General features: G+C 44.8%; 1 protein-coding gene across 2 annotated transcripts; it reads right to left on the minus strand.

The window, feature by feature from the left end:
• Window positions 1–25,462: 25,462 nt before the first annotated feature.
• On the minus strand, window positions 25,463–98,205 carry BARX2 (BARX homeobox 2). Of its 2 annotated transcripts, none has more exons than XM_063943648.1 (4): window positions 97,697–98,205; window positions 35,617–35,923; window positions 31,537–31,621; window positions 25,463–30,397 (listed from the first exon to the last, which is right to left on the minus strand). In XM_063943648.1, the coding sequence occupies exons 1-4, from the start codon at window positions 97,881–97,883 to the stop codon at window positions 30,122–30,124; spliced, it is 855 nt and encodes a 284-aa protein (XP_063799718.1). In that variant the 5' UTR covers window positions 97,884–98,205; the 3' UTR covers window positions 25,463–30,121. The 2 variants fall into 2 exon arrangements, with proteins under 2 accessions (XP_063799718.1, XP_063799719.1); XM_063943649.1 differs by lacking the exon at window positions 97,697–98,205 and adding an exon at window positions 55,234–56,023.
• Window positions 98,206–144,179: the final 45,974 nt, after the last annotated feature.

Raw genomic sequence — 144,179 nt, forward strand, 5'->3', positions numbered from 1 at the left:
CTTGTCGGCTCCAGATGCGACTTTGGAAGGTTCAGGATCCAGCCATGATCCCGGAGTTGTTGAGTTGAGAGCGGAATGCTCTGCAACAGCTTCTCCCTGGAAGTCGCTTTTATCAGCAGATCGTTCAGATAAGGAATTATGTTCACACCCTGCTTGCAGAGGAGTAGCATCATCTCCGCCATTACCTTGGTGAACACTCTTGGTGCCATGGAGAGGCCAAACGGCAGCGCCTGGAACTGATAGTGAGAGTCCAGCAGTGCAAATCTGAGATAAGCCTTGTGAGGCAGCCAGATCGGGATGTGAAGGTAGGCATCCCTGATATCCAGGGATACCAGGAATTCCCCCTCCTCCAGACCTGAGATCACTACTCTCAGAGACTCCATCTTGAATTTGAATTCCCTCAAGTAGGGTTTCAATGACTTCAAGTTTAATATCGGTCTTACTGAACCTTCCGGTTTCGGTACCACATACAGGTTTGAATAATAACCTTTGTGTTGTAGGTGAGGTGGAACTGGAACAATGACATTTGACCTTAGCAATTTTTGAATGGCTTGCTGTAGGATAGCACTTTCTGTCAGCAAAGCTGGCAAGCCTGATTTGAAGAATCTTTGAGGTGGGAGTTCTTGAAACTCCAGTCCGTACCCTTGGGTAACAATATCCTGTACCCAGGGATCTAGGCATGAGGACACCCAGACATGAAAAATTTCTTACTCTTGCTCCCAGCTGCTTGATTTCCAGGCTGGGAGGTCCACCGTCATGCTGAGGTTTTAGAGGAAGCAGAACCAGGTTTCTGTTCCTGCGAACTTATGGGTGCAGGTTTTCGGGATTTCCCCCGACCACCTCTAAAGAAAGTGGAGGGGGATTTGGACTTTTTAACTGTAGCAGCCCGAAAGAACTGCATAGCAGACATAGGATATGATTTCCTAGTCGGTGGTGTAGCAGAGGGTAGAAATGTTGAGTTACCCGCAGTTGTCATGGAGATCCACTTATCTAACGCTTCCCCAAACAGAGCCTGACCTGTGAATGGTAGGTTCTCCACACTTTTCTTGGATTCCGTATCTGCAGTCCTCTGCATGCCGAGACAGCCATGGGCGAAGCTCTAGCATTCAGATGTCCAAGGTTTTTCATGGCTTCCACCATGAAACCTGCAGAATCCTCTATGTGACGTAAAAACAATTCAATGTCACTTCTATCCATAGGATCTAATTCCTCTAGTAAAGTGCCTGACCACTTTACTATGGCTCTAGAAATCCATGCACATGCAATAGTGGGTCTTAAAGCTACACCATTTGCTGTGTATAAAGATCTGAGTGTACTCTCAGTCTTGCGGTCGGCCGGCTCTTTGAAAGCGGTGGACCCAAGGACAGGCAAAACCACCTTCTTAGACAATCTAGAAACAGAAGCGTCTAATACTGGCGGGTTTTCCCACTTTTTCCTATCCTCCTCAGGGAAAGGGAAAAGCAATGAGAACCCTTTTAGGGATCTGGAATTTTTTCTCTGGGTTTTCCCAGGATTTTTCAAACAATGTGTTTAATTCCTTAGACGCAGGGAATGTAAAGGAGGATTTCTTAGTGTCAGTAAAGTAAGTCTCCTCTACCTGCTCAGGTACCTTATCAGTAATGTGTAATATGTCCCTAATAGCCTCAATCATGAGTTGCACTCTCTTAGCAAGGGATGCCTCACCCCCCAGGATATCCCCCCCCCCCTGTCTCCTGTATCAGAGTCGGTGTCCGTGTTGACTTGCATTATTTGGGCAAGAGCACGCTTTTTAGGACATATATCAGGGGCTTTGGATGATGTAGCAGGAGCAGAATACGACAAAACCTCTACAGATCTTTTCAAAACCTGTGTTTCAGTCTCATTATGAGCTATCCTAGATGAAATATGGGATATCATTCCCTTAAGAGAACCCACCCATGGGGGTTCGAATTCAGAAGGCTGAGACAGTACATTGCATTCCTGAGTACATGGAATAGACTCCTCTGGAGAGGACACACACTCTGCTGCACAAGAAACAGAGTCCCTAGACATGGTAATGTGAGATATATACACTTACACACACACACAGGAAAATGTCAGACACAGTTTCCCCCAAGTACCTTCAGAGAGACACAGAGTATAAGGAGCCAGCCACACAGCGCCCCAGTAGACAGTTATTAACAATAAATGCCTGGCGCTGACTGAGTAACCTTAAAAGATTAAACAGTGAATACCACTCTCCTCCCACCCCCCCTCCCTCCCTTCTATAACACCCTGGTACTGCAGAAGATAACTGGAGTGAAGTGGAGAGCAGCGCTCCCTTCCAGCGTCTCTGTAGTGTGATCTGCAGGGAGAAAATGGCGCTGGTGAGTGCTGGATCCACTCTGAGGAGAAGCCCCGCCCCCTGTAATGGCACGTCTTCTTGCTCTTGTTATTTTATACTGGCCGGAGGTTGTTTGTTGCTAACAGTGGGATTAGCCCCTGTTAGCTCAGTGACCAGTGTTAGGGTATTGCGCTGGCCTAGGGCGTCCCTCACAGCGCCGCACCACAGTACCTCTGAGCCCTCCAGAGTGCAGCATCAGCGCTGCGCTCCCACCCTTGTGACGCCATTCCCACCGGCGCCCCGCTTACCGGGGCGCCAGCGTCATACTCACCACCGCATCTTCTGGCTCTGTTAGTGGGTGGCGGCAGTGCTGCAGGAGTGAGTGGCTGCCTCGGGGGCTTGCGATCGACACCCTCAGGAGCTCAGTGTCCTGTGAGTGGAGATTGGAGCCATTAACCTCAAGGGCTGGTTCCTACTCCCCCCCCCCCCCCCCCCCCAAGTCCCACAAAGCAGGGAGGCTGTTGCCAGCAGCCTCCATGTACTTAACATCTTTAAAAAAAAAAAGAAAAACTAGAAAAGCCCCTAGAAGCTCCCCTAGCTGTGACCAGCTCCACCGGGCACATTTTCTAAACTGAGTCTGGTAGGAGGGGCATAGAGGGAGGAGCCAGCCCACACTATTAAGCTCTTAAAGTGCCCATGGCTCCTAAAGGACCCGTCTATACCCCATGGTACTAATGTGGACCCTAGCATCCTCTAGGACGTAAGAGAAAATAAATTATTAATTTTAATAACGTGTTAAAGTACAGAGCAAGTTAAAATACTAAAACATATTAAACCAAGAGCAAAGGGTAGGGGTAAGTTCCAATACAGTATTGCCCAGCTTTAATATTATATGTAGCTATGGATTGGGATGTCTAGGGATCAGTCATTTGAAATTAATATATACACACACAAAAGTGATCCCGCAGCACTCAGTCAATGCAGAATCAGAAGCGGCAGTTTAACTGCGACGTTTTGATATTTATTAATATCATCCTCAGGCACAAATAATAATACAAACAGACACTGACCTTATACCCTGTACACCCCACCTGACGGTGGTGGTTAACCTGCCACTTCTGATTTTGTATTGACTGAGTGCTGCGGGATAACTTTCGTATACAACGATTTCTAGCTGGAATACCTACCGATGGCACCAGGACATTATAAGTGAGTTTACGGTTGTGCTATCGAACGTTGGATATATATTTATATATATTTTTCTCTGACGTCCTAGTGGATGCTGGGAACTCCGTAAGGACCATGGGGAATAGACGGGCTCCGCAGGAGACTGGGCACTCTAAAAGAAAGATTAGGTACTATCTGGTGTGCACTGGCTCCTCCCTCTATGCCCCTCCTCCAGACCTCAGTTAGAATCTGTGCCCGGCCAGAGCTGGGTGCTCCTAGTGGGCTCTCCTGAGCTTGCTAGAAAGAAAGTATTTGTTAGGTTTTTTATTTTCAGTGAGATCTGCTGGCAACAGACTCACTGCTACATGGGACTGAGGGGAGAGAAGCAAACCTACCTGCTTGCAGCTAGCTTGTGCTTCTTAGGCTACTGGACACCATTAGCTCCAGAGGGTTCGAACACAGGGCCTGACCTCGATCATCCGTTCCCGGAGCCGCGCCGCCGTCCCCCTTGCAGAGCCAGAAGACAGAAGAGAAGCGATGAAATCGGCGGCAGAAGACTCCTGTCTTCATTAAGGTAGCGCACAGCACCGCAGCTGTGCGCCATTGCTCCCACAGCACACCACACACTCCGGTCACTGTAGGGTGCAGGGCGCTGGGGGGGGGCCTGGGTAGCAATAAAAATACCTTTGGCATAAAAATACACATAATACAGTCTGTGACTGTATATGTGTAAAACCCCCGCCATTTTTAGTCAGAAACAGGACAGAAGCCCGCCGCTGAGGGGGCGGGGCCTTCTTCCTCAGCACACCAGCGCCATTTTCTCTTCACAGCTCCGCTGGAAGGAAGCTCCCCAGGCTCTCCCCTGCAGTATCCTGGTACACAAAGGGTGAAAAGAGAGGGGGGGCACATAAATTTAGGCGCAAAAATTGTATATACAGCAGCTACTGGGTAAACACTGAGTTGTAGTGTAATCCCTGGGTTATATAGTGCTGGGGTGTGTGCTGGCATACTCTCTCTCTGTCTCTCCAAAGGGCCTTGTGGGGGAACTGTCCTCAAATAGAGCATCCCCTGTGTGTGTGGTGTGTCGGTACGCGTGTGTCGACATGTCTGAGGTAAAAGGCTCCTCTAAGGAGGTGATAGAGCGGATATGTGTGTGAGAGGGTGTCTCTGTCGACAACGCCGACACCTGTTTGGGTATGTGTTAGTGCTAAGGTGAATTTATTGCACAAATGGTTAGGGAACATACAGGAAATCTACCCATGTCTGTCCCTATGTCACAGAGACCTTCAGAGTCTCACAATGCTCACTATCCAAAATAACAAACACTGGTATCGACACGGAGTTTAACTCCACTGTCGACTACGATAATGCAAAGTTACTGCCAAGATGGCTAGAAGGTATTCAATATATGATTATTGAAATAAAAGATGTTTGCATATCACTGATGACTCATCTGTCCCTGACACGAGCGTACACATGTAAAGGGGAAGAATGCTGAGGTAAATTTCCCTCCTCTCATGAGGAAAAAGAGCGGGAATCTCCAGACAAGAGACGGCAGCTTCCCACAAGAGAATTCTCAGGCTGTATCCTTTCCCCACTAGGGCCAGGATATGTTGAGAATCTTCCCCTAGGGTGTCCTGTTTGCACAGACGGTAGCACTTGCTATTCTCAGGGATCCTGCAGATAGCATGCACATTCTAGTATACTACCCAGACCGGCGATTGTGTCGGCATGGGTTTATAGCGCTGGGGCAGAGTGGACAGGTACCTTATCAGCAGAGATTGAGACCCTAGTAAATATATTAAAGATGCTGTCTTAAGTGATAGATATATAGTTATAAAGCATGCCCAAAGAGACATGAGTATACTGGGTCCTAGAGTCAAAGCTATGTCAATCTCTGCTTGACGTGTCCTGTAGAATATGTATTGGACAGATGATGCCGACTTAAGAGGCATATGGAAGGCTGAGGATTATGTGGAGAAGGGTTCTCGGGCCTGGTCTCCATAGCTATAGCTGGTAATTCTGCTAGTTTGCCTTATATTCCTGCACAGCCTAAGAAAGCACGACATTATTAAATGCAGCCTTTCGAATAAAGAAACAAGAAAGTCTGAGGTGCGTACTTTCTTGTCAGAGGCGGGGTCAGAGAAAAGAAGCTGCACAACACAGCTAGTTCCCAGGAACAGAAGTCCTCTCCGTCCTCTACAAAAATCCACCACTGGCGGAGCTAGGCCCGGTGGGGACACGCCTTCGTAAGTTCAGCCACAAGTGGGTTCACTCCCTGTTAGGTCCCTGGGCAATAGATATTGTGTCTCAGGGATACAAGCTGGACTGTGAGAAGATGCCCCCTCACCGACGGCCCTGCGGGCTTCCCCCCAAGAGAGGGAACCAGTGTTAACTGCAATTCACAAATTGTATCTTTAACAGGTGGTGGTTAAGGGTCCCCTCCTTCAACAAGAGGGGGTTATTATTCGACCATGTTGTAATCCCGAAACCAGACGGTTCGGTCAGACCCATATTGAATTAAAAATACCTGTACATATACCTGAGAAGGTTCAAGTTCAAGATGGAATCGCTAAGAGCGGTCAGGGCAAGCCTAAAAAGGGGGAGACTTTATCGTGAATCGGGACATAAGGGATGCATACCTTCATGTCCCCATTTATCCACCTCATTAGGCGTACCTCAGAATTGCGGTACGGGATTGTCATAACCAAGGTAATGGCGGATATGATTGTGCTCCTGCGGAAGCAAGGTGTCACTATTATCACGTACTTGGACGATCTCCTCATAAAAGCGAGATCAAGAGAGCAGTTGCTGTACAGCGTATCACTTTCTCTGGAAGTGTAACGGCAACACGGCTGGATTCTATATATTCCAAAGTCGCAGTTGGTTCCTACAACTCATCTGCCTCTCCTAGGCACGATCCTAGACACAGACAAGAAAAGGGTTTATCTCCCGATAGAGAGAGCTCAGGAGCTCATGACACTGGTCAGGAATCTATTAAAACCAAAACAGGTGTCAGTGCATCACTGCACTCGAGTCCTGGGAAGGATGGTGGCATCATACGAGGCCATCCCCTTAGGCAGGTTCCACGCGAGGACCTTCCAATGGGACTTACTGGACAAGTGGTCCGGATCACCTCTTCAGAGGCATCGGTTAATCACCCTATCCCCCAGGGCCAGGGTGTCTCTCCTGTGGTGGCTGCAGAGTGCTCACCTTCTCGAGGGCCGCAGATTCGGCATTCAGGACTGGATCCTGGTAACCACGGATGCAAGCCTCCGAGGGTGGGGGGCAGTTACACAGGGAAGAAATTTCCAAGGTCTGTGGTCAAGTCAACAGACTTGCCTTCACATCAATATCCTGGAACTAAGAGCCATATACAACGCCCTAAGTCAAGCAGAGATCCTGCTTCGCGACCAACCGGTTCTGATCCAGTCAGACCGCAGGGGTTCATGTAAACTGCCAAGGCGGCACAAGGAGCAGGGTGGCGAGGGTAGAAGCCACCAGAATTCTTCGCTGGGCGGAGAATCAAGTAAGCGCACTGTCAGCAGTGTTCATTCCGGGAGTGGACAACTGGGAAGCAGACTTCCTCAGCAGGCACGACCTCCACCCGGGAAAGTGGGGACTTCATCAGGAAGTCTTCACGCAGTTTGCAAATTGATGGGAACTGCCTCAGGTGGACTAGATGGCATCCCACCTCAACAAAAAGCTAAAAAAGGTTTTACGCCGGGTCAAGGGACCCTCAGGTGATAGCTGTGGTCGCACTAGTAACACCGTGGGTGTTCCAGTCGGTCTATGTATTCCCTCCTCTTCCTCTCATACCCAAGGGCTGAGAATTGTAATAAAAGGAGGAGTGAGAACAATATTCTTTGCTCCGAATTGGCCAAGAAGGACTCGGTACCCGGAGCTGCAAGAAATGCTCTCAGAGGACTCAGGGCTTCTGCCTCTCAGACAGGACATGTTGCAACAGGGGCCCTGTCTGTTTCAAGACTTATTGCGGCTGCATTTGACGGCATGGCGGTTGAACGCCGGATCCTAGCGGAAAAGGGCATTCCGGATACAGTTATTCCTACGCTGATAAAGGCTAGGAAAGACGTGACAGCAAGACTTTTTCACTGTATATAGCGAAAATAGGTTGCTTGGTGTGAGGCCGGGAAGGCCCTACAGAGGAATTCCAGCGAGGTCGATTCCTGCACTTCCTACAGTCAGGAGTGAGTATGGGCCTAAAATTAGGATCCATAAAGGTCAAGATTTCGGCCCTATCCATTTTCTCTCAAAAAGAACTGGCTTCACTGCCTGAAGTTCAGACATGGTTCCGGGGGTGCTGCATATTCAGCCTCCTTTTGTGCCACCGGTGGCACCTTGGTATCTTAACGTTGTGTTGGATTTCCTGAAATCCCACTGGTTTGAGCCACTGAAGACCGTGGCGCTAAAATATCTCACGTGGAAAGTGGTCATGCTATTGGCCTTAGCTTCGGCTAGGCGTGTGTCAGAATTGGCGGTTTTGTCATGTAAAAGCCCTTATCTGATCTTCCATATGGACAGGGCAGAATTGAGGACTCGTCCCCAATTTCTCCCTAGGGTGGTATCATCGTTTCATTTGAACCAGCCTATTGTGATGCCTGCGGCTACTAGGGACTTGGAGGATTCCAAGTTGCTGGACGTAGTCCGGGCTTTGAAAATTTATGTTTCCAGAACGGCGGGAGTCAGAAAGTCTGACTCGCTGTTTATTCTAAATGCAGCCAACAAGGTTGGCGCTCCTGCTTCGAAACAGACTATTGCTCGCTGGATCTATAGCACGATTCAGCTGGTTCACTCTGCGGCTGGATTGCTGCATCCTAAATCGGTGAAAGCCCATTCCACAAGGAAGGTGGGCTCTTCTTGGGCGGCTGCCCGAGGGGTCTCGGCTTTACAGCTTTGCCGAGCTGCTACTTGGTCGGGGTCAAACACGTTTGCTAAGTTCTACAAGTTTGATACCCTGGCTGAGGAGGACCTTGAGTTTGCTCATGCGGTGCTGCAGAGTCATCTGCACTCTCCCGCCCGTTTGGGAGCTTTGGTATAATCCCCATGGTCCTTACGGAGTTCCCAGCATCCACTAGGACGTCAGAGAAAATAAGAATTTACTCACCGGTAATTCTATTTCTCGTAGTCCGTAGTGGATGCTGGGCGCCCGTCCCAAGTGCGGACTCTCTGCAATACATGTATATAGTTATTGCTTAACTAAAGGTTTATTGTTATGAGCCATCCGTTAAATGAGGCTCAGTTGTTGTTCATACTGTTAACTGGGTATGGTTATCACAAGTTGTACATAGAGATGTGCACCGAAAATTTTTCGGGTTTTGTGTTTTGGTTTTGGGTTCGGTTCCGTGGCCGTGTTTTGGGTTCGAACGCGTTTTGGCAAAACCTCACCGAATTTTTTTTGTCGGATTCGGGTGTGTTTTGGATTCGGGTGTTTTTTTTCAAAAAACCCTAAAAAACAGCTTAAATCATAGAATTTGGGGGTCATTTTGATCCCAAGGTATTATTAACCTCAATAACCATAATTTCCACTCATTTTCAGTCTATTCTGAACACCTCACACCTCACAATATTATTTTTAGTCCTAAAATTTGCACCGAGGTCGCTGGATGACTAAGCTCAGCGACCCAAGTGGCCGACACAAACACCTGGCCCATCTAGGAGTGGCACTGCAGTGTCACGCAGGATGGCCCTTCCAAAAAACACTCCCCAAACAGCACATGACGCAAAGAAAAATGAAAGAAAAAAGAGGTGCAAGATGGAATTGTCCTTGGGCCCTCCCACCCACCCTTATGTTGTATAAACAGGACATGCACACTTTAACCAACCCATCATTTCAGTGACAGGGTCTGCCACACGACTGTGACTGAAATGACGGGTTGGTTTGGACCCCCACCAAAAAAGAAGCAATTAATCTCTCCTTGCACAAACTGGCTCTACAGAGGCAAGATGTCCACCTCATCATCATCCTCCGATTCATCACCGTGTACATCCCCCTCCTCACAGATTATCAATTCGTCCCCACTCGAATCCACCATCACAGCTCCCTGTGTACTTTGTGGAGGCAATTGCTGCTGGTGAATGTCTCCATGGAGGAATTGATTATAATTCATTTTAATGAACATCATCTTCTCCACATTTTCTGGAAGTAACCTCGTACGCCGATTGCTGACAAGGTGAGCGGCGGCACTAAACACTCTTTCGGAGTACACACTTGTGGGAGGGCAACTTAGGTAGAATAAAGCCAGTTTGTGCAAGGGCCTCCAAATTGCCTCTTTTTCCTGCCAGTATACGTACGGACTGTCTGACGTGCCTACTTGGATGCGGTCACTCATATAATCCTCCACCATTCTTTCAATGGAGAGAGAATCATATGCAGTGCCAGTAGACGACATGTCCGTAATCGTTGGCAGGTCCTTCAGTCCGGACCAGATGTCAGCATCAGCAGTCGCTCCAGACTGCCCTGCATCACCGCCAGCGGGTGGGCTCGGAATTCTGAGCCTTTTCCTCGCACCCCCAGTTGCGGGAGAATGTGAAGGAGGAGATGTTGACAGGTCGCGTTCCGCTTGACTTGACAATTTTCTCACCAGCAGTTCTTTGAACCCCTGCAGACTTGTGTCTGCCGGAAAGAGAGATCCAAGGTAGGTTTTAAATCTAGGATCGAGCACGGTGGCCAAAATGTAGTGCTCTGATTTCAACTGATTGACCACCCGTGAATCCTTGTTAAGCGAATTAAGGGCTCCATCCACAAGTCCCACATGCCTAGCGGAATCGCTCAGTGTTAGCTCCTCCTTCAATGTCTCCAGCTTCTTCTGCAAAAGCCTGATGAGGGGAATGACCTGACTCAGGCTGGCAGTGTCTGAACTGACTTCACGTGTGGCAAGTTCAAAAGGTTGCAGAACCTTGCACAACGTTGAAATCATTCTCCACTGCGCTTGAGACAGGTGCATTCCACCTCCTATATCGTGGTCAGTTGTATAGGCTTGAATGGCCTTTTGCTGCTCCTCCAACCTCTGAAGCATATAGAGGGTTGAATTCCACCTCGTTACCACTTCTTGCTTCAGATGATGGCAGGGCAGGTTCAGGTGTTTTTGGTGTTGCTCCAGTCTTCTGTACGTGGTGCCTGTACGCCGAAAGTGTCCCGCAATTCTTCTGGCCACCGACAGCATCTCTTGCACGCCCCTGTCGTTTTTTAAATAATTCTGCACCACCAAATTCAAGGTATGTGCAAAACATGGGACGTGCTGGAATTTGCCCAGATTTAATGCACACACAATATTGCTGGCGTTGTCCGATGCCACAAATCCACAGGAGAGTCCAATTGGGGTAAGCCATTCTGCGATGATCTTCCTCAGTTGCCGTAAGAGGTTTTCAGCTGTGTGCGTATTCTGGAAAGCGGTGATACAAAGCGTAGCCTGCCTAGGAAAGAGTTGGCGTTTGCGAGATGCTGCTACTGGTGCCGCCGCTGCTGTTCTTGCGGCGGGAGTCCATACATCTACCCAGTGGGCTGTCACAGTCATATAGTCCTGAGTCTGCCCTGCTCCACTTGTCCACATGTCCGTGGTTAAGTGGACATTGGGTACAACTGCATTTTTTAGGACACTGGTGAGTCTTTTTCTGAGGTCTGTGTACATTTTCGGTATCGCCTGCCTAGAGAAATGGAACCTAGATGGTATTTGGTACCGGGGACACAGTACCTCAAACAAGTCTATAGTTGGCTCTGCAGTAATGATGGATACCGGAACCACGTTTCTCACCGCCCAGGATGCCAAGGCCTCAGTTATCCGCTTTGCAGCAGGACGACTGCTGTGATATTTCATCTTCCTCGCAAAGGACTGTTGGACAGTCAATTGCTTGGTGGAAGTAGTAAAAGTGGTCTTACGACTTCCCCTCTGGGATGACCATCGACTCCCAGCAGCAACAACAGCAGCGCCAGCAGCAGTAGGCGTTACACGCAAGGATGCACCGGAGGAATCCCAGGCAGGAGAGGACTCGTCAGAATTGCCAGTGACATGGCCTGCAGGACTATTGGCATTCCTGGGGAAGGAGGAAATTGACACTGAGGGAGTTGGTGGGGTGGTTTGCGTGAGCTTGGTTACAAGAGGAAGGGATTTACTGGTCAGTGGACTGCTTCCGCTGTCGCCCAAAGTTTTTGAACTTGTCACTGACTTATGATGAATGCGCTGCAGGTGACGTATAAGGGAGGATGTTCCGAGGTGGTTAACGTCCTTACCCCTACTTATTACAGCTTGACAAAGGCAACACACGGCTTGACACCTGTTGTCCGCATTTCTGTTGAAATACTTCCACACCGAAGAGCTGATTTTTTTGGTATTTTCACCAGGCATGTCAATGGCCATATTCCTCCCATGGACAACAGGTGTCTCCCCGGGTGCCTGACTTAAACAAACCACCTCACCATCAGAATCCTCCTTGTCAATTTCCTCCCCAGCGCCAGCAACACCCATATCCTCCTCATCCTGGTGTACTTCAACACTGACATCTTCAATCTGACTATCAGGAACTGGACTGTGGGTGCTCCTTCCAGCACTTGCAGGGGGCGTGCAAATGGTGGAAGGCGCATGCTCTTCACGTCCAGTGTTGGGAAGGTCAGGCATCGCAACCGACACAATTGGACTCTCCTTGTGGATTTGTGATTTCGAAGAACGCACAGTTCTTTGCTGTGCTTTTGCCAGCTTAAGTCTTTTCATTTTTCTAGCGAGAGGCTGAGTGCTTCCATCCTCATGTGAAGCTGAACCACTAGCCATGAACATAGGCCAGGGCCTCAGCCGTTCCTTGCCACTCCGTGTGGTAAATGACATATTGGCAAGTTTACGCTTCTCCTCCGACGATTTTATTTTAGATTTTTGAGTCCTTTTTTTACTGATATTTTGTGTTTTGGATTTTACATGCTCTGTACTATGACATTGGGCTTCGGCCTTGGCAGACGACGTTGATGGAATTTCATCGTCTCGGCCATGACTAGTGGCAGCAGCTTCAGCACGAGGTGGAAGTGGATCTTGATCTTTCCCTATTTTTGGAACCTCAACATTTTTGTTCTCCATTTTTAATAGGCACAACTAAAAGGCACCTCAGGTAAACAATGGAGATGGATGGATACTAGTATACTTATGGATGACGAGTGACTGACGACACAGAGGTAGCTACAGCCGTGGACTACCGTACTGCGTCTGCTAGTATAGAGATGATAATGATATAAAAAATATATATATATCACTACTGCAGGTATATATAATATAATGACAGACCTGCTGGACACTGTCAGCAGACTCCAAAACTACTAGTATGAAGAAGATAGAAAAATAAACCCCACCACAGGTAGGTATACAATTATGGACGAGCACTGACGACACAGAGGTAGCTACAGCCGTGGACTACCGTACTGTGTCTGCTAGTATAGAGATGATAATGATATAAAAAAAATATATATATCACTACTGCAGGTATATATAATATAATGACGGACCTGCTGGACACTGTCAGCAGACTCCTAAACTACTAGTATGAAGAAGATAGAAAAATAAACCCCACCACAGGTAGGTATACAATTATGGACGAGCACTGACGACACAGAGGTAGCTACAGCCGTGGACTACCGTACTGCGTCTGCTAGTATAGAGATGATAATGATATAAAAAAAATATATATATCACTACTGCAGGTATATATAATATAATGACGGACCTGCTGGACACTGTCAGCAGACTCCTAAACTACTAGTATGAAGAAGATAGAAAAAAAAAACCCACCACAGGTAGGTATACAATTATGGACGAGCACTGACGACACAGAGGTAGCTACAGCCGTGGACTACCGTACTGCGTCTGCTAGTATAGAGATGATAATGATATAAAAAATATATATATATCACTACTGCAGGTATATATAATATAATGACGGACCTGCTGGACACTGTCAGCAGACTCCTAAACTACTAGTATGAAGAAGATAGAAAAAAAAAAACCACCACAGGTAGGTATACAATTATGGACGAGCACTGACGACACAGAGGTAGCTACAGCCGTGGACTACCGTACTGCGTCTGCTAGTATAGAGATGATAATGATATAAAAAATATATATATATCACTACTGCAGGTATATATAATATAATGACGGACCTGCTGGACACTGTCAGCAGACTCCTAAACTACTAGTATGAAGAAGATAGAAAAAAAAACCCACCACAGGTAGGTATACAATTATGGACGAGCACTGACGACACAGAGGTAGCTACAGCCGTGGACTACCATACTGCGTCTGCTAATATAGAGATGATAAAGATGATAGAGATGAACAAAAAAAATATAACACTACTGCAGGTAAATATTTATATAATATAATGAATGACGGACCTGCTGGACACTGTCAGCAGAATGCGTTTATAGAATAAATAAAAAAAACACCACAGGAGTGTTTAACTTTTTCAGGCAGACAATATACTGGTGGTCACTGGTCAGTCACACTGGCAGCAAAAGTGTGCACTGTACTCCTGCTATAACTGCACCCCAGTCTCCCCCACAATTCAGCTGTGTGAGCAGTGAGCCCTCAGCACAGTCAGATATACATAGATGATATTATCATGCAGCACACTGAGGCTGAGCACAGATATGGTATGTGACTGTGTATCGTTTTTTTTCAGGCAGAGAACGGATTATATTAAATAATAAATAAAATTGGTGGTGGTTGAAGAAGATAGAAAAAAAAACCCCACCACAGGTAGGTATACAATTATGGACGAGCACTGACGACACAGAGGTAGCTACAGCCGTGGACTACCGTACTGCGTCTGCTAGTATAGAGATGATAATGATATAAAATATATATATATATCACTACTGCAGGTATATATAATATAATGACGGACCTGCTGGACACTGTCAGCAGACTCCTAAACTACTAGTATGAAGAAGATAGAAAAATAAACCCCACCACAGGTAGGTATACAATTATGGACGAGCACTGACGACACAGAGGTAGCCACAGCCGTGGACTACTGTACTGCGTCTGCTAATATAGAGATGATAAAGATGATAGAGATGAACAAAAAAAATATAACACGACTGCAGGTAAATATTTATATAATATAATGAATGACGGACCTGCTGGACACTGTCAGCAGAATGCGTTTATAGAATAAAAAAAAAAACACCACAGGAGTGTTTAACTTTTTCAGGCAGACAATATACTGGTGGTCACTGGTCAGTCACACTGGCAGCAAAAGTGTGCACTGTACTCCTGCTATAACTGCACCCCAGTCTCCCCCACAATTCAGCTGTGTTAGCAGTGAGCACTCAGCACAGTCAGATATACATAGATGATATTATCATGCAGCACACTGAGGCTGAGCACAGATATGGTATGTGACTGTGTATCGTTTTTTTTCAGGCAGAGAACGGATTATATTAAATAATAAATAAAACTGGTGGTGGTCACTAGTAACTATCAGCAAAACTCTGCACTCTGAGTACTCCTAATGCTCCCCAAAATTACTAAGTTAGTAGTAAATCAACTCAAGTGTCTCTATCTATTCTAACGGAGAGGACGCCAGCCACGTCCTCTCCCTATCAATCTCAATGCACGTGTGAAAATGGCGGCGACGCGCGGCTCCTTATATAGAATCCGAGTCTCGCGATAGAATACGAGCCTCGCGAGAATCCGACAGCGGGATGATGACGTTCGGGCGCGCTCGGGTTAACCGAGCAAGGCGGGAAGATCCGAGTCTGCCTCGGACCCGTGTAAAAAGGCTGAAGTTCAGGCTGGGTTCGGATTCCGAGGAACCGAACCCGCTCATCTCTACAGTGTGATTGGTGTGGCTGGTATCAGTCTTACCCTGGATTCCAAATCCTTTCCTTGTTGTGTCAGCTCTTCCGGGCACAGTTTCCCTAACTGAGGTCTGGAGGAGGGGCATAGAGGGAGGAGCCAGTGCACACCAGATAGTACCTAATCTTTCTTTTAGAGTGCCCAGTCTCCTGCGGAGCCCGTCTATTCCCCCATGGTCCTTACGGAGTTCCCAGCATCCACTACGGACTACGAGAAATAGAATTACCGGTGAGTAAATTCTTATTATTGTGTATAAGCTTTTTACCGATACCAGTATTTCCATATTCTGTGTTTCATTGAGTATCGCTCATTTGCTTCAGTGATATTTTTTGGTGAATTGCGGTGACAACTGTTTTTTTTTTTTTCTACTTAACGCTGTTGGTATTCTAATGATAAGTAGACCTAAGAAGAAAAGTTATATGGTTCAAACATTGGAAGTCTTACACATATTTATATATAATTGAGGTTTTTCAATTACTTTTTTGCTGGAGGTTCGATCGTAGGGAATAAATGGATCATTAAATAACTGTATATTGTGGCAATTTGTGATTAGTTTTCGGGGCTATTTATTATTGGAGAGAGGCCAGGAAGGGATCTCCTTGAAGACCTGTCCCGGTGAAGGATAAAAATGTAAGTGATAGCTTAGGCTATAGCTTACTTCTATATTTTTTTGGGACATGGTATATTTAGTCTGAATGCGCGGCCATATGGCTGTATACATATAAATGCAAGTTAATCTAGTCTACAAACACCATCTATTCTAATTAGAGATGAGCGCCTGAAATTTTTCGGGTTTTGTGTTTTGGTTTTGGGTTCGGTTCCGCGGCCGTGTTTTGGGTTCGAACGCGTTTTGGCAAAACCTCACCGAATTTTTTTTGTCGGATTCGGGTGTGTTTTGGATTCGGGTGTTTTTTTCAAAAAACACTAAAAAACAGCTTAAATCATAGAATTTGGGGGTCATTTTGATCCCAAAGTATTATTAACCTCAAAAACCATAATTTACACTCATTTTCAGTCTATTCTGAATACCTCACACCTCACAATATTATTTTTAGTCCTAAAATTTGCACCGAGGTCGCTGTGTGAGTAAGATAAGCGACCCTAGTGGCCGACACAAACACCGGGCCCATCTAGGAGTGGCACTGCAGTGTCACGCAGGATGTCCCTTCCAAAAAACCCTCCCCAAACAGCACATGACGCAAAGAAAAAAAGAGGCGCAATGAGGTAGCTGTGTGAGTAAGATTAGCGACCCTAGTGGCCGACACAAACACCGGGCCCATCTAGGAGTGGCACTGCAGTGTCACGCAGGATGGCCCTTCCAAAAAACCCTCCCCAAACAGCACATGACGCAAAGAAAAAAAGAGGCGCAATGAGGTAGCTGTGTGAGTAAGATTAGCGACCCTAGTGGCCGACACAAACACCGGGCCCATCTAGGAGTGGCACTGCAGTGTCACGCAGGATGTCCCTTCCAAAAAACCCTCCCCAAACAGCACATGACGCAAAGAAAAAAAGAGGCGCAATGAGGTAGCTGTGTGAGTAAGATTAGCGACCCTAGTGGCCGACACAAACACCGGGCCCATCTAGGAGTGGCACTGCAGTGTCACGCAGGATGTCCCTTCCAAAAAACCCTCCCCAAACAGCACATGACGCAAAGAAAAAAAGAGGCGCAATGAGGTAGCTGACTGTGTGAGTAAGATTAGCGACCCTAGTGGCCGACACAAACACCGGGCCCATTTAGGAGTGGCACTGCAGTGTCACGCAGGATGTCCCTTCCAAAAAACCCTCCCCAATCAGCACATGATGCAAAGAAAAAGAAAAGAAAAAAGAGGTGCAAGATGGAATTGTCCTTGGGCCCTCCCACCCACCCTTATGTTGTATAAACAAAACAGGACATGCACACTTTAACCAACCCATCATTTCAGTGACAGGGTCTGCCACACGACTGTGACTGATATGACGGGTTGGTTTGGACCCCCCCAAAAAAGAAGCAATTAATCTCTCCTTGCACAAACTGGCTCTACAGAGGCAAGATGTCCACCTCATCATCACCCTCCGATATATCACCGTGTACATCCCCCTCCTCACAGATTATCAATTCGTCCCCACTGGAATCCACCATCTCAGCTCCCTGTGTACTTTGTGGAGGCAATTGCTCCTGGTCAATGTCTCCGCGGAGGAATTGATTATAATTCATTTTAATGAACATCATCTTCTCCACATTTTCTGGATGTAACCTCGTACGCCGATTGCTGACAAGGTGAGCGGCGGCACTAAACACTCTTTCGGAGTACACACTTGTGGGAGGGCAACTTAGGTAGAATAAAGCCAGTTTGTGCAAGGGCCTCCAAATTGCCTCTTTTTCCTGCCAGTATAAGTACGGACTGTGTGACGTGCCTACTTGGATGCGGTCACTCATATAATCCTCCACCATTCTATCAATGTTGAGAGAATCATATGCAGTGACAGTAGACGACATGTCCGTAATCGTTGTCAGGTCCTTCAGTCCGGACCAGATGTCAGCATCAGCAGTCGCTCCAGACTGCCCTGCATCACCGCCAGCGGGTGGGCTCGGAATTCTGAGCCTTTTCCTCGCACCCCCAGTTGCGGGAGAATGTGAAGGAGGAGATGTTGACAGGTCGCGTTCCGCTTGACTTGACAACTTTGTCACCAGCAGGTCTTTCAACCCCAGCAGACTTGTGTCTGCCGGAAAGAGAGATCCAAGGTAGGCTTTAAATCTAGGATCGAGCACGGTGGCCAAAATGTAGTGCTCTGATTTCAACAGATTGACCACCCGTGAATCCTTGTTAAGCGAATTAAGGGCTCCATCCACAAGTCCCACATGCCTAGCGGAATCGCTCCGTGTTAGCTCCTCCTTCAATGTCTCCAGCTTCTTCTGCAAAAGCCTGATGAGGGGAATGACCTGACTCAGGCTGGCAGTGTCTGAACTGACTTCACGTGTGGCAAGTTCAAAGGGCATCAGAACCTTGCACAACGTTGAAATCATTCTCCACTGCGCTTGAGACAGGTGCATTCCACCTACTATATCGTGCTCAATTGTATAGGCTTGAATGGCCTTTTGCTGCTCCTCCAACCTCTGAAGCATATAGAGGGTTGAATTCCACCTCGTTACCACTTCTTGCTTCAGATGATGGCAGGGCAGGTTCAGTAGTTTTTGGTGGTGCTCCAGTCTTCTGTACGTGGTGCCTGTACGCCGAAAGTGTCCCGCAATTCTTCTGGCCACCGACAGCATCTCTTGCACGCCCCTGTCGTTTTTTAAAAAATTCTGCACCACCAAATTCAAGGTATGTGCAAAACATGGGACGTGCTGGAATTTGCCCATATTTAATGCACACACAATATTGCTGGCGTTGTCCGATGCCACAAATCCACAGGAGAGTCCAATTGGGGTAAGCCATTCCGCGATGATCTTCCTCAGTTGCCGTAAGAGGTTTTCAGCTGTGTGCGTATTCTGGAAAGCGGTGATACAAAGCGTAGCCTGCCTAGGAAAGAGTTGGCGTTTGCGAGATGCTGCTACTGGTGCCGCCGCTGCTGTTCTTGCGGCGGGAGTCCATACATCTACCCAGTGGGCTGTCACAGTCATATAGTCCTGACCCTGCCCTGCTCCACTTGTCCACATGTCCGTGGTTAAGTGGACATTGGGTACAACTGCATTTTTTAGGACACTGGTGAGTCTTTTTCTGACGTCCGTGTACATTCTCGGTATCGCCTGCCTAGAGAAGTGGAACCTAGATGGTATTTGGTAACGGGGGCACACTGCCTCAATAAATTGTCTAGTTCCCTGTGAACTAACGGCGGATACCGGACGCACGTCTAACACCAACATAGTTGTCAAGGCCTCAGTTATCCGCTTTGCAGTAGGATGACTGCTGTGATATTTCATCTTCCTCGCAAAGGACTGTTGAACAGTCAATTGCTTACTGGAAGTAGTACAAGTGGGCTTACGACTTCCCCTCTGGGATGACCATCGACTCCCAGCGGCAACAACAGCAGCGCCAGCAGCAGTAGGCGTTACACGCAAGGATGCATCGGAGGAATCCCAGGCAGGAGAGGACTCGTCAGAATTGCCAGTGACATGGCCTGCAGGACTATTGGCATTCCTGGGGAAGGAGGAAATTGACACTGAGGGAGTTGGTGGGGTGGTTTGCGTGAGCTTGGTTACAAGAGGAAGGGATTTACTGGTCAGTGGACTGCTTCCGCTGTCACCCAAAGTTTTTGAACTTGTCACTGACTTATTATGAATGCGCTGCAGGTGACGTATAAGGGAGGATGTTCCAAGGTGGTTAACGTCCTTACCCCTACTTATTACAGCTTGACAAAGGGAACACACGGCTTGACACCTGTTGTCCGCATTTCTGGTGAAATACCTCCACACCGAAGAGCTGATTTTTTTGGTATTTTCACCTGGCATGTCAACGGCCATATTCCTCCCACGGACAACAGGTGTCTCCCCGGGTGCCTGACTTAAACAAACCACCTCACCATCAGAATCCTCCTGGTCAATTTCCTCCCCAGCGCCAGCAACACCCATATCCTCCTCATCCTGGTGTACTTCAACACTGACATCTTCAATCTGACTATCAGGAACTGGACTGCGGGTGCTCCTTCCAGCACTCGCAGGGGGCGTGCAAATGGTGGAAGGCGCATGCTCTTCACGTCCAGTGTTGGGAAGGTCAGGCATCGCAACCGACACAATTGGACTCTCCTTGTGGATTTGGGATTTCGAAGAATGCACAGTTCTTTGCTGTGCTGCTTTTGCCAGCTTGAGTCTTTTCATTTTTCTAGCGAGAGGCTGAGTGCTTCCATCCTCATGTGAAGCTGAACCACTAGCCATGAACATAGGCCAGGGCCTCAGCCGTTCCTTGCCACTCCGTGTCGTAAATGGCATATTGGCAAGTTTACGCTTCTCCTCCGACAATTTTATTTTAGGTTTTGGAGTCCTTTTTTTTCTGATATTTGGTGTTTTGGATTTGACATGCTCTGTACTATGACATTGGGCATCGGCCTTGGCAGACGACGTTGCTGGCATTTCATCGTCTCGGCCATGACTAGTGGCAGCAGCTTCAGCACGAGGTGGAAGTGGATCTTGATCTTTCCCTAATTTTGGAACCTCAACATTTTTGTTCTCCATATTTTAATAGGCACAACTAAAAGGCACCTCAGGTAAACAATGGAGATGGATACTAGTATACAATTATGGACTGCCTGCCGAGTGCAGACACAGAGGTAGCCACAGCCGTGAACTACCGTACTGTACTGTGTCTGCTGCTAATATAGACTGGTTGATAAAGAGATAGTATACTCGTAACTAGTATGTATGTATAAAGAAAGAAAAAAAAACCACGGTTAGGTGGTATATACAATTATGGACGGGCTGCCGAGTGCCGACACAGAGGTAGCCACAGCCGTGAACTACCGCACTGTACTGTGTCTGCTGCTAATATATAGACTGGTTGATAAAGAGATAGTATACTCGTAACTAGTATGTATGTATAAAGAAAGAAAAAAAAACCACGGTTAGGTGGTATATACAATTATGGACGGGCTGCCGAGTGCCGACACAGAGGTAGCCACAGCCGTGAACTACCGCACTGTACTGTGTCTGCTGCTAATATAGACTGGTTGATAAAGAGATAGTATACTCGTAACTAGTATGTATGTATAAAGAAAGAAAAAAAAACCACGGTTAGGTGGTATATACAATTATGGACGGGCTGCCGAGTGCCGACACAGAGGTAGCCACAGCCGTGAACTACCGCACTGTACTGTGTCTGCTGCTAATATATAGACTGGTTGATAAAGAGATAGTATACTCGTAACTAGTATGTATGTATAAAGAAAGAAAAAAAAACCACGGTTAGGTGGTATATACAATTATGGAGGGCTGCCGAGTGCCGACACAGAGGTAGCCACAGCCGTGAACTACCGCACTGTACTGTGTCTGCTGCTAATATATAGACTGGTTGATAAAGAGATAGTATACTCGTAACTAGTATGTATGTATAAAGAAAGAAAAAAAAACCACGGTTAGGTGGTATATACAATTATGGACGGGCTGCCGAGTGCCAACACAGAGGTAGCCACAGCCGTGAACTACCGCACTGTACTGTGTCTGCTGCTAATATAGACTGGTTGATAAAGAGATAGTATACTCGTAACTAGTATGTATGTATAAAGAAAGAAAAAAAAACCACGGTTAGGTGGTATATACAATTATGGACGGGCTGCCGAGTGCCGACACAGAGGTAGCCACAGCCGTGAACTACCGCACTGTACTGTGTCTGCTGCTAATATAGACTGGTTGATAAAGAGATAGTATACTCGTAACTAGTATGACTATAAAGAAAGAAAAAAAAACCACGGTTAGGTGGTATATACAATTATGGACGGGCTGCCGAGTGCCGACACAGAGGTAGCCACAGCCGTGAACTACCGCACTGTACTGTGTCTGCTGCTAATATATAGACTGGTTGATAAAGAGATAGTATACTCGTAACTAGTATGTATGTATAAAGAAAGAAAAAAAAACCACGGTTAGGTGGTATATACAATTATGGACGGGCTGCCGAGTGCCGACCCAGAGGTAGCCACAGCCGTGAACTACCGCACTGTACTGTGTCTGCTGCTAATATAGACTGGTTGATAAAGAGATAGTATACTCGTAACTAGTATGTATGTATAAAGAAAGAAAAAAAAACCACGGTTAGGTGGTATATACAATTATGGACGGGCTGCCGAGTGCCGACACAGAGGTAGCCACAGCCGTGAACTACCGCACTGTACTGTGTCTGCTGCTAATATATAGACTGGTTGATAAAGAGATAGTATACTCGTAACTAGTATGTATGTATAAAGAAAGAAAAAAAAACCACGGTTAGGTGGTATATACAATTATGGACGGGCTGCCGAGTGCCGACACAGAGGTAGCCACAGCCGTGAACTACCGCACTGTACTGTGTCTGCTGCTAATATAGACTGGTTGATAAAGAGATAGTATACTCGTAACTAGTATGTATGTATAAAGAAAGAAAAAAAAACCACGGTTAGGTGGTATATACAATTATGGACGGGCTGCCGAGTGCCGACACAGAGGTAGCCACAGCCGTGAACTACCGCACTGTACTGTGTCTGCTGCTAATATATAGACTGGTTGATAAAGAGATAGTATACTCGTAACTAGTATGTATGTATAAAGAAAGAAAAAAAAACCACGGTTAGGTGGTATATACAATTATGGACGGGCTGCCGAGTGCCGACACAGAGGTAGCCACAGCCGTGAACTACCGCACTGTACTGTGTCTGCTGCTAATATAGACTGGTTGATAAAGAGATAGTATACTCGTAACTAGTATGTATGTATAAAGAAAGAAAAAAAAACCACTGTTAGGTGGTATATACAATTATGGACGGGCTGCCGAGTGCCGACACAGAGGTAGCCACAGCCGTGAACTACCGCACTGTACTGTGTCTGCTGCTAATATAGACTGGTTGATAAAGAGATAGTATACTCGTAACTAGTATGACTATAAAGAAAGAAAAAAAAACCACGGTTAGGTGGTATATACAATTATGGACGGGCTGCCGAGTGCCGACACAGAGGTAGCCACAGCCGTGAACTACCGCACTGTACTGTGTCTGCTGCTAATATAGACTGGTTGATAAAGAGATAGTATACTACTAATATTATATATACTGGTGGTCAGGTCACTGGTCACTAGTCACACTGGCAGTGGCACTCCTGCAGCAAAAGTGTGCACTGTTTAATTTTAATATAATATTATGTACTCCTGGCTCCTGCTATAACCTATAACTGGCACTGCAGTGCTCCCCAGTCTCCCCCACAATTATAAGCTGTGTGAGCTGAGCACAGTCAGATATATATATACATTGATGCAGCACACTGGGCTGAGCAGTGCACACAGATATGGTATGTGACTGAGTCACTGTGTGTATCGTTTTTTTCAGGCAGAGAACGGATATATTAAATAAAACAAACAACTGCACTGTCTGGTGGTCACTGTGGTCGTCAGTCACTAAACTCTGCACTCTCTTCTACAGTATCACAGCCTCAGGTCAATCTCTCTCTCTCTCAACCCTAATCTAAATGGAGAGGACGCCAGCCACGTCCTCTCCCTATCAATCTCAATGCACGTGTGAAAATGGCGGCGACGCGCGGCTCCTTATATAGAATCCGAGTCTCGCGAGAATCCGACAGCGTCATGATGACGTTCGGGCGCGCTCGGGTTAACCGAGCAAGGCGGGAGGATCCGAGTCTGCTCGGACCCGTGAAAAAAACATGAAGTTCGTGCGGGTTCGGATTCAGAGAAACCGAACCCGCTCATCTCTAATTCTAATGTCAACAGAAAAGTAAGGTATTACTGCACCTGCTAATTATATTACTTTCTGGGGTTTGCGGTTCATATAAAAAGTACGATGGTTCAGAGACACAGTAATTTTGCAATTTGTAAGAACTACGTGTACGGGTAGACATGGAGGTGAGTGAGGATAAGTCCTTACTGGGAGCAAACCATTAAAACCCAGGATGTTGGTCACTCTGTTCTCTAGCTATTGTTTGTAAGGGTCTCTGTTATAGGGGACCATTTATCATAGATCACATATTCAATGCGATAAGGGCGGGATCTTACTGCCCAGGATCGCATTGCACTATGCGATCACATTGGCCTGATATATTAATCAGCACCTACAGGGACAAGGGCTCTGAAGGGAGTCAGTCCCCGCGATGTGCTGTGATGGCTCCGGGGGTCTGCACATGCGCGGTTAGCAAGACTGCATGGACACTTGCGGGTATGGTTTCAGGGCTGGGCTACCACCTTTTACAGATGGTAGTAGCTTGGCTTCATAGCTGTCATCATCACTACCAGCACGCACTTGGACAGCTCTATTTATATACTCAGCTATACACAAGTGTATCAGGATGTAATCATTAGGTTGATATTAACAATGTTGACAATTATTATGTTGACATTGTTAAAATGTCAGCAAATGTGTCAACATTCTCAGAATGTCAACAGTTTGGCTGTGGGACAGGAGGGTTAGGGGTAGGCACTAGGGGGAGGTTAGGGTTAAGATACGGGACAGGAGGGTTAGGGTTAGGCTGTGGGTGGTGGTTAGGTTTAGGCACTAGGTGGAGGTTAGGGTTAGGCTGCAGGACAGGAGGGTTAGGAACTAGGTGGAGGTTAGGGTTAGACTGCAGGACAGGAGGGTTCGGAACTAGGTGGAGGTTAGGGTTAGGCTGTGGGACAGGAGGGTTAGGGTTAGTCACTGGGGGAGGTTAGAGTTAGGCAGCAGGACAGGAGGGTTGGTCACTAGGGGGATGTTAGAGTTAGACTGTGGAATTGGAGGGTTAGGGTTAGCCACCAGGGGGAGGTTAGGGGTAAATCCTAGGGGTGGTTAGAGTTAGTCTGTGGAATTGGAGGGTTAGGGTTAGCCACCAGGGGGAGGTTAGGGGTAGTCCCTAGGGGAAGTTAGGGTTAGGCTGTGAGATGGGAGGGTTAGGGTTAGGCTCTAAAAGGAGGTTAGGTTTAGGCTATGGGGTGAGGTTGGGGTTAGGCTACAGGTAAGGTTAGGTTTAGGCTACCAGAGTTAGGGTTATGGGTAAGGATTAGGGATAGAGAGAGTACTAACTAGAACAGCTGCTCTGTCAGATTTCTGCGCCGGAGTCACACTCACATGACCTCCGGGACCCTGGAAGACACTGCTGGTGTCACTGCAGCCACCAAGTATAATATGTCCACTGGGCCACCAAGGACTATGTCAACATTCCAACATGTCAACATTTCATCAGTGTCCTCATAATGAATGTTGACATGGTCAATGTCAACATTGCAACCACGTTGACTTTCTCAAGGGCATACGCAATATATAACCACAAGGCTGACCTGCATCAGCCCCTGTAAGACAACTCTCAAATACTGGTTTAAACCGTATTATTATATCTCTACCCAATACACGTCGCTCCCTTCCTCATTTATTTTTAGGCCAAGACCTGATCGGTTTACATGCAGAATGCAGTCAGAATAAATAAGTGACGCCACCTAATGAATATGTGTTGTACATCTGGGCAGGAAATAAGACACACAGAACAAAAATTACAGTATTTCACTTTTATTTTTATTTTTCTTTAAAAATAGATACTTTATATTAAATCTTATTCCAAATCAGCTTTACATATGAGATATAAAACTGTAATGTGTAGGTGTGAACAGCTGCCCCTTTCCCACATAGTGTGTCAGGTCAGTCTATATCCCTGAGTGGTGAAACCAGCCAGCGCCGCGAGGGCTAATGCAGTGTCTTGCCTTCACATTCCACCCTCTGTCATCCCAGCCACATCTCACACACTGATCTGCATCAAGCACTCACCTCTATTGTAACAATGGGGGTCATTCCGAGTTGTTCGCTCGTTATTTTTTTGTCGCAACGGAGCGATTAGTCGCTAATGCGCATGCGCAATGTCCGCAGTGCGACTGCGCCAAGTAAATTTGCTATGCAGTTAGGAATTTTACTCACGGCATTACGAGGTTTTTTCTTCGTTCTGGTGATCGTAATGTGATTGACAGGAAGTGGGTGTTTCTGGGCGGAAACAGGCCGTTTTATGGGTGTGTGCGAAAAAACGCTGCCGTTTCTGGGAAAAACGCGGGAGTGGCTGGAGAAACGGAGGAGTGTCTGGGCGAACGCTGGGTGTGTTTGTGACGTCAAACCAGGAACGACAAGCACTGAACTGATCGCAGATGCCGAGTAAGTTTGGAGCTACTCAGAAACTGCTAAGAGGTGTGTGGTCGCAATTTATAGAATCTTTCGTTCGCAATTTTTAGAACCTAAGATTCACTCCCAGTAGGTGGCGGCTTAGCGTGTGTAAAGCTGCTAAAAGCAGCTTGCGTGCGAACAACTCGGAATGACCCCCAATATATTTTTCACAAGAGTTCTTAGCACAATTTTCTAAATACATGCACATATGTCTAATGATGTCAGAGTAGAGTACATACAGTATGTCATACCTGGAACTGATGTGTATGTATTCTTTTGAACATAAAAAAAATCTAAAATAATATTTGGCATGTAAAGTTTGCAAGACAGCCATACAGTTTAGCCATTACCCGTCCTCCGCTATAAACCTGTACACTTAACTTGTAAGGCCTCCTGGAGCAAACATTGGGACAGATGTATTAAGCTCGGAGAAGTGATAAAGCAATGTGATAACTAAGTGGAAGGCAATAACAAACCAACCAATCAGCTCCTAACATCATTTTTCAAACACGTAATGATTGGCCGGTGCCTTATCACCTTGAGGGTCATTCCGACCCGATCGCTCGCTGTAGTTTGTTGCAGCGCAGCGATCGGGTCGGAACTGCGCATGCGCCGGCACCACAGTGCGCCGGCGCATGGCAGCTTTCATGACCTAGCGATCGCCTCTGAGACAGAGGCGGCCACTAGGCGAGAGGGGGCTGAATGGCGGCGGTAAGCCGCCGTTTAGGGGGAGCAATCCGGCCAACGCAGATGTGGCCGGACCGTTGGGGGGGGGTGGGCGGGCCGCGGCGGCTGCGTGACGTCTCATGCAGCCGCTGCGGCCAGCGGGAGCGATGAGCAACTCCCGGCCAGCCACAGGCGCTGCGCTGGCCGGGAATTACTCCTCAAATATAAAGGCATCGCCACTGTGCGATGCGTTTGTATTTGTGCGGGGGGGGGGGGGGAGCGGACTGACATGCGGGGCGGACTAGCCCTGTGCTGGGCGTCCTCCCGCATGTCAGGAAACATGATCGTAGCTGTGCTAAATTTAGCACAGCTATGATCAACTCGGAATGATCCCCCATTGTACTTATCACTGCTTTATTACTTCTCCAGGCTTAATACATCTGCCCCATTGATTGCAGATGTAAGAAGAATCAACGCTGACTATGGGGTGTATTCAATACCCGACGGAAAGGACCCGACAGGTCAGTATTCAATGGGGCGGACAAATCCGACAGTTGGATTTGGCCGCTCCCGACAACTGTCAGTACCTGGGGAGGCAGAGACGCCGCTCAAAACCCGTGCTGTGTCGACCGATGGCCGGGTCTGCTGAGCGGCGGTGTCCGTCCCTACTGCTGCTGCTGCCACTGCCGTGGTGCTGAGAGGCTGTCACTACTCACCCGTCCCCACTCCCCCGTCTCATCTCCCCGGTTCCGACAATGTCAGTCCAACTTTAAAAAAAGGTTGGATTGACATTGTCGGAACAACAGCCAAAACCTATCAGATTTGGCCACGGAACACGTGGATCCCTGGCTAATCTAACAATCCACGTGTTTCCGACAAGTCGGGAATTCCCGACTTGTCGGAAAAAATCAGCCAGCATTGAATAGGTCAGAACCCCTTCTGACCTAAACCTGTTGGAAATTGCCATCTTTCCGACAAGATGGCAGCTTCCGACAGGTATTGAATACACCCCTATGCAGACGTGTGTATGGATAGACTGACCTTTACCAACAACCGCATATAAAATTCAGCTGTGGCATGGAAATTTCGCTCCAGCTCGCAGTGCGGTCATGAAAATAACTGCATGCATTTACCAAAGTCGGGGTGGCCGGAGCAGAACTTCCCAAAAAAACTGACGGTATGCAAGCAAAGGGATAGCTACCGCTGTTTCATGAAAAATACGATGACTCAGTGCTTGTACTGTATATTGGTATCCAGTCCTGGTCTGTTGTCCAGTTCAGTAGCAGCACTCATATTACTGTACTCTCCAGCGTAGAAGTGCCTGAGCCCCTGCACAGCTTGTTTCATTTCTGCCCCTAGTCTTACAATTAGTCGTGTGCCTAACATCTTCTGTACATAGATTCAAAAGATCTGCCCTATTACAGTAGCAATGGTTATTCCTGAGAGCTGTAACCTATAGCATGACAAGAAACTCACTCCTATGGGTAAATATACTAAAGGTTGATTTGGGGATTTTGGTCATTGAGAAAACCAAGATGATGATCAAAATCCCAACTTTAGAACAGTTTAGAACTTTGGAACAACTATCAATATTTTTGCATAGAGAAGTATAGGAGCCACAGATTTACTAATGTTCTGTTTAGAAAATAGGGTGAAACCCCCTCCCCCTATTTTGCATTACCTGCTCAGGTTGAGAGGTTAGAGGCTGGTTATGTATTTGGGGTGGACCCCACACCTTTTTTGGGTCGATTTTGTCATCGGTCGTCAGCAGTAATGTCAGAATCGATGTCAAAGTTGGCATCGGTTTGCAATTGACACTGCAGACTGACAGATAATAATAAATACCTTTTATTTTTATTTTTTTACACAAACATGCTGTCGGTTTGGAAACAGTACCAAAACCGATGGTTAGTAAATTTACTAGCTGCGTCAGCTCTAGATAAAGCTTCACTATACCATGGTAACCAGGGTGCCATTGCATTCACTGCCTACACCTCCCGTGCTAAATCTGCCAATAACATTTGCACAATTAAATGCTTCATTAAGCGATTTCCCTGCAATTTAAAATTTCTACATACAATGTCAAGTCATAATGTAGCATAGTATTACAGTGTTATTATTATTGTTGTGTGCGAGATACAGGAACTTGTGTCAGACCTGTCTCACATTACCATCGCTGAATAAACACATATTTTATATGTGGGGTATTTGTCTTGCAGCTCAGAGTCATTTTGCTACATATAAAAAATGTGGCTTGATAAATTGGCCATTGAGAGTGCTTGTAACATTCTTTGGTTACAGTTTTACATGGGAAGAATCTGAGAACACCCTCCTAGAAAGTGTAAAAGACCTGGCCTTGGCAATTGTCCTGTACATTGTAAGCATGGGGTAACTTACACCTGGCTTACACAGTGCAGAAATATACTTTGTGTTAAGCACTTTCTGTGCATGCCTATAATGTGTGTACATGTGGCCAACACAATGGCCCACTGCAAGCAATCCCAATTATGCTCCGCACTGTTTCAAACACTGTTAAATAGGCTTTGCCTGGCAACTGTTCACAAACAGATTGCTCTATCTTTCTAGTTACTGTAACTTCTTTGTCTTTCACCAGGACCTATATATCGACCAAGGGAGAATTTATTTGTGTTTCCCTTGGATACGACACAGCTCGACTCTACATGAGGGACCCATTTTTCCCCCTCATATCCTGAGCCTTCAGGCATCACCCTGGCATCTGTCAGGTACATAGGTATACACGTGTACACTACACATGTAAATACCACAAACAGAGGAGATTTCTTCCCTGTATGTAGCAAATTATGCCTTGTTTCTGCGGCCCATGTTATGTTATTTAGACCCTACTTTATTATAGGGTAAATGCGGTAGGATATTAAATGACAACTGTTCTGACTTAACATATAAACATTGTTATACATCATTTAACATGCAAAAATAAGGCACTTAGTCTGAGCGCATTATCAAGTAAGTCACACTGGGAAAACAGCTTCTATCCCGTCGCTTTGGCTTTTTTTTTTTTTTTCACTCTTTCCACTGCAGTTTCTGGCACAAAAATAAAGAAAACTATATATACACTGTCCAATTGTTTTCCAAACACAGCAAAAGTTCCCAGTCTTGTCTGCACAGACCCCATTAGTCACGGAGATCCTCCATTCTGCTCCCTTCTGCCTGGCGGCTTTAACCTTTTCCCTTCTAGATGAAAGAACGTGAAGGGAAGACTCCATTAATGATCAAGGACTACACACAGGACAAGTCCAAAGAACATGCCTGGTAACTCCCAATGGTTCTGGATGCAACAGTCAGTAGTTGTTTAGTATGTGGATTTTTAGCTCGATGAACCGCTTTCTTTCGTAGAGAACTCCTGCGGCGATCTGGGCGGCACAGGTGGTGAGAGCGACTCTAATGTTTGGCTTCCTGTCTCTTGATTTACCTCCAGTGTCTGCCCACTCTGATCTTCTGCTGACTCCTTCTCTTGCTCCACCTCGGCGTGGGACAGTCCTTTCAGCTTCTCCTCTGCCTCGATCTCTTCAGACGTTGGGATGGAATTTTTCTTTGGACGTCCCTTCGGCTTTGTGGGTGCCTCTTGCCCACCCTTAAGCACCTGGTTTAAAAAAAAAAAAGTACCTGTTACCTCCCAGGAATACCCACTAAAATTCACAGACTGAGCGACTGATTTTGTGCTAGGTCTCTGAGCACTAACGACTGGGACGCACGCGCTGTGCGACTGGGACGCACGCGTTGTGCGACTGGGACGCATGCATTCATTTAAAATATTGGCCAACTGCATCCGGCATTGTCACTGCACCTGACTCAGAAACAGGCCTTTGTATGCTACACTGCTTGGGAATCTCAGTATCTCAAAATAGAGTATAATCTTCGCTTTAATGTCTCACATACTAGACAGGATTCCTTTCAGTAGACTGTACTGAATCAGCATTTAACATGAGTAACATGATTTGTATCATGCGAATATCAAATCAATCAAGATATTACTGTAAACAGAATCTAGAAATGTTGGTCTTGTGGTTTGGCCGGACAGAACTGTCTATCACTGCATGCGCCATGCACATTAAGATATCTGGGAAGAGCAGCGGGAACCAAGGAGGGTATGTATTAGTAACAGGATGGGAGAGGACGGGGAATGGCACGGGAGGGGGTTGAGTGTGGCCTTGGAGAAGTGTTAAGAGTAGAAGGAAGAGGGCAAAGAATAGCAGGAAGAGGGCGGAGAGCCAGAGGGAGAGGGTAGAGAGCAGGCTGGGAAGGGGCTATTGGCTAGGCACCGGAGAGCAGACAAGACAGGTGCGAGCGGGCGTGGCTGAGGTTAATATCTATACAGGTCTATAACTACATATATTATACTTGCATTATTCTCCAGGAATGGCCGGGAGGCTCCCGAAAATTGGGTAGAACTCCTGGTCCCCATAAGATAAGGCAAATCTCCCAGAGATGGTCAGATGCCCGCTCCCGCCCGTATCCACCCGCACACCCCGCTTGTAGACCGAAAGGGATCTGGGCGATAATGAATTGCATCATTGTAGCCCTGCTTCCCGCTTTATATACCGATATTCTGGGCATTGTAAAGCGGAGGGGGGGGGAGGGGGAGGGTGGAGCCGCGATGGCACAAATCGGAGGGGGCAGCCAGAAAGTAGGTAAGTATGACATTTACAGGTGATAGATATACTCACACAAACATACGTGTATATAGTAATAATGAATAAGTTGCTGTTTGAGCCAACTTACGATTTTTTTCCACTTCATCCTGCGATTCTGATACCACGTCTTGACCTGTAACTGCGTTAGACCCAAGGACTGAGCTAAGTCCAGCCTGAAAAACATGTATAACAGCTATGACTGACAGATCATGGGCTGAATGTTTCTTAGAAAACGTATTGGTGGACGGTCAGGGCCAGGGTGATGACCGCAGCACACGCCAATTTCACTGCTGCCACGCTATGATCTTCACCAATGCAGCACAGCAGGGAAAATAGGAGTACTACAAAGGAAATGGTATAGAAACCGTGCTTGTAAGGCTGTCAGTTTGTGGGCTCAACCAATGTTCAGTTTGTTTCGCTACTACAGACAGAACTCCATGAGATATATCATAAAGAATAATATATAACAGTGAGAAAAACAAGAACGTTATTCATAGCTTGCCATCTTGCAGCAATGGGCACCAGCCCGTGATATAAAACATTAAAGGTACCCATTTCTTATTTCTTGTAGCCTACATGTTGGGCCTAGGCTAATTTCCAAGAAGCGGATTTGGCTTACTATTATACAAGACTTATACCAGCACTATATAACGTGACACTTTATTGTGCCGGAGCTTCAAATCCCCAGCAATAAATGTCTCAGTTTAGAGCTATTTCTTTATATTTGTGCAAATGCAAGTCGTGAACATAAGTGGAAGAGATGGAGTCTTTGATCTTCCATCGCAAATACTTGTGCCAACTCAGATGCCAGAGCCGTACAGGGGATTTGCCCATGCTGCCTGTTGAAATCACTATGCAGCTGGGAGAAACATTTAAGCCTCAAACAGCTGGGCAGACAGAGAATTTGGCCAGACCAAAGGAGCTGCATTTCTTTAAACAGTCTGCTAAATTAAAGTTAATGTGATCATTCATTGTCACAGGGTGCTCATATATTGTTACGTGCTTACAGAGAGTGGAGAACAATTTTCTTAGTATCGAGTGCTGCTGACATGCATGATCCTCTTTATATGTTGTGTTTGTGCAGCATATAAAATGAGGGGGCATTCATTTCCCCCGGATGAGCCGGAAATCCCTGTGCACCTTTAGCATAAACCACTCATATGGGTTAATTCTGCGACCACTTTAGCGTCTTTTGCCATAGTTGTGTCTGTGACTATGGGGGTGATTCCGAGTTGTTCGCTTGCTAGCTGCTTTTAGCAGCATTGCACACGCTATGCTGCCGCCCTCTGGGAGTGTATCTTAGCTTAGCAGAATAGCGAACGAAAGATTAGCAGAATTGCGAATAGAAAATTCTTAGCAGTTTCTGAGTAGCTCCAGACCTACTCACTGATTGCGATCAGCTCAGGCCGTTTCGTTCCTGGTTTGATGTCACAAACACGCCCTGCGTTCGGCCAGCCACTCCCCCGTTTCTCCAGACACTCCCGCGTTTTTCCCTGACACGCCTGCGTTTTTCCGCACACTCCCAGAAAACGTCCAGTTTCTGCCCAGAAACACCCACTTCCTGTCAATCACACTCCGATAACTACAACAATGAAAATTCTTCGTTCGGACGTGAGTAAATCTACTAAGTTTTGTGTTAAAATACTTAGCACATGCGCACTGCGTACTATGCGCATGCGCATTTTAGTCTTAATCGCTCCGTTGCAAAAATCGGCAACAAGCGATCAACTCGGAATGACCACCTATATGCAAATGCTAGTAAAACCCTTTCCTGGGGTAAAAGCATGCGTCTGACTGTGCAAAGGACAGGGGCGCCCACTTTGGGCATCTGCAGATGCTGTAATACCGCTGGGTGCATCTTTAGATGCCACCATTGGTCGCACCATGGAAAGTTGCACCAACCCCATGTTAGGTGCAGATAGTCCGGCCTCCAATGTGGGCGATTAAGGGCCTGTGTACGCACCACTTCAGCAACATGCCTACTCATAACACACCCATAAGCCAGTCCATCTCCGTGCATCCACTTGGCCAACTTCCTGTCACCCCACAGGATTGCCCAGAAACGCCCAATACATTTTCAAGATATTTCTGACAGCATGCGTCGCAATCACAACTGTGACTCTGTGCGCACGGACTCAGGACTTAGATGCACGCACCTTAGCAAAAAATCGCTCAACGGCATGCGACATCTACATAGCATGCGACTCAGTCAGGACCATTATCTGTTTGTTTATTCTATCGTCTTATTAAACCACTTAATGTATCATTCACAGCTGCTGTTTATATCATTATCCATGACAGGTTCTCTTAAAACACCACTTGTCCCGAAATTAAAATCTTCTGGTAGGAACCATGAAGGTAATATATATTGTTGTTCGGTGTTACCTGACTTAGTGCTGCAGTTCTGGTTTAGAAAGCAAAGTATTACCTCCTCACTGCGCTACACTTGTCCTGATTGTGTACAGGTGGAATTGAGTTATCCCACTTACAGTACCATCACTGGCCCCGCCCCACTGTATGAATCCACCAATCCACACAGTACTACCATGCAGCCACTGACACTCTTGCTGTTTAGTTACAGAAGCCTCTCCCACCTAACAGGTCAGCCTGCTACAGTGTAATGAGAGAGACATACCTACTAACGTATAAACACTGCAGATATTTAATGTATATTATGCAGCTCAGCAATAATGTCAAAGAGTGGCTTGCTTGGTCATTGTTAATGTTCTCTCACTGTGGGGCCTATTTACTGTGGGATCTATTCATCACACGTTACCACATATATTAAGTAACATCACATTAATTGCTAGGGGCCTGATGTGGCCGCCCCGTAATCAGCAGACTTTTTAAACTGAAAGTTTTTGGAGTTTGCTTGCGGGAACTGATGCCGCCTACTATTGGAAGGAGTGGCACAGATCCCTAAGCCTCCAGCGGCCCTCTTCACTTACTCTGTAAACTTTCACCGCTAGTAATTAGTGGTGAATATGTAGGAGATAATCATAGGTCCAGATTTATCAAGCCTTGGAGAGTGATAAATAGCACGGTGATAAAGTACCAACCAATCAGCTCCTAACTTTCTTTTTTTCAAACACATGCCCTTATTTATCAACGAGTGATAAATTTCACTGTGAGTGATAAAGTGCACCAGCCAATCCGCTCCTAACTGTCATTTTTCAAACCCAGCCTGTGACATGGAAGTTAGGAGCTGATTGGCTGGTGCAGTTTATCACTCACAGTGAAATGTATCACTCATTGATAAATAAGGGCGACAGTCTGTAACATGGCTGGCTGGTTGGTTGGTACTTTATCACTATGTAATTTATCACTCTCCAAGGCTTAATAAATCTGGGCTATAGGACAGCTACTAGGGGATCCGGTCTGAAGATCGACAGTGTCTAGGTCGACAATGTTTAGGTCGACCACTATCGGTCGACAGTCACTAGGTCGACATGGATGGAAGGTCGACAGGGTTTCTAGGTCGACATGTGCTAGGTCGACAGGTCTAAAGGTCGACATGAGTTTTTCACATTTTTTTCTTCTTTTTTTTAATTTTTTCATACTTAACGATCCACGTGGACTACGATTGGAACGGTAAAGTGTGCCGAGCGAAGCGGTAGCAAAGCGAAGGCACCATGCCCGAAGCATGGCGAGCGAAGCGAGCCATGCGAGGGGACGCGGTGCTCTAATTTGGGATCCCGGTCACTGTACGAAGAAAACGACACCAAAAAAAAAAAGAATCCTCATGTCGACCTTTAGACCTGTCGACCTAGCACATGTCGACCTAGAAACCCTGTCGACCTTCCATCCATGTCAACCTAGTGACTGTCGACCTATAATGGTCGACCTAAACATTGTCGACCTAGACACTGTCGATTTGATGAACCACACCCAGCTACTAGATGGGGTCAAGTGGTTCTTATCTATGTGTCTGTTACTTTCTGGAGCAGCCAAAGCAATGTTGAACTGCTGACCTACTTCAGCTTTCACCTCCACATCTGGCGGCAAGTTGGATATTCAGTTATCGGGGACCCTCGATAATGAATGGACCCCACGGAGATAAAATATAGACAATCTCAGGTGTTGCCTTATTACCTTGTTGTAAATAACTCTCAGGAATGTATTGTGTATGCGGCCACAGCACGTATGAATGACCTGTAAACATACTCACCGATCTGGAGTGGATAAATATTTCTGCTTCTGGAATTTCTTCTCCAGCCCCATGAGCTGAGACTCTGTGAAGATGGTTCTGCTACGCCGTGGTTTCTTAGCACGAGAGGTGGTTTGTTCCAGCTCTGATTCGCTGCTTTGGGGGGCTTCACTCGCAGGGGTCTCTGAGCGTGCACACGGAGGAGAAAGGTGTGTGGGAGACAGCACCTGAATGTGTGAAGAAGATGCTGAAGGAACCAAGTGAGCTACCACGCTGGGCTGGTGGCTGATGACGGAAAGAAGTGGATATGATCTAAGAGGGGATGACCCTGTAATCGAGAGAATCACAACCACAGTTTACTTACAGATAGAAATTACAACAATCTAGAGTTAATCAATCTATAAAGTCAATAAGGGTATTTGTATTATTACATTTTATTATTACATTTTATTTATAAGGCGCCACATGTGTTTCGCAGCGCCGTACAAAGGACAGTACAGGGAGACAAAACTTAGCATTACAGTAAATAAATAACAGAAATAGAGTACAGGTAACAGAGCACCACACGTTCTCAAGACATAATACAGCTAAGATGTAAGTATTGAGGGAGTGATCATCGTACTACTAGAGGCTGGTGGTCATAGTTGGAGATGAGCCTTTACTAGCAGGATAAAGATGGTCGTTGAGTAGGGGAGAGCTGCGAGTGAAGTGTCGAGACGAGGGCTTAGATAACAAGAGGAAAGAGGGCCCTGCTCTGAAGAGCTAACAATCTAGTGGGGAGGGGCGACAGACAGATGACAAGAGGTGCAGGCAAGTGGGAGGTAGCCTGATGGCAGTATGCAAGCAAAGCTGAGATGTTCACGGCATGAGGCAGGGGGGTGGAGGCGCGGCTTCCATTATTATTATTATTATTATTATTATACAGTACAATCCAATTGTTCCTTTTCCCATAACCCCTTTTATACATTCATAACTAGAATACATTTCAGATCTATGTCTGATGTTGGTTAAAACAGAGAATGACTTCCTTTGCGTAATGATGTTTTACATTGTTCATTTTAGAACAGGTAGGACTTTCCAATCAACAACATATTGAAATAAATGGTTATTTATACTATTTGTATGACATATAGAAAAATGTATTTGATCATAAAGCCACCTTCCATACTGATTACAATGTTCTATACCAGAAAGCTGTTTTCGCTGGAAATAACATTTGGAACAGATCCTCAGCCAAGCCACAAAAACTACACAGGGGTCATCAAGCTCTGACGTGTGCGCTGGCCATGCCATGTAGAATAGCTTTAAGGTGCACACTGAGGATTCGGAAAATTTACCAGCTAGAACCAATATGTAAGTCTCAGACTTAAATTTAGGTTTCAATATTTTATCATTAAAGGAGCAACTTCTTTAGTTATTTGGTCCCAGATAGCGAAAGTTAATAGGCCTCAAGTACTAAACCCACCGCATTACCCATAAGATCAGTGCATACTTACCTATGCACTGACAGTCTGCTGCCGATCTGCATCTGACGTCACAGGTCCGTGCTGCACATACCCAGGGGTCTATTCACGAAGCTGTGAAAAGAGTTGAGAAGTGAGCCTGTGGAGAAGTTGCCCATGACAACCAATCAGCTGCTTCATACAGTTGTATAGTATGCAAATTATAAATGTTGCTTCAATGCTGATTGGTTGCCATGGGCAACTTCTCCACTGGCTCACTGCTCCACCCTTTTCATTGCTTCATGAATAGACCCCACAGTACGAGTCCTGCACAGGCGCAAAGTAACGAACTTGCTGCATGCACCGCACTAGCATGACCTGATTGGGACCTGATGTTAGCCGGCACATTGATCGTAAAAGGTTGCCGACCCCTGGACTAAAGGCTGCTTGTAACTGCCCAGTTCCATTATGGGAAGAGGTGCAGGTGGTGACTTGTAAATTGCTATGTCCCTCTCATCTCCCGTTCCCATAGCAGCAACATCACCTGTATTTATGCCAATGAATGTAAGGTGATGTTTGCATACAAGTCTTGGAGGAAGACATTACCATTAACTAGGCACAACTGTGGATACAAGGGATTCTTCTAAGTTTTCCACCAACAAGTATAAAAGGATGTGTAATAATGCTATCATATTTCCCCAGTAGTGTTCAAGGCACTTGTAAAAATCTATACTCAGATGGACCATAGTCATTATCATCTCTAAGGCCCAGATTATCAAGCCTTGGAGAGTGATAAATAGCACAGTGATAAAGTACCAGCCAATCAGCTCCTAACTGTCATTTTTTAAACACAGCCTGTGCCATGGAAGTCAGGAGCTGATTGGTTGGTACTTTATCACCGTGCTATTTATCACTTTCCAAGGCTTGATAAATGGAGGCCCAAGTGCCGGAGGAGGGAGAGATCCAAGGCAGAGCTACAAATGACAGCCAACTCCTAACTGGAAGAGCGCCACAGCCGTACGTCCGGGGGCCAGCTGTTACTTGTTCCCATGTTTTTGATCCTTCAGTTCCGTGAGATGAATATAGAAGCCAGTCTACAGAGGTTGAATTTGTTTGTAAGTACAAGATTCTGCTGAACCCAGCAATTTGCAAAGGCTCTAGAAAGGCCAGCTTCATTTAAGGTGGAACCCTATTTCAAGAAAGGGAATGAGAACAAGAAGTAAGGGCATCCCGCTGCCACCCTTCCATTCCTGTCCCTAGATATTGCGTGAAAAATCAACTCAGCCTCTATTGTTTATTTCAAGAACTGTGTTTGCTCTATTCAGTATTTATTCTCTATATGCCTATACTGAATGTACCCACGCAGTGTTGGACTGGGACATGAAGGGCCCACCGGGGAAATGCAGTAATAGGGGCCCATACATAGGGGTGTGGTCAGCCTATAAAGGGGGTGTGGCCAGCCTCCACAGGGCTTGAAATACACAATAGTCTAGTTCAGTGTAATGCAACACATCTACCATGTATAATACAAGTGCACAGTCTGGAACCTGATCCCTAGAGGAAGGAGTGGGCCCTCAGGCAGGGGGGCCTACCGGTGGTTTCCCTGGTACCCCTGTGGGCCAGTCCGACCCTGTACCCACGTTCTTTGTACTGATTGCTGCTAAATTTGAAAAAAAAAACATTTAAAAAAGAATAATAATCAAGTAAATAAGGACAGGAGCTGACAAATCAGTCTGCAAAGTAGACAGTGATAATGTAATATCATTATTCCCAGTTATTTATATAGCGCACACATATTCCGCAGCGCTTTACAGAGAATATTTTAGCCATTCACATCAGTCCCTGTCCCAGTAGAGCTTACAATCTATATTCCCTACCACATGTACACGCACACACATTAAATTAATTTTGTTTGGAACCAATTAGGCTACCAGTATATTTTTGGATTGTGAGAGGAAACCGGAGCACTCAGAGGAAACCCACTCAAGAACGGGGAGACTATACAAACTCCACACAGTTAAGGCCATGGTGGGAATCGAACCCGTGACCTCAGTGCTGTGAGGCAGTAATGCTAACCATTACATTATGTTATTTATAACCTTGTCACACAGCTAGCGCAAGCTCTTTCCTTGATGTGCCACAGTTTATAAAGTGCATTAAAAAAAAAAGCCCATGCGTTACAATGTTACATGGATTGAGGGCTGAATAATTGCACCTACTGTAGTTTAAAGCTATGGCAAGAAGACTATTGCGAACCTTCCTCAGGAGAAGGCTTCCAAACACTTCTATTGGCTTCATCAACTGCACATTACTAACACTTATAATTAAAAAGCCACTAATAATTGTGTCAGCTAAACTGCTTTGATAAATTAACAACTGCTTTAATTAATCAAGGGCTTGAACTGAATCGTTCACCGCAGTTATCTACAGTTGGCTGAGTGTGCTGAAAAGCTCTGTACACCTTCAGGCTCCAACTGAGAGCATCTGGGTGGCCAGAAAACCTAGTGTTAACAGCTTACTTGTCTGTGTGCAGATACAGAATGCTCTCCTGCAAGCCTCCTAGAGAGCTTCCGGGGCTGAAGAGGTTACTAAGTCACTGTGAGAACGCTGCACTTTCCTCCCGGGCATATACAACCTGTTCTGTTTTGGAAGACAAGGGGTTGAAGATATGAGATTAATGGATGTCATTCCTTGGCAGATTGGTTCAGCCAGAAGCCAAAACGCTCTACATATACATTTGAAAAATAATGGGCTCAATGACAGCTTGATAGTATAGTTTGCATGTGACTTTCATTGTCCAGGGCCGTTTCTTGGGGCAGGCGAGCAGTGCAACCGCACTGGGCGCCCGCCGCGGCACTAACTGTGGCTCCCTGCTTCCCCCTCCTATTTCTCCCTGAGTAACCCGCTCGGGGGGGTGGAGTTTCACGGTGTGACGCGGTTGCGTCGATACGTCACGACGCAACCCCGTCACTCCGCGAAACTCCCCCCCCCCCCCCCGAGAGGAGTACAGAGGGGGATCCAAGTTAGGAAGAGGGAAAGGCCGGCGCGAGGAGTGACTGGTGAGGCGGGCCGAAGAGCGGTAATCGCCTCTGTAAGTATTCTCTCTCTCTCTCTCAATGTGTAAAATGGGGACACCTGCCGTAATGTGTGAAATGGGGACTCTTACCTGCCGTAGTGTGGGGATTTAATGTATCAAGGGCATTGCGGTGTGTGGTATAATATGGTGCAGGGGGCATTACTGTGTGGGGCTTAATATGGTAGAATTTTTTTTTCCTGTGGTGGTCGTGATCTGTTGGAGCAGGGTCAAAAGCTGGATTGTGAGGTAGTCTTTTCAGACGAGGCCATGTCCATTTAAATGAGGCCACACTCATTTAGATGAGGCCACGCCCCCTTGTCGGGTGCGCGCGCAAGTTTTTTTTCTTCATCTAGGTGTGTGGGGGGGGGCACATTTTTTTATGTCATGGGGGGGGCACATTTTTAAATCTCGCACTGGGAGCCAAATTGGCTAGAAACAGCCCTGTCATTGTCCTACCCCCGGCACAGGTCTGCTATGGAGATATACAGGGGCTGCTTACTAGAAGACATATTCCTCCGTTTCGTAACTCTCCTTATAGTCCTTGATGTAATGCTGGCCATACGCTAGGTCGATATCGTGTACGAATACACAATATCGCCGCCTCGTACAATGCATCATGTGCACATTGTACATGTTTTGTGCATGATCATGATGCAATGTGTGTCCCGCGGGGAAGGGGGGGGGGGGGGGTTTGAATGTCACATCCTCTGATCATATGTGCAGCCCATATTATCCGTCGTAATCATATGCACATCGCACCGTGTTTAATGCACATACGATTTTGAGTGACATTTCCCTGTTTTTGCTTTAGTTTGTGAGGCACACGATAAATTGTTTAACGACGGGTCGTTAGCACCTAGTTGGTCACTCGTGAGGCCTGGACTGCCAAGGGAGCTTCATGGGGAGTTCAAGGGAAATTGTGACATCAGATGCGAGTCGTCCTGATTTATGGGCAGAATAAATCTCAGGCTAAAGCACATCTGTATACAGTAGTCTTATTTATGGAAGGATGTACAATTCTAGGATGTACTATATATCAGTTGGTATTGTTATAGGCCAAGCTGATTAGTAAATACAGCTGTTTGTGCATGCTGTCATTACACAGTTATTTTAGTACTGTCAGTTCATCCCAGTTCCTGGGTCAGTTACCAGAGGAAGGCAGTATTCACTTAGCCACTCATTAAAAGTGGAGCTAAACTGAACCCTGTACAATGAAATATTTAGGGAGACAGTGTATAAAAGAGCAGGAATAGTACTTTTCCAAAATACGTAATTCTTTGTATTCTACAGACAGCAAGGTAGCACTGCCATATGTTCTGCCACTTCTATTTATGTCAGTGCATAAAAAATGGGTATAGTTTAGTCAATCCCACAATTAAATGTCCTAGTAATTAGACACCTGGGGGCAAATGTAATAGAGTGAGAGTTTCAGAAAGTGAGAGATTTGGTAAGGTTTTGTTTTTTTTAAAGTGGCAATCATTTACACTGCAACACCGGGTTGATCTTGCTGTGTATATGATTGCCACTTTAAAAAAAGCTGCAAAACCTTACCAAATCTCTCACTTTTTGAAACTCTCACTCTATTACATTTGGCCCATGATGTGGATATTAAGGGCCTAATCCAGAGCTGTACGCACTGCTGATGTTCATGTCCTGAGTTACTGCACGTACGTGGAAATCCCTAAAACTCTTAGGATGCATGCATTACACAGTGTGTACACACAGAGGCGCTGTTGTGTTTGAGACCCACGGTATCAGAATTGTCTTGGAACAGTGCTGGCATTCCTGTACGGTGGCTGGGCGGTGGCTAAACAGACTCTTGGAGATGATCCGTCTTATGGGAGTTTTACTGGAGTGCCGCTGGTGAAAGCGGTTGCGTACACAGAGATGGAACCGCTTACATAGGAGGCCATACTCAGACTTAGAAACTGCATCTGCCATAAGGCAGGTGCAATTTTCTATTGTGCGACTGATAGTGCGTGTGAGGACGCAGCAATCAGTATTTCAGTGCCTACGGATGCCGACAGTGGGTGTCTCAGACCTTGCACATTCTGACACATGGATGTATACCAGGGAATGTCTTGGTAGTGGCATTTTTTTTAATTATTATTATTATTATTATTATTATTATAATAATTATTATTATTATTATTATTATTATTAACAGTTTCTTATATTGTGCAGTAATTTCTATTGCACTTTATATTTGGAAAGAACAGTAATAAAATAAACCTAGGTAATAACAGATAGACATAAAGCTTAGGAAGGCCATGCTCGCAAGTTTACATTCTTTAGGGAAATAGGCATTGCTACACAAGGATAGGTGCTACCTATTGTATAATAGTCCACCAGGTTGCAAAGGCTCTTGGTGGGCTGTATCACACAGCAATGTTGACCTGGGCATTTGCATAAAGTCACAGACAAGCGACCACCGATAGGCGCAGCCACGTCTGCTTCTACCTCTGTATCAAACCCTAAGGCTTATTTCCGAAACCCCAACAACTGCAGGGTTGGATTGCCACTTATTTGTGCAAATTACTATTATTATCTTCTTTTTATAATATGGTGCCACAAGGGTTCCATAGCACTGTACATTGTGGTAACACATAACAAATGTGTATCGGACCTGTTTTGAGAAAGCACTAGATGCGAAACGCGCCTCAAGTTCTCTGACATGAGTCAGCTATCTGATTCCTACCCAGTTACTTGTTGGCCCAGTTAGATTATCTACAGGCAGTGAACAATGTCTGTTTTGTTATTTTTTATACGTGAGACCCAGAATTACTTCCTGCGTGAATGATTGAACTTTAATTGGCTTGTGTCTGTGGACACATGAATGAGTGATTTATATCAACCTACAGTAGCTATCATTTACAATGCTCTGGAAACTGTAATGTACAAAACGTCCATTAGAGTTTTTGGAATGGTAAAGATACATGAGATTATTATGATAAAGCTTACAAGAACTTGCTTAAGCAACACTGTGATGGAAAATTGAAACTATATATAAAGTCAGGGCAGATGAGACAGCCTCGGGGATTGGGTACTGAAGGGGGTGTGGCAAAATCCGTGAGAAAGGGCCATGTCCCCTCCATAAATAAATATAATGTACAATGCTATGCATGGTGCCAAAAAGCAGCAACATTTGTCCCCCTCAGCAGCTGGTCCAGGCCCCCGCTAGGTCCCTCCAACAGGCCTGAGTAATTAGTACCCGCACCCCCCCCCCCCTACTTTTGGCGCTCTTGTATAAAGCAACCGTTCCCACTTGTTACATAAGGAACATTGTACTACTCTCAGTGGCTATAAGGCTTATTTATACATTTCTACTGATTGTTAGCAATGTGTATGCAAGTGATGTCTGATTTGCTCTCCCCCTCTAAGGACTTTATTTACTAACGATTATCTCTTTACGTTTCCTGCCGAATATACAGCTATACTATTAAGTGCAAAACAATTGCTGAATCTGTGACCAATATTAGTGTCAATTTATTTACAACCTACTGGTAATTACACTGCATACAAGACATTTGCTCCCTGTAAATTATAAAAACACACAGGTGCAGTAGCTCTTGCGAATGAACAGTAGCAATACAACATACTATACAACAGAGCTTAGTGATGCAGACACACAAAAGAGGCTGCCTAATACAGTGATTCCCAAACTTTTTTGAAACACGGCACTCTAGAGTATCAGAACTTTTTTCACAGCACCCCTAGGCCAATAGTTTCTTATTTAGAAATTCAGGATAAAAAATGTAATGACATTTTGTTTATACAGTATGTCATCCTTAGGTTTAGTTACGTGGTAGGGACAGTATTCGCTTGTGTTTGTTCTGAATGCCACAAGCACTGGCTTTGCCTATTACATTGACCATAAATAATTAGAATTGCTCTTGGACCACCAACCCAGGACACCCCTACAAGTGCCCTAAGGTACCCCAGGGTGGGAACCAAAGGCCTAATATCTCTTCAGGTCACTTACACTCACTGCTTCATTCTAATTATTTGTATACAAATAATCAGTTGTAATGATAAGAGAACGAACTGTTCCATTGTGCAAGAATGAAAATTAAGGGCAGAGACAAGTGACTCAGATTCTAGTAATTGTGAGATTAAGGGATATTGTACGTGTCCTATAAAAAGGATGCAGGAACAGTAGTTAGGTTGTAATGAGGCACAGAAAGATGACTTGGGGCTTTCTTTTTACAGTTTATTGATCGGAATCAGAAATAACATACAATCATTTTCATCACTTAGGTTTTTACAATTTACAGGTATATGATACTAATAAAAATAATATTTTATGAACGCTGCTGCTTGAATGTGAGTGCCCCATTACAGAATACTTTCTCTTCTGACCTGTACAAACTGTACAGAAAATAACCTAACTTACATACAGTATAAACATTATTACAGTGCTCAAATGACCTGATTGCGTGGATAATACAGAGGGAGAAGGCCCACCCACTTCCCAGACCGTGAAACTGACCCCAGAAAATGAATCCTCGCCTTGTCTTACACCTTTGTAGATACTAGGAAAATGTGCAGCTGGATGGATTTAAAACATCACACTTCAAAGTCCAACCTGTTAACTTCAAGGCTGACCTCTTTATTCATTTAAACTTCTAGGTTCTTCTCATAAACTACTTCTTGGCTATGCCACATTTACAGCTTAGATTAATAACGAGAGAGATCGGACATCGGGATGTCTTTACCAAGTGTCACTTTGTGTGTTTTACTGTTTTTATGTCATTGTTTGAAGTGTTAAAATTGAAAAATACAATATAGACCTAGGGGTAAATTTACTAAGGGTCGATTTTCTGTTCCTGATGATTTTGAGGTGATTTGGTGATGATTTTGGCAATCAGGTATTTACTAAAGGCAAAACCGACTCAAAATACCCTCAAAATCGCCTGAAAAGAGACTTCACACACAAATAGAACTTCAATAGGACCATGGGTGGGATATAATGAAGTACGAGTTAGGCGGCCATGCGGGATGCTGGCTGCACCCATAAGATTAGCCTTGTACGTGATTGCCCCTTTAAGAAAATGTCCAAGTTCGGCCACCATCCCACACGGCCGCCGAACTCAGACTTCATTACATCCCAGGTAATCTGTACTTCCTCATAGACATCCATTTAATAAGCTTATTTACTAACAGTCAATTTGAAATGTCAACCAAAAATCAACCCAAAAAAAAATCACCATTTTCGATAGAACCATCAGAAACAGTTCTGTTTGATTTTAAATCATGGGGAATTGTCTGAAAACTTACGCCCCGATTTATCAAGGGTTGGAGATCACCATTATTTGTCCATCATATTAAGCCCTCCATTTATCAAGTATTGGAGAGTGATAAATAGCACGGTGATAAAGTACCAACCAATCAGCTCCTAACTGCCATGTTAAAAGCTGTGTTTGAAAAATGACAGTTAGGAGCTGATTGGTTGGTACTTTATCACTGTGCTATTTATCACTATCCAAGACTTGATAAATGGAGGGCTTAATATGATGGACACATAATGGGGGAGAAGCATGTGGGGCACTCTGGCCACATAAATAATGGCATTTAAAGGCACAGCAATGATTTAAAAAAAAATCATGGATATGCAAATTAGCACTGGAATGAAGGTGTTTGTGGGTAGTACAGTGCATGTGACATGTTTTAGCCAATAGGATTGCTTCTGTATAATTTTGATGATTTTGTTTCTATTTTTTGATTGATTTCTTGTTCTGCTGAGGGTGAACAGAACACATTTAGAACTTCAAATTGAAAACAATGCACCATCGAAATCAGAATGGAACAAAAAATTGACTGTTGTAAATGTTCTATTTCGAATAGAAACACTGAGGTCGATTTTTGGGGGGATGTTGGTTCTACTTTGGTCAATTTAAATTAGACCCAAAATCGACCCTTAGTAAATCTATCCATTAGACTAGATGAGATCTCCGCTACGCAGGTGATAAATAAAACAACAAGTGGATAAGGAGGTAATTGTGATTTTAACTTGTGATGCTCATTATGAAATGTTTTAAGATTATTAGATTATTATGTTATACAATATAACTATTGATAAATTTTCATTGCTAACAATGTAATATCTATCTATCTATCTATATACTGTATATAGATTTTATTTTATTTTTATAAAGATACCCAAATGTTTGATCAATTCCCCTGGAAGGGGTGGGGAGGTATAATCTGTCTAATGTTTAAATTATGCCCTTGTAATTAAGTTGTGAGAAAAGATACCTTTGGATCATGAATTTACATTGGGAGCTTTGATATTATGTGTTTTTATTGATCATATTTAATCCCTAATATCTTGGATACACGTTGTTTATTTGTACGTATTTGTATGAAATTCATCCTTCATCATTACTATATTCACTAAGATAGTATGTGCCTTGGATATTGGCAGATGTATTATCTTTGACATGGCAATCCATCCTCCATATCAATATAATTGCAGATATTATTATATTGTTAATATCTTCTTTATGATCTTGAAAAATAATGGTATATTTAATAATAATACTTTTATATTTTATATTTCAGGACTGCCCTAGCACTATTACATTACAAGTTCTTATCATTGTAGTCACCATCCCTAGTGGAAATCCTTTAATGTATACATTCTAATACTTAGATTTATGCAGAAAGTATTTATAAATATTCATGACTTACAGACATACAAGTCCAGCTTTTAGGGACCTATTTATTACCAAATATCAGCAGTGTATCCCCCCAAAAAACACCAGTAAATATTATATATATTGTATCTGCAAATATTAAGTATCTCCTGGATGTATCGAGGGGAGAACCACAGCAAATTTTGGTGATAACGGCTGCCCCTATAAGTTTCTATTGATGCTGGTTTATTGTCAGATTTACCAAGATCAGGAATGTCCCTTCATGTGTTTTTTTAATAAACTCGGACAATCCTTAATATCATTTTACCGGAATAAGAAATTATAATTATTAAATTACCAGGTCTAAAACCTGACCCTTATTTTCAGTTTTTGTGACTGAGATACGTTATTTATTAGTGAAACACACAAAAATATCAATGAGACAAATTCTAATGAATAAATATTTCTACATTTACTAAGAATCCTAGAAATAGATACAATCAGAAAACCCTGTATTATAAACTATACTTACTTAAAAAAACAACAGTCAATAGCATAGTATGTAACCGTAAATTGTTTTAGTTTCAATTTCAAAGCAAATATAAAAATGATCCAGATTTTGTATAGTTAGTGTTTTGTCCAAGTAAATTATATATAATATATTGGTAAAACAACCGGAAGGTTGAAGCAAAGATGATATAAATAACAAATGCTTATGAAATACTCGCATACAGGGAATATACTGGATATTTAAATGAAAACCAATACAACTTTCATAAAACATTTAGCCACTTACAAAAGCATCTACAGTACATGCACCATTTTATTTTATCTCAGAAATATTCTCATCACACAAAATTAAATGTACAATTTATTTTTGTCTAATCTGTAAGGAATGCCCATGGACAAAAACAAAAGTTCCATATGATTTTACTGAAGAAAACTGTTATTGCTTCAAAAATACCGGTAACCACATATTTTTCATGTACATGCTATAATGCTACAGACAAAGCCCTCATCCACTCCTCTCCCATCTACATCTCTGACCTTATCTCCCTTTACACTCCCACCCGTCCTCTTCGCTCTGCTAATGCACGCCGGCTCTCCTGCCTACTGTTTACTTCCTCCTACACCTATATCCAAGATTTTTCACGTGCTGATCCCTTTCTCTGGAATTCCCTACCTCTCCCCCTCAGACTCTCCACCTCTCTACAAAACTTCAAATGGGCTCTCAAGACCCACTTCTTCACCAAACCCAGCCGTCTCTCATCCTAACCCTCTGTTCCACGCTCTCTATGTACCCCGTCTGTGTCACCCCTGTCTGTCTACCCCTCCCCTTTAGAATGTAAGCTCTCACGAGCAGGGCCCTCTTCCCTCATGTGCTTATCCTTTAACTTACTTTAATAATCTTCAACTGCACCAAATCCAGCAGTCTTCTGCCACCTGATACTTATTCCAGTGTTATCTGCTGACAGTGTCGGACTGGGGAATGAAGGGCCCATCGGGGGAATCCAGTGATAAAGGCCCATACTAATGGGAGTGGCCAGCCTACAAAGGGGGTGTGGCCAGCCTCCACAGAGGCTTGAAATACACAATTGTTTTTTGCAGTGTAATGCAACATATCTACCATGTATAATACAAGGGCACAGTCTGGAACCTGATCCTTAGAGGAAGGAGTGGGCACTCAGGCAGTGGGGCCTAACGGTGGTTTCCCCTGTACCCCTGTGGGCCAGTCGGGCGTGGTTCATCAAATCGACAGTGTCTAGGTCGACAATGTTTAGGTCGACCACTATAGGTCGACAGTCACTAGGTCGACATGGATGGAAGGTCGACAGGGTTTCTAGGTCGACATGTGCTAGGTCGACAGGTCTAAAGGTCGACATGAGGATTTTTTTTGGGGGTCGTTTTCTTCGTAGAGTGACCGGGATCCCAAATTAGTGCACCGCGTCCCCTCGCATGGTGCCTTCGCTCCGCTACCGCTTCGCTCGGCACACTTTACCGTTCCAATCGTAGTCCACGTGGATCGTTAAGTATGAAAAAAATCAAAAAAAGAAAAAAAAATATGAACAACTCATGTCGACCTTTAGACCTGTCGACCTAGCACATGTCGACCTAGAAACCATGTCGACCTAGTGACTGTCTACCTATAGTGGTCGACCTAAACATTGTCGACCTAGACACTGTCGATCTTCAGACCGGATCCCGGGCCAGTCCGACCCTGTCTGCTGATGTAGTTATGTTTATTTACCCTGTACTTGTCCTATATTATCGTCAACTGTAAGTTGCTGTTTTCCTGTTTTGATTATTTGTTTATGTACTCTGTAATTGGGCGCTGCGGAACCCTTGTGGCGCCATATAAATAAAGGATGATAAAGATGATATACCATAGAAAATACAATACAAGACATGTAATGTCTGAGGATTATACAGTACATGTGTTATAGCCAAATGGTCTTCAACATTCTATATATACATATTCCTTTTGCTGCCACATCAGTAAATGAGTAGAACTCAGCTAGAGATCTATGGATTGCTAAGGATCTAGCAGTTTGCCAATTTGTGAATGAAATGAAAGTTAATGCCAAATATAAAACAGTAACACAAGAGCGGATCTGTGTACTTAACACAAGTGGTGTTCTGCGTATAGAAGTAATGTAAACAGGCATTTACCATACTGTCAGTAATTCCGTTTCCATGTGTAATGCAGAGGAGGGAAAGGAATTCTCTGTGCTGCCTTTATAGAATATTATTCTAATGCATCATTACAGCCATCTTTTAATGTCAATGCTGTAATAAAATATCGGCAGCCGTGACCGATGAGCTGCTGACATCATAGTTGGCCCAGTCCTCTCTCTCATGATATTACCGTGTCCAATAAGCACCGGAGACAGTAACATATCTCTATTAAACATCAGCTAGTGCCTAAATTTGGTTCAACAACACCAAAACTATATATAATTATATTTAAGTCTAAAAGTTCTATCCACTTTTAGTTTATATCAAGAAAAATGGTTTATATATGTATTTTGCTAAGAGAATGCACGAGCTGGCTGCTGCTTAACACTGTATCCATTATAACCTCCTGAGGATGCTGCATTGTAGTGTACTGTATTGCATTGAATCTCTGAGAGAGGAGTAAAATCTGAAACGTTGGATTTAATCTGAGCTCCTGGGGGGGGGGGGGGGGGGGGGGGGTCAATTACTGTAGGTGCGAGTTTGCAAAGGGTGTTAAACTTGCACACTTCGCCTATACATTTTTGCACTTTGCCTTCATGCAAGGAAAGTACTGTACATTTTAAAAAGGTGTCAAATGGCTGATTTGTGCATTATTTTTTATTTTTTATTTTTTTAAGTAAAATAATATAAAAATGTTATGAATTTTGTTTATTAACAAAGGAATTTGAAAGTAGAAAAAATAATAATTTTGGGGTACGGTAATTTGAAACCACTTTTAATTATAATTTTTTTTTTAATACTATTATAAAAAGCAATTATTTTCCTTTGAAATAAATACTTTAGATTTGGGCTGCATAAACTAGTGGAAAATTTGATTTTGGGGTACTTTGAGGCCATTTATTTTTTCCACCCCAAAATTGACTTATAATTATTGGGCCAATTAAGCTAACTGAAAACCTCCAAATGCCTGATTAGTCTATTGGGAATGGGGTGGGGTAAATGCCATTTTTACCTTAAAACAAAATTTTTCCCTACCTTTTCACCTGCTCAGAGGGGTGTGAACAAAAACAGGAAAATTTACTCTGAAAAAGGAATGCGAGTTTGGAATTGATTTATAATTGTAATTCGCAATGCAAATTTGCTGTTAATTTGGCTGGCAGGACCAAACTTGCATAGGCTTGTGCACGGGGGGTGGCTGGTGTGTACAGATACCCCCTAATGTCAGGCACTCCCCTCACACACACCTGTCAGTGATCACCGAGCGTGTAATGGCCCTGCGTGTGGCTCATTCCTGTCTCCCTCCCGCGCCCCCCCCCCCCCCGTATTTATATATAGGGACCACGCTGGCTGGCTAATCTCAGGTAACCACCCTCCCCCCCAAGGGGGATGTCATGCAGTGCACTACCATTGTGCATACGCCTGCAAGCACTGTTGCCATGACAGTGTCATGGCGTGTAATACTGCAAAGCGCGGGGCCCATCTCTGTTGCTTCCGCCGCAGTGACCTCATAGGCACAAGAGCAGGGCGGGAGGAAGCGTGCAGCAAGAACAAGCTCTGAGGACCTCCCCACACTACCAGATGTTGAGGCAACGTGAAGTGTTAGAGCAGCTTATGGAGGGGTGAGCAATGTCAGCAGTGCCAGATTAATGTCTGCATGGGCCTGGAGCTGAAATTCATGAAGGGCCTATTGTGTCGCTGCAAAGCTTGATTAAGGAGGGGGGGAGCAGGGGATACGTTATTTCTCCCCCCCCCCCCCCCCCTCTCCCCATGCTTGCCATGAACCACCGGCCGATTACATGTATTTTTCTTTTTTTAATGAAGACGTTCAGTGGCCTAAAGGGCCCTACACATTGGCCGATCCGCCGCCGAGCTGCCCAACGGCAGATACGGCCGACGGGCGACTCGGCGGCGCGCGGGGGGGGGGGGGGCAGCGACGGGGGGAGTGAAGTTTCTTCACTCCCCCCGTCACGCGGCTCCATTGAAGTGCAGGCAAATATGGACGATCTCATCCATATTGGCCTGCATGCACAGCCGACATGGCCCCAGCGATGAACGAGATCGTTCATATCATGCAGTGATATCGCCCAGTGTGTAGGGCCCATAAGGGCCAGGCCCCCATGTGTTCAGCGGTTTCCTCCAACTCTGCCATCATGCACCTTGAAGCCGAGTACCCAGCATGGCCAACTTGCATCAGTGGTGGGCACTGATTTACATTAGCCCTTTGAGGAGACCATCGCACAGAAGAAGCAGTGAAGGACGGCTGTGCTCTTCTGCTGCGTAAGTGAGTTATGCACCAAGAGAGCAAGCACAACTGTCACATAACAGGAGACTCATTAAATCCCCACCAGTGACCACCGTATATTACACAGAGCACCAGTGACCACCGTATATCACAGAGAGCATTGCAGTGACCACCATATATTAGAGGGCATTGCAGTGACCATGTATATTACAGAGAGCACTGCAGTGACCATGTATATTACAGAGAGCACTGCAGTGACCATGTATATTACAGAGAGCATCACAGTGACCACCATATATTAGAGAGCATCAGTGATCACCGTATATTACAGAGAGCATCAGTGACCACCATATTATACAGAGAGCATCAGTGATCACCGTATATTACAGAGAGCATCAGTGACCACCATATTATACAGAGAGCATCAGTGATCACCGTATATTACAGAGAGTATCAGTGATCACCGTATATTACAGAGAGCATCACTGATCACCGTATTATACAGAGAGCATCAGTGACCACCGTATTATACAGAGAGCATCAGTGATCACCGTATATTACAGAGAGCATCACTGATCACCGTATTATACAGAGAGCATCAGTGACCACCGTATTATACAGAGAGTATCAGTGATCACCGTATATTACAGAGAGCATCACTGATCACCGTATTATACAGAGAGCATCAGTGACCACCGTATTATACAGAGAGCATCAGTGATCACCGTATATTACAGAGAGCATCAGTGACAACCATATTATACAGAGAGCATCAGTGACCACCGTATATTACAGAGAGCATCATTGACCACCGTATTATACAGAGAGCATCACTGACCACTGTATATTACAGAGAGCATTGGCGACCACCATATATTATAGAAAGCATCACAGTGACCACAGTATATTACAGAGATCATTGTAGTGACCATGTATATTAAAGAGATCATCAGTGACAACCATATATTACAGAGATTATCAGTGACCACTATATATTACAGAGAGCATCACAGCAGGGACCCCTGGAATGGGATAAATCAGACAGCAAGCTGTAGGCAGATCTATAGAGAGACAGACAGGGAGGTACAAAGGAGCAGTGTTACCTCTAAACACAGAAACCTCTCTTTATTACCTGTGTTAGGATAATTTATCAACCACCAAAACGTGCACAATTTACGCAGAACTTTTTCTAGAAATGCCTATTATAGGAGCACACTCCATTGCACTCCGTAGGTATGGTCCATTTAAAGCATATTTTACCTGTCCTTATGTTCTGCTATCCTCTAAGAGTGTGTCAATAGTTATCTTTACTGCCATGCAGAGGTATAACTGGGGTTGATGGCGCCCAGGGCAAATAAAAAATTGGTGCCCGCGCCAACTATATAGTACCCAGAACATCGCACTGGGATGCACACACCGGACACAGGGCAATTGTCATTCCTGTTAAAAGCCCTGACATACAGAGCAAAGAACCTCCAGTAAGGGAGAGCAACAAAGATGCATGGGACGGAGAGAGCAAGAGACACCTAGGACAGAGAGAGACACCTGGGGAAGAGAGAGAGAGAGCGATAGACGCCTGGGACGGAGAGAGAGCGAGAGACACATGGGACACAGAGAGACAGATACACCTGGGGCAGAGAGAGAGAGAGAGACACCTGGGGCAGAAAGAGAGTCAGAGACACCTGGAACAGAGAGAGAGATGTGGAGCAGAGAAAGAGACGTGAAGCAGAGAGAGAGATGTGGAGCAGAGAGAGAGAGACATGAAGCAGAGAAAGTGAGAGCTGTGGAGCAGAACAAGAAAGCAAGAGATACCTGGAGCAAAGGAAGAGCAAGAGACACCTGCATAGAGTGAGTGAGAGACTCCTGGAATGGAGAGAGAGAGACAACTGAGGCAGAGAGAGAGTGAGAGACTCCTGGAGTAGAGAGAGTGAGAGACACCTGGAGCAGAGAGACGTGGAGCAGAGAGAAAGCGAGGGACATCCGGGGCAGAGAAAAAGCAAGAGACACCTGGAGCAGAGAGAGAGAGAAATACCTGGAGCAGAGAGGGAGAACAAGAGACATCTGAAGCAGAGAGAGATGTGGAGCAGGGAGAGTGAGAAAGAGAGCTGTGGATGAGAGAGAGAGAGAGAGAGAGAGAGAGAGAGAGCGCAAGAGATGTGGAGCAGAGGGAGAGGAAGAGACACCTGCAGCAAAGAGGGAGCGAGAGACACCTGGAGCAGATAGAGAGACGTGGAGCAGAGATCTACAGACACCTGGGCCAGAGAGAGAGAGAGAGAGAGAAAGAAAGAAAGAAAGAAAGAAAGAAAGAAAGAAAGAAAGAAAGAAAGAAAGAAAGAAAGAAAGAAAGAGACACCTGGAGCAGAGAGAGAGCAAGAGCAAGAGATGTGAAGCAGACGGAGAGACACCTGGAGCAGAGAGTGATCAAGAAACATCTGGAGCAGAGAGAGAGGAAGAGACACCTGGAGCAGAGAGAGGGACGTGGAACAGAGAGCTAGAGACACGTGGGCCAGAGAGAGAGAGAGTAGAAGACACCTGGAGCAGAGAGAGAGACACCTGGAGCAGAGAGAGAGACACATGGAGCAGAAAGATAGGGACACCTGGGGCAGAGATAGAGCGAGAGACACCTGGAGCAGAGAGAGAGAGAGAGACACACTTGAAGCAAAGAGAGAGACACGGAGCAGAGAGAGAGAGAGACACCTGGAGCAGAGAGAGAGAGAGAGACTTGGCGCAGAGAGAAGCGAATGACAGAGACACCTGGTGCAGAGAGAGAGACATGGAGTAGAGAGAGAGAGAGAGAGAGAGAGAGAGAGAGAGAGAGAGAGAAAGAGACGTAGAGCAGCGAGAGAGACACGTGGAGCAGAGAGAGAGAGACCGGGAACAGACAGAGAAAGAGAGACCTGGGGCAGTTAGAGAGTGACAGTGAATGAGGAAATTGATCTTAGGAGTGTAGGTGAGGCAGTAAATGAGGGATGGGATAATGAGAAGTGGCACGGCAGGCAGAGTGGTACTGATGATGGGAGTGTGACAGGCTGGACGGAGTACAGGACACCGGAGGTGGGTGATGGCTATATGGTGGCCCGATAAATGCAGACGCTGGCCCCATATCAGGGCCGGTTCAAGGCCGCTCTGCGCCCCGGCAGGAAATGGGGCGTGGCCTAATTCAGGGGGTGTGGTCAGTTACGCCCACTGTACATTACTAGCGCCGCTTGAATGCTGAGCGGTGCGCGATGACGTTATCGCGCACCGCACAGCGTCTAGTTCCCTTCGTGGAGAGGACCTTTGCTGTGCGGTGCGCGATGACGTCATTGCGCACCGCTCAGCAAAGGTACTCTCCACGAAGGGAAACTAGACGCGTAGCGTCTAGTTCCCTTCACAGGAGGCGGGGACACAGCCGGCAGCGGAGGCGGACGGGGGACACAGCGGGCAGTAGTGGCGGATCTTGCCACGGTGCAGCGATCTCCGGATGGCGCCAGCGCCCTCCGGAAGGCGGCGCCCCGGGCAAAAGTCCTGCTTGCCGGTGGCAAGATCCGCTACTGCCCCTTATACTCAAACACCTTCTCTGCTTACCCCACACCTGGTTGTAGCAGCTTCCGCTCTCTTCCTTAAAAGCCTTCTGCGGTTCCATCGTGGCAACGGCGGGGGGGTGTCGGAGGAGTCAGAACACTAGCACAGTCAGCGGCTGCCCTTCCTCCAGGTCCCGGCACATTTCCTACGTTATTTTAGCAGCTCCCTTCCGACCGCTGCTCTGACCGACTGCCCCTTCCTTTTAGAGCTCACAGGTCTGCGGCCGCTGCATACCCCAGCTTGCTGCTTTGCGCTGGCCCTGGGCTCCAGTGCCCAACATGCCCTGCTCGCTCTGCCATCGTTACACCACTGCTGCCATAATGCTGCCACCAGATACCCCTCTAGATGTGGAGCGTAAACAACAATAGCAGCTGAAGATGCCAATCACCAGCTGCAGAACACCCCACACCACTGTTTGGCGGCATTTAAAAAAAAAAAAAAGTACAGGACTGGCAGCAGAAGCAGTAGGCCTTCAGATGAAGCAGGGAGAGGGAGACAATGCTGCCCGCTGTCCAGTGGGCGAAGCTTCGGGACCGGGTGATGGCTGATGGGGTGCTCATCAGCGGGAGGACCAGGGGGCGGAGCTTAGTATTTTCCGGGGATGGTGCTTCAACTCAAGTGAAGTGGAACTCCGGAGCATATGGACCAGGGGGAGGGGCTTAGCATGAATCTGAGGTGGAGCTTCATGTGATGGGAACTCAGGAGCGGAAGAACTAGGGGATGGAGTTTATAATGGTCCGTGGGGACAGCTTTGGATGCTGTGGGCGAGGAATTAGTGAGAGGAACAGGTAGAGCTGCAGACGAACCAAGGGGGCGGAGCTAATCGCGGTCTGGGGGCGGAGCTTATCGTGGAGGGAACAGAGGAGAGGAACAGGTAGAGTTGCAGACGGACTAAGGGGGCGGAGCTAATCGCGGTCTGGGGGCGGAGCTTATCGTGGAGGGAACTGGTGAGAGGAACAGCCAGGTACAGCTGCAGACGGGTTAAGGGGGCGGAGCTAATCGCTGACCTGGAGCAGGGGGTTGGTTGTGCAGGGCTGCTAGCTGCTGGGGAGGGGATAGGCAAACCTTTGCCTGCTTGTGACTGGACGCAAACGGGAGAATGCTTGTGATGACAGGAGAAAAGTTTTTTCCCCCTGTCAACACGATCTGCGCTTCATGGTTTCCTGTGGGCCTATTTTCAGTGGGGGGCCTGGAGCTGCAGCTCCATCCGCCCCATTGTTAATCCGGCCCTGAATGTCAGGACAGTTTGGAGGAGGAGCAGTGTCAGGGCAACTTGTGGAGTTGGGAGCAGTGTTGGAAAGTTTTTGGAAGATGACAACAACAGTTCCTACTAGTAGTCTACTGACCAGTGACTACTGTGTCATTTCCACAAAAAGAAGTAGTACACACTGATAGCAAGCCAGCATCAGAGCACCTATTCGGATGAGTGACAGACAGTCCAAATGAAGAAGTCAGTGACACAGTGAATGTTTATATTTAGTTTATTTAATTTACATTACAGTCCAGGGTTTTTTCTTTTATTTTTCTTCTTTCTTTTTTTTTAAGTATTAGGGGCCAATTTATCATCATCTGCATCCTCAGAAAACATCGACCCAATCTGCACTACAATAATTGACTACATCGCATGGATGTTTCAATTATCGCATGCAGGGACAGAGCTTGCAAGAAAGCTCTGTCCTTGCAATGCCACTCCGCGGCATTGTCGGGGCCTTTTGTCGTAAAATATACCCTGAATATGTGCTGCGTATGCGCCGCCGCTTCTGACATGCTGCTACCACTGCTGCCAGGTCAACCCCCTCGTTGTGACTACCCTGCGCCACGACACCACCTATCCCACTGCTGATCATATTTTTCTACCTGGGGATCGATGGTCGGAGCTCCTGGAGGGCTGCTGGTCATCAGGGCTTCCTGCTGCTGTGACCTCTGTTGCCATAAAGTGAGCTGCCACTTTGAAGCATCACTTTACTACACCCCGAAGGTCACAGGAGCAGCAGGGAGCCCCGATGACCAGCAGCCCGCACCAGCGCACCGATCACTGGTCCCTGGGTAGGTAAGTATGATTTTTTTTACTTTTTTTTCTTTTCACACTGATCAGCTTTTGTGTTCATTGGAAACACAGAGCTGATCACACTGCCAGCTCCCTGCACAGCTTTCTCTGCCCACCTGTGCAGAAATACCGGATCCGCACTGAGCCCTGTGATTACGCCAGCTGCATCTGGCGTAATTATCACAGGGATCACTGCAGAATTTTTTTACAAATTTTTTTTAGTACATTCGGTCAGATAGTATTTCCCATATTTATATACTATAATAATAGGATTATATCCTTTGAAATACATATTATTAATACATTATTAATAATGTATAATAATTACTTATATAATATCACATTGTGTAATAGTATATAAGTAATAATAATACATTATTAATGTACCACCAATACCACCGATAATCCTGCACAGTGCCGGAACCGAGGGTGCCAGATTATCGGTGGTGTACACAGTGATACAGGCAGTGGTGCCGAGAGAGGGGGGGGGAGGGTACAAATTACCCAGGTCTGATGTAGGAGCCCAGTGAGGGTCCAGTGGGGCCCCGGGCCCCCTTGCTCTTACCTGGCAGCTGCAGCTCTTCTCAGCCCAGTACACGCTGCTGTGTGCTGGGCTGCAGTGTGGCCATGGAAGTGCTTAAAATACCATTTTTTTTAACTATTTTTTTCTAACGGTGCATGACCACACCTCCTGTGATTAGGCCACGCCCTCTGAAAAGTACCTGGGCCCAGCCCGGCTCTCTACTGGGGTGTAGTACGGCTGACCGGCGGTCAGGAGACCGCCGGTCAGCTTACCGACGCCGAGATCCCGGCAGCATACCGACGCCGGGATCCCGGCGGGGAGGGGCGAGTGCAGCAAGCCCCTTGCGGGCTCGCTGCGCTCACCACGCTGCGGGCTCGGTGGCGACCTGTGGTCGCCACGGGTTCTATTCCCAATCTATGGGTGTCGTGGACACCCCCGAGTGGGAATAGTCCCTGTTAGTTGGCATGCCGACCATCGGGATAGTGAGCGGTTGGGATGGTGGAGGAGGTCATGTGACTGTCGGTCTCCCGACCGCCGGTCACATGAATACCACCCCTCTACTGCCCTGCATACAGGTGAAGGCAGCTACCAGTGAATGGGGGAAGTGGAGGATGCTGGGAGACACAGACTGAAGGGAGGTGGAGGCTGAAAGACACAAAGTGAATGGTGGGGGGGGCAGGCAGAGAGACGATGGGTGGGAGGCTGAAAGACAAAGAGTGAAAGTGGGGCATGCTGAGAGGCACAGAGTGCTGGGGACAGCTGAGAGACAGAATTAATGGTGGGAGGCTCAGAGGCACAGAGAGGAGGGGGGAGTCTGAGAGACACAAGGTGAGGGGAACGGCGAGAGACGCAGGCGGGAAATGATGGCATGTCTCAGAGACGACGCAGGGAGATTATGGCATGACTGAGAGACAATGCAGGGAGGGGATGATGGTGTGGTTGAGAGACGCAGAGAGCAGGAGGTGACACGAGTCTGGTTGAACCTCTGTATGATGATGACATTGGTGATATTCATATACAAGCAGCCATATTCCAGACCATGTGATCTCCTACATGAATAGTGAATATCGACTGAAGACGCTGTCTGCCCAGGGAGGACATTTCTTCAGAGGCTCCTCATTGTGAGAAACCACCATATAGGTAAGGTGCATATGGAATGGAAAGGAATGCCAGTGGGTGGTGCTAGACACGCCCAGTACGTGGTGTTAGACACGCCCCTGAGATGGTGCACCCCCTAATAAAATGTGCTGCGCACTCCTATGCACACTTGCACCTAACGGAACAAGCCCTGTGAGTGCAACTGTGCAGGAAAGTATATGCTATGATATTATGGTGGGCACCCGGGCAAACATCATGTCTGTATGGTGGGGTGCCATTCCCAGGACTGTACACATGTGTAACTACAAATATATGTGAAGTAATATAGTATACTGTGTGTGTGTAACATAGAATGTGAAAGTGCTTGTGTCTATTACAGCTGCTGAATGGTGACAATCCATAGTCATTATTGGGTAAAGGAAATTAATGGACTGGGAGATATGACATGCTGATAGGATGAGGTAATGATGGAGGAGAAGAAATGCCACTGCTTATTCCCAGGGCATCTTTAGGCCTATACTGTTTGGGCGGGGACACTGGGTTAAGTGATTTTATATACTGATGAATCTCGTTAATCCAAAATTGATTGTGACTAAGATGTTTCCAATTCACCTGAAGGTATCATGTGAATAAATAACATAGTAATTATCTGGAAGCGGGAGCTCTGTTATTTACTGCTGGTCATTTCTCAAGTAGTTTCACACAATGGGCCTGATGTATCAACAGTTATTTGCGTAAAAAAAGAGATGAATTTCACTTTTCTCGATTTTTGCATTTTTTAAGTATCGTCTGAATGTATGTAAGTTTTTTTATTTATCGTTTTTGTTTTCGCTAAATTATACTTTTCGTGGTGGTTTTCGAACTTTTCCAACTTCTATTGAAAACGAATGGGAACATTATGTATCACTGGATTATCGTGAAAATAGACTGTAACTTTTCATATCTTTTGTTTCACCAGCTTTTACTGGCGAGTTTAGCAATAGGCCATGATTGTTCTTGTAGCTCCACCTCTAAATGTACTTTTTTTTACAAAAAGAATATGCTAAAAATATCTCCCCTTATCTAAATTATATGTATATATATATTGAACTAGTCTAAAATGTACTAATAGTTTCTATATGTTGTTTGCTTGAAATTTATATTATATACATATAAAAATTCTTATATATATATATATATATATATACACGTATATATATATATATATATATACATACAGTATATACATATGTGTGTGTATATATATATATATATATATATGGGTGGTCTTCTGTATGTCGGCGGCCGGGCTCCCGACGTCCAGCATCCCGGCGCCGGAATCCCGACCGCCGGCATACCGACATTTATTCTCCCTCTTGGGGGTCCACGACCCCCCTGGAGGGAGAATAAATAGTGTGGCACACGTAGCACGCCACCGTGCCCGCAGCGTGGCGAGCGCAGCGAGCCCGCAAGGGGCTCATTTGCGCTCGCCCAGCTGTCGGTATGCCGCCGGCATACACTACTACACCCATATATATATATATATATATATATGTCTTGTTTGTCTTTGTTGATGAAGTCCTGTGCTATAAGATGAAACGCGTTGGGACTGGAACTTGCTGCTTAACCCTGAACCTCCCAGAGTGGACAGATAAGCTGATTTTACTTGTATTTCCTGTACGTTTGCTACCTGCATTTGCTTCAGGATTTTACTTCTATTTGTCATACTCTTGTTATCAGATCAGGAGTTGCTGTTTTATCCTTCTTTCCCTGAGTGGACAGATAAGCTGTTTTTATATAATTATCTTGTACGTTTGCTACCTACATTCGCTTCAGGATTGCTATTAAATTGTTTTATATTTAATTGTTACATTATCTCATTCAATGTCTGGGACCAGCAAGGTTCCTAATTGAGTAATATCTGGTTTATGCAGTACACACTATGTTTCTTTTTCTTCTTTAATTTACATGCATCAAAGTGTCATCAGAATTGAAGACGTTTAGAGAGATAAGTTGTTCTCTGAAATATCTATATTATTTCACGTCTCACATGGTGAATTATCACGCATTTAACCATTTGTATGCCAAAAACACAAGTAGGCGCTCTTGTGCACTTCATTTTGTATATTTGTATCCACCATTGGGCAGGAGCTGCCACCCACAGATATATGGGGGGTGTTGAATGGTTCTAGCTATATCGAATATTTGGTTTTTGTTTATAATAGGATCGCCTCGGGCGCTATTCTCCCGTTTTTTTAATATATATATATATATATATATATATGTATTGATGTCTTGTTGTTAGACTCTTAATACTGTAGTTCTGTTCCACTCCTAAAGGCCAGTGGAATTTCATCTTAGTAACATGTTTATAACAGTGATTAGAATAACCAATAGAATTGTCTTTGTAAAAGTTCCCTCCTCTTTCAGTTTTCTAGTAAGTGTCCCCATAGTAAACTAGCTATTCTTTACTACCGCAGGTCAGGTATGTGCTGAATGTCACCAAGGAACTCACTGTGCATGTACGACTCTGAAACAGAGCACGCGCACTTCATTTAAATTTTCCGAAATGCGATAAAACGACTGAAAAGTAGATTGCTATTATCGCATGTTTTATTTAAAAAAAATGATACATACTTAGAAATTTTTTTTTAAAGACACGATAAGTGGCGAAAAAAATGTTGAAACTGATCACATTTTTGATACATCAGCCCCAATGGCAGAAATGGCCAAGAATGGCCATTTATGTCATCCCCAGGGGATTCTAGAACTAACCTCACACAATGGCAGAAATGACCAAGAATGGCCATAAATGTAATCCCCGGGAGATGCGAGAACTCCCCTGAGCTGGCATTATTATCACGGGCACACTGCGGTATTTTTTCACATTTTTTTTAGTAAATTTGGCCACATCACATTTCCTATTATTAGTATGGGGAATGCGATGTGGGTTACTAAAAAAAAGTGAAAAAAGGGTTTGGAGCAGTTTTTCATGAAAACTGCTCCAAATGCCTTTTAATACATTCAGGTAATACTAAAATAATGCGAAAAGGGTGTGAAAACAGAAAACACCCTTTTTCACATAATTAAAGTAAAAATAATGTTAATAAATAGACCACTTAGAGTTTTTCTGATGATATATTCCAAAAGCAGGGACTGTCCCCAGTACCTCCTGAAAGGTGGGACTCTTGTTTTTTTTCCCATTGAAAGCTAAGAAATCTATTTCCAGGAACTGGAGATATCTGAAGTCAAGCAAGCTGCCCTCCCACCGGAAAATGATGAAGACAATGAAATCACGTTTCTGATTGGTTGCTGTGTTTGTTTGTTTTTGTTTTTTTTATATTTAAAAATAAATGTCCATTTTTATTTAAAGTAAAATGTAGCCTGTGTCTCTTCTTCTGTTTCTTCTTTCTGTTCTCTTTCTCCTTATTTAGTTACATCACATTTTCCATCAATATTCCTGTTTTAAAGTAGCGTACAGTTATTATCTCACTGCCCTATATAAGCAGAATATGTAGGAATTGTAAACATATCATTTATGGATATACCATGTTTTGTTTATTAGACAGATCAATATTTCATACATAAAAATGACAAAAATATTTAGTACCATATACTGGGCCTGATTCATGTTTGGATGGAATTGCACAGCCGCAAGGAAACGGCTGTGCAACTCTGTCTTATTAAAATTGTAATATAGCAGGAGACACCTATAGGAGATAGACGCCTAGTGTTAGCAGCAGCGAGGATCTGAGTGCATCTGAGCCTCAGAACATCATTGCAACCACTGGTCATGGTTCACAATGGTTACAGACACCAGCCAGCAGGGGGTGGTGGCTATGGCTAACCACCCGCAATAAGTGCCTAACCCTACTACCCCCCTCCCCCCCCCCCCCATCCTCTGGGTCCTAAACTGTTCCCGCGATACTCACCTTCAGGATTTCAGCTGTCGGTGTTCTGGCGCCGGTCTCCTGAGGGGTGTCAGGTTTCCAGATGTACCCAATAATTATAATTTCTTATTGTCGCTTTTTGTTGCGATGAGAGATTACGTTTCGCCATGCTACAGTGGGTGTAGTACTGCTGTCCGGCGGTCTCCTGACCGCCGGTCAGCTTACCGACGCCGGGATCCTGGGAGCATACCGGAGCATACCGCTGCGCTCGCCACGCTGCGGGCTCGGTGGCGACCTGCGGTCGCCACGGGTTCTATTCCCACTCTATGGGTGTCATGGACACCCACGAGTGGAAATAGTCCCTGTTGGCAGGCATGCCGACTATCGGGATAGTGACCCGTCGGGCTGGTGGAGGAGGTCATGTGACTGCCGGTCAGCTGACCGGAGGTCACATGAATACCACCCACTACAGCGAATGTGCATTGCCATTGCCAGGGAGGGTTTCTTCCCTGTCCCATTAACTTGTGCAAAGTGTAACCCTTAGGCTACAATAGTAAAATGTCACCTGAAGATGACTTTGGCTACCGGTGCAGAGCTTCACATTCCAGACCTTGGTAAATCTGGGGGCTGCTTCTACTGTTGGAAATGGAGATACCGCCGCAGTTATCAGAGATGCACACATCCCTTAACTAACTCCCTTTTTTTCTCCTTTTGGTCATCATTTGCATATTTGAATCAGTGGGTAGCACGTATTGTTTAGATATATAGGTATTTATACCTTGAAGTAAATTAAGACTTTAGATTCCCTTATTTTGACTACATGTGTATATGCTATTGTTAGTATGGGAAACTACTTCTATTTCTCATACATCCTAGAGGATGCTGGGGTCCACTTTAGTATCATGGGGGTATAGACGGTTCCGCAGGAGCCATGGGCACTTTAAGACTTTTCAAGGGTGTGAACTGGCTCCTCCCTCTATGCCCCTCCTCCAGACCTCAGTTTAGAAAATGTGCCCAGGCAGACTGGATGCACTCCAGGGGAGCTCTACTGAGTTTCTCTGAAAGACTTATGTTAGGTTTTTTATTTTCAGGGAGGACTGCTGGCAACAGTCTCCCTGCTTCATGGGACTTAGGGGGCAGAAGTAGGAACCAACTTCCTGAATAGTTTCATGTCTCTGCTTCTGGCTTCAGTCATCGTGACGGCTAAAAGGTACCGCGCAGCGGGCGGGAACGTTGCACGCCATGCTACCCACACACACACAGGCACTGCAGGGTGCAGGGCGCGGGGGGCAGCATGAAATCTACTAAACTGGCACTAATAAAGGGCATAAGATGCTGAGGCACAGTCCTACCGCTGCCAGTATAAATATCAGTATCTAAAAGTATGAGGGGAAACGATCCATTACGGAGACGGGGCTACCTCCTCAGTCAGCCAGTACACTGCTCAGCAACATTTTCTCTCCCTCCAGGCTGCAGAGAAGAACGCTGGTCCTCCTCCACTGCTGAACCAAGTATCAGGGTGAAAAACAGGGGGAGCACAGTGAATTTTGGTGCTATATATTGTGTGATAATATCATTATAAAAGTGCTGCAGGTCTGTGGGCATTTTGTGTTCACAGACATTTTATTACTGGCGCTGGGTTGTGAACTGGCAAAATCCTATCTGTGTCCTTCTGACAGATTTTACTGTGGGTCTGTCCCCTATAAGTCCCGGAGTGTCTGTGGAGTGGTTGTGCACGTGTGTGACATGTCTGAGGCAGGGAGCTCTTCTCCTGAGGGAGCCATTTTAGAGACACAGAGTTGTAATGTGGTGGCGCTGCCGGCACACCACGAGCCTGAATGGGTGAAAGAATTACGTGATAGTGTGAATCATATCAGTAAGAGATTGGATAACTCCGAGTCTCATGCAGAAAGCTGGAGAAAATCAGTAGAGGATGTGATTTTTCATAGTTCTGCCTTGTCATCCACAGGCGACCCCTCTGGGTCACACAAGAGACCTTTTGCTCAAATTGTACAAACTGATACCGACACGGACTCGGATCCCTGTGTCGACGATAGCAATTCCAGGGGAATAGATCCTAAATTGGCGAAAAGCATTCAATACATGATTGTTGCTATAAAGGTGTTCTTGGAAGTTACCGAAGCCCCTCCTGTACCTCAGGAGAAGGCTTATTTTTAGAAGGAAAAGAACATTAATGTAACTTTCCCCCCTTCTCACGAGCTAAATATTATATTTGAGGGAGTTTGGGCAAACCCTGAAAAGAAATTTCAGATTCCCAAAAGGATTCAGTTTGCTTATCCTTTCCTGGCAGAGGACAGGAAAAGATGGGAGTCACCCCCCGTTTTGGACAGTGCCCTGTCACGGTTAACTAAAAAGGTGATTCTCCCTGCACCTGGGACGGCTTCACTAAAAGTGCCGGCGGATCGCAAGATGGAGACTACGTTAAAATCTATTTATGTGGCCAATGGTACGCTGCTCAGGCCCACCATTGCTTGCGCGTGGGTGAGTAGTGCTATTGAAAAATGGTCAGATAACTTGTCATCTGAAACTGACACGTTAGATAGAGACGAGATTCTCCTAATGTTAGGTTATATAAAAGACGCTGCTACATACATGCTAGAAGCCATGAAAGATATTGGACTCTTGGGTTCAAAAGCTGCTACCATGGCAGTCTTGGCTCGGAGGGCGTTGTGGATTCGCCAGTGGAATGCTGACGCAGATTCCAAAAGAAATATGGAGGCGCTCCCGTATAAAGGTGAGGCCTTGTTTGGAGATGGGCTGGATGCGTTGGTCTCTGCGGCTACCGCAGGTAAGTCGACATTCTTGACTTATGCTCCTGCACCGGCGAAAAAGACACATCACTCTCACATGCAGTCCTTTCTGCCCAACAAATACAAAAAGGCCAAAGGTTCCCCCTTCTTTGCAAGAAGAGGAAGGGGAAGAGGAAAGAAATCCGCAGTGTATCCAGGATCGCAGGAGCAGAAATCAACCCCTGCTTCTGCCAAATCTGCAGCATGATGCTGGGGCTCCCCCGCAGGAGTCCCCTCAGGTGGGAGCACGTCTGAAACTTTTCAGTCAGATCTGGCTTTAATCTGGTCTGGACCCATGGGTCTTACAAATAGTGTCCCTGGGATACAAACTGGAGTTTCAAGATGTTCCCCCATGCTGATTTTTCAAATCACCCTTGCCAGCTTCTCTTCCAGACAGAGAACTAGTAACAGCTGCAATTCAAAAATTATGTCAGGAATCAGGATCAAGTCATCGTCCTGGTGCCCTTGTCAAAGCAAGGAGAAGGTTTTTTATTCAAGCCTCTTCGTAGTTCCAAAGCCGGACAGCTCGGTCAGACCAATTTTGAACCTGAAGAATCTAAATCTCTACCTGAAAAGGTTCAAGTTCAAGATGGAATCTCTGAGAGCAGTGATTTCCAGTCTGGAGGAAGGGGATGTCATGGTGTCGGTAGACATAAAAGATGCTTATTTGCATGTTCCCATTTATCCTCCTCACCAAGCTTATCTGAGATTCGCAGTACAGGATTGCCATTACCAGTTCCAGACGTTGCCGTTCGGACTCTCCACCGAGGGTATTCACCAAGGTGATGGCAGAAATGATGGTCCTCCTTCGACAACAAGGAGTTAATATAATTCCTTATCTGGACGATCTCCTGATAAAAGCAAGATCCAGGGAAAAATTGGTGCAGAACATTGCAGTCTCCCTGTCAGTACTCCAACAACACGGTTGGATCGTAAATTGTCCAAAGTCGCAGTTGGAACCGACGACAAGATTGTATTTTCTGGGCATGATACTGGATACAGAAGTACAGAGGGTATTTCTTCCAGTAGAAAAGGCTCTGGAAATCCAGAGAATGGTCAAACAAATTTTGAAACCAACAAGAGTGTCGATACATCAATGCATTTGGTTGTTGGGAAAGATTGTAGCGGCCTACGAGGCCATACAGTTTGGCCGATTCCATGCCAGAGTATTCCAGTGGGACCTGTTGGACAAATGGTCCGGATCCCACCTACACATGCACCAGACGATAATCCTGTCCTCCAAAGCCAGAATTTCGCTCCTGTGGTGGCTACACAGTTCTCACCTCCTAGAGGGACGCAGGTTCGGGATTCAGGACTGGGTCCTAGTAACCACGGTTGCAAGTCTCCGAGGCTGGGGAGCAGTCACACAGGGAAAAAGCTTCCAAGGAAAATGGTCAAGTCAGGAAACCTGTCTTCACATAAATGTTCTGGAATTGAGAGCCATTCACAACAGCCTTCTACAAGCGGGACATCTTCTTCAAGATCAACCCGTGCTGATCCAGTCAGACAATGTAACAGCAGTCGCATACATAAACCGTCAGGGTGGAACGAAAATCAGAGCGGCAATGGGAGAGGTGACAAAGATCCTCCTCTGTGCAGAAAGATGTAATTTTCATTCCGGGAGTGGACAACTGGGAAGCAGACTTCCACAGCAGACACGATCTCCATCCAGGAGAGTGGGGCCTCCACCAAGAAGTTTTCGCAGAGGTGACAAGTCTTTGGGGAGTTCCTCAAGTAGACATGATGGCATCTCGTCTCAACAGGAAGCTTCAGAGATATTGTTCCAGGTCGAGAGACCCTCAAGCAATAGCAGTGGATGCACTAGTGACCCAATGGGTGTTTCAGTCGGTGTATGTCTTCCCTCCACTTCCACTAATACCAAATGTTCTCAAGATCATCAGAAGAACAAGGGTTCGAGCGGTCCTCATTGTCCCAGACTGGCCAAGGAGGGCTTGGTATCCAGATCTTCAGGAGTTGCTAATAGAAGATCCTCTGCCTCTTCCTCTTCACGAGGACCTGCTGCAGCAGGGGCCGTGCGTGTATGAAGATTTACTGCGGCTACGTTTGACGGCATGGCTGTTGAGCGCCGGATCCTAGCCCGAAAGGGTATTCCCAAAGAAGTCATCCCCACTCTTATTCAGGCCAGGAAAGGAGTAACGTCTAAACATTACCACCGTATTTGGAGAAAATATGTGTCTTGGTGTGAATCCAAGAAGGCTCCTACAGAAGAGTTTCAGTTGGGATGTTTTCTCCATTTTCTACAGGCAGGTGTGGATGCGGGCCTGAGATTGGGTTCAGTCAAGGTCCAGATTTTGGCCTTATCAGTTTTCTTTCAGAAACAATTGGCCTCCCTTCCAGAAGTTCAGATGTTTGTGAAATGGGTGCTGCACGTCCAACCTCCATTTGTGCCCCCGGTGGCACCATGGGACCTTAATGTGGTATTGCAGTTCCTTCAATAAAATTGGTTTGAACCTCTACAGGAGATAGAATTTAAGTTTCGCACTTGGAAAGTGGTGATGCTTTTAGCCTTGGCATCCGCAAGTTGGGGGCCTTTTCTCACAAGAGCCCTTACCCGATCTTCCATGAAGATAGGGCAGAGTTGAGAACTCAACAACAATTTCTTCCAAAGGTGGTTTCGTCTTTCCATATAAACCAACCTATTGTGGTGCCAGTGACTACTGACACCTTCACTGAATCAAAGTCTCTTGATGTGGTTAGAGCTTTGAAAATGTATGTCGCAAGGACAGCTCGGATAAGGAAAACAGAAGCTCTGTTTGTCCTGTATGCTCCCAACAAGATTGGGTGTCCTGCTTCTAAGCAGACTATTGCGATTCAGCACGCTCATTCCACGGCAGGATTGCCGATACCGAAGTCGGTAAATGCCCATTCTACTAGAAAGGTGGGCTCATCCTGGGCGGTTGCCCAGGGGGTCTCGGCATTACAACTTTGCCGAGCAGCTACTTGGTCAGGGTCAAACACGTTTGCAAAGTTCTACAAGTTTGACACCTTGGCTGAGGAGGACCTCAAGTTTGGTCAATCGGTGTTGCAGGGTCATCCGCACTCTCCCACCCGTACTGGAGCTTTGGTATAACCCCATGGTACTGAAGTGGACCTCAGCATCCTCTAGGACGTATGAGAAAACAGGTTTTTAATACCCACTGGTCCGTAGAGGATGCTGGGCGCCTGACCCAGTGCGTAATTTCCGTGCAGTTATTAGGTTGTAGTTACACAAGTGTTGTGTTGCGATTTTGTTCAGCATGCTGCTACAATTGTTCATGCCCATTGGTATGTGTTATGTTGAATGCCATGTTGTGCGGCATGGTTGAGGTGTGAGCTGGTATGAATCTCACCGTTAACTTAAAAGTAAATCCTTTCCTCAAAATGTCCGTCTCCCTGGGCACAGTTCCTATACTGAGGTCTGGAGGAGGGGCATAGAGGGAGGAGCCAGTTCACACCCTTGAAAAGTCTTAAAGTTCCCATGGCTCCTGCGGAACCGTCTATACCCCCATGGCACTGAAGTGGACCCCAGCATCCTCTACGGACTAGGAGAAAAGGATTTACCGGTAGGTATTAAAATCCTGTTTTTGATTTTGCACATTTGGAGGATCATTAATATTTGCAGGCACCCCTGAAACAGCTGTTTTCAGGGGATATCCCACATATGCCTCATTCTGTGAAGCACTGGCACAGGTTCTCCACTTCAGGGACGTGCGGTGAGCTAAAAGGCTGAGGAGGCACTGACTAGCACCAGAGCCAGATTTACACACAATATATGAACCAAAGGGTACATCTGGGCATTATACACAGGTGCAGCAGTATATACATGTGGGCATTATACACAGGTGCAGCAGTATAAACTCCAGGAAATTTGGTGAGTTTTGATCAGAGATGTGTGGAAAAGATAGACAGGTGAGGCACTGCCTTCCCTGCCATAGACTTTTTACTCCAGAGTTTTGGCTATAAAAATGATTAGAATAATGCAAAGAAGATATTTCAAACATATTCTTTGTATTTTTCATATACTTTATACAATCAAAAGTCTGGTACAAATGTAAGTATGACAGGAAAGGCTCTGCCTCACCTGCCTCACCCCACCACACGTCACTGCTCCACTTCATACCTAGACCCTGAGGAAACACACGTAGAAACCCCTCACAATTATTAGTGCCTTGGTTGGAATCAATTACATAACCCTAGTACAGTGAAAGAGCATTGCTAATCACAGTGCCACCATGCCGCTCTTCACAGATAGTGACTTATATAATCAGCTCTAAGAGTCTCATAGTAGCTCTCTAAAGTTTCATCACATGTCTTCTGCACAATAAGCCAGTTGTGCAGTGGAAATATACTTCCGACAAAGATTAAATGTTCCTCTAACATTTATTGTGAAAGTTGAGTTTCATAAACAGACCATTTATATTTAACTTTCCCTTAATTTGACAGATTACAAGATTTATCAGCCTACGTATTGCGCGTTACATGTGCTGATCATTATAAATCTCGGAGGTTCACAGTTGTTAGCGCTTCTTATCAGGGATCCTATGCCAGAGCTTCCGCCCCAATCGTAACTGCATGTCTGCACCTGCAGCCTAAGTACAGTACTTTTTCCAATACCCTGTAGATGAAATATGCTGCTTGAATGCAAATAATATTATAACACAGCTTGTCATCATTAAATTATAATACATGTGTAGCTGGATTTTCATAATTAAATGTGCTAAACATATAATTAGATTTGCATGATGGAAAATAATAAACTTGTTATTAGGATTTACATAATTAAACTCTAAGAAAAAAAAACTGTTAGCACTGTGTCATAAAGGTGGCACAGGTCAGCTGTGCTCTCCAAAGTCTAAATACTTTTCCACAACATTTTCCATCGTAGAAATGATGTTGGTGCACAGTGAGGATGATGTTCTGTTGGCCCAAAAGCCATCGCCTTAATGGGCAGAATCACAATGTTATACAACAGGAGCAGGGTTAGACTGGCCCACAATGGAAACTCCCGGTGGGCCCCACTGCCCGGGGCCCTACCTCTTCCTCTAGGGATCAGGATCCAGACTGTGCACTTGAATTATACTGTACATTATACCTATATTAGCTGATACTGCACAGCACTATGGTGTATTCTCTACAGTGCATTGCTGTTATTACTCTGGTACATTATCATGACGCACCAGCAGTATTTATTATATATATTTATCATAAGACCCAGACAATTGCATTCCCCGGTGGGTCCTTCATGCTCCAGTCCAACAGTGAACAGGAGGGTGCGCATTCGCATGCAGTGGCCACATCCAGGTGGTCTGCGTACGCACACCGGCTGTTGTGTGTGTGCGCGACCTTACACATTTCGGCCGCATCGGCCGCAGTGAGATTGACAGGGGGGCGTCATTGCGGCTTTAGGAGGGCAGGGCATTTTGAACAGAGGTGGGCTGGGACCATTTTCAGGGCAGCTGCGTGACATCACACGCAGCCACTCTGAAAATAAAAATGGCGGCAGACCGCCTGACAGCGTAGCCAGGCTGCGCTGCCAGTGGTCAACCTTAGTTCTGATGCATCCGCAATCTAATTGCAGACACATCGGGAGGCGGCCTTAAACATGCTGGTAGGCGTGTGAGGAGATGAACACAGATCTGGCTGCGTATGCAGCGATCTGTGCTCATCTCTGAATTAGACCCACAGACCCGTTTGTAATACCTGATGCAAACAAAATATGGGATTTACACAGCGCCCAACCCCGATTAAATGCGTAGTGATAAGTAGGTGTTTAAATATTTGTACAATGCTGGATGTTTAAGGCAAATATATTTATTTAAGAATCAATAAATAAATCAATAAATGGCTGCAACTTAATACAGCCCTGAGTCTTTGAAAAAGCAGGTCGTCTAAATATATTGACATATAATGCTCTCTGATGGTTATGAGCACTGTATGAATGCCCGGTAAGTGCAATAGTTCTTTGGCTGGCAACTGCTTGGTGACTGTCTTCGCTTCCGGGTTTTCAGCCACGTGACCTGATGCTCCCCCGGGTGCCGCTGTTCCGTCCTGTCCGTTTTTGCTGATACTAATCTGTTTGTTGATTGTGGTGTATCCAACGCGTTTCGGCCCTTGGGGGCCTTCCTCTGGGAGAAGAATGTGTGGGTCCTTATCCTGTACTGAGTTTTAAATGTCCAGGTGTGGGCCCGCTCCGATTTGACTGGTTCAGATGTCTGTGTTGATTTGTTGCTGCTCCTGTCAATCACACTTCTTAGCCAAGACAGGAGCAGCAACAAACATTAGCAACGATTAGATTGGCTTATAAGCAGTGAAGCACCATCCGAGGGAAGAAGCCGCTGCTGGATACAGGGGACGATGGAGGAAGAAAGTACGGTGAGTCTCCGTAGGTGGAAGGTGTGTGGCAGCGAGCGCCTCTGAGAGCCGGAGCCGTGTACACACCTCCCGCCAAGACAGGCACTGTCCGGCTACCGGCGCGTGACTGGTTACAGGCACAGCACCGGATCGGGAACTAGGGATTGGAGAACCAGTCCGGAGCCCCTTGCCACATTTCCATAGCCGTTTTACACTGTATACCAAGCACGGTTTCCATCTCGCTAACCATCTAAGTGCACAATTATTAAGATCAGCAGGACACCGCAAACAGTCAGTAACAACAAGGACTCTCCCCTTTTTTGCCAGCCAAAGAACTATTGCACTCACCGGGCATTCATACAGTGCTCATAACCATCAGAGAGCATTATATGTCAATATATTTAGACGACCTGCTTTTTCAGAGACTCAGGGCTGTATTAAGTTGCAGCCATTTATTGATTCATTTATTGATTCTTAAATAAATATATTTGCCTTAAACATCCAGCATTGTACAAATATTTAAACACCTACGCATTTAATCGGGTTTGAGCGCTGTGTTAATCCCATATTTTGTTTGCATCTCTTGACAAGATGGACACACTTGTTACACACAAGCAGCACTCCCCGTAACACAGTACGCCTCGGTGCGCAAAGGGGATCATTCCGAGTTGTTCGCTCATTATTTTTTTCCGCTACAGAGCGATTAGTCGCAAACTGCGCATGTGCCATGTACGCAGGGCGCCTGCGCCAAGTAAATTAGCACAAAAGTTTGGTATTTTACTCACGGCGTAACAAAGTTTTTTCATCGTTCTGCTGATCGTAGTGTGATTCATAGGAAGTGGGTGTTTCTGGGCGGAAACTGACCGTTTTCTGGGAGTGTGCGGAAAAACGCAGGCGTTTCAGGGAAAAACGCGGGAGTGTCTGGAGAAACGGGGGAGTGGCTGGGCGAACGCTGGGCGTGTGTGTGACGTCAAACCAGGAACGAAACTGACTGAACTGATCGCAGTGTAGGAGTAAGTCTCGAGCTACTCAGAAACTGCTAAGAAATTTCTATTCACAATGCTGCTAATCTTTCGTTCGCAATTCTGCTAAGCTAAGATACACTCCCAGAGGGTGCAATGCTGCTAAAAGCAGCTAGCGAGCGTGTGCAATGCTGCTAAAAGCCGCTAGCGAGCGAACAACTCGGAATCACCCCCAAAATTTTGTCTTCATTTGGTAATACCTGATGCAGCCCGTGGACCATGTGGACAGCTGGCAAATGTCTTCCAATTAAACCAGTTACTCCACCTTCATCAACATAATCCATTCATTTTGCCTTTATGTAGCATTCTAGACACTAAACTACAACACCTCAGTAAGGTCTATAAGAATGTGGAGACTTTCATGTAAGGGATAGGGTGTTAGGGAAATTAATGTAAGGTAAGGGAAAACATAGAGAAGATTGTGAAAGGGACGAGTAAAGAATAGAAAGGGGAGGGAGATCTGGAAACAGGGCCGTCTTTACGTATGGGCTCAATGGGCTCTTGCCCAAGGGCCCCAGGAGTATAAGGGCCCCAGGCTGATAGCTGAGGGTCCCCTCTTTCCAGGGGTACCAGATTTTTGAAAATCGGCCCTAGGGAACCAGAGATATCCGACTTCAAAGCAGTGGTCCCCATCCAAGCCTGTTAATTGCTCTTCCCAGCCAGATATCTCGGGCTCTGTATGACTTAGAGTTTTTCTGATGGTACATTTCAAAAGCTGGGACTCTCCACTTTCGGTGGACACTGCCAGCTTGTCTCTAGTATGCCCAGAACCAGAGATATCAGCCTTTAAGCAGGTCCCTGCTCAAGCACCACACGCCTAATATGCAGTTTTATATATTTGTTGGTGGATTGCTCTGGCTCCTGAACTCTGATCCCCAAGTCCCCAGAACCTCCTGACAGGTGAGACACTCTAATTTTTTATCCCATGCAAAGCTAAGAAATCTTTTTCCAGGAACTTGAAATATCTGCAGTCAAGCAAGCTGCTCTTTCACCACAAAATGATGAAAAGTAAGCCCACTCCACTATCAACCCCTCCCTTACGTATTAAACACCCCCTACCACCCTGGAAGTCATGTACCGGGGCCCCTTCATTCAGCCCAATGCCTCCTTCTAAAGTTTACTGTTCTCCCTCCAACCCCATCTGTGCAGTAAAGGAGTAATTAGCAGAAATTACTGCTCCAAGTCCTACATGCTGAGCGGAAGATAGAGCACCCCCTACCGCCCGCGGGACATCAAAGCTGCCGCTGATGGCACCCCCACCCATGGAGGATGGGTAGGGGCCCCAGTGTATTGCTGTGCCCAGGGGCCCACACTGCTGTTAAGATGGCCCTGTCTGGAAAAGGAAAGGAAGAATAGAATGGGAGAAAAAATGGAAAGGAGATTTATGGTGTTGGGGCAAGGATGGATTGGAAAGTGAGAAATGAGACATAAAATTGGAACATGGGAGAATGAAGGAATGAGAAGGAAGAATAGAAAAGGGAAGTAAGGGTATGTCCGAGAAATGATTAGTGGAAAGGAGGCAGAAGATGTAGGGAAGGTGGGGTACAGACAACTAGAACCCTCAGATTTTTTTCAAGTCCTGTAATCTGCAATCTCACATAGGAGGCTTCGGTAGCATGGAATGGAACTCACTCTCACATCCAGTGATCCCTTGCTGGAACACAGCTAAACAATCAGGTCCCACATTTCATAGAACACATTTGACATTTTTCTAAAATAAGATTTCTAAATCTGAGGTCTAAATAAATCTCCTGCCAAGTACTATAGGCTTAGTTCTATCTGCTGATAATCTACATGGTGTTCCCATTATGTTACCTGCCTGCCTCTCATTAATTTCTCCTGACAGCGAAGTGTGCCAATTAATTCCCAGAATATCCATTAATATTGCTCGTTGCCTCTGAGGCTATCATTACATCCATTATTTGCTGTGGTGACGACCATAATTTCCTGTTGCCAGCCTTTCTTTTACGTGGTAGTATCAGCCCTTACACCAAACCCTGACGATGTGCAGCTGATGCTGAGTGTCACAGCAGAAGGGTGTACTAAACGTCTACTCTAAGAGTTCTAATAGCCTTAGTTTAGCATTTTCTATTTTCACCTTGGCACCAAAGGAAGAGGGCACTAAGTATTAAATATATACTGTGGTGCTTCTATCTATAACAACAACTTTAGGTACATTTCTTAAAGTCATAAATAAGCAAAATAAAAGTTTTTTCAGGGTTTTTTTTTTTTTTTTTTTTTTTTGTGGTTTTTTTTTGTGGGGGGTATTATTCAGATCACTTCCATTTTTTATAAAGAACAAGACTGAACTTCTGACCTCCAAACTTTACACAAGTCAGGCTTAACATGGCATTGGCAACCCATAATTAACTACATATGTCTCAGGACCTTCCTTATGACAACTTTGCTCAGGACCAGGGCGTCAGTACATTTATAGGTTGGGGGGGGGCAAGTTAGAGCCTCAGTTTGGCGCCCCTGGGGGTGGAGCCACCGGGAGGAGGAGGCAAAGCTATGGGGACGAAATGGTGGCGGCACCACGGTCGAGAGAGTGTCAAGGATAGAAAGAAGGAGAGAGAGAAATAGACATGTGTCAGGGAGAGAGCGAAGGGGAGAGGGTTAGGTAGAGAGAGAGAGTGTCAGGGAGAGAAAGGAGCAAGAGGAGAGAGAGTGTTAGGGAGAGAGAGAGAGAGAGAGGGAGTATCACAGGATAGCCACACAGGTCTCCTATGGCAGGCACTCCTCAGCATTAGGCCACACCCCGTAAATAGCCACGAATCGAGGCACTGCTCTGCTGGGAGTCGGGGTCCCTGCACGGAGGTTGTGATGTGCAGTCTTTCAACTCACCGCACACCGCTCCTCCTGTTCATCAGCCGGCACCTCTCACGTTTGGGGGGGGGGGGGGGGCGAGCTGCCCCTTCCCCTTTTCCCATTCTGACACATCTGCTCAGGACAGTAATCAAACTTATATATTAACATTGCATTATACATACACATACCTCGCAACATTGGGAGAAGTGGAAGAGGTACACTTTGATGCGGCAAGGGGGCGTGACCTATAGAAAAGGGGTAGGGCTTCACGGGAGTGCCACAATTGCGAGCCACGTCCCCATTTTCCGTCACTATGGGGGCCTGGCCAACGCTCTATGAGCTGCTGGCATGCCCCCTGTCCCTTCGACCCTAGTGAATAGACGCTGTGCGCATGCACACAGCGTCTATTCACCGCTGGTCTGCTAGGCAGAGCAGGGATTGACAGGAGACTCCCAACTACCCCCCCCCCCCCCCCACACCGTGGGACACTGTGGCCCGCGGGTGGCACAGTGGGACAGTCCCCAAAAAACGGGACTGTCCCGCGAAAATCGGGACAGTTGGGAGGTATGCATTTAACAGTTGATTAAATTATCTGCGAGTCTACTAAGTGCAGCTATATGCCGTACTTATAGTACCTCCAGACTTGCGGATATTTGTTTGCAGCCACACAAAAGAGATGTAATAATGAATTGTAATTGTTAACTTTGATTTGTTTGACAAATCAGTCTTCCTACATCAGTGTAACAAGAGCCTCACATCTCTCTGTGCTGCTGTGTGACCCTGATACTTACAGTATATAACTTGTTCTGCCGCCTCCATTCCCCTCCTCACATCAAGTCACTGCTCCAGTCACATGCAGCCCTGTCCTCTCTAACACATCACCCATCTCCTTATATACTCTGTGCTGCTGGGTACCCTGCTCTTTCCACTATATAACTCTCAGCCTGTGACGTCCTGCTTCCTCCATTCCCCTCCTCACACCCTGACGCAGCCTCTGTCATACTCAGTTCCGTCCTCAGTAACACAGTCATACAAGTGAACAAGCCTCCCACACAATGACTTGGCTCATATCCTTAAATACTCTGTGTTGGCGGAGTCCTGCTGCTTTCACTGTATATCTCAGTCGGTATCCAGACTGTAGATCTACAGTGCTGGTACTGGAGAGAGTACCGAGCAATGATTAAAAAACAACATCAGTGTAAACATAAAATAACATGATGAGTAGCATAGATCTACATTTTTACATGTGTAAGCATAATTATTCCTATTTGGGTAGTTATGGGAGAATAGAGGGAAGAGATGAAACGAGGAGGAGGACTCTTTCCTTGGGAGCTTACATTCTAAGGGGAGGAGAAGTAGTGCTGGTACTGGAGAGATACGTAGGTAAAGTAGGAGAGAGGGAGGGAAAGGATCCGCAAATATCCCGTGGATTAGAGCAAATCTGTGAACTTCATAAATATTCTCTGCTGCTGTGGACTTTGTAATGACCTGATTGTCTACAGGCTATTCAGTCCCCACCCATTTCAGTATTTGGTACAACCCATTCTTACCTACTCTCCCGGAAGCTGCGGGAGGCTCCCGTTTTTTGGGGTAGCCCCCCGCACCCCCGGAAGAGTGGGCAGGTCTCCCGCATCCTGCTCGCATCTTAGTGATGCGAGCAGGATGGAGATTACCTCCCGCATTCGCGGGTCCGTCGGGTGGAGAAGGGGTTAAAATGACGCAAATTGCGTCATTTTAGCCCCGCCCCCTTCCCGCGGACCCGCGAATTGCGGCATTTCTCGATGCGGGGCGGGGCTTAGTGATGTCACAGTCCGGCCCCGCCCCCCGAAGACACCTGCTGCGTCTCCTCTACGGGCTTCTCCCAGAGAGGAGACTTACAATGTAGGTAAGTATGGTACAACCTTCCCAATACAAATACCACCCCCGCCGCATACCCCATCACTTGGTCTGAGCTGGTCCCGTGCTGTGTTGCCAGCGTCGCGGCGTCACTACGCATGAACCCGCGCCAGCCCGTCCCTGCTGCTGCCGCTGACTCCGAGGAGCTGGGCGGCACAGCACTGCCAGGCACACTGACTGGGAATATCAGACAGCAGCCGTCTGCAGCTTTACCAATGTGATGTCCCTACAGACAAAGTCAGTCCTTCCTGGGTCCTTGCAATCTCCTTCACCGTTGTGACAATCTGTGGGTCTGTGTCTATATATGTATGTTTGTGTCTGTGTAGTATATGTACATGTATGTGTGCTTATATATGTATGTTTGTATATGTGTATGTGTATGTATATGTGTGCGTGTGTATGTATATACTGTATATTTTTATATATATATATATATATATATATAGATATGGAACAGATGTCCGGCACTCACGCTTAGGAAGAAACAACGAGTCCTGGTGCCTAACCTCTCTGGATGAGCATGTAGTCGAACGTGTGGTGGCACTCAGAATAAAGACAACACGGGCAACGCTGATGCAGTCAACGTTTCAGGGATGGCTCCCTTTTATCAAGACACCACACGTTCGACTATATATATATATATATACACACATTTATATTGAGGGGAAGAGTTGAGGGGGTAGGGGGCCCCCAGAGATATCAGTGTATGGGGCCCCAAGATTTCTGTTGCCGGCCCTGCCTGGAGGAGCAGCAGATGCAGATAAAATGCAAAAAGTTGCTCTCACTCTGGTCAAACACAACTTGAAAAAAAAGGACACTATCATCTCTATGCATTACAGAGACGCTTTAAGAGAGGAGGGGGCCCGTGTCCAGGCTCTGATCGGGCCCCTTCCTCTCCAGCAGTGCAGAAGACTCCGGCATTGTGCCAGAGTCTACTGCACATGTACAGGTCTCCAGGAACATGGAGCCCATGCCGCGTTCCCGGGGACATCTCTATTGCACATGTGCGAATCACAGCAGCTCAGCACTGGGCTGACGGAGCGATGAATATAATTAAATGGGTGAGGACGTGCGATGCGAGGGTCTCCATTGGACCCAGGGGCCCATGTGCACCGTACACCTTGCACCAATTATAGACACGCCAGGTATCAGGACAAGTAAATAATTTTGACTAGCTGGAACATTTTTATTTTTTTATTTTAAACCAGCTGCAACATTAAAAATCATTGACAGGTGAAGTGAATAGCATTGATTATCTCATTACAGTGCCACCTGTGGATGGGATATATTAGGCAGCAAGTGAACACTCAGTTCTTGAAGTTGATGTATTGAAAGCAGGACAAATGGGCAAGTGTAAGAATCTGAGGAACTTTGGCAATGGCCAAATTGTGATGGTTTGCCGACTGGGTCAGAACATCTCCAAAACAGCAGGCATTGTGGGCCTTGCAGTGATTATGGTCACCTTGGAGACGAGGTGTCCCAGCCTAGTCGCGGTGTGGCTGCGGTACCAGGAGTGGGCGATGTCGACACGCTCCACAGAAATGGCAGAGGCGATAGGAAACCTCCCCTTCCCCGAGCGACGACAGGCCCCAATCGTACTGTGGTGCAGCATCAGCCACCGGTGAACGGGGAGGCGTCCTGCGAGTGCACTGCAACACGTTCGCAAATAGTGGGGCTGATGGTACCCCCAGGAAGGCATGGCATCCCCCCACTGCTGTGGCCAACTTAGCTTCCTGGAAGCCTGGGTCGGCCGCCCACCAAGAGTATAGGTGGACACGAACCTGCAGGAGATGCAGGAGGGGATGCCATGCTGGTACCCTTGTAAGGTTGTGATGAAGAGGCCACCGGTCAGCCCTCCCAGTGATCCTACTCACAAACACAAGATCCCTTGTGAACAAGATGGACGAGCTGTCCTTGCTTATAAGCGATGCGAAGTCGGGCATTGCTGGATCGTCTATCCTTTGCTTCACTCAGTGTCCCTATCGGGTTTTAGCCTCTTCAGGGCTGATAGCGACAAGGAGCTCTCTGGTAAAACCAGAGGTGGTGGAATCTGCTTCCACATAAATGAAAGGTGGTGCACCAACGTCACGATCCTAAGAAAATCATGCAGCCCAGTTCTGGTGACGCTTATCATCCACTGTAAACCGCTTTACTCCCCCCGGGAATTCACCTCAACAGTCCAGGTGGGAGTGTATATTCCCCCCCATGCAAGTGCAAACGAAGCCCTACGCCAACTGGTCGTCAGGATATCGGATTCAGAACTCAAATATCCGGTCTCACCGCTCATAGTACTGGGCAACTTCAACAGCACAAACCTGAGCCTGGAGCTATTGAAGTTCAGGCAGCAAGTCAAAGGGCGCACCCTGGACCACTGTTACACCACCATTAAGGATGCCTACCAGTCTATCCCCCATGCAGCCCTGGGCCTTTCCGACCACTGCCTAGTTCAGCTCCTCCCAACCTACACCCAGCTGCTAAGAAAGGCAAAACCTGTAGTTAGGTCCACAAAAAGCTGTACAAGCGTAGCTAAGCAGAAGCTCCAGGCCTGCTTTGACTGCACAGACTGGAGGGTCTTTGAATCCTCATCTTCTGACCTGGACGAACTTACCAACATAGTGACATCCTACATCAGTTTCTGTGAAGACATGTGCGTGCCAATCAAGACATTCCGCTCCTTCAACAACAACAAGCCGTGGTTCAGCGCTCAACTCGGGAAGCTCCGTCGGGCCAAGGAGGAGGCCCATCGCAGCGGAGAGAGGGCTCTGTGCAAACTGACTAGAAACTCCCTGACCCACAAGATTAGGCTGGCAAAAAAGCAATTCTCCAACAAGCTGACAAACAACCTTTCAGCCAACCACCCCGCGTCAGTCTGGAGAGGCATGCAAGTCATGACTAGCTACAAGAAACCCCCAACACCCATCATCATGCACCAAATACTGGCAGACAAGCTGAGCAACTTTTACTGCAGGTTCGAGGAAGCAGCACCCGGCCTCAGTCCCACCCCTGGCCAAAGCATAGCTGCCCCCTCCCAGGCTCTGCAGGTGGATATAGGAGCGGCGGAAGACATGTTCAACAAGGTCAAACCCAGGAAAGTAACAGGCCCAGACGGCGTATTGCCATCTGCCCTGAAGTCCTGCGCTGCTCAGCTTGCACCCATCTTTACCAGGATCTTTAACACCTCGCTGGAGACATGCAAGGTTCCCTCCTGCTTTAAACACTCATCAATTGTCCCGGTTCCCAAGATCACAACCGCTAAAGATCTGAATGACTACAGGCCAATTGTGCTAACATCAGTGGCCATGAAAGTGTTCGAGCGGCTAGTGTTGAACCACCTGAGAGAAGTAACGAACGCCCACCTAGACCCCCTGCAGTTCACCTACTGCGCAAAAGAGGAGCGTCGAGGACGCAGTCAACTTCGGGCTTCACTACATCCTACAGCACCTAGCTCATCCAGGCACCTACGCTAGGGTCCTTTTTGTCAGATTCAGCTCAGCTTTCAACACATTTGTCCCGTGTATCCTGCAACCAAAACTTCTCTCCCTAGGGGTTCCAGCACCAACATGCTCCTGAATCACGGACTTCCTGACAGCGAGGGAACAAGTGGTGATAGCAGGAAAGTTCTCGTCAGACGTGCGCTTGATCAGCACGGGGGCCCCCCAGAGATGTGTTCTCTCCCCTCTGCTCTTCTCTCTATACACCAATGACTGTACCGGTAAAAATCATAAAATTCGCAGATGACACCACCATCATTGGTCTAATCAAGAAAGGAGATGAGTCAGCATACAGACGCGAGGTGGACCAGCTAACTCTGTGGTGTGATAAGAACAACCTTAACCCAAACCCTATCAAAACGGTCGAGATGGTAGTGGACTGCAGAAAGAAACCTACTGTCATGCCCTCACTAGTGATTGCTGACAGCGTGGTGCCGCTGGTTGACTCCTTCAAATTCCTTGGGTCTAAAATCTCCTGCGACCTCAAATGGGGGCCAAACATAGGCTCCATCGTCAAGAAGGCACAACAGAGAATGTTCTTTCTGAGGCAACTCAGGAAATACAACATCCTGCAGAAGCTGCGGCTCACTTTCTACACAGCCATTGTGGAGTCTGTCCTATGCTCATCAATCACAGTATGGTATGGAGCTGCCAAAAACTGCGACAGACAGCGGCTACAGAGGGTGGTGAGGTCGGCAGAAAAGGTCATCGGGGCTGATCTCCGCTCTGTCCACGACATATACATGTCCAGAGTCAAGAAGCGGGCTGGGAAAATCGTGGCAGATAAGCTACACCCTGGCCGCGTCCTGTTTGAAACTCTCCCATCAGGCAGGCGTTATAGGTCCATTCCCGCCAAGTCAACCAGAACCTCTAAAAGCTTCTTCCCACTAGCTGTTCATCTACTAAGTAATGTCTAAAACGCCTGAAGCTATGAACTGAGATACTATCTTGCACAGTGTTCCCGTAGTAATGTACAATATGCTATGTATGTATGTCTACACGTTATGTACCGTACCATGTTAAATAACCCCCGCTCCATGTTATTATCTGGCGATGAACTGTAACCACAAATAATTCCTAGTATATGCAAGTATACCTGGCCAATAAAGCTGATTCTGATTCTCTAAAGCTCATTGATGCGTGTGGGGAGAAAAGGCTAGCCCATCTGGTTCTATCCTACAGAAGAGCTACTGTAGCACAAATTGCTGAAAACGTTAATGCTGGCTATGCTAGAAAGGTATCAGAACACACAGTGCATCGCAGCTTGCTGCCTATGGGGCTGCGTAGCTACAGACCATTCCGTGTGCCAATGCTGAGCCCTGTCCACCACTGAAAGTGCCTACAGTGGCACGGGAGCATCAGAACTGGACCACAGCGCAATGGAAGCTGGTGGCCTAGTCAGTAGAAGGCAACTCGGCAGAGGCAGTGTGATGCTCTGGGCAATGTTCTGCTGGAAAACCTTTGGTCCTGGCATTTATGTGGATGTTACTTTGACACGTACCACCTACCTAACATTGTTGCAGACCAAGTACACCCCCTTCATGGCAACAGTATTCCTTGATGGCAGTGGCCTCTTTAAGCAGGATAATGCAATCTACCACACTGCAACAATTGTTCAGGAATGGTTTGAGGAACATGACAAAAGAGCTCAAGGTGTTGATTTGACCTCGAAATTTCCCAGATCTCAATCTGATCGAGTATCCGTGGGATGTGCTGGAAAAGCAAGTAAGACCCATGGAGGTCCCACCTCGCAACTTACAGGACTGAAAGGATCTGCTGCCATCATCAGAGGTCTTGTGGAGTCCATGCCTCATCCGGTCAGAGCTGTTTTGGTGGCAAGTGGGCGACTTACATAATGGCCCTCATTCTGAGTTGATCGCTCGCTAGCTCCCTGAAAACGGTCAGTTGACACCCACAAATGCCCTCTTCCTGTCAATCTTCTTGCGATCGGCTGTGCAAATGGTTCTTCGTTAAATCCATCGCCCAGCAACGATTCGCTTTGTACCCATACGACGCGCCTGTGCCTTGCGGTGCATACGCAAGCGCAGTAGTAACCTGTTCATTGCGCTGCGAAAAACGGCAGCGATCGATCAACTTGGAATGACCCCCAATATTGGGCAGGTGTTTTTAATGTTAAGACTGATTGATGTATCCTAACCATACAGGGAATCACTTTCTCATGCAAGGTGAGGTGAGCACTGCACATGCAGCTTATAGACATTTGTTCCTGGTTGTTTATTGATGGACAGTTTCTTGCAAGGAGCACTCAGGACTGTGATTGTTTCTTCTTTCCTGCTGCCATTTCTACATTTACAGTAGTTTGAGATTATGAGATACATCGTTATTTTTACTATCTAATAAGAATAATATCCTTGGACACAACCAGGGCAGTTGAGAGCCGGGCTGGGCCCAGGTACTTTTCAAGGGGTGTGGCCTAATCACAGGAGGTGTGGTCATGTACACTTAGAAAAAAATACTGGGAAAAATTGTATTTTAAGCACTTCCATGGCCACACTGCAGCCCAGTACACAGCAGAGTGTGCTATGCTGAGGAGAAGAGCTGCTGCTGCTGCTGCTGCCAGGTAAGGGGGAGGGGGCCTGGGCCCCTACTGGACCCTCACTGGGCCCCTCCATCAGACCTGGGACCAGGTAATTTGTACCCTCCCCCCCTCTTTCTGCACCACTGGACACAACCAGTGGCGCCGAGATGGAGGGAGAGAGGGCGAGTACGCTTTACCCGGGCCTGGACCTTTTGGATGGGTCTGGCAAGGGCTCAGGTCAGGCTACTCCCCCCCCCCCCCCCCACACACACACACACACACACCTGTTGCAGAGGATGTGTGTGCGAGGGAGAGAGGCAGAAGTCAGTCCTCTCTCCCCTTGCGTTATGTGCAGGAGAAGCGATCTCACCTGCCCGCTGCTTCCTCCTCCCCCTCCTTTGCTGCTGCCGCCCACCACGCCACTCTGGCACCGCCCTCCCATGCGGCATGCACAGACTCTCCCCCTCCCCCCAATTACCAGGTCCCGATGAGGCTGTCAACACCCCTGAACACAACCAGCAGAGTGAGAATGCCATAGATCTTTTTATTACCGTACCATGCCCATGCCACATCGATAACATCCCCATGCCACACACATAACACACTCATGCCAGTCCAATAACACGCTCATGCCACTCCCATATGTTCATGCCACTCCCATATAACGCTCATGCCACTCCAATAACATGCTCATGCCACTCCCATAACATGCCCATGCCTCTCTTCTAACATGCACATGCCCATCCCATCACACCCCTTAGCCACTCCCATAACATCCCCAGGCCACTCCCATAGCATGCCCATTCCCTTCCCATAACACCCCCAGGCCACTCCCATAACACGCTCATGACATTACGACAGTTGTAATGGTGCCCATACACTTGTGCGATGCCCATCGACGCGACATCGCGGGTCATCGCACCAGCAGTTCAGGTGCGATGAAATCGCACCTGAACTGCCAAAGTGATTACCATGCGATCATGCGATAGATCGCATGGTAATCACGTGATGGGCACGTCACCGCCAAGTGGGAGCGGCCTCTGTCCGCTCCCGGCGGGTGCCCATCGCACATCGCAGTGCGATATATAGCATGTGTTTTTAAAAACACATGTGATCGCACTGCGATTCGATAAATATTAAGTGCAGCATATACTATCTTGAGACGTGAGATTCGACCAGCGTGCCCGTGCATCGCATCGAAAGGTACCTAAAATGTGCATACAATCCTTCGATTTCTTTCACAGATGCGGTCGAAATCGAAGGTTAGCACCGATTATCTCACAAGTGTATGGGCACCATAAGAGTGGCCGTAGATATACAAAGACTACCAATCCTATGTTAATTTTCGTCAGTGTTTCTGGGGTTGGCCAACCCCAGTTTCATTGTTTATTTTACTATAAAAATGTATTTATATATTATTAAATAAATATTATTATCAATATAAACTACCAATTAGTACAATAGCTGTTAGAAAGACAAATGCAATTGTTCATCTTAAAAATGTATGTTTTCATAGTCATTAATCTAGTTTTTATTCAGATTTGACATTGACAGCCTAATCTCATTTGATTGGGAGTATTTTTCCATCTGTAGCCACTGCCTCACTAATTATGGTATGTGCTATAAATTTAAATTGCTATATTTGCTATGGCCCTCATTCCGAGTTGATCGGTCGCAAGGCGAATTTAGCAGAGTTACACACGCTAAGCCTACGCCTACTGGGAGTGTATCTTAGCATCCTAAAATTGCGACCGATGTATTCGCATTATTGCGATCAAAAACTACTTAGCAGTTTTAGAGTAGCTCCACACTTACTCTGCCTGTGCGATCAGTTCAGTGCTTGTCGTTCCTGGATTGACGTCAGAAACACACCCAGCGTTCGCTCAGACACTCCCCCGTTTCTCCGGCCACTCCTGCGTTTTTTCCGGAAACGGTAGCGTTTTCATCCACACGCCCCTAAAACGCCGTGTTTCCGCCCAGTAACACCCATTTCCTGTCAATCACACTACGATCGCCGGAGCGAAGAAAATGCCGTGAGTAAAAATCCTATCTTCATAGCAAAGTTACTTGGCGCAGTCGCAGTGCGACTATTGCGCATGCGCACTAAGCGAAATTTCACTGCGATGCGATAAAAAATAACGAGCGATCAACTCGGAATGAGGGCCTATATCTCATGTTTGTTACTGGACGTTAATTGATTTGTGATGTGTCATGTATAGTTCTTCTACACCCCTGTGAAGGCAACCATTGTCTACCCTACAATCTGCCGACAATGAGACGGCTGCTAACATTTGAAACCGTCCACAGGCCGCAATCATTTGCTCTCTCGGTTCCGTTGTCGTACAACTTACAAGAACAGTCATTGGGAAGTGCAGATTCTCAGTCTTGTGTCTTTTTATGCTTACTACAAATTGTGATAGCAAAATGAGTGGGACGTCTAAGAGAGAAAGAAAAAAGCGTCTGCAAAAAAGAAAATGTGCGCCGAACAAATATGAAGTAAACGTAATTCTTGGTAAACAGAAATTACAACAGTTGGCGAGTTCAAATAAAGCGATCATCGCTTCATCCTCATTTTTAATTAATTTATCCCCATTCGCTTTCGTGTAGATCAGGCATGTCCAAACTGCGTCCCTCCAGCTATTGAGAAACTACACATCCCAGCATGCCCTGACACAGCTTTAGCATTCACTGACAGCAAAACTGTGTTAGGGCATGCTGGGATATGTAGTTTCACAACAGCTGGAGGGCCGCAGTTTGGCCATGCTTGTTGTAGATGTTCAGGTTTGGAGGGGCGGCGGACACAGTCTTTGCCCATCCAACAGAAATCATGGGGGGGGCAACTGCCCCCCACCTCCGCACGGTTCCTTCGCCCCTAAGTAGGATAGACATCTATGAAATTAAATACGAGCCGTGATCAGGCGCAAATCTTCAAAGACACTTTACTAAAAATCTTAATTGTTTCTTCGACCAGGTGACTTCTGTAATGGTTGATTTCACAACCCAGCCTTGGGCATAATACATATAAAGATACTAAATATACATAAGTAATAAGTAGTGCACAGTGTTCTCTCCTGGCAGATACAGATGGAGCTCAGTGCAGTTGCACATGAGGCTTCTCCAACGCCCTAGCAGCAGCCTCTGGGAACTATTCCTTATGGGGTGATTAAAGCAGTCGCTACCCCCTTCCTAATACACAGAATACACTGATCTGTCACCAGCATTACATGTGTCATCATGTGTCATAACTACATATCTGCAATGGGGTGCAAGGCACTGGGGGGGCATGCAGCGCTATGTTATACCACAACATATAATTCACAATAGACCTCTGTGTGTTACACATTGCATCCTACAACATACACACAATTTTGTTATATTGTATAGCCAAGAATCAGTTTCTAAGTGAATGTGATGTCTGATCACTGTGACATCAGAATATGACAAGGACTTATATACACGCACTGCTGTCTCTTTCAGTAGGAGAGTGTAGTTTGTATCATTGTGTTTGGTTCTCTGTGTATACTAGATGTGCTGACATTCACACCTGCTCCTATATCTCCAGAGCTGCCACTTGCAGACCTCTCACAGATACTGAAACCCTCAATTAACATTTCCCTGTGTGTGTCCAAGTTACTTACCAAATGACCACCCACGGTAATTATATCTGCCCATCCGACAGACTGACAGTGCATCGGCAACAAATATAATCATGGCTTGTATACAGACAGGACCTGTGGATCTCACAGGATGTGACTATTTCCTGACCCAGCATAAAAGCAAATTAGCCCATCAAAATTATTTGGGAAACGGTGAATGTTGCCTTTGCTTAAACTCTATAAAGTCTAAGGGGTATATTTTCTAGAAACAAAAAAACAAAACCGATCTAAAATCAGCAAACCTCGACAGGGTGTTCCAGGGTCAAATTTCCATATTTACTAAAAATCGGGGGGGGGGGGGGGGGGGGGGGGGTTTGTTTTGTTTTATGATGATTTTTAAAATGATGTCGATGTTTGTCGATATGTTTTGTTTTATAGTCTGTCAGTCAGTTCCATTCAAAAATCCACTGTAGATAGAAATGTATTTTATTTATTACCAATTATTTACATAGCGCACACATATTCCGCAGCGCTTTACAGAGACACAAAAATCTATCAAAATATTAACCAAGAATCATCTACTACTTCCAGCTGATTATCTACTGGACAAAACATACCACATGCAAGAAGCTGCTGTGGTTCCTTTAATTCTAGTTTGTGAATATTTATGATGGTGGGTTGCCTGCGATGGTTTGCATACATCTCCGATGGTGGGGTGCCTGTGATAGTTTATGTACATCTACGTTGGTGGGGAGCCTGTGCAGTGTGCCCTGAGACATTTGATTCATTGACGGACACTATGGCAAAAAAAAAAACTCAGCAGCCCTGAAAAGTACAGAGACACCCACCTGAGCCCTTGCAAAGGCCCAGCAACTGCATACACATTCAGAGCACACACGCAGATCCTTCGATAATTGGGGCTAATTCCAAGTTGATCGCAGCAGGATTTTTGTTAGCAATTGGGCAAAACCATGTGCAGTGCAGGGGAGGCAGATATAACATGTGCAGAGAGAGTTAGATTTGGGTGTGGTGTGTTCAATCTGCAATCTAATTTGCAGTGTAAAAATAAAGCAGCCAGTATTTACCCTGCACAGAAACAATATAACCCACCCAAATCTAACTCTCTCTGCACATGTTATATCTGCCTCCCCTGCAGTGCACATGGTTTTGCCCAGTTGCTATCAAAAATCCTGCTGCGATCAACTTGGAATTACCCCCATTGTCAGCACAAGTAAATCACAGCCAAGCAGCATCGCAGCCTGAACACAGACAACAAAACATGGCCGTGACAGGCCTGCGTTCAATGCCCACAGATGTACCAGTCAATTACTCTGCGTGAAGGTAAGTGCTGCAAGCGGCATTGCAATTAGACTTTGGCGTATGAGCAGCACAAAATGTACCAATAATTACTCAATTTCAAAAATATTGGCATAGCATCCATCGTCCCTACTTTCATAGGCATTATACTGAATGTTTATGCAATTAGAATGTGTTTTAGACGTGAAAAACGCCTATTATTTATTAGTCTATTTTTTGGTTGATTTTTGATCGATTTTACAAATCTACTGCTAGCAAATCTCCAATTTGCCTTAAAGACTCCTATTTAAAACATCAATGTTTTACCAGTGTTCAGTTTTTTGCACGCTTTTATCTTTAGTAAATCCCTGATTTACAAAATCGACCAATAATCGACCCAATATCTGTGGAAACCACAAAATCGGCCTGCTCTATGCCCACATTCACTAACTAGACTCCACAAATAAACTGCCCTATAAGGCACAATGCATGAACATCAGACTATTGGGATGCAGTCAATTGACCACTGGATGCCAGACTATTGTATCTCTGTTATTTACCTGCTGATATAGAGGCTGTCAGTGCATTAAACAGAGGGAAGTCATTACTATACAGTTCACTATGCCCCCGGTATATACAGTAACAATGACAGTTGCCAAGCAGGTGAGGCTCAGATTGTAAAATTGATTTTAATCTCATGCATAATTCCTTACATAAGGAATGGGATAAGTTTATACTTCCAAAAAATCACTTAAATATAAATGCTTTAATGAGGTACCATTGCAGTAATGTGATATGGCATATTAAAGTCATGTCTGTTTTAGCTTGGAAGGATTTAAATCAACAGTTATTTGCCATAATTTGGGCAGCACGGTTGGCGCACTAGTTTGCGTTGCTGCATCAATGCACTGAGGTCATGGGTTCAGTCCCACCACGCTTCATATGTGTAGTGTTTGTATGTTCTCCCCATGATTATTTGTGTTTCCTCTTGACTTCTGACATCAAAAGGAACCTTAGTGTATATGCATGGGTGTACATGTGGTAAGGAATATAGAGTGTAAGCTCTGCTGGGGTAGTGGCTGATATGACTGATACACTCTCTGTAATGTGTGGGTGTACAGGTGGTAGAAAATAGAGTGTAAGCATCACTGGAGGGGGGGGGGAGAGAGAGAGAGAGAGAGAGAGAGAGAGAGAAAGCACCACTGGGGCAGGGGCAGATGTGAATGGATGAAAATGTCTCTGTAAAGCGCTGCAGTACACAGTATGTACAGTATGCCCGTTATGAATACATTTTAGGACTAGGGACACTATTCTATTGGTGTCTGTAGGGAATATTTCATTTTATTTATGGGGCAGACAAATTTCTTTGGTGGATCTGCTCATCGTGGATTTATATTCAGAGGAACAACATATTCACTGTGAACAATAATTAACCCCCATGTATAATACAGTATAACCTGTGATTACCTGCTGAAAAAGTGAGATCATGTAAAATAATGGCTTTCCTCTGTGATTGATGTAACAGTACAATGTATTGTATAGAGTTATCACTGCACCGTATTGTCACTGGAGGGAGCGCAGTAAGTGGTGCGTGCAAGCCTCAGGCAGCCGAGATACACGAATATATAATTACCAACACCTCACACTACAATAACACACACATCACACGCAGCATATACTTGCACCTTTCTGGTTAAATAAACTGTGTTCAGGGGAAAGCAGTTTAGATGAACCATATACTTATATTTATTTATGTATTAGCAGTCACTTACAGTTTAATCAGCCACATTAGTACGTGCCTCATTTGAAGCTTACAGTCTATATTCCCGACCACACCCTAAGGTTACTTTCATTAGATGCCAATTACTCTGCTGACTGGGGGATGGAGAACATACAAACTCCACACAGATGGAACTCTGCCTGGAATTTAACCCATGACCACAGGCTGTGGAACAGCAATGCCTACCAATACACCACCAGAACTGTGATAATAACAGATATCTCTATGAGTATTCCATTGTCAACTAACAGTATACTAGAATAGAAATGTGTGTGTGTGTGTGTGTGTGTGTGTGTGTGTGTGTGTGTGTGTGTACACACACACACGCAGACAAGCAGGCAGATAGATAGATAGATAGATAGATAGATAGATAGATAGATAGATAGATAGATAGATCGAACGAACGATAGATAGTATTGAGGGATCTGTAATATAAACCTCCTGTAAACCCCAGATATTTGGTAACACATCACATCGAGAAGCAGCTAACACTGTGCATTGCTTATACATATATACAGTATGAAAGGTATAATATATTACATTTCCTAGCTGGATTTTAGATGACTATTCACCAGCTTAGTGTATGTAATAGATGGCATGAGTTCCCCTGCGTCAGTGAGTGTATTTCTGTTCTGAATAATGCTAATTATACATATGCAGAGATTCCAGGAACCTGTTCAATATTCAGCCGAATGCACATGGTTAAAAGATTTGGCTTCATATTCAGTTGATAACCATGCAGTGATTACGTCGTGGAGATAAACGTGATGAAAATGATTTCTCTTTCAGGGACATCCTGCTTATCGTCATCTAGGGATGTCTTGGAAATAGGATGAATGCTTGGCTGTCGGAATCTGTATTTGACCAAATGCTAAAATGTGAATTAGCTGAATCAATATTCAGAAAGAACTGCTCGCGTTAATCGTGTTGCTCTAACCATAATTAAGTCTACTCTACAGATAAGTTATTTGAAGATGGACATTACAGGCAATTTATTTATTTATTTATTTATTTATTTATTTATTTATTATTAATTAATTCTATATCTATTGGCTACATTGGCAGAGCCACACATTTCATCCGCATTCCGCATAGATAGGGAACATAGGACACATTGATAGAAGTGTTTAAATGTATCTCAGAAATGACATATCCTGTAGAACAGAGTAGAATAGAATAGCTGGAAGATATATCCAAGCTGTATCGGCGCATCTGTCATCAGACGTGTTCTCCAATTCTCCTTTATTAGTATACTAATTACCAATTGTAGATATATTTTTTTCTTTCCAATAAATAAATGCAACAATTTGCAGAGGCCTCAATAGCTTCCATCCTTTCCTCTCCGCTTCCTCATCAGTATATTATTTTATAAATGTAACAATTACGTTTTTTTGTTGCAAAATTTATTTTACAGGACTCTTTCATTGAGCTGAAAGACTGCTACTTAGCCTTAAATAAGAAGAATCTTCCTTTGAATATTGTTCCAAAGGAAATATTTATAGAACAGTATCTACTGTTATCTACAGTATCTACTATTAATCAAAATATGTCACAAATAATCTTTAGATAGTACGTAGAATGGTCAGCTTGCGATCGATTTATTATAATTGGTCGATACTAACGATACAGGATATAAGATCATGTATCGATACCGAACACAGCGATACAGGCGGTTTTCTGGAACGATATTAAACATCAGACTCGGAGGATAGTATCCCTGAGAGATCTTTTCGATGTGACCTTTCATGTCAGCAGTGATTGTAAATAAGAAGAATCTTCCTTTGAATATAGTTCCAAAGGAAATATTTATAGAACAGTATCTACTGTTATCTACAGTATCTACTATTAATCAAAATATGTCACAAATAATCTTTAGATAGTACGTAGAATGGTCAGCTTGCGATCGATTTATTAAAATTGGTCGATACTAACGATACAGGATATAAGATCATGTATCCATATCGAACACAGCGATACAGGCGGTTTTCTGGAACGATATTAAACATCAGACTCGGATAGTATCCCTGAGAGATCTTTTCGATGTGACCTTTCATGTCAGCAGTGATTGTAAATAAGAAGAATCTTCCTTTGAATATTGTTCCAAAGGAAATATTTATAGAACAGTATCTACTGTTATCTACAGTATCTACTATTAATCAAAATATGTCACAAATAATCTTTAGATAGTACGTAGAATGGTCAGCTTGCGATCGATTTATTAAAATTGGTCGATACTAACGATACAGGATATAAGATCATGTATCGATACCGAACACAGCGATACAGGCAGTTTTCTGGAACGATATTAAACATCAGACTAGGAGGATAGTATCCCTGAGAGATCTTTTCGATGTGACCTTTCATGTCAGCAGTGATTGTAAAGTCTCCTCAACTGTGATCGCATCATAGGACAAAACTCTTGTGCATGCATATGTCGCAGCTATTTATACATACAGACCTGTATTATATCTGGGCTACGTTCCTTCTGCCCGTACAGCTATTTGTTTTACTCTGCCCCTAGGGAGAGTGCACAGTGCTGAGATTACTGTTATGTACAGTACATATATCTGGACTGTACACATGAAGAGCAGGTGAAATTTTACGTCGCTTTGTTTTTGGAATATGGATTATGGACGTGAGTCTAGTCTGACTTCTCCCTAAAGTGGGTGAGTGCCTTGTGGTCGGGAATTAGACTGCAGTGGCTCCCAAACGTTCTAGAACCCTGGAATCCTAAAGAATCAGCACTGTTACCATGGTGCTAAAAGTAAATTGTGCTTACCTTTCATCCTTAGGGTAGGTGGACAGGGTTTGGCCACATATTGTATGATTGGCAAGGTACTAGCTCTGGTTTTGTCTATCACACTGACCATAAATAATTTGAGTTGGTCCTGGGCTTAAACCCCAGGGCACCCCTGTCATTGCTCAGCGGCTTCCAGATTGGGAACCATTGGTCTATATGATATACAGTATTCATCTGGGCTGATGACTATATAATACATAACTTTTCTAATTTATATATTATACAGTAACCAGCATGGGTGATGTCAATATAATACTTCTATAAAGTAACCAGCATCAGTGATAGCCATGTAATACAGTACTTATATACAGTAACCAACATGGCTAATATCTATATAATATAGTACTTATATTCAATAGCCATAATGGCTGATATCTGTATAATACATATACTTATATACAGTAAACAGCATGGGTGATGTCTATATATTACATATATATTTATTAACCAGTATGACTGATGTCTATATAATACTTATATACAGTATTCAACGTGGCTGGTGTCTATATGGGACTTATATACCGTATCCAGCATGATAAATGTGCTTGTATACAGTGTATTCAGCATAGTTGATGCTGTTATAGTTACATCAGTATCTAGTATTATGATAATGGTTTAAACTACAGGTTATGCGATTTACAGCACATGCAGTATGGAGAATCTTTTTTTATATACTTTATATAGTGTCCAACATAGCTGATATCCATGAGATAATTCGATACAGTATCTATATAACACTTATATACACAGTTATATACCACGGCTGATTCCTGGATTATCTGCATCTATTACATATACAGGCCTGATGACTCCTTCACTTTAAAACGGGGATTGGTATAAATCCAATGTATTACACACAGCCCAGATAACCCCGTCTTTAATTATTTATTACATTCCCTCATTTTATTACATTCCCTCATTTTACGACCTCATCTCCCTAGTCCGGAAAGAGAAAGAAGCTGTCCCTCCTTTTTATTGGGCAGGTGGATATGAAGATCTGCTGAGCAGGCGATAAGTGGACGTGTTAGTAAATTTGTACTCTATAATGATAAAGAGGAGATCCCGCTTTTTCCACGTAATACATAAAGGAGACGGATATGTTATACTGAGACTCTCCTAACTTTGTCACACCTGTGACATATACACACATACTGATTGCCCCCCCCCACCCCCCCCTCCCCCCACCCAGCCATCATCACTGCTAGTGCTATTAATAAACATAATGAATCAAACATTAACAATATCACATATCCTAATGCTATCAATAATATCACAAATCCTAACACTAGCAATAATAGCACAAATCCTTATACTAGCGATAATATCACAAATACTAATTCTAGCAAGAATATCACAAATCCTAATACTAGCAATAATAGCACAAATACTACTACTAAAATTATCATCAATACGGATACAAATTGTGCCATTAATAATATACTACCAGTATAAAAAATGGCAATAATAATTCTACAATTACTACCATTAATACTAATAATAATTATAATACAAATATTTCTACCAATAATACTAATAATAATAATACATAGAAAATTACTGTTAACAATAATACTACTAATAAAATATTCCTCCAACTAGCACTACTATTAATAATACAAATTCTAAGAATAACAATACCAACTTAATTGATAAAAATGATTCTATTACTGATAATACAACTGCTACTAATACTATGCAAATATTACTACAAATACTAACAATAACATTTTTAATGATAAAAGTACAATTGCTATTACTACTACTAATACTACTACTACTAATACTACTTCTATAATAATAATAATAATAATAATTATTATTATTATTATTATTATTATTATTATACTACACTAATAAAAGTGAAAATTATTAATAATTATGATAAAAATTCTACTACTACTAAAATAATACAAATACTATTTTACCAACAGTATTAGAATAAATCCTTCAATTACTACTACTACTACTACTACTAATAATAATAATAATAATAATAATAATAATAATAATAATAATATAAGAACATTTTAATACTAATATACTAATACTAATGTACTAATAATAAATTTACTACTACGACAATGACTATGGGATTATTATTATTATTATTATTATTATTATTATTATTATTAATAATAATAATAATAATAATAATAATAATAACAACAGAATTGTTATTGCTATGTTAGGAGAAATAAGTTGTTATATATACCTGGCAGTGACCTCATACCCAGTTAAGCAAAAATCTTTTTATATATTTCATATATTTTAACTGGTATTATATATTAGTGTGTATACTGTTCTTATCCCATTTTTTAAAGAGATTTGTTGTTCAAATTTTATATGTCAATAAATTGTATTTTATTATTCTTAGATTTATTCATTTACATTGTGAGTTTCCATCACTTTAAGGTCGCTTTATCCCCCACCCCCCTTGTGTTATATATATATATATATATATATATATATATATATTTAGATATATATATATATATATAGATATAGATATATATATATAGTAACGATGATCCCTTTTTGTATTATTATTATTATTATTATTATTATTATTATTATTATTGTTATTAGTAGTAGTAGAATCATTGTTGTTGTTATTATTATTAATAATCATAATAATGTTATTAATCAGCTGTAATTATTATCATTCATCATAGTAGTAAAATTTACATACTTCAAGCTACATTGCCTGCTATAAACCTGTTGTCTTTCTCTTCTTTTCTATGATATTATGCCCTGCATTTATTTATATGGTATTTTGTATTTGCATGACTCATGCTTTAGGAGATAATAGTGTACTTCTCTACTAGTCAGCGCATGACTGTTATATGTCAATAGTGGGGGTGAAAATAAACTAAAGCTGAAAAGCAGTTGTTTAACCCAGTTTCCCTGATTTGGCCATTACAGTCCATGTTTTAAGGATATCCATGCTTGAGTACAGATGACTTAATTAGTATCTCAGTCATTTTGATGGACTGGAGTTAGGGAAACTCTGGTTTATTCAATGATCATGTGCCCAATTTAAGATATGTAATGTCCACTAATAATCCTATCTCATATATAAATATAATACTGTATGAATAATTCAGTAAATGGGATAGGACATAATATATACTGTAATATGCAATATAATAATGTATAACATATTATAATATAGTCCAAGGGTTCTCAAACTGTGTGTTGTGGGACTCTGGGGTGCCTCAGGACACTTGCAGGGGGGCCTTGGATTGGTGGTCCAGGACCAATTCTAATTATTTATGGTTAACGTAATTGGCAAAACCAGTGCTGGTGACCACCAATCATAAAATATGTGGACACACAGAAGCGAATCATGTCCCTCACCACATAGCTGAACCTAGGGATTACATATAAACACAATTTACTTAATTACATTTTTATTTCCTAAATTTCTCACTAATAAACTTTTGGGCTTGAGGCGCCATGAAAAAAACTCTGATACTCTAGGGCGCCCCGATTCCAAAAAGTTTGGGAACCACTGAAGTAGTCACTACAGTATATTATATGTACTCTAGATATCAACAAGGACTTCAGTGACAATTTAAAAGCACAATACACTTCCTTGCCATAGCTGCAAAAAATGTACAGTAAGGAATTCATTACTTCTTATAATACCCACGTTTTCCCAATGATCACAGAAGTCATAACATCAGCACATGCTATTTATACAGCTATTATATTCAGGGATTTATAAATATGTCAGCATCACTTGTAAATAACTGCGGTCAGGACCATAACATGATGGTAAAGTATAGATCATTCAGTACACCACAGCTTTTCACCTCCAATCCTCAATACCCACAGGTCATGTTTTTTTGCAAATCTGTCTGTCGAAACAGGTGGGAGAATTACTGACCCAGCAAATTAGAATAGTGTAAATCTCCTGCGCAAGATTAAGGAAATCCAGAAAACATAACCTCTTGAGGTACTAGGAGATGGGAGTTAAAAAATATCTGCTTTAAATGTCTGTTATTAATGTAGATTCCCTGTAAATTCTTGATGAGAAATACAGAGAGGCGAACCTTACTTTTATTTGCCACCATATGCAGCAGATACATATAATGAGTTATGAGATATATAGATAGATAGATAGATAGATAGATAGATAGATAGATAGATAGATAGATATTGTAACTGCCATCTATCTATCTATCTATCTATCTATCTATTTATCTATCGATCTAAAACATATATACATAGAATTGAAGGATAGATAAGAGATAGTAATGAGTGATCTGTAATGTTGGTAACACATCACAGCTAACACTATACATTGCTTATACATACATACATACATACATACATACATACATGCATGCATATACATACATATATATATATATATATACATACATACATACATACATACATACATACATACATATATACATACATTACATACATATATACATACATATATACATACATTACATACATACATATATATACATACATACATACATACATACATACATACAGTTGTAGGTAATGGAGAGCTGGCTCTTACCGGAGCAGGAGTGCAGGGCTTTGGGTCTCACCAGCAGGGACGGGCACACTGTGTACAGGGAAAGCTTCTCAAAATAATCGCAAGTCTCCTTGGATAGAATCTCATCGATCATAAAGGATTTGTAGCGCCTCCTGGCAGCCTTCAGCTGACCGGGGGAGGAGAGCCTGAGCTCCGCTTGGCAGTGCATGGCTTGCCGGATTAATCAGTCCTGGCAGGAGTATTGGTGCTGGGCCGTGTCCGGGAGTGTGAGTGTGAGTGTGGGGCTGGGTGTGAGCTGCAGGGTCTCTCCTCTACTGACAGCTCCTCTGCTTTATAAACATCATTTCAATCCCTTTTTAGGACACTCCAGCTGTCAATCAGACTGCTCTCTGCTCCCAGGCTCACCCTCCTCTGCATTGTGCCTCTGTAGGAGGGAACACACTGCTAGTGCTGGCTAATTACAGCTCCGGATTCCGGCTTCCACTTCTGTCACTGCCTCTGTGTCTATGTGTATGTGCCTCCAACACCCTCCCTCTCTCTCTCTCTCTCTCTCTCTCTCTCTCTCTCTCTCTCTCTCTCTCTCTCTCTCTCTCTCTCCTCTCTCTCTCTCTCTCTCTCTCTCTCTGTTTCACTTTTTCTCTCCCTTTTTCCATCTCTTTCTTTTTCACTCTCTCTACCTCTCCCCTCTTCTCTCCCCTCTCCCTTTCTCTCTTCCACCGTCTGATCCCATCTTTCTCTCTTCTTCTGTTTCCCTGATAGTCTCCCACTACTATATCACTCCTTTTCTCTCTATTCCCCATCTCCCTCTATCTCCCACCCCATTTTCTTCCTCTCCAACTCTCTCTTCCCCTGCCTAACTTTTTCCCTTCCCTCCTTTACCCCCCTCTCTCTCTCGCTATTTCTAACCCCCTCTCCCCCCTCCCTAGCTCTCTCCCTTTTTCCATTTCACTCCCTCTTCTCGCTCTCTCACTCCCTCCCTCCCTAACCCTCTCTTCTCTCTCTCTCTCTCTCTCTCTCTCTCTCTCTCTCCACTGTCCCATCTATCTCCCGCCCCATCCCCCTCTCTATTTGCCCCTCTCTTTCTCTCCCTTTGTTCCCCTGACAGTCTCCCCCTCCTATCTGCCCCCTTTCTCTTCTCTGCTCTTTTCTTTATCTCCCAGTCCCCTTACCTCTTCCTATCTCCACCCATTCCCTGCAACTCTCTCTTCCCCTGCCTAACTTTCTCTCTCTCTCTCCCTGTCTCTCTCTCTCTCTCTCTCTCTCTCTCTCTCTCTCTCTCCACTCCTTCTTTAACCCCTTTTCTCTCTCTGTCTCGCTCTCATTCTCTCTCTCCCCTCTCTTTCACTCTTTTCCTCACTCTTCTCTCTCTCTCTCTTTCTTTCTCACTCTCTTCCTCTCTCCACTCTCTAACTCCCTCTTATCTCACTCTCTCCCTCTCTCTCTTCTGCCGTCTGGTCCCATCTCTCTTCTTCTGTTCCCCTGATAGTCTCCCACTACTATATCACTCCTTTTCTCTCTATTCCCCATCTCCCTCTATCTCCCACCCCATTCTCTTCCTCTCCAACTCTCTCTTCCCCTGCCTAACTTTTTCTCTTCCCTCCTTTACCCCTCTCTCTCTCTCTCACACACACACACACACACACACGCACACACACACGCACACACGCACACACACGCACACACACACACACACACACACGCACACACACGCACACACGCACACACACATTTCTAACCCCCTCTCCCCCCTCCCCAGCTCTCTCACTTTTCCATTTCACTCCATCTTCTCTCTCTCACTCTCCCTCCCTCCCTAACCCTCTCTTTTCTCTCTCTCTCTCTCTCTCTCTCTCTCTCTCACTCTTCCTCCCTCCCTAACCCTCTCTTTTCTCTCTCTTGCTTCCACTGTATGTCCCATCTATCTCCCGCCCCATCCCCCTCTCTGTTTGCCCCTATCTTTTGCTCCGTTTGTTCCCCTGACAGTCTCCCCCTCCTATCTGTCCACTTTCTCCTATCTGCCCCCTTCTCTATCTCCCAGTGACCTTACCTCCCCCTATCTCCACCCATTCCCTGCAACTCTCTCTTCCCCTGCTTAACTTTCTCTCTCTCTCTCCGCTCCTTCTTTAACCCATTCTCTCTCTCTCTCTCTCTCTCTCTCTCTCATTCTCTCTCTCTCCCCTCTCTCTCTCTCTCTCTCTCTCCCTCACTCACTCTCTTCTCTCTTTCCCTCCCTCTTCCCTCCTTCTTTCTCACTCACTCTTCTTCTCTTCCCTCTTTAATTCCCTCTTCTCTCCTCCTCCTCTCCCTCTCTCTCTTCTACCGTCTGATCCCATCTCTCTCTCTTCTTCTGTTCCCCTGGTAATCTTCCCCTACTACATCACCCCTTTACTCTCTTTCTATTCCCCATCTCCCTCTATCTCCCACCCCATTCTCTTCCTCTCCAACTCTCTCTTCCCCTGCCTAACTTTTTCTCTTCCCTCCTTTACCCCTCTCTCTCTCTCTCACACACACACACACACACACACACACACGCACACACACACGCACACACGCACACACGCACACACACGCACACACACACGCACACACACGCACACACGCACACACACATTTCTAACCCCCTCTCCCCCCTCCCCAGCTCTCTCACTTTTCCATTTCACTCCATCTTCTCTCTCTCACTCTCCCTCCCTCCCTAACCCTCTCTTTTCTCTCTCTCTCTCTCTCTCTCTCACTCTTCCTCCCTCCCTAACCCTCTCTTTTCTCTCTCTTGCTTCCACTGTATGTCCCATCTATCTCCCGCCCCATCCCCCTCTCTGTTTGCCCCTATCTTTTGCTCCGTTTGTTCCCCTGACAGTCTCCCCCTCCTATCTGTCCACTTTCTCCTATCTGCCCCCTTCTCTATCTCCCAGTCCCCTTACCTCCCCCTATCTCCACCCATTCCCTGCAACTCTCTCTTCCCCTGCTTAACTTTCTCTCTCTCTCTCCGCTCCTTCTTTAACCCATTCTCTCTCTCTCTCTCTCTCTCTCTCTCTCTCTCATTCTCTCTCTCTCCCCTCTCTCTCTCTCTCTCTCTCTCCCTCACTCACTCTCTTCTCTCTTTCCCTCCCTCTTCCCTCCTTCTTTCTCACTCACTCTTCTTCTCTTCCCTCTTTAATTCCCTCTTCTCTCCTCCTCCTCTCCCTCTCTCTCTTCTACCGTCTGATCCCATCTCTCTCTCTTCTTCTGTTCCCCTGGTAATCTTCCCCTACTACATCACCCCTTTACTCTCTTTCTATTCCCCATCTCCCTCTATCTCCCACCCCATTCTCTTCCTCTCCAACTCTCTCTTCCCCTGCCTAACTTTTTCCCTTCCCTCCTTTAATCCACACTCTCTCTCTCCCACACACACACACTCGTCATTTCTAACCCCCTCTCCCCCCTCCCCAGCTCTCTCCATTTTCCCTTTCACTCCCTCTTCTCGCTCTTTCTCACTCCCTCCCTCCCTAACCCTCTCTTCTCTCTCTCTCTCTCTCTCTCTCTCTCTCCCACTGTCCCATCTATCTCCCACCCCATCCCCCTCTCTATTTGCCCCTCTAGTTCTCTCTCTTTGTTCCCCTGACAGTCTCCCCCTCCTATCTGCCCCCTTTCTCTATCTCCCAGTCCCCTTACCTCCCCCTATCTCCACCCATTACCTGCAACTTTCTCTTTCCCTGCCTAACTGTCTCCCTCCGCTCCTTTAACCCCCTTCTCTCTCTCTCTTTCTCTTTTTTCTAGGGTAGCCCCCACCCCCATATTGTGCTGCCATCAGTTTTTTTTTTTGCGTGGAGTTATTAACCCACATTTTCTCTCTGTAATCGTGCAGCCTCTTTTTTTCATGGGCTCCCCCATTTCTAGCTCCCCACCTCCTTCTTGCTGTATTCTTAGCATGTATTATTATTATTATTATTATTAATATCCTTTATTTATATGGCACCACAAGGCTTCCGCAGCGCCCATGTACAGAGTACATATGCACATAATCAAAACAGGAAAACAGCGACTTACAGTTGAAGACAATATAGGACAAGTACAGGGTAACTAGGCATAACTACACCAGTAGACGACACTGAGATAAGTATCAAGGTGGCCAAAAAACTTAGGGGTTTGGGTAGTTGAGGATTATTAAAGTAAGAAAAGAATAATCACATGAGGGAAGAGGGCCTTGCTTGTGAGAGCTTACATTCTAAAAGGGAGGGGCAGACGGGGGAGGGACAGATGAGGTAGACCGAGCGTGGGACAGAGGGTTAGGATGAGATTTGGCTGGGTTTGGTATCTTGTTCTCACACTGAGCCTTTATCAGTTTGGTAACTAATTCTTCAAGCAGCTCAGCACTGGGGAAAGTTCATTCAGCATAGCACTACAATCCAAGAACTGTACAGCTAAATCATTTTATATTTTTATTAATATTACTGGACCTGCACCCCAGTTGACAACTCTGATACCAGACGTGTACTGTAAGGTGTAGAGAGGGAGAGAGGGGTAGAGGGGGGTTGGCAAGAGAGATAAGATAGATAGATAGATAGATAGATAGATAGATAGATAGATAGATAGATAGATAGATAGATAGATAGATAGATAGTGTTGCTTGTCCTTGACTACGGGGTTAGATCCCGAAACGGCGTAGGACCGTATTAAAGGCATCTTTTTCTTCATTAAGTCTGCTGAGTGCCGCTGTCTTCTATACACTAGATCACAGGTTCTAAACTCGGTCCTCAGGACCCCACACAGTGCATGTTTTGCAGGTCTCCTCACAGAATCACAAGTGAAATAATTAGCTCCACCTGCGGACCTTTTAAAATGTGTCAGTGAGTAATTAATACACCTGTGCACTTGCTGGGTTACCTGCAAAACATGCACTGTGTGGGGTCCTGAGGACCGAGTTCGAGAACCACTGCACTAGATAGATAGATAGATAGATAGATAGATAGATAGATAGATAGATAGATATGCGATATTATAACACAGTAATCATTGCTTTATAAAGCTGACTGTATTATCCCATTATAATAATTATATGCCAACCATTCAATATGCGCTTATTATTATTATTATTATTATTATTATTATTATTACGAAGAAGAAGAAATAATAGTGACAAACTCTAAAAATGACTACTTTCCAAGCTCGTTTGAAGCTCCAAGCTAATTTGATCACTATCATGCGGTATTATGTGAATTGAATGATCAATATTAACTATCTGTTATACTGTACAGACAGAGATCACCCCAGTGCTATATCCAGTTATATTAACCAACTCAGAGATTATACCAGATTAAATCCAATAATACTAACCAGTTCAAAGGTCACTCCACTGTTATATACAGTAATACTAACCATATCAGAGATCACCCCAGTGTTATTTGCTGTCATACTAACCAGGTCAGAGATCACCCCAGTGTTATTTGCAGTAATACTAACCAGGTCAGAGATCACCCCAGTGTTATTTGCTGTTATACTAACCAGGTCAGAGATCACCCCAGTGTTATTTGCTGTTATACTAACCAGGTCAGAGATCACCCCAGTGTTATTTGCTGTTATACTAACCAGGTCAGAGATCACCCCAGTGTTATTTGCTGTTATACTAACCAGGTCAGAGATCACCCCAGTGTTATTTGCTGTTATACTAACCAGGTCAGAGATCACCCCAGTGTTATTTGCTGTTATACTAACCAGGTCAGAGATCACCCCAGTGTTATTTGCTGTTATACTAACCAGGTCAGAGATCGCCCCAGTGTTATTTGCTGTTATACTAACCAGGTCAGAGATCGCCCCAGTGTTATTTGCGGTTATACTAACCAGGTCAGAGATCGCCCCAGTGTTATTTGCGGTAATACTAACCAGGTCAGAGATCACCCCAGTGTTATAACCAGTAATCACCAGATTAATGCTAGACTTTTGTAATAGCTAGTTATCACAACTAGAGAAAAACCAGCAGTGAGAGCAGCCATGCCCCGTCTACCAGTGTCCACCACAGACTGGCACAGAACACGATCATTACCCTCTGCTGACAGCAATGATATCTCACAGAAATACGCGGACCCCCAAGTCTGTGTGTGTCAGTCTGTGTATATATGTATCCGTCACATTCACTACTCATATAAAATAATGCATTTACCACTGTCACAACACGGTATTGCCATTGCAGTGATAAATACTCTCTGAAGAAATCCCAGTTTTTCACAAAGCTGGCAATTGTTCCCAATTTTGCGTGTGTGTGTGTGTGTGTGTGTGTGTGTATGTATGTATGTATGTATGTATGTATGTATGTATGGTGTGTGTGTGTGTGTGTGTGTGTGTGTGTGTGTGTGTGTGTGTGTGTGTATACATATATATATATATATGTATATATATGTATATATGTATATATATATATATCATGCATGGTGCATGGGATAAGTACTAATATGCCCTTCGATTTGGGGAGTCTGTCTACTTTTGTGTTGTCAGCTGTGGTGCATAAGAACTACATTAACTAGTACACAATGCACTGGTTATATATACTAAAGTATATCGTCATGTAAACTAATGTATAGAACAATTCGGTGTACAGAAATCAGTTTAGTGACAACTATTCTGATACATATTACACGTTAAGTAAATTATATACTAAAACATGATCTGATTGCATAGTACGTGTGTGTGTGTGTGTGTGTGTGTGTGTGTGTGTGTGTGTGTGTGTGTGTGTGTGTGTGTGTGTGTGTGTGTGTGTGTGTGTGTGTGTGTGTGTGTCTGTAGATAGACAGATAGATAAATAGATCGATAGATATAGATATAGCTATCTATATATATAGAGAGAGAGCAAGAGAGAGAGAGAACTAATATATAAGATAGATTACATAACATAATGCTATGTGTATTTGTATATAATATAATATAATATAATATAATAATGCATGATCTGGGACATAGAAAAAAACAAAACCACATAATTCAATACAGTATACATGGAGTGTTTATATGTTTATCTGTATATACTATAAAAATGCATATTTCGATACGTAGCGCACGGGTATGATACAACACGCATACACACACACACACACACACACACACACACACACACACACACACACACATCATATATATATATATATATATATAATGTGTGTGCGCGTGTGTTGTATTTATATATATATATATATATATATATATATATATATTAGTAGACGGGGTGGGTGCAGCTTACAGTGATCTCTTTAGTTCATGTGGTAGGTTTATTGCTGGGGTTTGCGAGTCTCTGACAATTTCCCCGCCGGATTGTGGGGTGTTCCCCCTACCCTGCAGTGTTACATCGTCACTGAGAGCCTCCTCACCCATGCCGCTCAAAACTGGGCTCCGTGTCTCATTATAATTCCAGGCGGAATCGGGGTTCCCCCTCGGCATTCTATGTACACCTACACTGTAACGTTTCATATACATTGTATCATATTATTCTGCTGTTCAGTTACATACAGATAGATATGGTTATTACACATATTGTTACAAGTAGTTATCTATATAGTTCTATATAATGACATGGTTGTTATAGGTATATAGCAGGTGTAGCAGGTGCGGCTGGAGACTGATTTGCAACTACAAATAATCCCTGGGTTATTGAGGGAGAGCCGGCTCCCTGATCAGGTATACAGGGCACTGTACACGGGGCACCCACCAGGTCAGGCAGTGCTACCACCCCAGGCTCCTGTGCAGGTAGCTGCTGACACCAGCAGTAATAACACACAGCAGGGAGCCCATCAATAACCCATTTACTACCTGTAGCTGGAAAGTAGTCTCCAGCAGCAGCTATGAACCAGGGAACAGATTATGAGCTACACCCTCTTTCCAGTGCTACCAGGAGTCTATGGGAATCACCTGCACCGGCCGAGGTGCCAGCTGGACAGGGCACTGGGGGCATCCCTGTTGGGGCTAATTACAGCTCATTGAGCATGTTTCCACCTTCTCAGCAATGTTATGTGTGTGTGGTGTTTATGTTTCACACCACATATTGTATCTGTCACTCACATTGTTGCTGCTGTGGGACTACAGGAAAATGAGAATTATTGTTTGGGTTAAACAGGTTTAATGAAGAGGGTGAATGAGCTCACCAGCTGGCAGCAACAATCCCTCCTCGATCTGTGGGGTCTTTCTATGTTGTTAACCTCTTCACCCCTGGGTGCAACACGTGTGCTAGGGCGTAAATAATGTGCAGCAATGCACTTCTCCTATGTATCACGCTGCGGCAGATAACCTTCTTCCGACAAGTTCATTTGTGTCTTGTGTTTAAAGGGGGGGGGGGGGGGGGGCAGCGTTAATTCTGCAGTATGGCAGATAGTGTGGCAGGATTTTTACGATTATATTTACAAGATTATTGTATTAATATATCTTATTTGTTAAGCGACAAAAAGATGGTTCAGTGGAATTATACAAGGGGAATAGAACAGACGACAAATTACATAACTGTGTGGCTGTGCAGTGATTATTGGTTATACTGTCACTATACTATACTGGAGCTCTACCTTATTCATACTTTATATATATATATATATATATACATATATATATATATATATGTATATATACATATAGATATATATATACATACATGTGTATATATATATATATATATATATATATATATACACATACACACACACACACACACGATAGATAGATAGATAGATAGATAGATAGATAGATAGATAGATATAGAGATATATAGATATATAGATATATAGATATACACACCAGTTTCTTTCCTAAATCTCTTCTTATTTGGGGCCTCATTTACCTGTAGCTTACAGTAAATTACGAGAGTGAGGGGACATCAGGACATTATTTCATGTGTCACATTCTTATATTTTTTATATTTTCAGTACATCTTATAAATGTGCCTGAAATAGTTGTCCTGTTAAAAGTATAGGTTGAGATACCTATACATCATTATCTTCAAGCACATCATGTTCTACATCCACCCACTAAAAGGGAAATCCTTACCCCTGCCCCTAAATGTTCTAGCACAAACACAAAGTCACAATATAGCTCCTAGATTTGACACAGCAAAAAAAAAAAAAGTAAATAAAAATTAGTAATAATAAATTATTTCAAGACTGCAATATTTGATACTTATGAATTTATCAACCGCTCTTATGTTGTTAATAATAATAATTGCAATAATAATATATTAATAATAATAATAATAATATATTATTATTATTATTATTATTATTATTATTATTATTATTATTACTACTACTACTACTACTACTACTACTACTTCTACTACTACTACTAATACTACAGTTTGTGGCCATTTCTCACAGGATTTGTTTAATAAATATATCCCCATAAAATAGATCTATCCATGCTCGAGATCCACATTCTATGATCCAGATGAATAATATCTGTCACAAAAGATCTGCCATATCCTAAACCATAATCTTCCCAATACGCATTTTGAAATAAATAACTATTTTTTTAATGTCTATAGCATCGCCAGTTCTACACAACAATGCTGTATACAGGATATTTGACATGTGAACTAGTCCCTGCCCTATTAGCGTTTACAATCTAAATTTCATAACCACACCACACACCAGGGTCCAGATGCCTCTGATAACTTACTGGGTATACAATGCATATGACCGGCCCGCCCCCAGGCTGTAAAGTATGCTGATCCATTCATTTCCCGATAACTACAACATTTTTCCATTGTACTATGCCATATGCTTTGAGTGGAATGTGTAGGACTCAGCGCTGGTTTTAATTGTCCATACTCCACTCTACTGACAGTTGTAAAATATTCACCAGAGTGCCACTACCAGCAGGTGGCGCCCCTGGGTACATGCCTAATGGGAAACTCACCCCTGTGGCCCCAGTGTGATGTTAGTGCGATGTACAGTATGTATGGGGTGTACGTTATTTAATTAAACACAACTCAAAATGCGATGTGGCCAGAAACTACTACGATGCAGTACGATATGTGTGTGCTCTTATGTACTTCAGAGTAAATGAGATTACTGTTGATTTAATTACAGTAATTTGGGAGATGTGTTCGCAGGCTGATTGATGGCTCTTGACAATTCCTTGACATTTCTCATCTCTGAGAAACAGATGCATAATTATTATTGCAGTTTTATCACAGATAATCTCTTAAAGAGACCCAGCCCTACCCAGGTATTAGCGATGTCATCATTTGAACAAAGTGCTCTTTAATTGTTATTACATTCCCTACTGTGGGTGGTTGGAGAAGGGGGAGGGGGGTGTTGAACTTCCTGTCACTTTTTATTTTCATTTATGATACAATTAATCTGAAAAATGTATGTGTCTCCCTGGGCCTTGGCAGTACCTGACATTCATGTAAATGGCACACACAAGAGTAACATAGAAACATAGAATTTGGCGGCAGATAAGAACCACTTGGCCCATCTAGTCTGTCCACGTACACGCACACATTTACACACTAGCCCTTTTTTTTGTAACTTTTTTTTTATTTATCAGGACCCGATAAACCTGCCAGTATATATTTGGATTGTGGGAGGAAACAGGAGTAACCTACACAAAGCTCCGTTACAGCCAGGGAACCAGGAAACTTTATGTTATACCCCTTTTACACCCCCTGAGGCGGGGTGCACCCGGGAGCCTGACACGGGTGCGTCCTGGTTGCGACCCGCCTCAGGCCCCACGCCACCGCTGTTTCCAACCCGACATATATGTCACCAGTGACCCGACTGTGGCTGTGCTTAGAGATCACATGATCTCCGAGCGCCACCCGTCCACACAGAGTGAACGGGAAACGGGTCGCATCGACCCAGCTTCCCGCTTACATACACAGCGAGCCAGGTTGAACACGTGTTCAACCCTGCTTGTTACCTGAGTTGGAATACCTGGTTGCTCGAGTCGGATTATTCCAACTATGCCCTTTTACACTGCACAGCAACACGGGATATGAGCGCTCATGTGCAATAACCTGTGTTCAAAAGCTGGCGGTGTAAAAGTGGTATTACAGGGAACCAGCAAACTCTCTGTTACAGGGAACAGCAAACTCTCTGTTACAGGGAACAGCAAACTCTCTGTTACAGGGAACAGCAAACTCTCTGTTACAGGGAACAGCAATCTCTCTGTTACAGGGAACAGCAAACTCTCTGTTACAGGGAACAGCAAACTCTCTGTTACAGGGAACAGCAAACTCTCTGTTACAGGGAACAGCAAACTCTCTGTTACAGGAAACAGCAAACTCTCTGTTACAGGGAACAGCAAACTCTCTGTTACAGGGAACAGCAAACTCTCTGTTACAGGGAACAGCAAACTCTCTGTTACAGGGAACAGCAAACTCTCTGTTACAGGGAACAGCAATCTCTCTGTTACAGATAACCAGCAAACTCTCTGTTACAGGGAACCGGCAAACTCTCTGTTACAGGGAACCAGCAATCTCTCTGTTACAGATAACCAGCAAACTCTCTGTTACAGGGAACCAGCAATCTCTCTGTTACAGATAACCAGCAAACTCTCTGTTACAGGGAACCAGCAAACTCTCTGTTACAGGGAACCGGCAATCTCTCTGTTACAGGGAACCAGCAAACTCTCTGTTACAGGGAACCAGCAATCTCTCTGTTACAGATAACCAGCAAACTCTCTGTTACAGGGAACAGCAAACTCTCTGTTACAGGGAACCAGCAAACTCTCTGTTACAGGGAACCGGCAAACTCTCTGTTACAGATAACCAGCAAACTCTCTGTTACAGGGAACCGGCAAACTCTCTGTTACAGGGAACCAGCAAACTCTCTGTTACAGGGACCCAGCAATCTCTCTGTTACAGATAACCAGCAAACTCTCTGTTACAGGGAACCGGCAAACTGTCTGTTACAGGGAACCAGCAAACTGTCTGTTACAGGGAACCAGCAAACTCTCTGTTACAGGGACCCAGCAATCTCTCTGTTACAGATAACCAGCAAACTCTCTGTTACAGGGAACCGGCAAAGTCTCTGTTACAGGGAACCGGCAAACTCTCTGTTACAGGGAACCGGCAAACTCTCTGTTACAGGGAACCAGCAAACTCTCTGTTACAGGGAACCAGCAATCTCTCTGTTACAGATAACCAGCAAACTTTCTGTTACAGGGAACCGGCAAACTCTCTGTTACAGGGATTAATAAAAACCACAGAGAGAAGCGCTGTCACTAAAGTATTAATATATTTTATTAAAAATGACCTTATTCATATATAAAAATTATGAGAAAGCCTAAACATCCTGTGACTTTAAAAAATCTTTTAGCAGCAACACATCAAAACATGTAACAATTTGTATTCCTCATTAAGGTCTCCTTTTGAACAATGTATCAATCTACCCTTTATATAATGTATGGTAACTCTTGTGATTAACAGGAATTCCTTAGAATAAGCTCCACGCGTGGTCTGATTGAAACACTTGAAACCATATATTGGTAGAGGGTTTAAAAGTTCATACGTGATGTATATAGGGATTATTCACATTGATGTCATCCGCTCCATTATTTGTGAAATCCCTATTTAGCTCTTATTTCTCAATAATGCCGTCCAAAATTGACCAGCTTTTCTTATGAAGCTTATAATTGCACAATAACAGATTAAGCATGTGACGCTATTTTGAAGTCTGTTATTATACTTAACCCAACTTATGCAATGGGCAACAATTGTGTTATGTCCGTAGGGCGCCGGCTGCCCGCTCTGGGACACTGCAATAGAATGTGCAGGGCTTGTGAGAAATAATAGATAAAACGCTCACAGTCTCATTCAGATCGGCATAAAAATTCAAAGGCTATAATGCTCTCTCACCACTTTCCATCAAGCTTCACCTGGAGCACACTGCTAGCTGTCATAAGCTGAATCTCCGTTTGGTGCGGTGAGCCAAATGCCGAACAGATGCTGGTTGAGGCGCTGAGCGGCGGATGCTATCGGGGACGTGCTGCAGAAATCAGTCTCTGTTCGTGATGGTTAGCTGGATGCCAAGCAGAATGTCGGGCAATGTAGTCAGACGGATTGCTTGACACGTTTCTCAGCCTCAATCCTGGGGCTGTTTCCTCAGCAACAGGGAACCGGCAAACTCTCTTTTACAGGGAACCGGCAAACTCTCTGTTACAGGGAACCGGCAAACTCTCTGTTACAGGGAACCAGCAAACTCTCTGTTATAGAGAACCAGCAATTTCTCTGTTACAGGGAACCAGCAAACTTTCTGTTACAGGGAACCGGCAAACTCTCTGTTATAGAGAACCAGCAATCTCTCTGTTACAGGGAACCGGCAAACTCTCTGTTACAGGGAACCGGCAAACTCTCTGTTACAGGGAACTGGCAAACTTTTTGTTACAGGGAACCAGCAAACTCCATGTTACAGATAACCAGCAAACTTTCTGTTACAGGGAACCAGCAAGATAATTTTCCCACCATGTCGGGGTCCAATGTAGGTTTGCAGTTTGGGGGTATTAAGAAAAATCAAATAAAACAACAAAGATATGACAATATAAATACAACATAGAGAGCTATGCCAATTTGAGTAGTGTGACTTGCTGAATTGTTGCAATGCTTCTTTGGGCTGTCCTTACAGCAGCGTAGGTCCCTGGGCAAAGCAATGCACAGCAGCCCCTACTGGCAATGGCTGAGTTGTCCCAAGGGGGGAGGGTGCTATCAGTGGCAGTAGCTGTCCAGCAGGGAAGGGGGGGGGGGGGTTGATCACGGGCCCTTTAAATACAGGGACCTTGGGGAAACTAGCCTTTACGCCCAATGAAAGAGACAGCACTGGCAATGCCCAGTAAACTGATTGCACACTTCTGTGATTCTGGCGCTTATGCCTGCTTGCACCTGGAGAGGTGAGACAGAGGAGATAAGGGGCATTCTAACATAAGCCACATGCAGTAAATGCATGTCTATGTGCATAGGGCAGTAAGGATGATATAATGGTTAACATTGCTGCCTCACAGCACTGAGGTCATGGGCTCGATTCCCACCAACCACCCTAACTGGGTGGAGTTTGTATATTCTCCCCGTACTTGCGTGGGTTTCCTCTGGGTACTCCAGTTTCCTCCCTCATTACAAAAATATACTGATAGATAAATTGTCTCCCAACAATAAAAAAAAAAAAGAAGAACCCTAGTGTGTAAGTATGTGTATGTACATGGGCAGGCTAGATGTACCAAGTGGTTCTTATCTGCCATCAAATTAGGGATGGACATTAGAACGTGATGGTTTGAAACCATCAATGTTTTTTATTTGATGTTAGTGTTTTTGCCACTCTATGGCGGCATTCCAATTTTTGGTGCCATCGAATAGTAAACATTTGATGGTATTCCGATGTTTACTCCGGGTCCAGCACCTGATCCCGCCCACAGTCCCTACCCTGGCCGGCCATGCTGCAGATGTTTTGCACATGCATAAATCAATTTTTTTTCTATCGAAGACTTTTGATGCATTAGTTACCATAGCATCAAAAGATTTGATGGCGGAAGCCCAGCCATCATTTGATGGTGGGCTTCCAATGCCCATCCCTACACTAGGTGACAGTGCTGCCCGGGGGGCACATGGAACTCTGTCCTCCTGCCCAGGCTGACACTGAGTATTGGCATACAGCATCCGTGTGACGTGGCCAGATGTGCTGGTCAGCAGCAAAGTGCCCCTGGAACTATGCGCCACAATGTGCCAACTATGCTGAGGCATTAGAATGGCACACAGTCAGCTTGGCACACAATGGGGGTCATTTAGACCTGGTCGCTGCTGCGCCCCACAGCGCAGTTTGCAGATGGTGGCAAACTGTGCATGCATAGTGGCTGCATGTGCACACATATTGCGGTCGCATCCTCGATGGATGCGACTGCAATGTGATTGACAGTGGCAGGCATTCACGGGCCAGCGATGTGAAATTGGGGAGGCTGAATGGGGGGGGGGGGCGGTCCGGAACTGTTTTTGGGGCGGCTGCATGATGTCACACACAGCCATTCCGATTAAAAAAATGGCGGCTGACTGCCTGACGGCGCAGCCGGACTGCGCTGCCAAGGGTCAACTTTGGTTCCGATGCATCCGCAATCTAATTGCGGACACATTGGGAGGCAGCCTCACACATTCTGGGCAGCCATGTCCTGTGCTGGGCAGCATGTGAGGAGACGGACGCAGATCTGGCTGCGTATACAGTGATCTCCGTCCATCTCCGAATTAGCCCCAATGTCAGGTTTACCAAGTTTTCAGCAGAATAATGTATGCTGTGGAAATTTCAGGTGGCCTGAGGCAAATGACCCCCCTTTCTGAGATATCCTGTCAGACTGCTTGTCTCAGATGAGCTATATCAGCTACTGCCAGGATTGGCATAGACCTCAGGTAATAAAAAATACTTAGCTGATAGTTACCTGCCAAATTGTTGCCATTTAAATACAATGGGAAGCGCAAACACTGCCCGTCTGTACACACATGATTTGCTGGACACAATGAATTCATATTAATAAAGTCTCATTATAGAGCAGTGTAACCAGATAAATCTGTATATTATCATTGTATGAACAGAAAGAAGTACCGTGCAGTATAATTATGTACATAATGAGCATTTCACACCAGGGAATTAGTGAAATCGGAATAACGGAGCCTCAGTGGCCCTTCTGGACAGCACCATTTAATAACAATGTGATAACCCCTGTCTCCCTAACACTATAGAACAGGCATTCCCAACCGCGGTCCTCAAGGCACACCAACAGTGCAGGTTTTAGTAATATCCAGGCTTCAGCACAGATGGTTAAATCAAAATAACTGAGGTACTAATTAAGTCACCTGTGTTCAAGCATGGATATCACTAAAACCAGGACTGTTAGTGTGCCTTGAGGACCGAGGTTGGGAAAAAACTGCTATAGAAGATGGCAGGATCATCATTGCTTATCACTTCTGCATTCTTCATATACTGTATGTAAAGGGTGCAGTATACAGTATTTACCCTCTTCATGCCCAGGACAGTTCTCAGGATTTCCTGACAACCTGGCATTTGCTATTTTATTTCTTAGTTCACCCAACACTGTTTTAGTAGCATACATATACAAAAAAAAAAAAAAACCTTTTGGTCCCATTTATCAATAATCGCACTTGCAATGAGATCTTGGCGCAATTTTATCATGTATGTATGGCGGCCACTGGCGGCAGAATTCCGGGGGAACCAGGAAAACAGGAGAGCACTAGGTGCTTCAGTATTCAGTCTAATTAAAGGTAGAATCTGAAAGCTGCTCACCAGAGAGGGGTGGCAGATCCCTATGAAAGCTATCAAGAAAAAAGAAAAGACTAGGAGCGCAATCAGATTGGATCAATTTAATTGTGTAAATACAACAATAATGGTAATAATAATAATAAAAATAATAAAAAAAATCAGTTATATATAAAACAAACCAAAAAAAATACTATCAAGACAAGAAGCAAGATGTAATGGTGTCCAAGATTGCTAGAGGTGCGCAATGACGGACGATCTTGGATGGGTTTTTTTTAAGCCGCAGTAATTTACAAGGCAAAACCATGCCTTGTAAATGATTGGTGCGTAAAAAAAAGTCAGAGATCGGACGGCATTCCGCACCTCTGGCGATCTCAGACGCTATTACATCTCGTCTAATATGTTAATTATATGAAAATCTACAACAAACACATACTGAGCATTGCATGCTGAAAAGAAAATGAGTACAGTATGAGCCAGCCTGATATCAATGACAAATACTGTAACAATATAAAAGTACGTTACTACAATGTAGGTAAAGAAAACCTAAGTAGTGAAAAAGAATCCTGTCAAAGTTAATGTAATGTAACACAGCCAGGCTGAGAGAACTTCCTATTGCTTTGTATTGTTAATTATAAATGGAATTAAGTGTAGAGAGGAGCTTACAGGGCTCAAAGTACTTGCAGAGAGGTAATGGTATTTACTAAACTTTGTAGACAAAAGTGATTGGACACCCCTGCGGAAGCGAAATGGTGTGCTCCTGCAGCAGACACGTCTTCGTGAAGATATATAACGGGCAGAGGGGCATTGATTAGCTCATTTGCTAACGAAATGGCTTGCCGGAATTATCTAACCGAATTTCTAAATGGGATCATTGTAGGCAAATGACAATTTTAGTGGCATATCTGGACAAAATATTAGCCAGCTGAGCGGTTAAATCCCTAGCCAGGTTCTCTTTCTTCATTTCTACTAGATCTATCTCAAAGCTTTCCACTGTTTTTATTTACATTGGTATCATTCATTCTAATGGTGGGTACACACCAGGCGATGTGTTCTATGAGCGACGTTGCCTGGTGTTTCCCCTCCCGGCGGTCGGCGGCAGGGCATACACACTGAGCGATATGATGACCGTATCGCTCAGTGATGTCACACCGCGGCCGAGCCGTGTAGGCATCTCTTGGACGACAGTCCAAATTGAGCTGCATGCACGGCCGACAGTGGGGTAGATAACAACCCGCGGGGCGGCTCATCGCTCGTCACTGCCAGCATACCACACTAGCCGAGAAAGTGAACAACGTCGCTCAGGTTTGGTGAAAATGAGCAACGTCGTTCATTTTCTCGGCAAGTGTGTATGCACCTTAAATGTAGGTGAGTCCCATTATTGAAATAAAGAAGCTTAGGGCCAAATGTATTCGAGTGAGAGTTTCAAAAAGTGAGGGATTTCGTAAGGTTTTGCAGTGTCTTTTAAAGTGGCAATCATTTACACAGCAAGATCAACCTGGTTTTGCAGTGTAAATGATTGCCATTTAAAAAAAAAACAACTGAAAAACTTTACCAAATCTCTCACTTGCTGAAACTCTCACTCTATTACATTTGGCCCTTAGTATCTATTTTTTCTTCTGATATCTTTTACTTTCCCTATAATTTTTTGAGTTGTTTCATTGATGCCGCAGCTTTAAAAAAATCCACAAACCTCTAGGCATCTTCTCAACATTGGTATTTTTCTGCAAAAAAACACACAGACAACAATCTCATATATTTTTTAAACATGTTTCTAATAAAAAAAAGAAAGAAATGTACTAATATCAGATTCAACATCTGTATCCTCCAATATTGAATTAAGATTAAAACAAGGCATATGTTTATAACCTCTCATACAGCTAACAATTCCCCTATAGTACAAATCACTTAAGGCTAATTAGCAGCACAGGTAGGGCACAGGAAAGCCAATTCCCAAAACAACACTATGGCCCTCATTCCGAGTTGTTCGCTCGTTCTTTTTCATCGCATCGCAGCGATTTTCCGCAAACTGCGCATGCGCAATGTTCGCACTGCGACTGCGTCAAGTAAATTTGCTAAGAAGTTTGGTATTTTACTCACGGCATTACAAGATTTTTTCTTCGTTCTGGTGATCATTGTGTGATTGACAGAAAGTGGGTGTTTCTGGGTGGAAACTGGCCGTTTTATGGGAGTGTGTGAAAAAACGCTGCCATTTCTGGGAAAAACGCGGGAGTGGCTGGAGAAACGGGGGAGTGTCTGGCCGAACGCTGGGTGTGTTTGTGACGTCAAACCAGGAACGAAACTGACTGAACTGATCGCAGTGGCAGAGTAAGTCCCGAGCTACTCAGAAACTGCTTAGAAATTTCTAGTCGCAATTTTGAGAATCTTTCGTTCGCAATTTTGCTAAGCTAAGATTCACTCCCAGTAGGCGGCGGCTTAGCATGTGCAATGCTGCTAAAAGCAGCTTGCGAGCAAACAACTCGGAATGAGGGCCTATAGCAAGGTGGATACAAATAAATATTTAGCAGATAAAGATATAAACAAATATAAATTACCTAAAGGCAACAGTTGACACACAAGGTTAATGCCCACATTGCAAAGTACAGTTTGATATAATTAAAGAAGAAGTCTGCTATAAAGGGTCAGTGTAGGAAGGACTGGGGCATGACGTGCTCACCGGTGAATTTAGTGGAAAGAGCCTAAGCTTGAGTGATGCCAGAATAGAATAATATGTTCAGCAAGCATCACTTGAAAGTGTTACAGTTATAGTTATAGTAGAGTAATAGTTCATCCACCCGGGGACCCGATACACTGTACATTAAGAGACCAGCCCCCAATTTGTAGCAAAGTGAAAAATATATTTACACTAGGAACATGTGCTATTTTCACATCAGAAGAAAAATCGAATTAAAGACAGAGAATAGTGTCTAATAAAGACTTCATTGTAAATAGGTGAGCAGTTGCACCTATATATTGTAATCACATGGCACACAGTGTATTGGGGGTAATTCCAAGTTGATCGCAGCAGGAAATTTTTTAGCAGTTGGCAAAACCATGGCCCTCATTCCGAGTTGTTCGCTCGGTAATTTTCTTCGCATCGCAGCGATTTTCTGCTAATTGCGCATGCGCAATGTTCGCACTGCGACTGCGCCAAGTAAATTTGCTAAGAAGTTTGGTATTTTGCTCACGGCATTACGAGGTTTTTTCTTCGTTCTGGTGATCGTAATGTGATTGACAGGAAGTGGGTGCTTCTGGGCGGAAACAGGCCGTTTTATGGGAGTGTGTGAAAAAACGCTGCCGTTTCTGGGAAAAACGCGGGAGTGGCTGGAGAAACGGGGGAGTGCCTGGGCGAACGCTGGGTGTGTTTGTGACGTCAAACCAGGAACGAAACTGACTGAACTGATCGCACTGGAAGAGTAAGTCTCGAGCTACTCAGAAACTGCACAGATAAATCTTTTTGCAATATTGCGAATCTATCGTTCGCAATTTAGCTAAGCTAAGATTCATTCCCAGTAGGCGGCGGCTTAGCGTGTGCAATGCTGCTAAAAGCAGCTTGCGAGTGAACAACTCGGAATGAGGGCCCATGTGCACTGCAGGTGTGGCAGATATAACGTGTAGAGAGAGTTAGATTTGGGTGGGTTATTTTGTTTCTGTGCAGGGTAAATACTGGCTGCTTTATTTTTATACTGCAATTTAGATTGCAGATTGAACTCATCCCACCCAAATCTAACTCTCTCTGCACATGTTATATCTGCCTCCCCTGCAGTGCACATGGTTTTGCCCAACTGCTAACAAAATTCCTGCTGCGATCAACTCGGAATTACCCCCATTGTACCCAAATCATAGAAATTCTGTAGACAAGAAGAGGAGGGTTATCTGGCCTAAATACTCTGAGTGTGATTATCAGGTTTTTTTTATTAAGAATTGTAAAATATCTACAGGATATTACTGTAACTGTATTTTATTTTCCTCCTCCAATTGGAATCCACTTACGCCGGAATGCGCTACTACAGAACACTGGATCGTTGTGGGAGGTATTCAGTATTTCCTATTTATTCTGTGTACTCCAAACTTTCAGACAACCTTGACAGGTTGGCTCTTATCTTGTGGCCCAGATAATTGCTGCATCCAGTATTCATGTGATAGATTATTACCAATCTCTAAGCTATGACAGGCAGAGCAGTGATAGTACATTTCCTTGTCTTCCATTCGCTGTACAAAGACTGTATCACCGTGTTCCATTTGGGCTATTATCAAAATACAAGCAAACACATGAAATGGCTGATGGGTGATAACACTTTATTATCATGGTATAATTAATGTGGGTGTTTCCTTCCTGTGTGTTACTTTCTCTGTTGGTTACAATACTTATTGGATGTGGTAAATGATATATAGCCGAGTCAGATGAATAGAATAACACATTTATAGTGCAAGCCCGTACATGGCCCTCAATTCCAGGTGTTTGCTGATGTGTATGGGGGGATACTGGAAATAGGGTTTCTCCAAGCTCCTCCTGGCATAATGAAGGACATCCACATGGGAATGAGAAAGGAACCACCTCAGTTTTGCGCAGAATAGTTGTTACTATTTAGATGCAGAGGATGCAAATATTAAAAAGTTAGTAAGTCATTTTAATTAGTAGCAGTCTTGCCCCCTCATAACACTAGTAGTGCTGAATTTTTTATATTTCTCGACGAATCTGAAAAGTTTAGTTACAGAAATTGTTCCTATGAAAATCGCCCCAAGTGTCTCTCGATTATTCCTAGTTCATGACTCATGCATGTAATAATCCCTGGATAGGGAGCAAGCCTTGCAGCCATCTAACCAGTGGTGTGGAGCCCTGCCATATGAACTGACACGTCTTAGATATAACACGGCTATATAAACTGCTTTCCCATGACAGCTGTCACAATGACACAACCCCAATACATGAGAACACACAGTACAATAACATGTTGCTGTAGTAGGAGCGCTGGGAAACTATAGGGATTGTCAGCACTCTATAGAGAACATTGATCTGTATTGTTAATATTCTTATTTTGGACATTTTACCATCACCCTTGAGTCATTCTTAGTTCCTTTTATTTCCACACCTTCCTTCATCTCTGCAATCATTGGTATAAGCTCCCCGGTGACATGCATAGAGCAAACATTTCATTCCACTTGTTTCTCTAACACGCCAGAATCCTTATCCCCATAACAAATCGTCCACCACTCACATTTACATCGATCTACAGCCACAGTTACATGGAACAATTTACTACCACGTACCACCCTAAACCGGGATACGGTCATTAGGTCGACAGTGTCGGACTGGGGCATGTAGGGCCCACCGGTGAAATGCAGTGGTAGGGGCCCATGTTCGGGGTGTGGTCAGACTGCAGAGGGGGTGTGGCCTGCCACCTCATTGGTTTGACTAACCATTAGAGACTGCAGCGTCTGGGCCCCTTCATAAATATATACAGTAAATTCAGCTGCTGCATGCATGATAATGTACTAGATTAATAACAGCAATGCACTGTAGAAAATACACCATAGTACAGTATAAGGTAACATATGTATAATGTATAATTCACGTGCACAGTCTAGAACCTGATCCTTAGAGCAGGAGGTGGGCCCCCAGGCAGTGGGGCCCCACCGGTGGTTTCCCCTGTACCCCTGTGGGCCAGTCCAAGCCTTTAGGTTGACCACTATTGCACCTAATGCATGTCGACCAATAGTGGTCGACATAATGACTGTCGACCTAATGACACATACTGTCCAATCCTTCATACAGGCTACGGACCCAGATTGTATCAATACAACCACCAGCTACTGATCATAGCTCTCATGAGATGCAGATTACATGGGACCAGTAAGTACATCATTGTCCACAATTGCACCCTAAGGGCCTGATTCTGAGTCATGCTGTATTGTGAATCTGATGTCTATGGTTTATGTACTGTAAGTTGTTAATGAGTACATTACATTAATACAATATTTTCTCTATAGTCTTATTATTTCTATGAGCTGATTTATTTTTGTATCATTTGGAAACAATGTAAGAAAGCTTGATTATCATTTTATTTCAAGATCAAATCAATATTATTTTGATCCGTTGTTGCGGTGCCCCTAAAAGGTGTGCGGCCCATAGGCCGGTGACGACTCTGTCTGTTTGGTAATCCAGCACTGGCCCATGTATACGTTAGGCAAATGTCACATGCACTCACATCAGGCTTATTACCATCTATTCTGCTTGGAGAATACACACTCGCATACATCTTAAACCATCTCTAATACAACTTTCCATCTTTTTTTATTGCTTAAAAACACATACTTACAGTATGAGTACCAGCTGAGCATTTGCAATCAGCCAATCATAAGCGGTTTGCTGGCGACCACAATCCTCTTCGTCATTACCCACAAATAATATGACTTTAACAGACATATAGAGAAACATAGAATTTGACGTAGCAATGGCCATCAGTGATATATCCATCGATTGTTACCATCAATGGTACCGTTGATTGATATTCTCGATGGTGGGAAACCATCTGTAAGGGAACCATTGATGGTTTCACCCATCGATGGTCACCCCTACTTTAGTATTGAGTTGGTTGCTGGCCAATCAAGGCCTGGGGGTGTGGCTTCATGGGTGTCGGGAGGCTGTACTATGCTCTGTGTCCCGACACCCTGGATATGAAAAAAATATTCAATAGGTCTTTATCATCGATGGCGGGAAACCATCTGGTACTCCCCCATCGATGGTAAAAGTAGTTACCATTGGTCGTAGACCATCGATGATTTTGAATCATTATGGTCGATGGCCATCCCTAGTCCAAAGCTCAGCCCATTCACCCTCCACCTCTGACCTCTCCCTTGGCAAATAAGTGGGCCCTGGGGCTGTTATGGATGTGGCCAGCCCATGAATGTAGCGTATCAGAATAAGTGACACTCATGGTGCCCCCAAAACACCCCCCTCTCCTCTTCCCCTCTGCAGATCTGTCTGGTTCCAATGTCGACATCATGAATTATACCTTGGAGTGCCATTTATATCAACAATCTATCTATCTATCTCATAGTCCTGATTCTGGGATGGAAAGACTTCTGTTCATGGGCACAGATGGCAAGTGTTTGCATGCCGGGCATATGCACATGTGCATATCTCCATCCTACTCAAATCCATAGCTAGATTAAGGGGGGGATGCAGGGCATACTGTACCCCGGGGCCCCCGACCAGAGCACACTGACATCACTAGCTTTCCCTCTTAAGCAGCAGCAGAACCAGCAGCCAGAATGCGAGCAGGACAGTATGGAGTGCAGACAGAGACACAGGAGTATCATGTTTCATGAGCTACTGACAGAGCTTTCCGACCAGAGGAGAGATAGGAGGGTGGAGAGAACTGTAAGTGACACTGGGATCCCAGCTTCTCCTCCTCCCTGCCTGGGTGTCTGAGTCCTATGTAAACTTTTATGCAACTAAACCATTTGGGTCTAGAGATAGAGACACACACAGAGAGTCCTCCTGAGTCCTGTCCCAGTGTGTAAGTAGGACAGAGGCTGCTGCTTTTCTTGCATGTGACAAGATAAATTATTTTATTTTTCTATGTGTATTTTAAGGTTAAGTTGTCTTTGTTACACTACAAGAGAATTTTATATAAGAACTGTCTTTAACTAGGTGGAGCTATAAACAGTGCCCAGCCATTATTAAACTATTAGTTTAAAACTAATATACAGCATTGGTTTAAATTTAATATACACAATCCATACCTCCCGACATGACCCATTCCAGTAGGGACAACATGCTCTCTACCTGGACTCCTTTCTTATTTTATGATTGCAATCACCTGTGTTGAAATACCTTTCTTATCAATTAAATAGTTCATCACAGATTACGCCAATCATATATTAAGTGGGAAGTCCAGGTAGAGAGCATTTTGTCCCTCCTGGAATGGGACATGTTGGGAGGTATGCACAAACTAATATACACCCCCCACCTTCCTCCGGGGCCCCCTGTCTTAAGTGCCTCGGGCATCTCAAAGGCTTAATCCGGCCCTGGCCGGATCTATACTTCCGTGAAGTGGCATGTTTTGGGGCAGGAACTGGGCAGTGACAATGTGATCGCATTTAACTACCCTAATTAGTGGGAGTGTCATGGGCACAGGCGTACCTATCATAGGTTCAGGGGCGACAATCTAAAGCTCCTTGTGATTCTGTGTACAGGAGAGGTCTGTGGGATCTCTTGCACCTAGCACAGGGCTGGTGTAAATGGCGTTACTAGCGGTGACAGTTGCTATGGTTAGTATAAAATCAATGGGTGGTCTGGGTGTCTGCCTGCAAATGCACAAACCCCGGCATTGGTCCTACATAGTACATACTGTATTGTTTACTTGTAAAGTGGAGTCACAGCCAATTTAATGTGTGTAGGAATATATCGGTCATGCCTGTATGCATGTCTCACATTGTCTTTTTCCTTGTAACGGGACAGGAAGGAGTTTGTAGATATAACTGGTTTCATGTTAAGTCCTTGTTGCGGGAAGATTAGCTGGAGACTCGCTGCATTTTTGTATGCAGCAGCTGTGCAAAATACTCTGCAGGAGGCGTCTTAAGTAAAAAGACGCCCAGTGCCGGCTTTAGTGATCCGCTGCTGTGCCCAAAGATGCAGCATCACATCAACTGCGGGCCCACCACACATCTGGGTAACACTCAGGATGTCCTGCAAGATGACGCTGCTGGGGCTAGTACAGCACTGGCTTTGGCACACCCAGAAAACAGGACTAACACTCCCTATCTTTTTTTAAATGCTCCCTGTCACCACCCCTAAACACCAGCAGCATGTCAGCCATGCTGAATCTTTTGGGGCACTGCGGCCGATATCGCAGAAACAGATTGGCACATGTGTAGTGTGGCTCCTGCAGAGCCCATTAACCCCTTCAGTGGCAAGTTTTTAATTTAAAAACACACCCTAGGGGATGTGTTTTTAAATTGAAGTGGGAGCGGGGGGAAGGTGCAGGGGGGCGAGCGATGGGGCAGAGCGAGGTAATCGCCTGGTGATCGCCCACGTGGATCGCCAGCCCCAGCGCTGATTCCCAGGTGCCTTGCGGCGCCAGGGAATCAGCATAAGGCATTTTACAGCTAAGCCCGCCCCCTCAGCCAATAGGAGTCCCGGTGGCGGGTTAAACTCCATAATGGAGTATGCTGATTCCCGGGCGCCGTGCACGCTGCAAGGCTGCCCCTGGGGAATCAGTCAGTAGTATGCCCAGAAATCTTCCAGGCTAGCCAGCGCTGGCAACCCCGGAAGATTTCCGGACATACCAGTGAAGGGGTTAAACATCGGAGATTTACAAACATTTAGATATTAATCAGGCTAGATAGATAGATAGATAGATAGATAGACAGACAGACAGACAGACAGACAGACAGACAGACAGACAGACAGACAGACAGATAGATAGATAGATAGATAGATAGACAGACAGACAGATACAAAATATATACACTAGCATTTGCCTGCAGCTTTGCTCACGTGGATTCCTCCCCCCCCCCCAAAAAAAAAAAGTCTCCATAGATTATATACAGTTCCTAAAAGTATATTTATTCCCCAAATTGTTTATTTTTTTGTTACTCTGCCCACACCGAGTGACAAGCATCTGATTTTTACTTTATTGCTCCCCTCCCAGATGTCACTTCGAGAGCATACATACCTCAGTTTCTTTCTAGGTCACTAAGCTATACAATAGTGAAAATGTGATCCATATTAATCCAGCAGTTTTTGTGCGATGCTGTATTATCTGCAAACATCTAATGATTTCGCCATCACCATGCTATTGTATGATGATAGAAATCATGTTAAAGTAACTAAAAAACAATTAGCGCACTTTCTTGCCATGAAAATACTGTATGCGCGCTCCCGTGATTTGTGTATTCAATTACAAAACTGTGAAAACAGGATTACCGCGAAAATTGGTGCCAAAAGTGAAAAGTGAAAAATTTGCAAGAAAAGCCAAACGAACATCTGTTAACATAATACAAGTTTATATTTGGTTAAAATAAATGTATTTCTGGTACTTAAATTGGGTCAAATGGCTGTTATATGCAATTTTTTTTTATGTTAAAAAAAAGGTAGAAAGCAATTTTTTTTCAGCAAAATAAGTGCACTCATTGAATTTGGGGTGCATAAAAATGGGTATGTATATACAGTATTTGGGTCATTTTAAGGGACTTTAAAAAAACATGGAAACATAGCGATTACTCCCACCTGCAAGTCTAAAAACACTTGTCCTACTCATAAAGCACCCCAACATACCTGTCCCATACCTTGTACCCCAATATCCATCATTTTGCACTTTTTATCCCAATGTCATTATTGGCCAATTAATTAACAACTTGTAAGTGTCTAATTAGTCATGCAGGGGCATGTCCCGGGGGCTCTAAACAAAATCCTGACATTTTTTACTTAAAGTAGGGATTGTCCTCAAGTTTATCACGTGCTCAGAGTTGGTGAATTGAAGTTTGTGAATCCGTTTTCGCGGACAATTGAATAGCTGTGTTTCGCTGTAAATTCACAGGGTTTACCGTGAAAACGCATTTTTTTGTGGCTAATTGAATTTGGCCCTTAGACCTCCCAAAATGACCTCCACATGCCCCCTATATGACGCTCAGACTTCCCAACATGCTCCCCACATTCCATTCTGACCGCCCCACATTCCACTTAGTGGCACTCTTCTTATGCCTTGGACTTACTGACAATCTAAAAATACCTTCAGAGCCAGATCCCGCAGAGGAAGGAGGTAGAGCAGGTAGCGCACAATACACTCTTGATGTGCTCCACTGCTTTCCTGTGGAGGAAAGATTAGGAACCCATTTATTACTAATTGCATATTCAATGCAATCTGGGTGCGATATTAGTGCCCAGGAGCGTATTGCAAATATGCAACTACTTTGGGTAAATGTATTATGAAGCACCCACAGGGACAAGGGTTCTGAAAGGAGCCCGCCTCTGCGATTTGCGGTGAGGGCTGCCCGGCTTTTGCGCATGCATGGTCCCGCTGACCGTACATGCACAGCAACCATTTCTGGCAGAGGATCCCGGGGGAACCCTCTGGATCTACATCTACGATGTCTAGCCCATAGGCTACAATTGGCTACTGATGGCGGTAGCTGTGAAGGCCAATCTCCAGAATGCTTTGCATTCTGGAAAATGGTCAATCTTGCAGCATTTTAGCCCCCATAGAAACCGATGTGGGATCCTGCTGCCAGTGGGAATAGAGGGATCGCAGAAGGTATCGGAGATATATGCTCTGGTCCCTCTGTCATATATTGAGGGGATACTTAATATATGCGGTTAACCCCCGAAAACTGGTGTTTTTGGGGATTAAGTCACAAATATACAATGAGAAATGGCCCCTAGGTCCCATGACTCGGAATGCAGTTAATTTCATTCAGTCTTAAGAGATTTGACAATTCATACACCCAAACTTTAAACTACTTTTGGGCAGAGTTCACCATTTTACAATAAAATGTGAGGTTTAGACTCAATGGCATGGCAATGCTTTTATCAGGCAAAGCTACTATGTGTTTCAGTGGTGAGCCTTTTCAAACTCCATATATGTCAACAGGAGCACTTGCCGTTTTAAAAGGCTCTACACTGAAGAAGAGCCAAACTCAAGTTGCCTGATGCAGCCTTCAGGGAATCCAGTGGCATTCAGGTCTCCACAGCACAGATTTACATTTTATCATAAATTAAGTTTTGGGATGAGTTTTCCTTAAATATAATTTATTGCTCTTACTTAAACATGCAGGGCAGAAGTGTTGGAGATACAGAGGGCTACTTATTTATTACATTTCAGTGCAAATCTGTAGTGAAACCAGAGTGACTAATACGACAAGAGCTTTCATTGTTTAATTTACACCCAACAGATAAAAGCTAACTGCTGATTGGCTGCAGTCATTTAAGTGCAGATTTGCACCTCTGAGTAATGTGGTTAATACCCCTTTTACAATGCCACTAAAAACTCAGGTTATTGTCGCGATAACCCGGTAGTGGCTTGGTGTAAAACCCAGGTCCAGTTACCCAGAAATCCAACTCGACTAGCTTGCAGGGTTGGTTCCGGGCAGGACCCAGGTCGCGGTGCAGTGTAAACGGGTTAGCTGGGTCGATGCATCCTGGGACCATTCACTGCATAGAAAAGAGGTGGCGCTTGGAGATCATTTCATCCCCAAGCGCCACCACCGCACATGTCGGCGATGACATCACCAACCCAACAATATGCTGGGTCAAGCCGCTGTTAGAAAGGGGTCTCTTGACGGGGTTGCACCTGGGAAACACCCCTGTGTGGTTCCCGGGTGTGACCCGTCATTTTAATATACAGTGCATCCAGAAAGTATTCACAGCGCTTCACTTTTTCCACATTTTGTTATGTTACAGCCTTATTCCAAAATTGAATAAATTCATTTTTTCCCTCAAAATTCCACACACAATACCCCATAATAACAACGTGAATTTTTTTTTCCTATTTTTGCAAATTTATTAATAAATAAAAAATAAAGAAATCACATGTACATAAGTATTCAAAGCCTTTGCCATGAAGTTCAAAATTGAGCTCAGGTGCATCCTGTTTCCACTGATCATCCTTGAGATGTTCCTACAGCTTAATTGGAGTTCACCTGTGGTAAATTCAGTTGATTGGACATGATTTGGAAAGAAACATACCTGTCTATATAAGGTCCCACACTTGACAGTGCATGTCTGAGCACAAACCAAGCATGAATTCAAAGGAATTGTCTGTAGACCTCCGAGACAGGATTGTCTTGAGGCACAAATCTGGGGAAGGGTACAGAAAAATATCTGCTGCTTTTAAGGTCCCAATGAGCACAGTGGCCTCCATCATCCATAAATGGAAGAAGTTCGGAACCACCAGGACTCTTCCTAGAGCTGGCCGGCCGTCTAAACTGAGCGATTGGGGAAGAAGGACCCTAGTCAGGGAGGTGACCAAGAATCCGATAGTCACTCTGTCAGAGCTACAGCATTCCTCTGTGGAGAGAGGAGAACCTTCCACAAGGACAACCATCTCTGCAGCAATCCACCAATCAGGCCTGTATGGTAGAGTGGCCAGAGAGGAAGCCACTCTTTAGTAAAAAGCACATGACAGCCTGTCTGGAGTTTGCCAAAATGCACCTGAAGGACTCTCAGACCATAAGAAACAAAATTCTCTGGTCTAACGAGACAAAGATTGAACTCTTTGGCGTGAATGCCAGGCGTCATGTTTGAAGGAAACCACGCACCACTCATCACCATTCCAATACCATCCCTACAGTGAAGCATGGTGGTGACAGCATCATGCTGTGGGGATGTTTTACAGCGGCAGGAACTGAGAGACTAGTCAGGATAGAGGGAAAGATGAATGCAGCAATGAACAGAGACATCCTGGATGAAAACCTGCTCCAGTGCGCTCTTGACCTCAGACTGGGGTGAAGGTTCATCTTTCAGCAGGACAATGACCCTAAGCACACAGCCAAGATATCAAAGGAGTGACTTCAGGACAATGCTGTGAATGTCCTTGAGTGGCCCAGTCAGAGCCCAGAGTTGAATCCGATTGAACATCTCTGGAGAGATCTGAAAATGGCTGTGCACCGACGCTTCCCATACAACCTGATGGAGCTTGAGAGATGCTGCAAAGAGGAATGAGCGAAATTGGCAAAAGATAGGTGTGCCAAGCTTGTGGCATCATATTCAAAAAGACTTGAGGCTGTAACTACTGCTGCCAAAGGTACATCAACTTGAGCAAAGGTTGTGAATACTTATGTACATGTGATTTCTAGTTTTTTTTATTTTTAATAAATTTGCAAAAATCTCAAAAAAACTTTTTTCATGTTGTCATTGTGGGGTATTGTGTGTAGAATTTTGAGGGAAAAAATGAATTAATTCCAGTTTGGAATAAGGCTGTTACAATACATAACAAAATGTGGAAAAAGTGAAGCGCTGTGAATACTTTCCGGATGCACTGTAAAAGTGGTATTAATAACCCTTACAGGTATTAAGTACATGCAGTGCACACGCCACACAGCTCATGGAAGTAATAGTGTGGCCCCTTTAAAGGATGGAGGGCCACATGTATGTAAGATTACCATCTCTGTACTCTAGTCTTCAATGTCTGGTGATACAGGGAGGTAGGTGCTTTTCCCAAAAACATGTAAGTTATCCATAGATAATGCAGGACCACCTCTCTCTCTCATCAAACAAGTATGAATATACTGTATACCAGACATGACTTCCGTCGCACGGAACAAGCACATTGGAAATGTGTTTACTAGGAGCAGGAAGATATTCCAGATTGACCTGGTGCCACAGCAAAAGGCATGTTAAGGATGTGAGAAGATATTCCTACTGGGGTAATGTTCTTAGAACAGACTTTCTCCTACAGGTGCAAGGCACACTGACCTTAGGACCAGCTCATACTGTAACTCTGCCTCCCTGGGTAATGCAGACTTGGCAGTGATTTTGTCAGTCGGGCAGAATCCTGATCCTCAAGGGAGAATACAAAGTATCAGGTGGTACAAACAGTGTAAATCCAACAGATTGTGGCTTACATGTGATTCCAAGCTAAACACACAACAACTCCAAATAGCCTGAGTGCGGTTCTGCACACAAATGTGAACTGGGGCAGTGACACAACGAGAGTCTTTAAAGGGACTGTTTATGGCTCCACCTTACTCTTTTTCCCAGTGCCCGTGCCTGTGTGTGTGTGTGTGTGTGTGTGTGTGTGTGTGTGTGTGTGTGTGTGTGTGTGTATGTGTGTGTGTGTGTGTGTGTGTGTGTGTGTGTGTGTGTGTGTGTTTGTTTACTTACTTACCCATGTCCCCTGCAAGAGCCATATTATTATTATTATTATTATTATTATTAATAATAATAATAATAATAATAATGTCATTTATATAGCACTTTTCTCCTAATAGGACTGAAAGTGATTTACATTTCCTATACAACACAAAATACAAAATAAGCTTAACAGTAGATAGTAGTAAAATGCTGAGTACATAGGAAAGTCTTGAGTTTATTTTTGAAGGATTCTAGAGCGGAGGCTTCTCGCACTGTGCGGGAAAGAGAGTTTCATAGAGTTGGAGCCACAAAGCCGAAAGCTCGACCCCCAGATGAATTACGGGAGATTCTAGGTACTGCTAATAGTCCTTCATCTACAAATCACAGTAATCGAGTGGGGCAGTATGGAATCAGAAGATGCTTCAGGTACCTTGGGCCTTGGTCATGTAGGGCTTTGAAAGGGTATCTGGTCCTAACCTTTTGACCCTGTCGACCTTTTCTACAGTCTACCTATTCCATGACAACCTTTAGACCCCCATTGACCTTTTGACCTAATGCATATCTACCATTGATGGTCGACCTATTGATTGTAGGCCTTTTTAGTCTTTTTAGTGGTGGTCTTATAATCCAGAACCCTTTGAAAGACCAATCTTGAACATGATTCGCCATTTTACAGGCAGCCAGTGAAGGGAGTAGAGAATGGGTGTTATGTGGCTGGAACGGGGCTGGTTGGTTAGTAGCCGGACAGCTGCATTTTGTACCATCTGTAAGTGGTGCATTATTTTGCTGGAAGACCAAGGTAGAGGGCATTGCAGTAGTCTAGACGTGATGATACAAATGCATGTATGACTTTAGGCCGATCTTCTGAGGGAATTAAGTGCTTGATTCTGGCTATGTTCCTCAGATGAAAGAATGAGGATTTGATTTTGGCTGAAACCTGATGTTTAAGTGTTAAGCCATTATCCACATGTTCAGTGTTCTGTAGTTCTGAACCCCCAGTGGCAAGTCCTGTTGGTTGGTTATGCTGCAGTCTTGTCCTGTGACCTGTCATAAGGACCTCTGTTTTATCAGCGTTCATTCGCAGCCAACTGGAACTCATCCACTCTTGGAGCGCAGCTAGAAAGCTGTTTACGGTTGTTATTGTGTTATCAGTACCTGAAGCAAAGGACAGGTACATTTGTGTATCATCTGCATAGCAGTTGCCAGACCAGTCCATGACGTCTAAGTATTTCACCCAGTGGTAGCATGTATGCTGTAAAAGTATAGGAGATAGTCGAGAACCATATGGGACACGACAAGTCAATGGCACTGGTGACGAAGAGTATACTCCAGACAAAACTCTCTGTGACCTGTTGGTTAGAAACAATTTGTACCACCTAAGGACTGTGCCATCCAGTCCACAGAAATTCTTTAGGCGCTCAATTAGAATCCCTTGTACCATGTTGTCAAATTCTGCAGAAAAAGGCTGGTTTAATTGTGAATCATGACCTCCTTATATACCACGTTATATCATACACAGAATTAGGGAGATTATATAGTTTACTTTTAAACAATATATATATATTTTGTTTACAATACTTACTACATGCTAATCATCATTCACTTACACAGGTGCTGTATGTCAACTCAAATGGCAGATAGTGAAAATATTAGATCATTTACAGCCATAATGACTAAACTGCAAAAGAAGTGTTTCGCTGCCTATACATTATGATTGTAAATCAGTGCCGCAACTGCATTGAAAGTTGCCCGGAGGTAAGATAGATGTTGGTGCCGCCCCCCCCCCCCCCACACACACACACACACACACACATACACACACACACATACACATACACATGCTGATTCTTCAACTTCGTAATACAAATTTAAACTCGACTAACAATTATGCAAACAACAAAATATTATATAACAAGACGAACGGATATCGGGTTTGGTTCCATTAACAGAAAAATAAAAAAAAGTTGGTTGAAGAATATAAAAACCTTTTAAAGGTTAATACTCAAACAATATATGATTCTTATCGCCATCCAGAGAAGTTTTAGTAGTAGGGACTCATTACAGGTGGGTGGTAGTAATAATGATACATAATAGTTGGGTGGGGTAGTAGTGACACATGTCAGCTGGGGGTTAGTGTTAGTAATAAGGATACTGATGTCACTAGGAGTAGTAGTAGTGAACAATGTGTATGCGAGCAGCTGATGGTGCCAGGCATCCTGCATGGGGGGGAAGGAGACGCCGGCACTCCCTGCCCCACAGCTGCAGTAGCAGCAGTGGTCAGCAATCTCCCTTTCCCAGCAGCAGTGAAGTTCTATTAAATATTAAATATTGTTTAATAATCCTATCCTCCGGCCTTTCTGACCGGCAGCGTCACCTCTGCAGCCCTGTGCAGGAGCCGGCAACCACCAGAGATGTGGGCCAGCATGATACTGCTGCAAGCCCTGCCACAGCGCCCCTTCATCAGGGCACATGCCCCGACTCCCACTGTGACACCTGTTATACAGCTGGTCTCAGATAACAACCAGCTACATGCAGAGGTGTAGCTACGGGCCATGGTGCCCGGAGAAAGGGTATGTTTCGGCGCCCCCTCCCCTGTATTGAATTGGGACCGTGTTACATTTGAAAATAAAAATATTTAAAAACCCTAAATTGGTGACAATGCCGGTTCTAGACCTATTGGAGCTGAGGGTGAAAGTTTCCTTTGGGCATCCCCATGATTAAAGTAGGGACAGTGTGCGGCAAGGTGCACATCAAAAATATAGGGGCGTGGCTTAATGGGGAAGGGGGTGGCCACAGAATAGAACCAATTCATATTACACTGCACAGTATTGTGCGTTATTTACATTACACACCTTTATAGTGTCTGTTATTACACCACACAGTATTACCTCTTATACACATTACGCCACACAGTAGAGCCCCTTATACAAGTTACACAACACAGTAGAAATGCTTATACAAGTTACACAACACAGTAGAACCGCTTCTACTCGTTATACCACAGTAGAACCATTTATACATGTTAGACCACAGTAGAACCATTTATACACATTACGCCACACAGTAGAGCCTCTTATATAAGTTACACATGACAGTATAACCGCTTATACACGTTACACCACAGTAGAGCTGTTTATACACGTTATGCCACAGTAGAGCCGCTTATACATATTACACCACAGTAGAGCTGTTTATACACGTTATGCCACAGTAGAGCCGGTTATACATGTTAGACCACAGTAGAGCTGTTTATACACGTTATGCCACAGTAGAGCCGCTTATATATGTTACACCACAGTAGAGCTGTTTATACTTGTTATACCACAGTAGAGCCGGTTATACATGTTAGACCACAGTAGGGCCATTTATACACGGTATGCCACAGAAGAGCCGCTTATACATGTTACACCACAGTAGAGCTGTTTATACTTGTTATACCACAGTAGAGCCGGTTATACATGTTAGACCACAGTAGGGCCATTTATACACGGTATGCCACAGTAGAGCCGCTTATACATTTTAGACCACAGTAGAGCTGCTTATACACGTTATGCCACAGTAGAGCTGCTTATACACGTTATGCCACAGTAGAGCCGCTTATACATGTTACTTTGCAGCTTCTAATGCAGAGAGAGAGGTGCTGCAGCATCATTTTAGAGAGAGGTGCTCTAGCATCAATGTAGAGAGAGGTGCTGCAGCAGCCGGGTGTTAGGCGCGGCAGCTCGTGCCGGCGCCCCGACCGTTGCCGAGCAACGGTCACGGCCGCCGCGCCTCCCTGTCACCACGCATAGCGCCTAGCAACACCAGGACGCCGTGTGCGCTGAAGCCACCGGGTCCCTGGCAACGCTAGGGTGCCGTGCGCTCAGGGCCGCCGGGTCCATGACAACGGGGACGCCACAGGCGGACCGCGTTCCCCGTTGCCATGTTAGGATTACACACACATGTCCTTCTCTGGTCGTGCAGCCACATCATTAATTAGGTTCTGCTTAGTCATTGGAGGGCTCCCTTTTATATGCCTCCTCACTGCTTTACACAGACGCCGGTAATAGCTTCCTGTATGCTGTTCCTGCCCAGCAGTTTTCCTTGTCCAGCATGCTGTGATCTGGTCTGCTCTGTTCCCTGTGGTCCCGAGTCCTGGTGTCCGGAAGACGGTCGTGGCAGTCTTTTCAGTTCTCCAGCCGATTGTTACCTGTACCTGTCATCTCGGGGTTCTCGTTCAGTTGGGTCACTCTCCCGATGTCGTGAGTAGCGGCTTCTGCCGCGTTTTGCGGCCTAGGCCGCTGTATTCTTTTGTTTAACCAGTTTCTGGTGTTTTTGCAGAGGTTTCCGCCCTAACTGTCCTCCCCGGTACACGATGGTGTCGTGTAGGGTGTGGACAGTAGTACCTTTGTTGTTCTTTTCCTTTGGCGGCGTACCGCACATACGTTTAGTTTTAGGTCTCTTAGTAGCCCCTAGCTCTGGGTTTGGTTTAGTTAGAGAGCCCCTTGTTATCATCCCGTCTCGGTTTACGCCTTGTCTTATATCAAGACCTGGGGGCATCGGAGTTGGGCAGACCTAATCCGCCCTTCAAACGCGGCTGCCATAGGCCCAAGAACACATAGACTCGCAGGCGTAAACTGACCACGCGGGTGAAACAACAGAGGTAGGTTGCTAGGGGTTATTACTACACCTTGCCATCATTTCAGCGTCACGTTCTTGTGCTCTGGACTTACTACGCAATACCTCTTTTGTTCTGAGCACCAAGAACGTAACACCAGGGCAGAGAGAGGTGCTGCAGCAGCCAGGGCAGAGAGAGGTGCTGCAGCAGTCAGGGCAGAGAGAGGCGCTGCAGCAGTCAGGGCAGAAAGTATTGTAGCAGGACAGAAGTAACCCTGCTGCACAGCTACAAGCAGACAGTGAGATATATAAAGAGGGCAGGCAGAGCTGTGACTCAGGGCTGGTTGTCAGTGTCTCTTGCTGTCGCCTCTGGCCTGCCCTGTACCCTACCTATTCTCCCAGTCAGTCTGCTTCTGCGGCTGCCTGTACAGCGGCCCGTGGTATAGCGGACGGAAGGAGGGGGGTGGTCAGGCTGCAGCACGCCCGTTAAATTTTTCAGCACTCTGAGCTTACTTTTTTCATGTCATATTTGTTTGCTGTAGCTTATAGTGCTTGTTAAATGCCCTGCTGATTTGTTGTGTGGATACCAGTTTATGGGGTGTGGATCATTAGATCGACAGTGTCTAGGTTGACAATGTTTAGGTCGACCACTATAGGTCGACAGGGTTGGAAGGTCGACAGGGTTTCTATGTCGACATGTGCTAGGTCAAAAGGTCGACATGAGGTTTTTTTGGGGGGGGGGGTTGTGTCGTAGAGTGACCGGGAACCCCAATTAGTGCCCCGTGTCCCCTCGCATGGCTCGCTCCGCTCGGCACAGATTACCATTCCAATCGTAATCCACGTGGATCGTTAAGTATGAAAAAGTACAAAAAAAGAAAAAGAAATTGAAAAACTTATGTCGGCCTTTTGATCTGACGACCTAGCACATCTCAACCTAGAAACCCTGTCGACCTAGTGACTGTCGACCCATAGTGGTCGACCTAAACATTGTCGACCTAGACAGTGTCGATCTTCAGACCGGATCCCGAGTATATGTGTGCCCTTCTGATTTACCGTTAGGTCACTCTCGTCTTAACAAAGGCGTATATATATAGAGGCACAGTACCCTGGCATTTTTATCTGTTCATGGACCACACTGAAATGAACAGCTACAGAACCTTTATTACAAAGCACAGAGGTAACAGTGTATACAGCAACTGGTTATACTAGAATATTTACAGCTACATACAGTTTAAATGCCAGATAGTATCAGTCACACCCAAAGTGCCCTCCACCCCCTAACTGTTCTCGATCCTCCTTCGCACCATATTGCGAGCAGAACACGTGATTCTTGCTAGCACCAACTGGGAGCGAATGTTTGCTATGGGGAGGAGTCCTACATACTCTGGATTTTTTATCTACACAGGATCCTAGTGTCACATTTAGAATCCTCAGACACTCCTACCTCTCCCGACAATGCTAGTTCATTGGCTGGCACGTCTCAACTGGCCAGACTTCCTAAAGTGTGCATGTTGTAACAGGTTAGTATCTGTGCATTGGCAATTTTCCTGAGGGAAGCACTGCATGAGCACCACCATCTTGCTTTGAACAGCTGACTCCATTTGTCCAATCATTGAGAAGCTTGTTTCCATATGCCCCATGTAACCAATGACTGTTTAGCGTTCCCTATATAAACCTCTCATTTCACTTGCTCATTGTCAGTTCATCTCTTGTACCTAACCAGTTCCTGGCTCTTGTATTGCAGCGCTGTCTCCTGTTTCCAGCTTGTTGCTGCATCCATCAGCCATCTGCATAGTTATACTTTGTGCCTGAGCAGATCCAGAGCCGTGCAAACAGTTTAAATGCCCCCAATCCCCCTTCCCCCTTCAAATATATTTAAAAAATGTAGTATATCAATAAACATTTGTGTGCGCCAAAAAAGGGGGAGCGGAGTCACTGCAAGGGGCATGCCTTTGCAGGAAAACACTACTGTACACCCCAGTTTTGCTGCCTGCACCCCCAGACATTGACCATCACAGGAAAAAAAAATCCTGATTCATGCCACTTATATTATTTATAATTTTTCGTTTTTATAGCAATGCCCCTTACATATTGTGCACCACACAGTAATGCCCCTTACACATTATGCACCACATCACAGTGCCCCTTACACATTATGCACCATACCGTAATGCCCCTTACACATTATGCACCACATCACAGTGCCCCTTACACATTATGCACCACACTGTAATGCCCCTTACACATTATGCACCACATCACAGTGCCCCTTACACATTATGCACCACTCCGTAATGCCCCTTACACATTATGCACCACACCGTAATGCCCCTTAGTCAGCTCTTCACAAATGCATTTTACTGGGAGAAGGGGGGGATCCCATGCCTCCTCCCAGTAATGCATTTGTAAAGAGTCGGCTAGGACAGATCATGGGTCATTCCCTCGCACTGGGTAGTGGCGGAGTTCTTTGTGAGGGGACGACAATATGTAATTTTTTTCTGCGTTCTCCCAACCTTAAAACATACTGCGTCTTCTGATGCAGCACTCGGATTGCAGAAGCTGGCAGTAGGTATCTTTTTCCTACCAACACCTCCTGCAGAATTAGCATTATACTAGTTCTACGGCATTGGCGTTTCTATAATGGATGCAATGTGTGCGGTGCATACAGACCCCTGGGTCCAGGTGGGGGTCCCACACTGCACAAATTGCACACATATTTGAATACTTACCTTTCCAGAGTCCAGCGTCGCACACTGAAACTGTGGCAAAAATCTCCCCCAAAATGGCCACCGCATATGTGCAGTAATGAAATTGGTCTCCGGAACATGGCAGGCACCATGTTTCTGGAGACCGGTGCATGCGCAGTAGACTCCAGGACAAAGCTGGAGACTACTGCACCGTACAGAGGAGGAGGCCCACCCGGAGTCTGCACAGGGGCCCCCTCCTCTGTTAAAACGCCTGTGTTTTACGGTATTACACCACAGCTTCACTGCTGCTTTCCTGTGGCTGTACAATACTGGACTTCTCTGTCAATCAGTCCCTGTATCCTCTTTTTCCACAGTCTTCATGCATCGGTGTGCAGTACCTAGCACAGCCACCAGGTGTCTCCTCCTGCAGGGTGCACATATCCCTAGTGTGTACTTTACAGACTGTTCTACCTCTGTGTACCAGACACATTACCTGTATTCCAGTGTGTTGCTGTAAGGGACGGTGTCCAAAGACGCACCGCCACTCACACTGGAGGTCATACTCAGGCAGCAAAACTGTACCCGCCATAGGGCTGAATGGTGCTTCCGATGTTGCACCGATGTCATTCCGATGCATATAGATGCACCAAGATGGAAATGCACCGTCAAAAGTGCGTAGTATGCGCATGTGCAGAACGGATCTTGCGATATCGCTCGCAGACCCTTTTAGCCGGGGTGGAAACTGGCACTGTTCTTTGTAGGCATGGTGGGCCCAGGCTCTGCATCGTCTGATGCAGGCTTCCTGGACCTGATGACCAGTGTGAGTACACATAGGTGTGCGCAGGGGGGGTGCCTGGTGCGCACAGGCTCCCCCTAATATCTGGCACCCCGATCTCACATGCCTGATGCAGCGATCGCCGAGCAGGCTGATTACTGTCCCCTCTGTGCTGCACCCTGTCAGGACTGCATTACTGACCGGACGCCTGGGTTAATCAAGGGTGCCACTGCCACCGGCTTTCAAACTCCCGGCTCCACCTCCATGTACAAAAACAGCGTGATGTGATGTGATTACGTCAAGCTGCTCGCACGCCCACCCGCCACATGCCCACCTCTCTCCTTCTATGCTATGCCAATGCCAGCCACTGATGAGGATCAGCATGCAGCCAGCATTCTTCTTAGGAAGACAAATTCAAAACTGGCAGGCAGTCTGCAGCAGCATTGACATGTCACTCGTTTTTCCAGCAGCAGCAGTACTAGTCTGGGACTGTCAGTGTCAGTGAGTGACTGACTTGTAAGTAAGCTGCTGCAGCTTGCAGGGGAAAGAGAGGGGGTGCCAGACCAGGCTGAGGAGGAGCAGTGTAATTGCAGTGAGTGCCATCAGGGGTGTTTGTTTGGTGCACACCACAACATCTGACAATGTATCTGCTTTATTAGGATTGGTACAAGGGTGGATATTTTATATTGCGTTGACCGTCAATAGATGGTGCTAGACACGCCCAAAAGGCGGTGCTAGACACACCCCTCTGACGGTGCACCCCTTAATAAAATGTGCTGCGCACGCCTATGTGAGTACATACCTCACAACATGACCCTCTCCAGGAGGGACAGAATGCTCTGCTTTTGGACTTTAATTTAGGATTGCCATCACCTGTTTGGAACACGTTAGTGGATAAGAAAGGCGTTTCAGCACAGGTGATGGCAATCATATATTAAAAGGGAAGTCCAGGAGCAGAGCATTGTGTCCCTCCTGGAGAGGGTCATGTCGGGAGCCATGTGAGTAAGCTTCGGCTAATGTAGATTGACCGCGGTCTGCTACCATCGCAAGTCACATGATCCAATGCCGTGTCCTCAGACGTAGCACTCGGATCTCGCAGACACACACAGGAGGCCTCTGTCTCCTGCTGCATTTGCATGTTATTTGTACGGCATTGCATAGCCGCTTCCCTGCGCTTGTGCACTTCCATACAAATCGGAATCAGGCTCTCAATTTTTACACTACGATTAATGCCCAGAATGTTATGTACATGATCATAATACAAGAAAATAATGAGAAGAAAAATATATACATTCCAAAGTAAATAGACTGCAGGCTTGTGTACCAGTCTCCATGGCAACGCTTCCAAAACACTCCAGACACACAGAGAGTCTGTTTCTCAGCATCAAAATACTTCCAGCGCCAGCGGCAGATCACAGTGTAACTCTCTGGAACGCAACCTATGTATTGTATAGCCTAGTGGTTCTCAGACTGTCAACCCAAATGTACCCCTAACTGGTCGTGTTTTGAGGATGTCAGTCTGTGGAAGCAGGAGGGATAAGTAAATAGATTCTCTCACCTGTGCATGATTAAAGAAATCCACAAAACATGACCTGTGGGCACTTGGGGACTGGAGTTGAGAACCACTGGTATATCCTGATTCAGGGGTTCTCAATTGCAGTCCTCAAGGCACCCCTGATTTAAGTTTATCCATGCTTGGCCACTGGTGACTTAATTAAAACCTCCGTCAGTTTGATTTAGCCATCTTTTCTAAGCCATGGATATACCAAAAACCTGGACCGTTGGGGTGTCTTGAGGACCGCGTTTGAGAGTCTAGACCAGGCATATCCAAACTGCGGCCCTCCAGCTGTTGATAAACTACACATCCCAGCATGCCCTGGCACAGCTTTAGCATTCTCTGACAGCAAAACTGTGTCAGGGCATGCTGGGATATGTAGTTTCACATCAGCTGGAGGGCCGCAGTTTGGACATGCCTGGTCTAAACTGATTGATCAATTATCTCATGCCCAAACCATTATGTACAAGCTGTACTGTAAAACTAAAACATTAACTACTAATTGGATCATCAGAGATGCAACATAAAATGAACCACTTGGGAACATGACCCAAAGTAACTGACAGGAAAAATGTATTATATACTAAGTTAAATAGGACCCTATTTATTCTGGTAGTGACACTCATGTAAAACCTTCTGTGTAATAGAATTTATTATTTATTACCAGTTATTTATATAGCGCACACATATTTGGCCAATCAAATCAGTCCCTGCCCTAGTAGAGCTTTCAATTCATATTCCCTACCAGTGACGCCGAGAGGGGGTGGAACTGGGTGCTCTTTACCCAAGACTGTTGGAGGGGCTGGGTCTCGCTGGCTCCCCTTTCCCTTCCCCATTATAGAGAGACACACTTCATGCAGGGAGAGAGAGGGCTGCTACTGCAGCAGCCTCTCTTCCCAGGCCAGCACATGCTGCTGTGTGCTCGGCCGGGAGAGAGGCAGCTGCAGCAGCAGTCACTTCTCTCTCTCACTGCATGGGGGAGCAATCGCTCCCGCACCTATCTGCCGCTGCCCATTGGATCTGCACCGGCTACCTCACTTAGCTTCAACGCGTTTCACAAATCCAGCCTGCTTCCTATGACGGTTGTACTTACATTGATAAAGGAGCATTGCAAGACTACCTTTGTGCATACTGGGCTTAATTCAGTAGGGATAGCAAATTCTGCAGTCCTTTGGGTCCATGCTTGTTAGCAGAAATAGAGGAAGCCTCCTGCGCCTGCAGGAGAACTGCCGCCATCTTCCCGATCGCGGTGGATGCGTGTGACATCAAGCAGCCTCCACGATCACGCCCCGACAGGCTCCTGTTCAACCGGCTCCGCCCCCATTCACCCGGCTCCGCCCCTGCAACACTCCATCCCCTCCCCAGAACCGGAGCGTTGCCTGTCCGCACCCCTCCCCGCACTGTGACCGCAACTGCCTGATTGACAGGCACAGGCGATCACGTTTTCTGCGGCCCCCCGCTGAAAATGCAGGTGCATGCGCCCGCTTCTCTTTCTCAAAAATTCCGGTTGGATCGCACACTGCGGTCCAACCTGAATTATGCCCACTATGCGGAATTTTATATATCACTTAGAGTAAAGATTTTGTTATTTGTAAATTATTGTTATTTAGATTCATCTATTCCACACAGTGCGCACTATAGATTCTTCTTTTTATTATTTTTGCTCACGGCTCTGGACACATCCATGAAGATATAATGTTGAGAACGTCATAAATGAATCATATGCCAGGTTCCTCATTCCTGAAGGGGTGAGGGCATAATCTGTACTTAATGACTACTGTATATTACAACAATACCTATTGGGCCTGCCTCAGAGCTGCATGTAAGTCCGCTCTGTGCATGGTCCTCGCAAGTTGTGGGAACTGCATATGCGTTGAAGCCTACATATGCTATTTTGAGCATCTAGCTGTCATAATCTCCACTTGAGGAACTGGATGGAAACGGTGCATATAGATGGAATTTGGGGCTATTCAAAGGTGAACATAATCAGAGATCTAGCTGATTTCATTTGGGTGATGCGCAATAGGTGTAGCCCAAGATATACACATTAGTGATTGTCAGACTGAAAGGATTGCCCCTATATTCTTTAACCCTCGATGTGATGGCCTCTTAGACGTCTGTGAGTGTAAATCTTTAGCCACAAGTTACATGCACAACACAAGCAGTAAAGATTCACACTGCTTTATTATATGGTTAACAAAGGTTTATAAAGACAACGTACATGGGTGTATATAATATGTGCAAGCATATGATTGGATAAATAGAAATAGCATACGACATTACATGCAGGATAATTAGTAACACACAGAAGTAACAGTTTTGATCTGGTATGTAATTGTCCTTGAAGATAAGACACACACAAGCCTTATATTATATGAACAGACAAAGGCATCTTGTAGAGAGTGCGTACGTGTCTATTCAAACACATAACAATTCATATAGCATGTTTAACCCTTCAATCCCCTCTTAGAATCATGATTGTTATATAACATGATTCTTGAGTGAGGCTCCTTTCTTGTTCCTCCAGTTTTTGAGATATTGGACATAATCGTCGGGTCCCTTACTATCAGAGGAGGTGACAAGACTGGTGGTTATATCATAGTACATCAGGGCCTTATCAATGCCTTTGGAGGTAAGTTTCTTTCCACAGGGAATTACACAATAAACTATAATGCCTACAAGAATTAAAGTTACAAGTATGAATATGCTTATTTGCACAAGAGCCTGTTTCCAATTTTCAAACCACCCAAAATATTGGCTCCATGGGTTATCAATACCTGAATTTTTCTTAAGTTCTATGGATAAGGTTTCTAACTTGTTTATGGCTAAAGTAACCTTACCATTGGGACCAGTGTTGTCAGGAATATATGTACAACAGCCTTCCACCTTACTAATGTAAACACATGTACCGCCTTTTTCTGCTAGAATCATGTCAAGGGCCATTCTATTTTGGAATGTCATTTGGGAAGTGGCTTCTAGCTGTTCAGCTATACCTTTAAGAGCATCTTTGGTATCATTAACAAATCTTTGTTGATTATAATATATAATTAATCCAGGCTACGTTTTTATTTACAGTTACTATAGGAAACAATGACTCAAAACCCGCAGCCACCTCATCTCTAGCTTTGAACTCATTTGGAACACCTCTTGGGACCCCTATAGCATCAATGTATACGTGGGGGTCAAAGCTACCTCCTGGGAGTGCTCTTTTCTTTCGATTAGCAGGAGTATTAGAGGGAGGAGTGGGGTCATCGGTGATCATTAGGAGTGGCATTATGACTTTGGCCAGGGCACACTCACCATACCATGGTGTGTCTAATTTAATTCTAAGCTTCATATCCCCACATATGTAATAAATGTCGCCTAATGATCTAGTTTGGTTGACTAAAACAGTTGTTCTTTTATTTGCACAATACCCTGGTGGGAAGGTTTTTAAATTTCTCCCTGTGGTGGTGTTAGATGTATAACAGGTATAGTTTCCAGGATATATGGTTATGGTGCTTCCTGGGTTGGGATTTTTTGACAATATGGGATATTCCCTTTTCCACATTTCGCACTGACTGTTATTTGTTTTGGTGTCATTAAAAAGGCTGAAAAAACAATTTTCCTGTTCTAGGGGTATATTAAGGGGCACTGTACCTAGGTGGGGCCTAGATTTGCCACAGACATAACAGTTGCTTTTATTGTGTTTGTTGTCAGCAAGTTTAGGGAACATGAAATAATCAAGGATGTATGTGGCTACGTGTGTATTGGAGGAATTGTACCACAAGGTGGGGACCCCATCTGTTTGTGTGATGTCGACTTCACATATTGTGAGGTGAATGAGGGCCAGTAGGGCTATCGAGATAGTCCCCAGGATAGAGATAGGGGGCAGGTTCTTCATCGTTTTCTGTTCTTCTGTCTTCGCTAGGTGGGAGGTCAGGGCTGTCTGCCCCGGTTCGTACCTCACTGGAATCACTTGCTTCCCTCTCTAGGTCTGGTCTAGGAACCTTTTTTACTCGGGATGCATGGATCCAGGTAGGACTTTCCTCTGTCAGGACTGCTGTTCGGGTAACTGCTACGACTTCCGCCTCTGGGCCATAGGTGAAGTCTCCTGGGCTCTTGTTCCTGGGGAGCACCTTCACCACGACTCTGTCTCTGACTTTAAAGGGGTGTGTAGGTTCCTGTGGATTCAAAGGGTTTTTACAAACAACCTCATGTTCAATTTCATTCAGTTTTGTTATCAGGGACCTGACATACTCTTCTCTGATGAGTTCTAGATCTCCTTCCTGTATTACTAGTGGTTTCTTAGCCCAGGGTGTAGGAAAAGGGTCTACCCATTAGTATTTCAAAGGGTGAGTATCCTAGAGTTTTCTGTGGGGTATTCAAGATGCTGGTGTTTAGCTTTATTAGGGTTGTTCCTGAGGCAAGTGATGCATCTGCTAACATACTGGTCCACAAGTGATTTGGCATTAGTAACATAAAAATCATTGGTTAGTAGGAGGAGTGTTGTGGCTTCACCACGGTGACCAACACCACGGCAATGGGCAACGAGCAAAGGGGCACTGGACTGGGGTATACAGGGTTTCCCCTCTTTGCAGATTAATCCTGATTTAGGATTTTTTTCTGCAGAATTGGGTAAGTCCAGTCGGAGAGATCAGTATTAGTCGCAGCAGCTTGAAGTTGAGTGAGCAGATGGACGCTGTCAAGGGAGGGACATGCTCTAGTGAGTGCAATGAGTTCTGCAGCTTGCGCGGACTGATAAGGTATTGGTAGGGTTTCCAACACAGTGTCAGGGAGGGTGACAATGGCATAGCCAGCCTGGTATGTATTGTCATTGGGCCTACTACAGGAGCCGTCAACAAAAACTATGTCTGCGCCTGGTATGGGAACGGGAGACATGTCAAGTCTGGGAGAAGTTTCAGCTTCAATGGAAGCAGCACAGTCATGTAGGTCGGGTGGTTCATCCTCGGGACCTTTCAAGCCTAAAAGGGCATTGAGAATGGGTGCAGGGCCAGAAGAACTAGCCGTGTACTTGATGGTAAGGGTAGGGTTACTCAAAAGGAGTACTTCATATCCACTAAGGCGTTGTGCTGACATGTGCTGTGTGTGTAAGCCTTTAAGTATTACCAGGACATCATGTGTGGTGTGGAGTACTGTGATGTGGCCTAAAGTGAGGGTAGTGGCCATTTCTGCAACCATTGCACAGGCTGCCAAAGCCCTGAGGCAGGCAGGCATACCTTGCACAGACACTGGCATGACTTTGGAAAAAAAATGCCACGGGGCGCAACTTCCCTCCATGAAACTGTGTGAGCACCCCCGCCATGGTTTTACAATTGTCCCTTGCATATAGATGGAAAGGTAGTACATAATTGGGGAGGCCAAGTGCCGGACTTTTCATCAACATACATTTTAAACTTTCATATGCAGTTAACATTTCTTGTGACCATTGTACAGTTTTAGGTTTGTCCTTCAGTGTGGCTTGTCTCAAAATGTTATCATAATAAGAGCAATCAGATATCCACTGTCTGCAGTAATTTACCATACCCAGGAAGGACAGTAGTTCCTTCTGGGTAGTTGGGGTGACCAGGCCCAATACAGACTGTATGCGTTGTGGACTGATTTTCCTCTCTCCCTGAGTGAGCACAAAACCTAAGTAATCAACATGCTTTTTACACCATTGCATTTTTATTTTGGACACCTTGTGTCCACATTCACAAAGCCAGTTTAGTAATGAAACACCATCCTCTCGGCAGGCCTCCTCAGTTTTACTACAGAGCAGCAGATCATCTGCATACTGTAGCAGGACTGAACCATGGTGAGGTTGCCAGGGCCCCAATGTGGCCTGGAGACAACAGGTGCGTCAATAATCTGCACCAGGTAAGTTGTTTACCCTCAAAAGAAAAGGCAAAAAGTAATTGT

Source organism: Pseudophryne corroboree, chromosome 10 (genome assembly GCF_028390025.1).
Source record: "Pseudophryne corroboree isolate aPseCor3 chromosome 10, aPseCor3.hap2, whole genome shotgun sequence".
Classification (NCBI taxonomy): Eukaryota; Metazoa; Chordata; class Amphibia; order Anura; family Myobatrachidae; genus Pseudophryne; species Pseudophryne corroboree.

Excerpts from the sequence above, each read along its gene's own strand:
- BARX2 (XM_063943648.1), bottom strand. The coding sequence starts at position 97,883 with ATGCACTGCCAAGCGGAGCTCAGGCTCTCCTCCCCCGGTCAGCTGAAG. Across the intron at positions 35,924-97,696 it reads AGCCCTGCACTCCTGCTCCG|GGTCATCCCCTCTTAGATCA; the intron begins GTAAGAGCCAGC and ends TCTCGATTACAG. Across the intron at positions 30,398-31,536 it reads GGATGAAGTGGAAAAAAATC|GTGCTTAAGGGTGGGCAAGA; the intron begins GTAAGTTGGCTC and ends TTTTTAAACCAG.